This window comes from Sinohyriopsis cumingii, chromosome 11 (assembly GCF_028554795.1).
Source record: "Sinohyriopsis cumingii isolate HCF-2022 chromosome 11, ASM2855479v2, whole genome shotgun sequence".
Taxonomy (NCBI): domain Eukaryota; kingdom Metazoa; phylum Mollusca; class Bivalvia; order Unionida; family Unionidae; genus Sinohyriopsis; species Sinohyriopsis cumingii.
In genome coordinates, this window is record NC_142971.1 from 92,485,054 (window position 1) to 92,612,216 (window position 127,163).

The 127,163-nt window shown below is 36.4% G+C and overlaps 1 protein-coding gene and 1 pseudogene across 4 annotated transcripts; both read left to right on the plus strand.

Moving 5' to 3' along the window:
- The first annotated feature begins 276 nt into the window (after positions 1-276).
- On the plus strand, positions 277-94,898 carry LOC149789007 (uncharacterized). 4 transcript variants are annotated; one of them, XM_089975165.1, is made up of 21 exons: positions 277-425; positions 1,012-1,252; positions 4,245-4,435; positions 16,965-17,074; positions 18,021-18,105; positions 22,465-22,665; positions 25,403-25,643; positions 29,432-29,622; positions 32,645-32,763; positions 34,249-34,333; positions 43,315-43,515; positions 49,504-49,719; positions 51,107-51,256; positions 53,735-53,786; positions 76,158-76,287; positions 79,279-79,388; positions 80,425-80,594; positions 81,001-81,140; positions 89,146-89,290; positions 91,841-91,950; positions 94,009-94,898. In XM_089975165.1, the coding sequence occupies exons 1-21, from the start codon at positions 314-316 to the stop codon at positions 94,738-94,740; spliced, it is 3,732 nt and encodes a 1,243-aa protein (XP_089831291.1). In that variant the 5' UTR covers positions 277-313; the 3' UTR covers positions 94,741-94,898. The 4 variants fall into 4 exon arrangements, with proteins under 4 accessions (XP_089831291.1, XP_089831293.1, XP_089831292.1 ...); XM_089975167.1 differs by having other exon boundaries at positions 29,432-29,574; XM_089975166.1 differs by having other exon boundaries at positions 22,465-22,656.
- A 17,119-nt stretch (positions 94,899-112,017) lies between these two features.
- LOC149789008 (sarcoplasmic calcium-binding protein-like) lies at positions 112,018-112,650 on the plus strand (annotated as a pseudogene).
- Positions 112,651-127,163: the final 14,513 nt, after the last annotated feature.

Genomic DNA, 127,163 nt, shown 5'->3' on the forward strand with positions numbered 1-127,163 from the left:
CTTGCATGTACTTCCGAAATCAATTCTCGGTGTGACGGAAATAGCCGAACTATATTCCGATTTACTTTCAGAGGACAGCGCTACGCAAGTCTCGTTCAGCCTTACTCTCGTGTGGCTGTGTCATCTTAAACAATTATGTTCTTCCAGAAGTGAACTGCACTTTGGATAGCCCCAAATTGCATAGTCTCATTTTTTAGATCCTATTCTCTCTCGTCCAGAAATACGTGTCACACTTCCTGTATGACTTAAGTTGAAACGGATTTAACATACTTAAGCACACACCAGTTTGAGTGTAGTGACTCGGCATATAGCAATGGCTAACGTCTGGCTTCTTGTACCCTGGTGCATTGTTTTTATCTGTTGCCATGGAAAGTATATCTTGCCTGACATTCACAACAGCTATTTGAGGGATACGAGACAATCAGGTTGGTACGAAGAATAAAATATACGATTAAAATATGTTGTCATGGAAAAGTTATTAACGAACTGTACGTTGACTTAGCGATTATTCAGGATATGTATAACTGAGCGGTTAACGAAATAATCGCATGCTGGACATTAGCCGTAGATTCGACGGAATAAGATATGTCTGCCTTGAAATACTGTGCTTCTGAAAGATAAGTAGTTAATATGAAATATGCTTTATGTCTATGCTATATATATATATATATATATATATATATATATATATATATATATATATATATATATATATATATATATATATATATATATATAACTTAAGAGAAAAACATATATACGCGTATTAATGGTATTCATGTAAACTTGGTGCTGGTGCCAACTTATCTCATACAGCAAGCGAATTCCAACTGCATACACACATGCTGTTAAGTATATTTAATTTGTATTGTGTCATTGACTTTTGTTCCTAATGCATGCGAATATTATAATTGTCTAATTGTTACACTTTTACTATTAATGTTGATGTCAGTAATTGAGAAAGAAACTGATCTTTCTGATTTTCTTAAAAGTCTACCGCTTGTTCTTCAGCTCAATTGGACAACGACGAGAACCAAAAATATGCAACTAAAGAACCTGCTGATAAATGGGATTGCGGGGTGTCCCTGTCGGGACCTACCGGGGAAGTCATCCTGCCTACAACGGAGGAAAATGGATCCCATTTCTACCATCCAAACTATAAATGTCGTTGGAGCATTTCCGTGTCAACTGGTAGGGCTATCTTGCTGTCATCATTATACTTTGACTTGGAGGAAAGTCCAAACGGATGCGAGTAAGTATCGAGTTTTTTTTCTTACAACTACGAAAATATTATCAGTGGGCCAATCAGTATTAGCATTTGAACCATAAACACACAAAAATCCTTCTTTAGAGAATGGTGCCTTATTATATTCTTTCTTTTATTCTCTTAATGGTAGATTTATTCGCGCTAAATTTGAACTAGGAATACCATGTTCCGTGACGTTAATGTCTAGTTACATATAGTACATATACTGATACAAATTGTCATTGTTAAATGAATGCTTAAAAAAGGGTAAACGGAATTGTATTATTATTATTATTATTATTATTATTATTGTTATTATTATTTATCATTATTATTATTATTATTATTATTATTATTATTATTATTATTATTATTATTAGAGAGAGAGAGAGAGTGCAAAGTTCTGAATATGTAGAAGAGTTGACGACGACCTTAAGTTTGCGTTGTATTTTCAAAATAAGGAATAAAATAAAGCCGATATAAATCTTTTACTTACCCCTTAGGCAGGTTATTAAAGAAAGCAATGTATTTTGTTATGTGAAGGTTTCCATTTTTGAAAAGAATTTGAAGTGAACACATTCAATCAAATGTTCGGCAGCAGTCCTAGTTCTGACCATTCAAAACATTTTGATGACAGGTTGGTGCGATGTTCTTCGTCTTGTTTTGGACTTATAAGATTGTCTCATTCACATCGTAAGGCAAGAACAATCTTTGAAACATATTTTGAGTTTCATCAAGTATTAAACAAAGAAATGAAAACACCACCCACTGAAATGTCGCATGAAGTTTGTCAAACAGCACTGGAAAAGAGGAGAGCTCAATTTTCAATAGTTGTCTTTAATCTTTTTCTGTTAAGTTGTTAAATGAAATAAATAATATATCCAGGACCGTGTTCCAAATAGAAATTCATAATTAGAATGCATTCTTATCAAGCGTGTAGAAAGTGATTATCCTGGAATAAACATGTTTTACCCATTTCTGTGGTTTAGGGGGGGGGGGGGGCTATGTATCGCACCACGCAGTATCCATTCTAAATTTGATAGAATAAACTCATACATAAAAATGTAGTTGTGTATTGAATAGGTATATCAAGTCGAATTACCCATTGACGGAAGTGTCTGACTTTCTCCTATAATGCTTATTTCGTCTAAATTTTGTTTGCAAGGACATTGAGATTACTATTGTTTTAAGGAAGGAGTTGACCTATTCAAGGTGGTTTATCGAACTTTTGAAATGAGAGATTATGTATGTATGTATGTATGTATGTATGTATGTATGCACGTACGTACGTACGTACGCGTGCGTGCGTGCGTGTGTGTGTGAGAGAGAAAGACGTTATAACCAGGTCTAATTTATCGCATGTGGTACACAAAATAACGAGTGGCGAAGTGTAATATATCCAGTTTTAACATAGGAAAATAAATATTTTTTTTCTATTATACCAAACATAATCCAGGATCACAGTGTAGAAGAATAATCTCACACTCCGGAATATGAAACGTTCACCCATCCACTTTTTGTAAATTCACCTCACTTTCAAAGGTTGATCATATACATATATGTAGTCCAAGAAAGCGATAGGAGTGGGTTGACCTAATCTGTCACAGTAAATTACATTTTTGTCATTTTGTAAACTATTTTACCCTATCTGAAAACAACTCATCTCATCGGGTTTATTGTTGTTGTCAAGGCAATAACGGAAATAAACTCCAGAGAGATACTAGCGGCTGAAAATCTTTTTGCAGTTTTATTGGAATGGATGGATTTTGTTTGTGTGTTGATCCAACTCAATCTTGCTTTTCTGTATATGTTGGACTGGATGTATTTGATCAATTTAGTGCAGTAAGGAAAATGTGATTTCAGTTGGAAATGTAGTCCAAATAACAGTACAATTTCGGTGCGCATCAGGTTTTCCGCGACATGGGTCATGTCATTCTGATTTGCAGAACTAAGAAAGTACATTTTGAGGAAATTCAATATGCATAAATGTAAGTATATTTATTGCCATTCTTATTACCAGCTAAAGAAGACATATGTTTATGCCCTGTCACTTTCATCTCAGGAGGGACCCCAGCTATGACCTGTATCATACAGGTGTGTCTTCTATCGCTAGCCAAACATTGTATCAATATAGTTAAATGGGAAAATTGCAAGGTAGCTGTCCACGTAGCCTGCATAAATAATAATTTTTCGTTGTCTTGGCTTATTGGCTCTAAGACTCTTAATTTTATATTAAAACCTTCTTTTTTTTCTCGAATTTAGTGTTTAGATTGACTAGTACAATGGTTCGTCTATAATAGATATGCGACATCCCCTGGCCTCAATATACTTTTCTGTGCTATTTTTGTGGACATTATTGAGCACTGGTCATAGTGAACCAGTCCAGTTGAGAAAAGATACGAATAATTCTCCTAAATAAATGATCAGAATGGTATTTTGAATTACTGCGTCTCTCGTGTTTGTTGTTGATATTACTAATTTCACTTTAATTCTCTTGCTTGTTTGAAAGTTTTTTTGTGTGACTCAGTGAACTCGTCGAAATTGTCAACATTATCATCTCTACCTTCATATGGACGAAACAGCTTATTTAGTTTATTCACAAAAAATTTAATTATTCGAAAAGCTAAAGCATGTGCTACAGGAATGCTCACTGTTTGTTTGCAAAGACATTGTTTATAACCAGTTCCTGATACATCATTCTAGTTTTAGACGTATATGTTGTGCAATATGAAGCAGTGAACGATTCTGACAACGCAAATTTATCCGAGAAAAAAAATGAACGTATCATAATTGTTATTTAAAAACAACAATACGTCATCCGTTTCTTTCTAAACATCTTTTGTTTGAAGAAGCATACAGTCGATGCGAAACTAGTTGCACAGATGTATCAGCGTTTGTATCCTCTTTCATTTCAATATATATATATATATATATATATATATATATATATATATATATATATATATATATATATATAATTTATTAATGTATTATGTAGGTGGGGCGACTATCTTGAAATAAGAGATGGTTCTGACCAGAAGAGCATAACGTCGACCAGCCTGTGTGGGTGTGGCCCAGTGACCTACATTTCCATGACCAATAAGTTGTTTCTAAACTTTCATTCAGATGAATCTTATGAGGGATGGGGCTTTCATTTCCAGTACAAAGAAGTTCCCATCCTGACTCCGCGTAAGGGATTTTCATATTTCTTATATCTATTTTCCTTATTTACAAACAAGCATTGGATGATGAAAATCAAAGTCATTTAATTCTGATTAATTTGTTCGTCTTTCCTGCATCATTTAAATGTATTGGTAATTCGGGTGACTGCAGTGCTTTAGTGTTTTATTCTCTTATCAAACTTTTCTCGAGATATATTGCTACAGTTGGGTTTGTTTTTTCTTTTTGTTTTATAAAGACCCAATATTTGCATCCCTTTATCCCATTTATCGAAACTCAGTTATGTCTGAATTTCTAAATTTTAGTATTTAAACTAATTTATTATACAGAGTTCAAAATTTCGATCACCGACCCACTTGCTCACCAAATAAAGTATATACTGATCGTTCCTTAATATAATTGATCATGCTAAAATGAAACATCATTCAGTTGAATTTCTAATTCGCTATTTATTATTCATTAATATCAACGCCAAATAATGACAACCTTTTTATGATAAAGACTCACAAGAAGTCCGAAGTTCAAAATGGATTATCTGTATCTAATTCATCATCAGATCGAGGTTCATGTTAGCTCTGCTTCTGAGGAACCAACTTTCCGTTTTGACTTCACGTATGCCCCACAATGATATGTATGGAGCTAGCAATTTGTCATTGGAAGGGTGATCTGTGTTTTCACACCCATCAATGAATACCTTACCCCGCGCAATTTCTCGTTTCTCCGAATACAGAGTAACACATAACATCACAACCTCTCCTGGTTTATGCTTCAGTCAATATCACATCCGGAGCTGCGGCTGCCCTAACGATACAATTTAGACCTGACATTTACCACTTTATTTTATTTACTTCTTGTTTCTAAACTAGTGATATTATCACGAAAAAGTTTGTTATAACAACACAAGGGTTAAAATGGTATAAATTTTTCTAATCGTCTTCAATATGACCTATTCAAATTGAAATAGAGACTGTGAAACGAATGAAACAAAATGTACAACATGTATGCAGCATGTGAAAACATGAACGAGATTTGTTAATGCTTTACAGCAGAGACTACTGAACTATTACATAATATATTTTGTAATTATCCAGTAAAGAAATATTGAGCATTTATAAATCATCACCAATGCAATTTACTAAATCTATAATCTGTTAAATTCAAGGGGAAAACAGGTGTCTTAAACACCGACAAATGAATAAAAATAGTACTTAGCTCAGTGCATCTTGGATGTATCTCTATACTCAACTGGTTTTTGTAGTTGATTGAGAATCAACTCTTTCGATACCACACGACTTTACAAAATGTTATGCTCACGTCACACGTGATTCCATTCGATATGAATAAACTTTAGGCAGTAAAATATAAATCATCTACATTAAACGATCTAACTAGTGCTAACTTATTTGAAAATAAATGTACAACATTTTTGGAAATGTACGTCGACACCGGCAACAATACTTACGCCGCAGGTGCAGGCATTTTCGTCTTTGTATCTGAGGTGTCATTGCAGATAATCTTTGAAAACACACTCGATATTTTTTGCTAGAGTACTGAATAATATACACTGGCAAACAGTTCCTCAGTTTTAACAGCCTTCAAATCAATCATCTGTTTTGTTTTGTTAAGGACATCTGTTAGGTATCTGTGCGCTAAATCGTCTGTGGTGTTTCAGGTACGCCTACACATTTTCGAACTCTGCTATGCCAATTATTTGATCCTCGATTATGAATGTCACAGCAATGTCAACATATCTCAAACATGCTTCGATTTCCTATTCGTCGATGAAACAATGCACGCTGCTGAACAACGCCATTGTGCCTTACTGAGCAAATCCAACCGTCTCATTGCAGTTTTAGTCCGCATGAGCGTTAACATTTTGTACATGTTTTCCATCAATTTCCAAAAGCGCTTTAAAGGCAAGAAAATGCCTAGACGTTGCATCCACTTGTAATCCTATTCTGTCCTTACATTTACGAATAATACTGAAAACCACTTTTACTTCGATTTATCATTACATGTACGTTCACGTTATCGGTGGTATCGGGTACTTCTTTGAAATGAGACATTCATTGCTCTTGTACATTATCGGTTTCGCCTAATCCATTTTCACTGCTCACGTCCAGGTTTAGTCTACAACTGTAATCAGCTTCACATTATCGCATTTGAAATCATCGAATCAGCTAGATGTTGTTGAGCAGTTTCATTGTTGCTGCTGATGCAAGAGTAATGCTTTTTGGTGTTGATCAAGTCAGTAATTGTTGCAGCCGATATCAAATCAATGTACCAGTCACAATCGCAGATTTGTCAACCGCAGCAACATTTTTGATGGTATCAACGACTTAAATTGCAATTGTTTAGCGATTGGTGCGTCCAGCCCTTGATGCGCTTTTAAACACCTACTGGTCAACATTATAAAGTATATTTCCATAATATTTCATGTAAATATGCCCTCTCCCGTTAACAACATGCACGTGTGTCACACGTCCACGCACACTAGTCGTATAATTTAAATGTCAGGTGGATGTCTAAGGTACAGTTTTATTGGTAGGTCTTACTGTGGAGTTTCAATGTATGCCTGTCCTGGTCCAAAAGAGTAAGTAAATATGTTCAACTCGCGATTGAGGCATGGAAGGTACACGGTTGTCTCCGGAGTAACTCAGAACAAAGAGCCCTGGGTAAATTCCGGGAAAACACGAAAGATATATTGCCTCAAGATGCGATATTTTGTGAAACCTAAGTGTCTGTTCGGTGACTACCAATGATGGCGTCATTCGTAGGATTAACCTGAATCGTTGAGGCGATCCTGACAATGTCTTGTGTGATATGATATCCAGTGTTTGCGTGTGCAGATTTAAGGGTCTACGTTCTTTAGAATCTCTACTTTAATTGAATCAATCTTCAACGAGTTCGTGAAAAATCCAATAATCTTCAAACTGATGTCGCTGTTGCACGAAAACACACCCGCGGTATTCACGCGAGGTGTCCCTTGTCAAAATAAAATGTAGATGTGTTATCTCCCTCAATCCTTATGGGTTTTGGTTATCGTTTTCTAGGAGATGATCGACTAGGGTGTTATTGCCTGGGTCAAGTAAACAATACAAAAAATTATAAAATTAATAGATGGAATAACATAGACCTGAACGTAGATATCAAATATAATAACACGAGCCCCCGTATATATAAAAAGTACAATTTATTCTACTGCATAAACAAAATAAAATCGAACATGAAATGTAAACGATTCACTTTCTCTCAGAAATATACTTACAAATGTATGCAAAACTCAGCTGGCCTTTCTGTTATACAGATGGAACAATTCCTATCATACAATCTAGTGACTGATCGAACTCATATTGCTGATATGAGATGATCACAAGTGTTTCCGGGCATTCCAAAAACATAAGTCGGCATTTCCATATTCCCTTATACCTTTCCTTCTCTCTCGCTCCTATTCTCATCGGGTTATCAACCTCTTGGATGCAGAATGTACTCTTTTTCCAATGGGAAATTCAGGTATGGAGCCATTTTCCTTCAAATACAAAAATAAAACCCAACCTAAATACGTGTCAGGTTTTTTTTCTTCTCTTGGGATCAAACAATATTCCAATATTCTGCGTCAAATATCGTCTATCGGAAGAATCCAACAAAACTAGCTATGGCCATTTCGTACCTAATGAGCACTCACTACAGTATTAACTTGAATTTATGTCTTTCTAGCTGCTCTAGTATTACAGCTGAGACCGTGACATAATTAGTCCTCTCCGATACTATTACGGCCCCCTGTGGCTATACATTTCCCAGCTGAACTATGTCAATTGGCACAGCTGCCTCGATTCTCGGCTGAAGAGAATTTACAACATAATTACACATGAATTAATGGTCTTCATACCACGTTACATCTACGTTACTTTCCTAATTATCAATTCTTTGAAATATATTTCCAGGCAAAGGAAAATCAAAATCCATCATAAGGATATAGCAATTTAAGACAGATGTCTTTAATATTTACATAATTTGTATCAGAACAAATGATTAAGCTCTTACACTACATGATTTCTGTTACTCACGAATAACCAAATCGTTCCCTTTCATATAACACATTATTAACCTGAATAAATTCAACAGTAATTACAAAACATACATCAATGAACACATTATATATGCAGTTGAGACTAACCTTGCCTTCCCAAGTCTGTGTAATTGTTTGGTGTAGAAAATATCGCATTAATTTCTGTTTCATGGATGAGATCATGGTCATCGAGGTAATGCTAGGGATTGTATTTGCAACAACACTCTGCATATCTTTTGCTTAAGACACTGTTTCAACCACTTCAGAATGCATCATCGGTATCGTAATATACATCAGAGAGATGTTCACAGATTTCATGCACTAGCGCGCGAAATGTCCCCATGAAAATGATATCATTGGTGATTCGTATGATGGCACAGGCTCAGGTGCAATTGCTTGCAATTTGACTCTTTTTTCGTTTCCTCGCATCGACTTTTTGTCATAATTTCTTCATGAGAAGTTTTTCATCGATAAACATCTTTAGTGTTAATTGCATTGATGATACGTTGATAAGGTGTTCACGCGGAACCGGAGGATTGTTGTCTATTAGTAATCTCTCTGTAATATCCACTTGTACAATACATTTTATAACGACGTCAGTATGTTGGTGTGTGCAGCAGGATCTTATCTCAGTTGGGTGGTTCGTTATAAATGGCATGTATAAGATTGGTGGAATATTTTCGTTTATCTTTCTATCTTCTTTGTAGAATACTTGCAGGCTTTTGCGATCACAACAGTGTCATTTATATCTCCTCTAGTTGTAGCTAAGCCTTATTGGAATCTCTCCATCTGCTGCAGCAACTGTTCAATGGATCGGACTGTCCTGATAATCTGGGAAAATTTTCTCGCGGTATTGTATTGGTGTTCAGGCATCGCATCGTCGTGCACAACATGATCATTCAATGTTGTCAGTGACAGGTGTTCATTAATTGTGGAATTGAATTCATTAATGGATGATTTGCTTCTTGAAGAGGACGCAAGCTCTTTCGTAAAATCCTTGAGTACGTCATAACACAGCTGACGGTGAAATCATATACATCCTATATGGCATTAACGATCTCATAATCAGATTAAAAAAGAAGTAGCAAATTTAGTTTGGAAAGATGTTACTGTACTTGGGCGGTTTTAGACTTTGCATTTGCAGAGAAGTCAAAGACGATGAATTTCTTTTTCGTGAAGCCATGTTAAATATCAATTGTTGTATAACTCCCTCATGCCTTATACTGTGTGCGATGCAAAATGAAACTCATACCGTAGTATCAACTGGATATCAAACACATACTAGTGGAGTTGCAATCACGAGAACATGTGTTCGATAATATGGAGGAAAGAAATTCATGTTAGTTGTATCATTCAGGTTAATCGTCCTCATTCGGGAAGGGTCTGCAAACCAATCGACAGTCATAACTCTACCACGTTAACAAAGATACCCTGAACGCCATGGAGTAAATCTTTTGGTGTAAGAGAATACATTCATTGCGGATCTGGAACACGACTGAATATACAACTTGTTTCTAACAATCAGACTAAAGTAGGGAACAAAAATATAAAACTTGTCGATGATGCAAATTACCAATATGACCTCGAGTACAAAACACCAGGTGATATCTGTGCGCATCGACGTGCCGATATAGATCTTAACCATGGCTTTGACGAAGAGCTGTCATACTTACAGAGAAGTAATCGCTAGATGGGTCATAAAAGGAGGAAATTTACGGATCTTATGATCCGTCCATGGTCGATAACACTCCAGTTATTGGTGGACAATAATCATTCATTGGAAGTCAAACCGAAAATTGCAATAGAACCAAAATGAGTAATAAAAGCGTATTTGTCTGCAATTTATTTTAGTCAGCGCGGTTATTGGAAAGATGGTGCTGTTGTTAAATGATCATCCACGGGGCTGCTGAAGCACAATTACTCAAACCAAAGCTGTAGAAAATTAACGAAGTTCATCACGCAGATCTTTTGTTTCTTCCACATGATGAGGTATACAGACACAAAACTAAGTACGCGTAAACTATCGTACCTCTTTCAGCTGATACAAACAAGCGGAGTCGTTGAAGTCTAAAGGTTCACTAGGTATCGCAGATGTTCTCAAGCGTATTGATGATACAGGTTTACTGCTAGCTAAAATAGTCACGATTTTTGCAAATGGACTCAAGCGAAGATTTACCAGGAGCCGTTGCTTCGTTGTTAACAAAACATAGGGTGCTTTGATCGTTTCGGAAATGCTGATATCGATCGCGATTAGGCTATTGAAAGATTCCACCGTACATTTGCAGGGCTCTTGTTCAGATATCAGTAGCTGCAGGAATGTGTAATGAATGATATTTTGAATGCTCGCATACTAGAGTGATTTAGGATGGATGAGTGATCTCTGGAATGGCTAACACGACTTCAGTCGATAATATCAGCGTTTAGCAATGGAATCACACGCGTAATTGGGTTAAACTCTGATGATGTGATTAGACAGATGACTGTTTCCGTTACTGATAAATCAATTTCAGAACCACCCTTATAGACTCCCTCGGAAACAATATAATTCAGTATCTGTATGCACCAGTTGAAGTTGAAAGCAGGCAACGTCGTGCTATAGACTAGTTATGGTTTATACATTCACGATCTCGGACTGGGTTGATTTTACCGGACTGTCAACACGTTGACATCAGGCGTTGTCAGCGAACTGACGACGTTTAGCAAGCAGAGCATTTGTGGTTGAGGAGATGCATGTCATTCTCTGGGATACGGATCGCACACTAAGGTTTATTCTGAAATTGTAAGTTGGTTCACAATCACTTAGATCCAATGAGCATAAGTAAAGCTACCATCCGTCGCTTGGTTGCAAACGAAAACAAACTCAACTTGGTGCAACGATATACACCTATATGATGTTTCTTTGACCGGATCATATTTGCTTTGTGCGCGAATTCGTGTCGTTCGCTAAAATTAGTTCACATAATATCATGCTAAAGATCCTTCGTTACATCAACCCGGGGACTTCCATTAATCTTCTTAATCTTCTGTCCGGATCCTTCGTTACATCAACCCGGGGACTTCCCTTAATCTTCTTAATCTTCTGTCCGGATCCTTCTTTACATCAACCCAGGGACTTCACATAATCTTCTGTCCGGATTTGGAGCATTCAGACTCTAGTTTCTTCTACAATTGAGTACATTAACAGTCCCATATTTCCATAATAGGCTTACCGGAGCAGTTATCATTACTAAAAAACAAATGATCTTTTGGATAATCGCTGGTGACGAATTGCCTTATCCACGTCCACACCATAGGTTGTGATGTTCATGAAACACGAGTCTCTCTATTCGTGTACATTATGTTGATGTTGTCACCTTACGGAGATTTAATCTAACTCATACACCAAGGGCTTTGACAGGTTTAATAGAAAGGTTCCAATAGAGATTGTCTTTTACAGCTTCAGTTTTGATTTTGTTATATATTGGACAGCATAGGTTCCACCCTCATATAATTTGCGTGACTCAAACGCGAGATCATCGACAATTCTGAAAAATTTTTCTTGCTTACTGTACCTAACGATATCTAAACGATTTACCTTTTGCAGATTATCCGTTGTTTTTCCAAACACAGCATTGTTCATCAGTTTAAAGAAATCTTTTGCAAGCGCAATGGATGCTTCGGTACGCAGATTTTGTATTAATATGTGTGTAGGTCTCCATTGATGAGCTCTGGCGAAACTGTAACACTCGATGAATTTTACATGCAAGCATCTCCAGCCGTAAATCCATCTGCAGGTTTCGTACGTTGACTACGTAATTTCTCATATTCCGAAGATTCGGGAGAAGCTTAATACATTCTCTAAAGTTGTGTTTAAATTGGTCAACCATTACATTTTGATAATGGGATATCCACCCGCTGGTCAATACCGACGTTACCAGGGTCAACGCATAATAGCTATGGATGTGGTGAAGTTCAACATGGTAGTCCAATAAAGCTTCATAAAAATTAACCGATGTCATCGTTATTATTTTATGAACGTATCTGGCTTTGTATCTCCAAAGCTATGAGATCAATCCGCTGAAACCTGCTAACTAGCATGACCTGTATAATGACCAATATATATAATTTATTTAGGTAAAGATATATGATATAGCTGTTTCGGATAGTGGGATCTAAAAATCCACCAGAAGATTGTTGGATCTATTGTATTGGTAGTTTGGCATAGAAATTCCGACCCGGACACCATGTTCTACGAATATGTGATGGTTTGTATCTATGAGCTGTTCCAACTCGACCTTGGCTTAAAGCATCAATGCGTCACAGGCCATTCCAGTATCACTAAACATCTCTCAAAGACCGCGAGAAAAAACATATCTATCTCCAGGTTTAGATCATGATAATTACCAATGTTTTTGCAAATAAATACAGTCCAGACATAAATTACATGCATTTCGTTTCAATATAAATTTTCCCACCATGGCAACGGTTTCGTTATTTTTTGAAAGAATTCATATGCTCATTACAAACTTGCAATTTATTATTCATTAAATGCGCCGCCACATCGGCGTGTAGTTTTAAAACTATCATTAGCATTTCTAGCACGGTGGCTCTCTAGTTTGTCCAGGGAAGAGTTTAGAAATTGCAGCTAATCAATAAACTGCAAGTCACCCAGCTGAAACGTAATGCTTTATTCCTTCGTGTTGGGAATGACACTTATTGAAGCATTCGACGCTTTTGCGACTGTTAGCATTGCTAGTTTATCATCATATCCTCGCATATTATAAAGCACTATGGTAATTCGTATTTTGTTTGCGGTTGATGTGCGTTGTGTACAGCTACTCTGTACGTACCTGTGATATGACAGTGATCTCGAACGTTTCCATCAGTTGAGCTAAAGCGCAATTATAGATCCGTTAGTCATAGTCGTAACGTACTCGTTTCGACGTAGTGTCATGGAGCGATTTAATCAATACCTATACATGTATGGGGGCGCAAGCGATATGGGCGCTTATTAAGGTGGCCGTTCAATTTTCCCATCGTATATAATACGATAAAACCTGCACTGGATACGTTTCGCAACCTGAACTAAAATTTCAGTAAGGGCCACTGGAGCATGTAAGAATTCATGGTGCATGATTGGAATGTTTTCGAGTGGCTATGGCATGATAGTGTACTTTGGTTTTTCACTATTTCCACCACGGTAAAAGTCATGCTCATCAAGCAGCTGAGGCGTGTTAAATAAATACAGGACTGGTCGACACGGATATTTTATACCGTGGTGTTTACTATGTCGGTACAGTAACCGGAAAGATTCTCGACCTATAAGTGACGATACAGCGACTCTGAATTATTCATGTCTCTGAATTATTCATGTCTCTATGCCACCTGGGTGTGAACTTGAAGTTTTATTTTCTACATGTAGGGATTGTTTCAATGCATAAAAGACGTTGCCCCAGACGAACACGTAAACTGCAATAACAAGGTGAAGTTCTTCAAACTGTTCTGTATGGTCTTAGTAACATGTACAGTAAATTATTTATTATCACATTTGAGTTCATCCTAGTATTTCTGGTATTTACGCGGCTAGTCAGTTGTTGCTCGATGGTTGTAACGCAGACAAAATAGAAACTGATATAGTCATCATTTGTTGCATTTATCACTGACCGCGGCGAAACATACTTTGGCCTTTTAATATAATTAGACTTCCAAAATGGTAAATTTGGGGCTGTACGTAATTGAACTATAGTGAGTTGCCTTAGTTGAATCATAGCAGGAATTCTGGTATAAAAGGGATATCATTCTCTAATTGCAAATAGTTAATATTAATAAATCTTAAATGTCTTTATTTTACCAGGTTTATAAACTATAATTGTTTGAATCTTGATTATTATTTCATCGACTTTAATATATTTTTTCTCAGCGATGTTGACATCGTCCTGTTTTGCTATTGCAATAGGTTCCATATTTGTTACGTTGGTGAGTCTTTGTCTCTGCGGACGATAATACACCCAAACAGATCCGCTTGGTCGGCAAATATGGTTAGGTGACTTTACTCTGATACCACAGCGAGGCCATCAGGTAACGCGAGCAAATGTGATTCGCAATATCCATAATGGCATATTCTACAGCATAGTTTATATTTTGCAAGGCATACACCATGGCATTGACTTTTATTCATATATATGATTACCGCATTAGATACACGTATGAATCCTTTTGCATTACTAAACGCACCAATTGGCTATATTTTCGCCATTTATATAATATTTGCTGCAATAATTCTCTTATATAGCATATTCTAAAGCATTAGTTTCTACGAGATTTTTTTATATAGAAATATAGCCACAATCAATACATACTATTCTCACAGGAAGAAAACAATCTCCATGAAAGATATATAATACAGAGACAATTTATACTAATATATTCTGCTAGCTATATATTCTCACTCACAGCAAACAATCTCTGCAAAATATATTTTATGCAACATAGTTATGATTAATAATAACAGTGGTCAGTAGCTACTGCCGAGCTTTGGGCGCATGATGGTAACTTCATTTGAAGACGCCGCAGTAAGGTTTACGCTGAAAAAAGTTCCTGCTCAAAATAGTTTTGGTTCTGAGTTTGATACTGCATATACTAAAGCAACATTGTTTGCATTTAGGATGGCAAGGTTGTTGTCGGTGTTGCGTCCATTTCCATAGCCTTAGTAATTGTATAATTCTATTTTCAAAGAATTAATAATTGTATGTCCCAAAAATTAGTAATGGCTAAATCTTTTCAGTCTAGCCGATTTTACATTGACTTTAACGTTAGAATTATCTGTTACAAACGACATTGTAGCCATACCGCGTGCCCTCGTATGTGTCGCGCGGGTATATGTTTGTAAAGTCGTGTCGTATAGAAGGCTTTCACCAAAATCAGTCGGCGAAATATAATCGCCCACGTGTCAATCTGAAAAAGTGAATTACACACTACATTACAAAGGAAACAATTATGTACTAAGAATAAATTTACAACATACAAGAAAGTGAAGTGAAAAACGTAGGGACATTTCACAACTAGACTAATGGACAACACTTTTTCCTTGGTATATAGGTGTCATTTATAAATGTGTTCAATATGAAAAGTAGATTGATCAAAGGGATATTCGATTGCTGTCAATTGCTGTCTGTAAAAGGGATATTCGATTGCTGTTAATTGCTGTCTGTAAAAGGGATATTTGATTGCTGCCAATTGCTGTCTGTAAAAGGGGTATTTGATTGATGTCAAGTGCTGTCTGTAAAAGGGATATTTGATTGCTGCCAATTGCTGTCTGTAAAAGGGATATTTGATTGATGTCAATAGCTGTCTGTAAAAGGGATATTTGATTGCTGTCAATTGCTGTCTGTAAAAGGGATATTTGATTGCTGTCAATTGTTGTCTGTAAAAGCGATATTTGATTGCTGTCAATTGCTGTCTGTAAAAGGGATATTTGATTGATGTCAATTGCTGTCTGTAAAAGGGATATTTGATTGCTGTCAATTGCTGTTTGTAAAAGGGATATTTGATTGCTGTCAATTGCTGTCTGTAAAAGGGATATTTGATTGCTGCCAATTGCTGTCTGTAAAAGGGATATTTGATTGATGTCAATTGCTGTCTGTAAAAGGGATATTTGATTGCTGCCAATTGCTGTCTGTAAAAGGGATATTCGATTGCTGTTAATTGCTGTCTGTAAAAGGGATATTTGATTGCTGTCAATTGCTGTCTGTAAAAGGGATATTTGATTGCTGCCAATTGCTGTCTGTAAAAGGGATACTTTAATGCTGTCCTTATAATCAGAGGTTATATTGTTGTATATCATAGCAAAAGAGATTCGATATTTGAAATTTCAATTTATCCTAGCTATCTGAGAATAACTTTAACAGGTTATGTATTATCCTTGTAGTTATCGGAGACTCAAAAGTTAAGTACGTCCCATATAATAATCTGAGACTAACTGGCCGGTTATATACTGTGCCTGTAGCTATCTGAGACTAACCTACAGCCTATGTAATGTGCTTATATGAAACTAAGTTACAAGTTATAACAGTATCTGTAAACATCTGAGATAACTTACAGATTATATGCTGTCCTTGAAATAATATGATAGTAACGTACAGGTCTTGTACTCTCCCTATAATTATTGAAGAGTAAGTTACGGTTAGGTATTATTCCATAAGTTATCTGAGTAATTTACAGGTTCTGTACTGTCCCGTAGTTATATGAGTCTAACGTATATGTTATACACTGTCCCGTAGTTACCCCAGACTAGCTGACGATCATGCACAGTTCTTGTAGTTATCTGAGACTAACGTGCAGGTTATACATCACAGTCCATGTATTTATGCTAAAAATTGTTTATAAGCTGCAAATTGATTAAATGCATGTTGTCTTGGGTTAAAATTGCTTGAATGCCTAGACAGTTTTAATATCAACTCATGTCTTTATTCAGCTCTTTGTTTATTTCAGACAACACATTAGTTTGTAACAGCACTATGAGATTGGATTTGGGTTCTGTCGTTAATACAAGATATCAGGGTACCAATCAATCAGACTTGTCTTGCTTTTATCGAATACAGGTAATATTAGATTAAAGAGAAATTTGCAAAACACACATATAGGAATTTAAATATGCGTTACATGTTAGAAATAAGATTTAAATGAAAGAATGATTCTAATGATGACAAATTAGACTTGACATATAAGGTTGTTACAAAAGTCGTTTTACAACTTTACGATCCGATTTAGTGTCATGTGCTTGCGTTAGCTTTCACCCATCAATGTTCAGATGCCTGAAATTGGTTAGTCTTTGAGTCACGTACACGGACGCGCCATAGCCTGTATCATGTAGAGCAATACGTACCCAGTTGCAAGAAACTGCGTCGACTGTACTAAATCAACTGTATAGTTTTACTACAAAAATAAAATAAAATAAAGGAAACTAACTTCTCCAGTGTACGCTATGATTATCTACACCCCCTTCCAGTTCAACCAACCCACATTCAACCTCAAAAACAAATACAGTGAGCCAATGTAGAGAACATCGTCCGTGCGCATCAGAGACGATTTCTATGAGATAAGCCCATGTTCTCAAACATCAATTATTAACTTCATTTTGTCATAAATAGGAACGTGTCAGAGTGGGGTCACACTCACAGAACTCCTTATTTTCTTTATATGCATATGAAAATGACCATACAAGGTTTGGTATTGTCACCAGAAAAGAAGATAGTTTTGTTGAAGGATGTTTCGAATGAAAGTGATGAGTAACTAATACACGTACATTATTAAGTAAAAACTCCATACATTTGCTTGAGATTTGAATTGAAACAACGGAATTACAATTGACCAATTTCAAATATATTTTTAAATACACCAATGTGCATTGCTTGATGCTTTAATTGCGGTATTAATGTATACACACAGTTGAAGATGAACTTGTTCTATATAATATATGGTTGAGTGTATGTTCATTATATTATCAATCCATATTTACATGGAGCGTTTTTAACATTTGGTTCACAGGCACCAGAACATCACGTGGTTTGGATGGAGCAGATTAAGATTGAGGGTGACAGCGTCTTAAAGATCTATGACGGCAAACATACGCGTGAGTTATTATACTTAAACACACATACACTCAAAGAAACAAGGATTTTGCTTTAGATTATAATTGAAACAAAGGAATAATGATTTACCAGTTTAAAGACTCTTTGCATATTCGTCAAGTAGTATTGCTTGATTTATTGAGTGTAGATATTGGCATATGATCTGAAAGTGAAATTCTGCCAGGTGTTCTGTGTTTGACTTTCACAATCATGAATGGAAATTGCAAATTTTCGTATATATATATATATATATATATATATATATATATATATATATATATATATATATATATACATATCTGAAAGGCAAGTAATTGTGTATAATTTCCAGTTTAACCAACCAACCATATATATGTATATATATATATATATATATATATATATATATATATATATATATATATATATAGTCTATTACTTCCGATACGGCTTTTTTTACAGGTTTCACGTGAAACATTTTCACTTTGCTAACTATAAATATGAAGATAATGGTCATCGCCATGTGGAAGGAATGCAACTAATATATAACAATTATAAATGTATTCCATATTACTGTGACATCGTTCTTTCATATATCATGCTACAATGAGCACGCACCATACGTAATTAAACTGTGTTTTAAAGAATTCATGATAACTGTTTCATAATATAACATGTAGTCCGATAAATCAGCCCCAGACCTGTATTGATAATGATGGCTGCTTTGGGACTGATCTCGCCTATTATTTAAATCGTGTAATGCATTGCAAACATACTTGTCAGCATACATCAGTGTACATTTTTGGCACTTTGGGATATCATTCGAGGCTGTAGCGTTACGGTCGGCTGAAGGATGCTTTCAGTTTATATGCACATACTATTTTTCTGGATCAAAATCCTATGTTTTACAACTTGAAAATCCAAGTGGAATGACAACACTCTACTATTCGTATCGTGAGGGAAAACATGGAAGTATCATTTTCATAAGATATTGTGAGTAACAACCTGGAATTCCAGATTGTTGCTCTTTTTCTTCAGAAACTTCATTGTGAAGTTTGCTGTTTGTTTTAAATCACTCTTGATCACAACATATCTTCAGAGATTTTCTTTGGTATATAGACATAATTTATTCCTTGCATGATATTATTTTATAATATCTTTCCGACTTTTAGGGCGAGTTCATTGAGATCGTTTGCCCTTTTTGAAGCCGAATAGGGCATATCACACAATGTTAACACCCTCTGTGTGTTTTAAATTTTTGCATGATTTTGCATGCCATTATTTGAAAAGTATTAAACTTGCAGAGCATAAAGCATGACGAACTGAATATGACCTGTCTCTCGAGGTTTCTTACTCTTGCAAACTTGAAATTGACCGAATCTAAGTTTATAAGTTCAGCTTGTCCCGAATGTTGAGCAAGTCGATGTATGGATCGCGCGGTGAAACTGTTTGAAAATGAAAATAAGGCTCTTTGTGAATATATCTTAACAGTAGTTGTTCATTTAATTGGTGGTAAGGTGCTGGGATTTAAAAAAAGATTTGGCAGTAACCTGGGCTTATAAATGTTATTAATTTATTTTGTTTCAAATGGAGGAGGTACAAGCTTTTGAAAAATTAAACATGGTTGTCTTTTGTATGTCTTAGATTCTCAGCAAATATTATAAATGTGACATGATATGCAGACAGACCATAAGCGTTTGGATTAATATTACCTATCCCTGCCTTCGCTCCTGTGGCTTATACATATCGAATGTTGCATAATGAAGGCGGGTGTGCATGGTTAATGATTGATACGCTGCAGAACTGTACCTCTTGCGTTAACCGCACCACCTTAGCCACCTCACTCAACCACACCCAGTCCCCCACCACACCTTATACGTCCGTTTGTTATTTGTCGCTGTAGGTGCTGGCGAAGCAGTTTAAATCTTGATCAGTCAAGATAAGTGTTAATTAAACTAAGTTCTGACATGATAAATCCAGATAAGCTCCATATTTACCTATACACGTTTCAACGTTACATCTTCCATAGAACCCATTGGGAATACGGCCATTTTTTATTTCATATTCACAAAGTATCACATAGCATCATACATATTGTAAAATTTCCATTGATTTTCGTAGGGTGAAACAAATTGTTAATTCCCACTGATCGCCATTGTGTGCCATTTATCCCATATCATCCCCAATAGCTACTTATGTGTTGTAGTTGCAATCTAAATGACATGCAAACATTCGTAATATTTATTTGTCTAAATAAAAACTAATTTGATATATTTTGTCTTCAGAATTTAACTGATATAAACGTTTTAACAGTTATGATCACTGTTGCCATCCTTAACAAGGTATTTGTAACAAGGTATTTGTAGGGTTTTGAGATGCAAATATCGACATTTATATCATCTTCATATTCGACAGAAATAGAACACATTATGATCACTGTTCAATGTATCTTACCTATTAACTGGTTTTATGTCTTTTTATTGAATTAAATTGTTCATTTAATATATTGCATATGCTCTTAACAATAATTATATCAATTTCACGACATCAGTCCTCTATAAAATATGAATTCTACAACTTATAATTAATATTTCAAGATCCAGATTCGAAAGCTATTTTAAGATTCACACGAAACTAACAAAAGTAGAAAAGATCAAATTACCTTTTGCTTTAATGTTCTCCAGCAAATTGTTTACATTATATTTCAGAGTAACGTATTTAATTGCAGATTAATTGTCAATAGATTTGTCACTGCTAGATTTTACACAAAAAGTTCCTTTTTAACATCCTTCCTCGTAATAGTTCTCAGATAACTAACCCGGGCCTTCGGTCTTTTTATATCGCGTTCCATGGTTGAGGAATGTCTCGAAAAAGATATCAACAACTCCGGATTCCAAGAAAAACTTATTCCAAAGTGTCGCCTAACATAGACACAAAGGTGAAAATGGCTACATACGGTTGGGTTGTGTAATTGTATATAGATTTTATTATGTGCACTTAATCTGCATTGTTTGTTGGCTATATTCATGATTATATGTTATATATGACCAAATTTTGTGATTGACCTTTGGTCAGTAATCGATTTAAGGACCCACCTGACCAGTGACTATTATTATGTAAGCATCAAAATACATAGCTAATATTTATCTATGTCAAGAGGTTACGTATTCAGATCATTATTAAAGGAAGAAAACAACTTTTCTTATATCTGAATTTAGAACATTTGTTTCCTTCTTGAAAATTCCTGATCTTGTTGACACATTAGAATGTTTGATAAAGAAAGTTGACCCTCATCCAGTTTATGTTATTGTATCGATGCTCTTTATGTTAATGGTGCTTACTTTACACTTACACATTACTATAAACTTACTTATTCTTACCTTACCATCCAAAGTGGACTAGTCTTATTGCTGTGTTCAGTTTTAATATGAGAGTATTTTGTTTTTAAATTATTCACTGGAATGACAAAGTGTTCTTTGATTTTCAGACTGAATGAATATATGGGATCATTGTGAATTAATTCAAGGATATTTCAGATTATATCATTGTAATACATAAAAGCTGTTGGCACATTATCACACTTGAGGCTATTGGCATATCAGCACGTTAAATACTGGAATGTTTCTGACCTTTATTGGAATTCATTTTGAACTCTATTCATTTGGACTTGTGATAGAACCTTTAGGACTATTTTAGATTTAACTCACAATACTATAAGTTCTTCTAAATTTTTACCTTGTACTCTAGGGAACAAAATTACTTGTTGAATTTTACAAAACTCATTTGTTTTCTCTCTTTTCTGTTACTGAGCTTAAGGCCATAGATTCGTAACATTTTACATGCTATTAAATATAGGATTTGATACGGATATAGTCTGTAAGTATAGCTGAAAGGATCGTTCAGCAGACCGTAACTCAAGAGCCTTGTTTTAACTTTCATTAACTTGTTCTCGAATTTCATCCATGTTTTCAGTGAGGTTCAAAATGTTATTAGAAACGTACGTAATTGCGGATCTCTTTCATGAATGGTTTATGTGCATACATGACGGTTTCTTGCTTGGTATTTCACATATCTGTTCATACATGACTGTTTCGTGATTGGCTTTACATACATTAGGCTGAGATTATGGCGCATGACTAATGTTTTTGAAAACATAGACCTTGAATGTGGTTGATGATTTTAAAATATTAAAATAAATTATACAGATATCAGGTCAATACAAAACGATAGTTATTCATATAGTTTGCTATTTAGGAATTTTCTGAATGAAGATATGCCATTTAGATTTCCGATATTTTTGTCACTTTTTATTCAAATATTAGTAATGAAATCGCCGGTTGTGCATGCTTTTGCATTTTATTAAATTTTGCCTTGCATTTCAGATGTTAATATTCTGAAGGTCTTGAGTAATGGTGCGACTGGAAGTCAGATGTCTTCGGACCGCAGTGTTCTTCTCCAGTACAAGGAGAGTCAGTCTAAGGAAGACAAGAAGTTCAAGATTACCTTTTCAGTTAAAGAGGAAGTCGAACAATCCACTCCTCCTCCTTCCTTACAACCTCCTCCAAAGGTCGAAGGTGATGCATGTACGCTTGTGTGTTTCATCTATTTTCGTACCATCCTATTTCTCATGCCCTGTCTATTGCGATATCAACACCAACGAACATCAAAAAGTCTGATCTTTAATGTCATGACAAGTACTGTCACGACGGGATAAAACGTCAAAAAGTCTAATCTTTTAATGTCATGACAAGTACTGTCACGACGGGATAAAAGACAGGTATGTCAGCTAAAAGAAAGAAAATAAACATAAAGCTCTAATGAAAAGGAAATACTGTAGAAGAGCAAAAGTATTAAGCGAATCTTGCCACATGTACAAACTAGTATGATTAAATGTGTAATGCTGGAATGACTAATTATATGAGAAATAAAATAAACATCATTTGCAGTAATAAAAAGGAAAGATAAAAGTAATGTGTGCATAGGTTCAAAAGCACGAACCTTTGCGTAAATAACAACATTACACTTAGTAAACCGCGATTTTCTCGTCCGTCCACTAAATGCTGTTCATCCACATATACGAACACCTTTTTTGAGTAACTAGTGCAAAACAACGAGAAGGGAAACACGTACACAAATGTCCAGAGGCCGGGAATATATATATATATATATATATATATATATATATATATATATATATATATATATATATATATATATATATATATATATATTATTTCGCTACACTCGTTCAGGTTGGATGTTGCGCAGACGGTGGCAATACTAAACTATGCTGTAGATTGATATTATTTATTGCTGGGTACCTTGTTAATTTGCGTTTGAAAGTTAATTTTAGTCTTTCCTTGAATTACTTGTACGTTAGTGTTTTCAAAATTGGACATGTAGTTTTAATCGGAGCAACTTCTTATTTGGCTGCATTTTGTTCCTATGTTTAGTTATTAACGCCATTTTTCATCACTAGATAGGCTATACATGGCGGCCAGTATAAATCGTTGAGAAAGAACCGGGGAAAACCCTGGAAAAAAAACACCGACACACGAAAAGCTACCGGCAAGCTTTCTCGCATTGGCCGAGTCCGAGACTCTAACCCACTCAGACTGAGGTGAGATGACAGTGATCCGTAACGGCAAGCGCTTTAGACCACTAGGCCACTCGGCCCCCTTTTATGTTTAGCAGCTCGGATAGTAGAAAATTTGACTTGCAAATGTATACATGATTTTTCTTTGATGCATGAAATGATGCTTAATATCTGACGCTGCGCATGTATCTTATAAATATCAGTCAAGGTCCATTGCATAGTGATTAGTAACGGTGTACGTTTGGTAATAATAGTATCCTCACCTACAATCATAACAATGCTAGTTATACACCTGGAGCGGAGGTAAAGTCTGATTTTTAGCCGTAAACCTAAATAATCTACTTTTCTCTTTCCTTGTCATTGTTGCATTTAGATGGATAAAAATATTATTTTATTTGATATGTCGAGCTAGCTGCATGACAATATAGGTAAATTTAAAGTATAACTGTGTGGTTTATGTTAATAAAACAAAACCGAAATGATGGATTATTTTTATGGTATAATATACTGATCAATAATGACTGAAATCCACGCTGACATCATAAGCGCTCTCACATTGCTTACAAGTAATCCATGAGCTCGGCGGCCTTCTGAGGTTTATATTGAACTCTTTGACAGAAATTATCAGTGCTGTTTCAGCACGTCCCATCTCTGACAGGTGAATTATCCATATACAATACGATCAGCAGAAGCTTCCTGAATATACAACACTAGTGCACCTACTACAGTGATACTTAGACCATTGGCATCATTGCCAGAGTTCGATGAGTCTACCTGCCCGTCGTTGGACATTAAAATATAAGTAAAAATGAACCTGCACAAAAATGAGATTAAAGGGAGAGAAGATATTAAAAAAGCGACGAACTGCAATGATAAGAAAATACTTTCGAATAGACGAGAAGAGATCGCGAGACTTGCATAGTAATGCTCCGTCGGACTAGCAACATACATAAAATCTACCCTAATACTGTAATCAAACGTGTGAATGATTTTTGTTTACCATGACAAAGTCTTTTTTTAAATACTTTTTATGGAGATACCCACTAACTTGAAAATTAAGATAACCTTCCTTCTTTAAACATTACTGGGGAAACTAAAATATTTTCAGCCGCAAAGTCTAGAATTATCTAACGAAAGGCTATGGCAATGCAGTTAAAATTCAAAATCAGTAAGGCCAGTGGAAGTAAAATATCGTTCTTCGTAGTAAGACATCACTAGGTGACGACAGATTGTGAACAATCTTATACACAGTAAGAGCCTGATTTAATCTTGAAGGTAAACCTGATAGTTCTGTATTCTACAGCTTCTAATCTACACCAAGACATGTCTCAAATCAAGTGTCCATCAGAAAATCAATTCCCCGGCAATGTTATTCTGGATGGGTCATCCTCGTGTTGGTGTCCCGATAGTAGACAGTTACGATGCTACATACCTGTATTCACCCTACCGGTAGGTTTGAAATCTCGGCAAAAAGGAAACGTTTTATAAGGATATTTGCACGAGAAAGTCCACATTAACACTTACCGTTTCCACAAATCCTCTACGGTTAGTTTTTCAAAAGTTATTTTTTCTATTATTCAAATTCATATTTACATTGTATTTATGCCTTATTTATTACCAAGGATGTTTTGTTTGTTCAACGTTTACTATGAATGTCGTTGTGGTTTATTAAGGAAAGAACACAACTCTTTCATTTTCTTACACGTATAATGCGTGTTCTTCAGCCCCATCCGACTACGATTATGGCGAAGAGGTAGCTGATAAAAAACCTGTGGTTAAATGGAATTGTGGGGTCTCCCTGTCGGGACCTACCGGGGAAGTCATCCTGCCCACAGTAGAGGAAAATGGTGCCCATTTCTATCATCCGAACTATAAATGTCGTTGGAGCCTTTCCGTGAGTGATAGTAGGGCTATCATGCTGTCATCATTATACTTTGACGTGGAGGAAAGCCCACATGCTTGCGAGTAAGTATCGGGTTCTTTTCTTCCAACGAAGAATGGTGTCCTGCCGTTTTTCCTCATCTATTCGCTTAATGGTAGATTTATTCGCGCTCGAGTTGAACTAGGAATACGACTCGTGTCCATATCACGTGACGTTAATTTCTAGTTACATACAGCAGATGTACTGATATGAAATTGTCACTGTAAATTTAAATGATAAATAGTAAAAGCCTGAAAAATAATTAGTAAGCAAAGAGGAAAGAGGAATATATTCGTTTTCTTCTTCTTCTTCTTCTTCTTCTTCTTCTTCTTATTATTATTATTATGATCATTATTTTTATTATTATTATTATTATTGAAGTATATGCCGTACATGTTTTGTTTTTCAGATGTGGATAAATCAAGTTAGTAACACCGTACAATATTCAGTATCAAAACATTAACTTGTCAAGAAAAAAGACTTATTACACTGGTCAACAGTGAAATCATTACTGACTTGAAAAGGCCCTAATCTGTAGTATTTTGGTGTGCCGAACACGAATATAACCGTGAAAAATTTGTATTGGCTCTCGTTTTGAAGATATTCATATACCTCATTTTCTATGTTTCACTGTGTAAATTTCTCCAGTAGGACTGCAGCAACATCCGGAATAATGATGTAACATTGCATAATACCATCATGCTCACATCATCCACAGTTGATTGCATCATTTTCTGATGCAATGCAATACTAATGCCATGCGGCTGCTGAAGTAAGTTGACGTCAGCAGTGTACTATACATGTGTAGGCCTATTATACTAATGCCAGGCGGCTGCTGAAGCTGACGTAAGCAGTGTACTATATAAAGCCCAATCAGATAGGTTCAGCATTTAAAATATTTTAGACGTTGTGCGAGACAGTTCAAGCTACTGTTACATAAAACTTATTATTTTATCCATTTACGTACAATAAAGAACAGTAATGCCTCGAAAGTGTGTTAATACCGCGGACAATTTTTGCTATATTTGTGGGGAAGTGACATTTGCCAACCAGAAGAAAAGTATCAATTCTCAAGTGAAGAAGGCATATCATCTTTACTTCGGATGCAAGGTTGGTGACCAAGACAAGCCTTGGGCTCCGCATATATGCTGTGCTACATGTACAACACAGCTTTCACAGTGGTTGAATTGCAAAAGGTCATCAATGCCGTTTGCAGTCCCAATGGTGTGGAGAGAGCCAAGCAACCACCTAAATGACTGTTACTTCTGCTTGGTTCCTCCTCTTTCCGGCGGAATAACGAAGCGAAAGAAGTCGAGAATAGTCTACCCAAACATTCCGTCTGCATTGAGACCAGTTCCACATGGTGAGGGACTTCCTATTCCAGAACCTCCAGCAGAATATTCTCTTGATTCATCTGACGAAGACAAAGGTGAGTCGACCTGTTCTTCTCCTGGTCCATCAGCATGCAGTGATCCAGATTTTCACTGTGGTGCATCATCAACCCCACACAGAATAACACAGGAAGAACTAAATGACCTGATTCGTGATTTGGACTTATCAAAGAACAAGGCAGAATTGCTAGGATCAAGACTCCAAAAATGGAATCTTCTAGAAGAAGATGTCACAATTACTGCATATCGAAAGCGCCACCAGCAATTGGAGCCTTTCTTCAGAAAGGAAAGTAATCTGATATTCTGTTCCGATATTGAGGGCCTCATGAATGCTTTAAAAATCACTCATGACCCACAAGAATGGAGACTATTTGTGGACTCTTCGAAACTGAGTCTCAAGGCTGTGCTTTTGCACAATGGAAACATTCTTCCATCTATTCCAGTAGCGTATGCTGTCCACATGAAAGAGACATACGATAACTTAAGGCAGCTACTGAATTCCATTGAGTATAACAAGTACAGCTGGCACCTCTGTGGTGATTTGAAGGTAGTTGCCCTTTTAATGGGACTGCAGCAAGGATATACAAAATACATGTGTTTCTTATGCGAGTGGGATAGCCGAGCAAGGGAAATGCACTACATGAGGAAGGAATGGACTCACAGGCAGAATGTAGCCATTGGAGAGAAGAATATCCAACACCCAGCTCTGGTTGAGGCTCAGAAAATCTTGCTACCACCCCTTCACATCAAACTAGGTTTGATGAAGAACTTCGTGAAAGCCATTGACCGGACTTTGCCAGCATTCCGATACCTGCATGAAAAATTCCCTCGACTCAGCGAAGCAAAGATTAAAGAGGGAGTTTTTGTGGGTCCTCAGATTCGAGAGCTTTTCAAAGATGACCGGTTCAACAACTTGCTGGAAGGTGACGCGAAACAAGCATGGAATGCTTTTCGCCTAGTTTCTACAAACTTCCTCGGAAATGTTAGGGCAGAAAACTATAAGGAACTAGTAGAAGACATGTTGATGAAGTATAAGAAACTTGGCTGCAATATGTCTCTAAAGATTCACTTCCTTCATTCCCATTTGGATTTCTTTCCTAGCAACTGTGGTATTGTTAGTGATGAACACGGCGAACGTTTTCATCAAGATATCGCAACAATGGAACAAAGATACCAGGGAAAATGGTCCACTACAATGCTGGCTGACTACTGCTGGACACTCCTCAGAGATGCTCCCGAACAGCTGTACAAGAGACAGGCGAAGAAATCTAAGATGTAGTCAATGACTTGATTTTTTATAGGTAGGCTATTACAGTTGACCTTTTACTATTGGAATGCATTTCGTTATGTAAACATTAATTTCTTGCAGATTACAAAAAAACTAGAGCCAATTTTGCAATTTGACTGTCATATTCGTGTTCAGCACATAAAAATTGATAAGAATTGACTAATTTTATTTCAGTAACATGACTTTTGTAAAAATTTGTTGTCCAGTGTTATCGCAGTTATTTGTAGGACGATATTTTGAAATGACACTAACTTCACTTAATCATAAAGGGCTACGCTTTGCTACAAAAAAATCTTGTGTCACTTGACATCGCATGACATTCATCTTCTTCGAAATTTCTTTTCCTCTTAAACCTCATATCCACGGCTATTTCAAAACAGATGCAGATGAGGATTTGCTGTTACTGAAAGCACGTACTACTTATTCGTCCAGTCATCCATTTACTTCTTATATTTGTCTATATGAATGTCTCTGTCTGTCAGTCCGTCTATCTGAATGCATGCACGTATGTAGATGAATGGAAAGATAGAGCAACAGATTATGTAAAAGTTGGTCTCCATTGGAAGGTATAAAATGATATAATATGTGTCACATCCTCTAAAAGCAAAACAACAGGGCAGTATGTTGCCTAAACAACACATGGTCACATCATACAGACATGTAGTTGTGTGTACATCATTAGGTCGACAAGTGTCCGGCTCTCTCGTGTAATGTTCATTTGGTCGAAACATTGTTTGAAAGGATATAGACAATATAAATGTTTTAAGGTATGAATTTACATATGAAGGGTGGTTGATGGAACTGTTTGAAAGGAGAAAGAGTATGTTTACTTGTGTGTGTGTTTCTGTGTGTGTGTGTGTGTATGTGTGTGTGTGTGTGTGTGTGTGAGAGAGAGAGAGAGAGAGAGAGAGAGGTGGACACTCCCTCAAGTTGCGTTTCACCTTTCGCTTTTATTATTTTTTTGTGTGTGTCTCTCTCATTATTCTCATGCAGCATCTACATAGATTTTTGAGAGAAAAAAGAGGAAAGAGAATTTTTGTTAAGACCGAATGTCGTGATATATTTTTCTTCATGTCATCATTATGCTTTCCTTTTCTTTAGCAATGGATAATTACTTCAAAGTTATGTAACAGTTTCTTAATGAATTTTAAAGGTGGGACTATCTTGAAATAAGAGATGGTTCTGACAACAACAATAGCCAAACGACGACCAGCCTTTGTGGATATGGCCCAGTGACCTACATTTCCATGACCAATAAGTTGTTTCTGTACTTCGATTCAGACGAATCTTATGAGAGTAAGGGTTTTCATTTCGAGTACAAAGAAGTTCCTCTCTTGTCTCCATGTAAGGAATCTCACATTTCTTTTCTCTATTTCTGTATATATATATATATATATATATATATATATATATATATATATATATATATATATATATATATATATGCATAAGATGACAACAACAAAAATGTGTCAATAAAGTTTGATGTAGATGTAAATGTAGATATTCCCTCTGCCGTTTGGATATAAACCAGATGGTCATTCAGGTTACTGGTGTTTCATTCTGAGAAAAATTGTCTAATTGGGTAGTGGTCTCATTATGAAGGGAAATTTGGTCATTGATATAGAAAAAGGACGTACACGTCCATTGTTGCAGTTGGGGGTTGATCTGTATTGTATTAAATGCTACCAACACTACCTAATCACTATGATTCATGCTTTTTGTGATCGAGATGTAATAAACGCATTTTCTGTAAAGCAAGGACCCATTACACTAGCGGAACGATTTAATAGTACACTAGCGGAACGATTTAATAGTACACTAGAGGAAAGATTATAATGACATTAGTTCGAACTGCAGTTTTTAATGAATCCTACCCAGCGTGCTCAGACTCCTACCCAGCGTGCTCACACTCTAGAGCAATCTTGGCTGGCAGAGCGGTCTCTTTAGTGGGTAACACGGCTTCAGTTTGGTCATAGCAGCGTTGAATCAGGAATTCAGAAACGCACTTGGGTTAAAACCTGCTGAGGCGATTAGACAAAATACTTTTGACTGTTACCGATAAATCAGTTAGACTCACTCAGAAGCAAGTTGCTTTTGGCATATATATATATATATATATATATATATATATATATATATATATATATATATATATATATATGCATCGGGGATGTTATAAGTAGTTACTTATGGGAATATTTCAAATTATTCAAGGACTTGGTCACTGAAAAAATTATATACAAAACTTCAAGGACTTTTCTGATATTCTGCTTTCGTAGAATCTACCTTAAAGCAAACACGTTTGGATTATTCAGTGGTGCTGTCACGTTAGTACATAAGCAGATTAAAACCTTGATGATAAATAATTTTGGATATCTTCCGGATTAATGTAAAGATGATAGCACAATTTATGATATATTTCTAGGAATTCATCAATTGTAAGTTATTCATAACTCTTTCACTTTTTGTTTGATTTTCTTTTTTAGTGAATAACATTGCAGACTCTTTAACAATATGTATTGCATTAAGGCAAGATAGTCATGTGATTTTTCCTGGGACTTCGAAAACACTCCATTATTATGGTAGTGTCGATCCCACATTAGATATGCTCATACATATTTCCTAATTACTATTTCCATCCATTGGTGAACGTTTTGCTATTTAAATAATACTTGCCGCCATAATTCTAAAAAATTTTTTACGTAATAGGAAGCAATTATTAGGGAATATATTGCACAGAAATTTTGCCACAATAAATATAATATTGTCACACAAAAAATATTCTTCATGAAATATATTATATAGAATAAGTACAATTAATAATAATATATTCTGCTAGCTATAATATATATATATATATATATATATATATATATATATATATATATATATATATATATATTCTCACTAAAGGGAGACAATCCTAGCATAACATATTTTATACAGTATAGAAGTGATCAATTATAGCAGTGGCTGGTGGGTACATATGCATATTGAGGCTGTTGTGGCGCCTCATGGTAACCTCGCGTGGTGGTGCCGCACGGAGGTTTACGCTAGCAGACTTTGTTGCACAAAATCGTTCAGGTTCCAGAAGAATATTTAGAATGACATCGCATATACAAAGGCAATATTGTCTGCACCTGCAATGGTAGCGCTGTAGTCGGAATCGTCGTGCATTTCTAAAGAAACAGTAATTGCATAAAAGTGTAATGTATAAAGGGGTTAAATACGAAAAGAGATTTTTGATTGTTGTACTTAGGATCAGAGGTTTTTCTGTTACATGTCTTAGAAACATAGATTCTATTTTTGGAGCTTTAATTTATCCTAGTTATCTCAGACTAAATGTTACAGTTTATGTACTGTCCCTCTATTTATCCGAGGCTACATTTTACATGTTTGCTGGCACTGTAGTTATTTTAGAAAAACTGTTACAGTTTATGTACTGTCACTGTATTTATCCGAGGCTACATTTTACATATTTGCTGGCACTGTAGTTATCTCAGACTAACTGTTACAGTTTATGTACTGTCCCTGTATTTATCCGAGGCTATGTTTTACATGTTTGCTGGCACTCTAGTTCTCTGGGGTTAACTGTTACAGTTTATGTACTATCCCTGTATTTATCCGAGGCTACGTTTTACATATTTGCTGGTACTGTAGTTATCTCAGACTAACTGTTACAGTTTATGTACTGTCCCTGTATTTATCCGAGGCTATGTTTTACATGTTTGCTGGCACTGTAGTTCTCTGAGGTTAACTGTTACAGTTTATGTACTATCCCTGCATTTATCCGAGGTTACGTTTTACATGTTTGCTGGTACCGTAGTTATCTGAGACTAACTGTTACAGTTCATGTACTGTCCCTGTATTTATCCGAGGCTTTGTTTTACATGTTTGCTGGCACTGTAGTTCTCTGAGGTTAACTGTTACAGTTTATGTACTATCCCTGCATTTATCCGAGGCTACGTTTTACATGTTTGCTGGCACTGTAGTTATCTCAGACTAACTATTACAGTTTAAGTAATGTCCTTGTATTTATCCGAGGCTACGTTTTACATGCTGCTGGCACTGTAGTTATCTGAGACTAAATGGCAGGTGTTGATTGTGCCTTTAATGACACGAGATTAACTATTATAAGTTATGCACAGTTGCTGTAGTTATCTGAGACTAACTGACAGGTTATGTATTGTCCTTGCAATTATCTAAGACTAACGGCTTACGTACAGTCCCTGTAGCTATGCTTAACATTGTTTCTCAGTTGCAAATGTATCAAGTACATGTTGTCTTGTGCTAATATTGCTTGAATGCCCATACATTGTTAATATCAATTCATGACTTTATTCAGGTCTTTTTTTTATTGCAGACGACACTTTAGTTTGTAACAGCACTATCCGTGGTGAACAATCAGATTCAAGTTCTATCGTTAATACAGAATATCAGGGCGCCAACCAATCAGAAATGTCCTGTTTTTATAGAATACAGGTAATTTTAGATTAAAACTAAAGTTACTAAACGAAAATATAGGAATTTAAACATGCGTTATCTGCTAGAAATAATATTTATATAAAAATAAATGTTTGTAACGATAAAAAATATACTTCATTGCCCAAAGGGAATTGGGAAAAATGGTCGCGTCTGTCTGATAATGGTCAATGGTCAATTTACCTCCCAGGGTCTCGTTACGCATTGTAACGCCTATCAAGCATTAAAGAGCGACGTGAAACCCCAAAGAACAGCAACGAAATTACAACAAAAGGTTTTGGTCAATTAAGAGGGGGCTTGGAGGGTGGGGTGGCGTGAGATGGTTGGGCGGTATACCTGTAACATGTTTCACCCTATATACAAGAGTGGTTTATTTGTTAAGTCATTGGAGTAAATAAATTTCCATCTGATGTGGACATAAACTGGTCTCTAAAATGACAGAAAGTTATCGAACCAACTAAACCATATTTGCATAGTAAAATAACACACACGATCTATATAACGTTTCTTACTCCGTGATGCAATTCCGACCCTAACAAATATTTGTTTATGTCTTCTGTAGTCTAATGATCCAAATCAAATCGTGCAAATATTTGGTCAGAAAAAAACTCAACTAGTTCATAACTACAGCCAAATAAATGCAAGTCAGCACCGGTAAATATCGTCAATTTTCAGCGAACATATACATCCAGCACAGTCTCTGCACCCAGTAATTAACTCTCCAGAGAAATATCCAACAACTCGAATGTCATTTTTTTTTGTCTGCCAGATATGTCTTCTTGCTACACCACATATGTCTACATTTGTGGTGAATGTTTGTTGAGGAATAAATACACGTTTTGGTGGAAACAGTCTAAACAGTCACATCCAAATTCATGTATAGGCTTATGGTGTTTCCACTAAGCCAGCAGACCTAACCAAGTGAACTATGTAACAACACCTAGGAATTTCCAACGGTGCTCCAGTTTCGAAAATTATTCTGTTCGTGAAATGGTCTATTGACAAGAACGGCATTCGCTTTTGTAATTATTATTTGCTAAAAATACTTCTTAATGATAGCTGTTTTAACATTGTTCAATAGCGCTACCACTCTCGTCTGGGACTATTTTTTCACGCGCAAGAATTGAAAGGTACGAGGTCAAAATCAGAATGAAATACTAAAAATTAGGTTCGTCCTTCTCTTTCTTTCCACTCGAAATGAAAACTATGTGATAAAAAGAATCTCAGTAATGATTTATTACCGAATTTATAAAACTCATTAAATAATGTCCAGCGTCAAAATTATTTAAATCGTTTCAATATTCAATCCTCGCTAATTCGAGATCCAGCATTTACGATTGTCTAGTTTCAAATCTAGTTGAAACACATCAATGTACACATATATTTATAGTGAATCTCGCTCTGTTTAATAAATTGTTCCCTATATTTTCATATAGATTTTTCAGCCCATATTTATGTTTAATTCTCTTAAACTTTCATCCGCAGGCACCAGAAAAGCACGTGGTTTGGTTGGAACAGATTAAGATTGAAAGTAACAGCGCCTTAACGATCTATGACGGCAAACACACGCGTGAGTGATTAGATTTTAAAACACACGCCCACACAAACATACAAATTTTGCCTATATTTGAATTGAGACAAATAAATAATTATTCACACGTTTTAAATCTATTTGCCTATGTTTCAAATTGTATTGCTTGATTTGTTTACTCGAGTGAGAGTATTGGCATGAGATACGAAACTACCAAATCTACCCGAGTTTCATATTTACAAATTTCATGATCCAAAGTATACCCCAATACGCTGCTTTTTAGAATGTCAATTAATGGACAATCTTGCATAAACAGAGAGTTCAGCAGTAACAAATCTTCTAAAAGGATATGCTTATTTATATTCAATCCAATTAAAAAGCTTCATAAAAATAAGAAAGGTTATACAAAAATTATTCACAATAACTTGGCTTCCGGATCATTTAATGACAGTCACAGCACGAAGACTCACTTACCACGTTTATAATTCGGGGAAAGTCTTTCACACGAAAACACACACTATTTGACTTAGTGGCAGTTCACAGTTGCATACTGTTTACCTAGTAATTATTTATGTCATCTACAGGAACTATATGTATTTCGAAAAGGAGTTTACTTGCAGCCTGATGTGCTTGCATTCCTGGGTTACCTCGTGTAATCCGCTTAAAAAAATATTTTCTTGCTTAAAAATCATTTTTCTTTATGTAACTATTGATTTTCTTTTTTCATGATATAACGTGATGCACACATATAAACTCGCTTGTTAGTAGAATCAAACTTCAAACAAAACATGATCCTTTGTGTCCCGTAGCATAATGCGCCTGCTGACCAGGCTCTATGTTGTTTAATTTACTGACTGAGGACTCTTAACAAACTCCACGGACCTAGAATTTTTGGCTCAAAATGCGTCGGCAGACCTGGCTCTGTGAAGTTTGCAGCTAAACTGGACAGGAGAGTATATATATATATATATATATATATATATATATATATATATATATATATATATATAAATATATATAATCTTCAGATCTCGTGTCACGGCTCCATACAAGGCTTTATTTCGACTGGCTTTACCCATAAAATGTAATCATTTTGAATTAGAAATATGAAGGTAATGGTCATTATCACGGGGAAAGAAAGGTAACAATTATGCAACAACTATAAATTTAATCTATTATATCAGTGAAACCCCGGGGTTTCATATATCATGTTAATCACAGATAATAACGTTCCGTATGTAAATTGATTGTAGTTAAAAGAGTCCATAAAACGATTTCATAATATAACTCAGTCCTATAAATCAGCCTTCTAACATGTACAGATAGTGACTGGTTCTTTGGGACTGATCTCATCTATTCTTATAATTGTGCAACTGAATGCAGACAGATTTATCCGCACCCATCGGTGTGCAAGTTTTACACTTACTGATTATCGCTCGCTGTGCATGAGATACGGTCGACTGAAGGCTCATTTCATCGATATAAACATAATTTTCTGGATCAAATCCAATGTTTGACAACTTGTAAATCCATTTAGGATAACACTACTTCTGCCTGCTGTAGCCATTTCTATTTTCGTGGCTATTTTAGGTGACAACATGGAACAATCCTTTCCTTCAGAAATTATGATCATAAAATATTATAGAAATTTCATTGACGTGCAGAAATAATGTATTACTCATATGATATAAATTTATAATTTAAAAATATTGAAAATATTTACATTTTACCTTTTCTTGGGACGAGTTCACTGCTATCGTTTGTCTTTTTTGAAGCCAAAATATGTCCTCAATGTCAACATCATTAGCGTGACTTAAATTGTTGCTTGATGACTGTTTGCATTTCGTGGGAATGAACGCATGAAAAGATATTTTAAAGATAGTGTCTGCTGCTTTCCTGCTTTCTAACGCATTTCTTAAACTGCTTTAATTACTTTTAATCGTTTGGGTCTAGAAAGGATACAGTGAAGGTGGGACTGACATATAGACTGTTATTATCAACTAGTGGCCATATTATGGGACCTATTCTGAGCTGTTGCATGATGATGCATGTCATTTGTAGCATCTGGGGCACGACAAATATATATATTATAAAGGGATTGCTATTATCAACGGGCAAAGCCGTTTTACCAAGCACACCTGTTAAAGCATATTCACGAGTTTTAATATTAACATTTATCACACAAACACACTGAAATCGCAACATGCATCAACACAACCTTTGACAAGCAGACTTTGTAGAGTCGGCATGCGCGGCATAGATCATCGGAACTCATAAAATGTAAACGGCTAGATTGGGACTTGAAAGTCTGTAGATAGGGTATACATACAAATATTACGATCGAAATGAAACTGATAAGTTAAAGTGTAAATATATTTTCCTTATTTGTCAAAGCTTGTTTCAAACAGTAAATATTGATACTATCGAAACCATTCTTGACAAAGTTCGTTCCTTTTGATGCAGGGTCATGATTTAATAACTTACAGGACATTGCTCGGTCTCTTTTGTAAGAAATCCTGTTTACTTTCAATAACGAAAAGAGTTAGAATTGTATATGAAATTCATTGTTTTAAATACCGACTTGAGCGAACTCTGAGTGTAGCATTAGATGTAACACCCCTTGTCATTCTTCTTGGTCACAAGACTATTAGACATAAATCACCTGTATAACGTAGTTAAGATACCAGCCTGAATATCCCTAACAAGAAGCTTGCTTTTAAATTGTACAATTCTATGGGACCATACGCTTGTGATTGACTCGTTTGCGGTCGCTTTTCAAACCTCTATCAGCAATGATGAAGCCACCTTTGTCCTGACAGATACACTTGTTAAGGTCAGAAGTAACGTTTAAGAGGGATGTTTGAAGTTACAAAACAAGTACGATTACGTGATCCAAATATCAAACTCGGCTAAATTATTTAACGACGGTGTTAGTGTTGATCAAGCATGCAAAACATTTGCATCTACTCTTGTAGATCTTGTTTAAACATGTATCCTAATGAAAAGGGGCAAGATTAGCTCACGTGATAAACCAGTTTTCATCAAAACATGACAAAAGAGACAGGTTGTGAACTAAGGTCATCAGAGGCAAACCTCAAACCAATATATACAATTTAAGAACCAATGATTCAGAATTATACATCCGAAGAAATAAAGCAGTCAAAAGAAGAAAAAAAACCATTTCTTTTAAATCTTTATTAAAATTTGGCTTCCTTGAAATCTTCGAATCCTCGAATGTGTTGGAATAGTATAAGGCAGGAAGTACATTCTGCAAAGGCACTGAAACCAGACTTGGCAACAATTGATCAAGGACAATGTGAGCTGCTGAACTCTTTATATTTGCTATATTACACGTTTAAAACTATAATACATAGTTATCGCATTTTAAGGTTAGAAATCATATTAATTTGTTGACATTATTATATTTAAACAAAATATTACATATGTAATAACTATTTTTTGACCCAAAGAAACCCGTTTGACTCAATCAAATTATTAATTAACCGTTAAAAATATAGTTGAAGAAATTATATTGCCCTTGCTAATATTAGTTAATAACACACTTGAAGCCAGTATGTTCCCCACCCAGTGGAAGCTAGCACATGTCATGCCGATTTAAAAGATAGGAGACAAAACTCTATCGTCAAATTATAAGCCATTGTCTCTATGAGCTGTGTCCAAGGATTTTCGTTGAAATGTATTCAAACATCGATATAATTTGTTGCGTGAAAATGATTGGATACGTACGTACCCGTCTGAATTTCTTCTAGACCGGTCAGCAAATAATCAATTAATTGAACTAAAATCACAGAATAAGTTCTTTTGTTTCCAATGAAATCACGCTCTTAACATTCATTGATGCCAGTAAAGCGTTTTAATAAGTATGGATTAACTGGTTGATTCGTTTAAAAAAGAATGAATTGCCCGTAAACTTCTGTTATGACGCAAGAAATACTTTAAAGACTGCTACCAGAGTTTTCCATTGAAATTCAGTATGAAAAAATATCAACTGAGGTTCCGTACTCGGGTCTTTGCTATTTCTGATTGATGTCAATGGGGATAGCAAACACCATGAATTCGCATGCGAGAATATTTGCTGATGATACTTTTCTTGACAAACAATGCATCGACAAACGACTGGCGTGTTACTCTTAACAATTGGAAATATATAGTTAATGAACCAGTCAGACTGACTAAATTATAATTTGAAAATATGAACTTGCTTCCTGTTAAGAGTACGACATTAACCTCAGCACCTAAAAGGATTGCTCATATAAGAATGATTATTCAGAACGCATTTAAATATCTATATTGCGCGCGACTAAAAGCTCTTGTAGCATGACAGCTTTTGTAAAACTATATAACCTATTCATACTCACAATATTAGAACATACTTTCTCTGGGATAATTTGTCTATTGTAGAGTCAGAAAGATTAGAGAAAAATTAAATTTTAAGCTGGACGTATCGTTACCCATTTATTGCCCTAGAGAGTCTGGTTATGAAGAAGCTGGATGGGAAAAGCTTGCAGAACGAAGGAAAAAAAGAACAGATTATTAATAATCAAGAACCTAACCAATTAAGCGACCTTCTTCACAAAGGAGATAAGAATCGTATCATTATTATATAGGTAACTCACAAAACATCAAACTAATCTATACCAGACTGTATTTTTCTTTCGGACCGCTCCTGTTGCCTAGTGGTTCGGATGCGGTAAGTCATGGGTTCTAACCCGGGCCGAGTCATACAAAAGACTTATAAAATTGGCACTAACAGCTGTTTCGTTAGATGCTCAGCATTAAGAGGTTAGTGTTAGGACCGGTCGGCCTGGTGTCAGGATAATGTGATTCGGTGGGATGTCATGTTACATGTCTGCAGTATGATGCCCCAGTGTTAGACATCACTATAAACTGCCACACTGCAGACATCTTAGCGATATGACTGAAAATTGTTAAACCTACGTTCAGAATTCAAATCCCACACCCACAGACACACGCACATACATAAATATTTTTCTTTCTTCATTCTACGACTAGTCTTTGGAACTTTTTCCATGAAGATATTAAAAATATATTTCAATCTTTAAAGAATCGTTTATCTTATTCAACTGGCAGTCCATCAAATTATTTTGATATTGACAAACGTTGCCTTAATATTCTACATACTAAATTTAGACTACTAAATTTAGACACAAATGTGATTTCCTCAAATCCGATCGTTCACAGAGGGAATTTAGTTGTCTGCATGTGACTGATCAAGAAGATGTTGAAATGTTTTCAGTTGTCTTTTTCTATACTCAGTGATACCAGCTCTTTAGTTCTATCGTTCAAAACATTATTTACCTATATTTTTATTATTGAAAGGCGATGTCTAAGTAAGTAAAGAAACCAAGCCTGGCATAGTCCTTAATGTTCAGTAATATATCAACGAAACTAGATTTTGTACTACTTACAATTCTATTTTTATATGTATTAAATTATGAGATAAACGGAAATAGACAAAAACTTACGTAAACCAATGTAATATATTTCATGTCGCTCCAATACCCACTTCTATATCCCCCTTTTTCTCATTAGTTGTTTACTTACTGAACATCAATTCTAAATTTGTATGTTTAAAACGATTACTATTATCTTTCTGCGCGAGAAAATGCGAGACTGACCTTAGTATTGACTACAAAAGCAAAATTACAGACTATTGTGTGAAAATAAACGATCGAAAGTTTAAAAAAACTGCAGGTAGCTATGTAATAGAAGAATGCATTACATATAAGCACTGAATAAATATGATGATAATGTCACTATTGTGAGATCGCAGAGGATAAAACTTGCAGAACATAAAGCATTGTGAGTCAAACACTACCTGTCTCACGCTCTCCCTGACTCACTCTTAAATTTGTATCTCCTCGCTGGCAAGTATTTTGTAATATTGAATCCGAGTTGAATTTCAGCTTGTCCCGAGCCTCGGGCAAGTGGATTTTTAAAGCCCAGACCGTAAAATGTTAATTGTCGAAGATGAAAATCAGACTGTTTGTTAATATGTGGTAATGGTTCACTTAATACGTGGTAAGGTGTTCCATTTTGGAAAATAATTGTCAGTAACGTTGGGCTTGTGGACTTATCGATTTATTTTGTTTCAGCTGCAGAGGGAGAAGGGGAGGGTATTTGTTTATGAAAAATGAATTAAGGTTGTTTCTTGGTATGCCACATTGGCGCAGCGAATACAAATCACATACTAATCACACGTGACTGCATGTTTGTAACATTATCGGCTGGAAAGACCATATGAGTGAGTATTAGCCATCCTTACAATTCCTCCTCTGTTTGGCATGTAAATAATGATTGTTAAATAGTGAAGATGTATGTGTATGCATGGTCAGTTAGTGATTCTCTTCATGATTGTATCCTCCACTTTAACCACTACCACCGATCAGTCACTTCAATCCACCCACCACCTCACTTTACACGTCCGTTTGCTGTTTGTAGATGTAGGTGTTGGCGAGTCAGGAAAAGTTTTTGTCACTCAAGATAGGCGTTGACTCGTGGAGTTCCACACTAATAAATCCAGACAAGGTCCACATTTACCAGTAGACCTTTTAACGTTAGTTCGTCCATAGAAACCATCGGATAAAGGGACATATTTAGTGTTAAATTCCCATAGATTTCCAGAGGATCATATTTAATGTTAAATTCCACTGATCCCAAATAGGGTCAAATTTATTCCGATAGGTCTCCATAGTGTCTCCTTTATCCCTCATCATCCCCAGTAACTATTTACATGCTTGTAATAGTTATCAAAACGATACGTAATACATTCATAACATTTATTTGTCAAAATTGAATTTGAAACAAATTTGCATCAATATTTAATTAAAATATACGTTTCAACTGTTATGTTCAATATTGTCTTACTTAACAAGATATTGATTAGGTTTCGAATGCAAATATGAACATTCCTATCGCGTTCATATAGAATAGGGAAAAAAAAGATATTATGTTAATAATTCAGTTTATCTTATCAATTTATCTGTTTTATTTTGATTAATTAAATTATTAATTTAATATATATGCAACAATAATCATATAAATTTCATGAAAATGTCTGTATAAAAATATACATTTTACGATATAATTACTTGTTAATGTGAAACTCATTAACCTTTTTTAAAATGTTGTAGGAATGATAAATTACCTTGTTCTCTAATTTATACTACTTCTTCAGCAAATTTGCACATGAAATCAAAACCTCGTTATGTTTCTATTATGTACATTAAATGCACTGTTCACATAATATTTTACAGTAACAGATATAGCTACAGTTGATTTGTCAGTTTATTTGTTAAATTTTACAAAAAGAAAAAAAAAAAATCCCCTTGTGAACATTCTCCATAGTAAACTTGCTCAGGGAACTAACTCTATGTTCCGGTCTATTAATATCACTTTTCCTGGTCGTGTAATTTCCCATGAAAGAACGTTGCAACTCTGGATTCCAAGAAAATAGCCTCGAAAATTCGAAAGGGCTAAAGTTGGTGCGGTTATTTCATTTCCCTTAGATTTACAAGTTACCAAACATAGAATATGATCTGGAAAAAATATGTACATATCGCTGAAATGACCATTCAACCCAACGTAACTCTAGAACCGTGACAACTACCGGTTAGCATATAAAACGTGCATCGATGTGTGTGGACAAGTCTGTCTGCATTAAATTGCACGATTTAAATAAGAGAAGATATCAGCCCTAAAGTGTCCATGAGTTTCAGTGCAGGTTTGGAAACTGATTTAAAAAAACAGCACTTTTAGTAAAACATCTAGTATTTATTTCTTTACCATTATGTACGGGACTGCTGAAGATTTGTCATGGTATTGTCGGCTGAAGGAGAGTTGACTCTGTGTCATGGGTTACATGTAGTTGTTCACTGAATGTGCTGTAAACTTCCTTTAAATCGGGTAATGAAATGAGTATATAAGTAATTGTATGTGATATGTTTAGAGCTTAATCGAGACTTTTCATAAGCTATGAACCCAGTAGTAATGTATTTGAGAATACATTTCCGATTTCCACAATGGTATTTGTCGATTTATGTTTTATACACGATCTGTTCCACATATCTTAAAAAAGAAAAGTTGAATTTTATCAAGTTAGGATCATTTGCAGTGCACGTAGCATTATTTCCATTTTCAACGACTTTGCGATGACTATACTTCCCAAGGAAGATGATGAGATTGTTCAAGTAAGATATCGCACGCGAGCATCAACATCAGGACCTTAAGAAATACAAATAATGCTGTAGGATCTTCTAGGCAACGACATTTTACATTAAGGCTTGAGCTAAGTGTAATGATTTCGGTACGAGTAAACCGCGCATAAAAACCTATCTCTAATTTACATGAAGTAATAAAAGTAATTCATAAAGAATTCTTATTGAAGATACATAGAAAATATATCTCATATTTCAGCTTCACAGAAGATGGCACAGATTACATAAATTTTTGTTAATGGAATCCCAGATGTTATAAGAAACATGATTTATGTGCATACGTGATTGTTTCTTGTCTGGTGTTTGGAATATTATTTGATACATGGTTTTAATGCACACAGGTCACTTTCGTGATTGATATTACACATTTCTTCGATGTGTGGTTTCTGCGCACACACGTCTATCTCGTGCTTGGTATCCAATACATTACTATGATAATACGCTTACTAAATATTTTCGAAAATAGTATCCTTCATCGGAAAGGCAGGCTGCGATTTATTATAACGCATCAGACAGGAACTATCAATAACGGTGTATAGTTTTCTCAAAACGTAGTCACTAAAAATGGCGGATTATTTCAGAGGAATAAAACAAATATCACGATTGTGGAAAACTTCTCTCTAGGACAACTATTTACCCCATCGTTTCCAGTTTAGGAATTTTCTTGTGAAGAGGTGCCATTCATCTTTATGACATATTTGTCTCTCTTTATTGGAATGATAGCAATGAAATCGGTTTTATAGATTTTTGCTTCCACTTCAGATGGTACTCCTCTGAAAGTCATCAGTAAGGGTGAGACTGGAAGTCTGATGTCTTCAGACCGCAATATTCTTCTTCATTACAAGGGAAGCCAGTCTAAGGGAGACAAGAAGTTCCAGACTGACTTTTCCTTTATCAAGAAATATGAACAAATCATGCCTCCTCCTACCTTGCTACATCCTTTCGAGTTCGAGGGTGACGCAGGTACGTTTATAAGTGTTTCTTCTACTTCTGTCCCTATCCTACGTGTCTTTCCCTAACCTACGTGTCTTTCCCTATCCTACGTGTCTTGCCCTATCCTACGTGTCTTGTCCTATTGAGTGTACGGTGTATGAGAGTCTGTATGTATGTGTGATAACTTATAGAGCATAGTGTATTGAAATCTTCATATATGTGTGGTAACTTATTATTGTGTGTATCATAATCTGTATATATATATATATATATATATATATATATATATATATATATATATATATATATATATATATATATATATATATATATATATATAATGTGTGGCAACTTATGCAATGTACTGCACATCAGAATCTGTACATATGTGTGGTAACGTGCATAAAGTGTACAGTACACCATATTCTTTATATATTCTTAAACATATTTATATATTTATGCTTTTTGCTCATGTTAAACACCTTAGAGAACATTTTTTATGAAGAGTGTACAGTTTATCAGAATATTTATATATGTGTTGTAATTTAATAAAGAGTGTAAAGTGTATCAGTCTGTATACATATATGGTAATTGATTGAGCATATTGTATTGGATCTTTACATATGTGTGGTAACTTATTATAGTGTGTAAAGTATATCAGAATCTGTATATACGTGTGGTAAATTAGTATAGCGTGTACAGCGTATTAGAATCTTTACATATATAGCTTAGATCCAAGTCTCTTCTTCTGTGGCTAATTTTTGTCCCATTTTTAACGCCTCAGACTGCACAAAATTTTAATTGCAATTGTATACATGAATTTTCTTTGATGTATGAAATGATGCTTAATATCAGACGCTGCGCATCTATCTTATAAATATCAGTCAAGTTCCATTGCAAAGTAATTAGTAACGGTGTACGTTTTGGTAAGAGTATCCTCACCTACAATCATTACAATGCTGTTTATTCATATGGACCAAGGGTAAAGTCTGATGCACAGACGTAACCCTCTTTACTGCTTTCTTGTTGCATGTAGTTTGATAAAAAAATCTTTTATTTGATACATCGGGCTACCTAAAGATAAGAATAGAAGTAAATGTACAACAAAACGTTGGAGAATTGTTTTAGGAAGTAAAATATATACATATATTTTTTTTTACTGATACTGGTGAAAACCCTGCTGTCGTTGCAAGCTCTCTCACAGTACTTACAAGAAGCAAGTTATTGAAATACTATAACTTCCGGAAATATATAATATTTCAACTTGTAACCGATAAAGAAAAATTTAGTAACGGGACAGAAATACGAGTAACGTGAGTTCGTGAAAAATGAAGTGCATGAAAGGTTTGTAGAAATATTTTTTAATCCACTGTGCTGCCTTCGGAGGATTATATTTCACTCTTCCGTAGAAATTATCAGTGCTATTCCATCAAATCCAATCTCTCACAAGTAGGGCACCTGTTGCAATGTCATCTAGAGGAAAAGAAATGCATCATTGCCAGAGTCTCATCTTAAAATCTACATAAAAAGCACAAATCTCTGCACAAAATTGAGATGAATAAGAGAGCAGAACCCTTAAACAAGGATGAACTGCACAATGACGAGCAAATTCTTTCGACGATGAAAACAAAAGACCTGATTACTAGAGAAGCTTTTCGCTTATTCTGTCTAGCTGCATACATAAAGTCTACTCCAATTGTGATAGAAAGTACTATTGATTTTATTGACCATAACAGAACCTTTGAAATTCGTATTGTAGATATACACATCGACTTGAAAATGAACAACGGCCTCCTGCATTCAACGTTCTTTGTGACACTATAATATTTTATTCTAGAAGAAGTGGCAATTAGGTATATCTGCCGCAAGGTCCAGAATCGGCCGACGAAGCACTAAGGCTGATGAAATGCTAAGGCGACGCAGTTAAGATTACAATTCAGCAAGGTCAATCAAAGTTAAATATCATTCTTACTAGTATGATATCACTAAATGATGACAGTTTGTGGAACAAAACACAACTAATCTACCACCGGTTAGAGCTTGATGTAACCCTTGAAGTCTCATCCGAAGACAGTCTTGATAGTTCTGTATCCTCCAGTTTATATGTTAAACCCAGACAATTGCAATTCAAGTGTCCATCTGAATATCAAGCAACCAGCATCATTATTCTAGATGGATCAACATCGAGTGTGCTGCCTCATCTGATAAGTTTCATCGCTTGGTTCATATACATTGCATGATATGACTATAGAGTTCGATATGGTATTATGAAGAGATGCATAACTATTTCAGAATGTTTGGTTCAAGAAATATACTTTTCATTCGCATGGATTCTGTGTCAGCTATATCATGGTATCGCGTTTTGTTAGCAGTTTTGTAAATCTGTAAACAGTGAATTCTGAGTGGTGTCCACGTTCCAACTGGGCTGGTACCTGGATATGCGGGTGGATGCTTGTTGCCTGAAGGAATTCACAGTATATTTTATGTGTCATGAAACCAGTTTATTCCATGGCTAAAGTGGTTTTCTCAGCGATCTGACACGAAAGAGCACGCCCGAAAACACCTCTAAGCAAAATACTTTTAAGCTGATCAGAAATTTCCAAACTATGTCTATTAACAATATATTCAACAGATCATATGTTGAGATCTGATGTGCATGAAAAGGTTATAGAAATAGGTTGAAATTCATTAGATGCGCTGCTTTCTGAGACTTATATTATACTCTTCCATGGAAATTAGCATGCTTGTTTCCATTTGGTGTACTTATTCTTCTTTAAATTTGTACATGGTGCAGAACAAGTGGTTCAGTTTAGGATAGGTATTTTTTTCTGAGTACAATTAAAACTACGTGTATTTGTTACTCACAATTTATAGATGCCAGGGCTTCTGATATGGCCACATAATCCATTTCATAACCATTAAAAAATCAAAAGTGTACGTATTCAGATTAGGTCTGTGCAAGCTATACAATGGCAATCGTATGCAACCACTCAGCAGTTAAACTGAGCTTCTGGAAATGCATTCCGGACCCACACTATTATTTTAGGTGGCTTATATTTCAAATGCTGCTAGGTTAAAGAAATTGGAAAGATGTATTGGGATGGTGGTTGAAAAGACCTTTGGATGTAGTCGGATGTCCATCGAGGGTGTGAAGTGGAACTTATGCTGACCAGTAAACAACTAAATCGAGCTGTACAATGGCAAAGACAGGCCTGTAAATCTTTCTGGAGATGTCAATCTGTGCATCTATGAGATGGTGTGAAACAACCGGGCGTGAATCACAAACACCACATTTGACATAATCTTATGAATTCACAAGCTTCATTAGCGAAAGACAATTACGCTGCTCAAGGGTTGGATAAAAAATTCCACATGTTAATGTAAAATATCTTACAGAGATTCACAGGTGGATTTGTGCGAAGTTGCCCACCTTCAAAAACAGGGACATATTTCTATAACTTGTCCAGAAAAGCTCGCAAAATATCATACCTAAACGTGAGGGCGACTAGGGTAAGCGTTTGAGCAGCCTAAGAAATATTACTCTGCCTGAAATCGCTCCATATATTGACCTATTTATTTGTTAGAGATGCAGAGACTGCTATAATAACTCAAACCCGCTTTGATTCTGGGCAATATGCAGTTAGTGACGTCGACTTTGTGACAACATTCAATGTCCATACAAAGGAGAAAGTTACTAAGGTATTGTATGTAGTCTAAAGTCATAAAACATTAACACACATCTCTACAGTTATGGCCGAAACCCTTGAAATACGCAGTACATCCATCTGTCTCTCTGTTACAAAAATGGCACTAATAGCTGCATCGCTAGGCGCTCAGCATTATGATGTTAGTGTTAGGACAGGTCAGCATGGTGTCAGGATAAAATACGTGACTGGGTGGGACATCATGCTACATATCTGCGGCATGGTGCCCCAGTTCTAGACAACACAATAAACTGCCACACTGCAGACATCGTAGCAATATGACTGAACATTTGTTAAAGCTACGTTAAGAATCCAAATCGCACGCACACACACACACACACACACACACAAACACACACACACATTGTCTCTGTCTCTCTCTGTATGTCTATCTATCTATCTGTGTGTGTGTGTGTGTGTGTGTGTGTGTGTGTGTTTATGGACAGCAAATTGTCCTTCAGTGAATAAAGACCGCAGCTTCTCCTAGGCGTTCCCTACAACTGGTCTACAGACATAAAAAAAATTGGGGGAGGAAGAAAATAACAACTTGTAATGTTAATACCAATCCAGAAATTGTGTTACGTGGAGGCTTAAGTCTTGACAAATGCAAGGATCATGCTACCGTATACATTGTGATTAGTCATCGAATGGAAACGGTCTCCAATGTTCTCTTTTGTAATGATGGCACAGTTATAAAATCAAACAAGCAGAATACTGTCACAAATCGGATGAACTCCAGGAATTTGGCAAGGCTAAACAGGTGTCTTTTAAATACTTTAAATGATCAAAGTAATGTTGCGCATTTCAATGTCACAACTATAGTATTCGTTTTTAATAAAAGTGAATAGATCCTTTCTTGGAGACTTGGGCCTATACATTAATAACACACCCCAGCCTCTGTCATTGTTTCTTTTCAATCATTTTTTTTCAACTGTGTTGGACATAGATACATATTTATCCAGTTCGGTCCTGACGTTATCAATGCCAATGTTACTTTCATTAGTAGACCGCTGCAATGGACTAGTGGTTTGAGCGTCCGCCTCTGAAGCAGGAGGTCGCGTGTCTGAACTCCGGCCACGACCTCCGGCCCAGTCCTGGCTGTGTCAGACCAAAGACTTATAAAAATGGTACTCGCAGCTGCCTTGCTCAGCATTAAGAAGTTAGTGTTAGGACTGGTCGGCCTGGTGTCAGGATAATGTGACTGGGTGGAACATAATGCTACATGTCTGTGTCATGATGAACCAGTGCTTGACATCACTATAAACAGCCACACTGCAGACATGACTGAAACATTGTTAAAGATACATTAAAAATCCCAAATACACACACACACACACACACATACACACACACACACACGCACACACACATTCAAAACACACATATTAATATAACTTTCCTGGAGGCAAATAAAATCATACGTCAACTCATATCGCTTAAGTTATAATCACATCATTATTGGTCAAGATCATCTAGAAGCCACGACATGAATGTGATGTGATGTGATTTGGAGTTTTAACGTAGCTTTAACAATTTTTCATTCATATCGCTATAATGTCTGCACTTTGGCAGTTTATAGTGATGTCTAATACTGGGGCATCATTCCGCAGACATGTAGCATAACAGCCCACCCAGTCACATTATTCTGACACCAGGTCGACCAGTCCTAACACTAACCTCTTAATGTGAGCACTTAGCGAGGCAACTGTTAGTGCCATTTTTTAAAATAAGTATTTGGTATGACTCGGCCATGGTTCGAACCCATGACCTCCCACATCCGAGGCGGACGCCCTAACCACTAGGCCACTGGAGCGGTCCGCCATGAATGTTACATGATTCTTGGAGTCGTCGCTATTCATTCTGTCCTAAAATATACTTGCAAGCAAGATCACAAATTACTAAACATGTACAACGTCTTTCAATGCTATGCTAATCTTGGAAAATTATTATGTAATCTTGGAAAATTATATGTAATCGTACGTACGTATGTACAAAATGCACGTATGTATACCATTTGCATATGTGTATAGAAGGCATGTATGTGTGCATGCATCTATTCATATATTAATCCATCTTTCTGCCTCTCTGATAGTGTTTGTCTACCTATCTACGCATTTATCAATTTATTTCGCTATTTTCGTATCTGCTTTTTAATATATAAGTTGTTATTCAGAGAAATGTGGATCCATCAATTTATACAGCCATGATAAGTCTGTATGGACGATTACTTTATGATTAAACCTTTAGATGGTAAGTATATGAAAATATTTTTACTTCACATAAAATGAGTTATGCGTTCTTCCTCTTGTTTTAGACTGCAGTAATTATTCTGAAGATTCTCCAGAACTACAAATCAAGTCACCGCGTGATACGTTTGGCCTATACCCGGACAAGAAACACTGTGTTAATGTGTTCCAGAATAAACTGGATCCAAGTGCGGTAATCCAGGCAGAGTTCCTCAGTTTTGATTTAGAGGAGTCGGAGAACTGCACTCATGACTATATGGCCATATACTTTGGTGTGAGGAAAGGTATGAAGAGGGATATCCATTGAATGGGTTATATTCAAACTGAACTATAGGCATAGCGGAGATAACTCATTTACGTAGTATTTCGTTTGAGTTTGTTCCCTTTAAAGCATCTTTAAAGAAATATAATTTATAATAAGCACAACTTGACAATTTGTGTACATTTGTTTTTAAGAAACTATAGAATATATAACTATCAGTATATCTTTAACAGTGGTTTTGATATGTGAGTTGGCCCTTCAGTCACGAAAGATTTACATTTTTGTGGGGTTAGGAATGTGTGATGTCCCTCACTAAGCCAGCTTTCGTTCGAAGTAAATGCTTGATTGCAGGTAGGTGAGGTTAGCGTGCAGTCCAGTTTAAAGTCGTTGATGGCTGAGTACACATGCCACTTTGAATCCATTATGTACACAAAACAGTAGCTTCGGCCTAAGACATGCCTTAAAAACAGACCATTTTATTTTTTAATTCATGCTCGAATCGTGTTATCGAGAATAATGGCCTATAACCAGAAGCAATGATTGTACCAGTTGGAGAACAAACCTTAAACGCAAGGTCATGGCCTGCATGGCGAGCCCACAATTAAAACATTGGTGTAATGTCTATAACCTTGGTTACAGGATCAAACGGGCAAGCGTGTCAAACAATGAATTGCTTTAGCGTCACAAGGATTATTTCGAAATATCTAGAAAATCTAGGAAAAAACTTTAGGAAATAGAAGCGAAAAGGAAAACCCTTTAGTGCAGATTTTATATTGCTTTGACGGTCAAGGTGAAACCAAGGCCACAAGGGAGAGAGCATAAGTATTTGCATGAGCACTGTACTGATTCTCTTCAAGTTATGATGAGAAATCTATGACGAGTTTAAGAGATATATGCAAATGAATATTTTAGCAAATGATGTAACAAACTGCTGACGAATCTGCTGGCAGCATAAACTTACTTCAAACTCTACAATTAAACGACTATATATATACAATATGTTAGGCCAAAAAAAATATGGTTTCGTGGGGTCGAAGCTGAAGGAATGGATTATACACGTTATTTGGTACAGAACGTTTCTGTTACGCTTAAAGATACAAGATCTTACAAGATACGTAATTATCTAAACATTTATTAAATAGGTCAAAAGGCAGACTATGAATTGGAATGAATTAAACATTACTGCATTTATATTTGTTTGCGTTATCGATATTAAGGCAAGTGACGATAATGTTCTGATTTTAATCTTTTCAGAACTTGAGAAATACATATTAATTCTTTCCAACCTATTACATAGCAGAGTGAGATCTATATTTGTGTTACGGCGTTATTAAATACATATTTAGAAGTGTTTATAAGTCCTTTTGTGTAATTTTGTATAAATAATGTATTCTACTTTGATTAAACAGAATCACCAAGTCTGGGAAACTTTTGCGGTGAAAGTATGAAAGGGAAAATTATACAGTCGACTGGAAATATCCTTAAGCTGGAGTTTAATTCCGATGATAGCTACGGTCTGACTGGCTATGACATCAAAATTTCAATTGCACCAAGGAAAGGTACGAGCACTTCTGGCCTAACTTAATTGTGGAAGCAAACCGTGGATGTTGTCTTTGGGTCGTCCCATGTATTATCAATTATTATAAACGTTGTAAGGTGATGTTGCAGATGTTCATGAATATGATCACGCTTCGTCCTTGCTTACCTAGAAATTAAATGCATCACAATATTTTATCTAATAAATCATTGCTTCACAGTGAATCGAAGCACATGTTATTGCTCTTACCCTAATATTTTGTTGATTTCAGTTGAACATGAGGCATAGGACAAGCTTGCAATGATGTAATTTATTATTTGATATTTTTAAAAGGTATGTTTGTCAATATATATATAGAAGGCATTTTACATTTTATTCGAGTCTATGTGGAAGGTTTAGCAATACATAAAGGCATATAATGAGTTGAAACAGTGCTACATAGCTTCCACGCAAAAAATCTGCAACAGTTTAAATAAATTGCGTAACTGACAACGAACAGTGTGAAACTAGTATTTAGATAGCCGAGCGCTTTCGACTCTTTAATGAGTCTTTTTCAAAGGCAAATACAAAACATAGACAATACAAATAAATACAACAGAAAAACGGTTATTTTTGCGAAATTTTACATGGCTGTTTCTACAGGAATTCAACCTTTTAACTCTGTTATGTGTCAACTAGTTTATTTCAGCTTGTTGCTGATACTGGAAAATATTTGTATTGACCTAGAAATTGATCAGGCATAACAACATTTGTTATTTTATGTAAATTTATGTAAGCGGAGATTATATCCCGGATATTTCATTGTTATAGTAGCCATAGGCTATTAAGCAAATTTAGAGAATTATTTAAAAGAAAATGTGTCGGCTACAAAAGATAATTTTGTTTTTTATTTGTACATGGATATCTTTTCCTAGTCTTCTTGGTTTAAACCGCATGGTTTCAATGTTCTAAGGCGGCGTATCCAGTAAGATTCTTTTTCTTTCCTGGCTTGGGGACTCCAGTTGGGGTTGTGAGCAATTGCAATATAGACATCTACTCCAAACCAACCGACAAACACCAGTATCTCCTCCCAAGCAGCTGTCATCCAAAACACTGCATTAAGAACATTCTATATAGCCAGCCACTTAGTATACGCAGAATTTGCTCCGGCGATGAAACATTCCTAAAAAGGTCTAAAGAGCTATCTAGACATTTAATTTACCGAGGCTACGACAAAAAACTGGTTACGGAGACAATTCAAAGGGCTAAACAAACAAACCGCGATGACCTACTAAAATATGGAAAGAAGGATAAGGCTGATAGGATACCATATATCCTGTCCTACCATCCAGACAACCCCAAAGTAGGTAAAATCATCGGGAAAAACTGACCCATCGTGGAATCGTCGGACGCACTAAAGTTAAACCTCCATAACAAACCTGTAGTCGCCTACCGGAGACCAAAAAACCTCAAGGACATCCTATTCAGGGCGAAGCTGTGCGATAAAAGGTGCAAAACCTGTCAACATATGATAGAAACCAGGACATTTTGTATCACAGTGAGTAGAGAAAAATTAAACATACATGGTCCAAACAAAACGTGCAAAACAGAGAATGTAATTTATCTCATCACATGTAAGATCTGTAGCATCCAGTATGTCGGAGAAACTGAAAATCTACACAAAAGGATCAACCTTCATAGATCTGATCAAATGACAAGGAAACTGTACAGAAGCCCGGTCGCAGAACACTTCTCCTCCCCTGGCAACACTTTCAGTGATATAACCTTTATTGCAATTGCTCACAACCACAACTGGAGTCCCCAAACCAGGAAAGAAAAGGAATCTTACTGGATACGCCGCCTTAGAACATTGAAACCATGCGGTTTAAAAGCAAGAAGACTAGAAAAAGTCAACCATGTAGAAATAAAATTATCTTTTGCAGCTTACACATTTTCTTTTAAATAATTCTCTAAATTTGCTTAATAGCCTATGACTACTACAACAATGAAATATCTGAGATACAATCTGCGCTTACATAAATTTACATAAAATAACATCAATTTCTAGGTCAATACAAATACTTTCCAGTATAATCAACAAGCTGAAATAAACTAGATGACACATAATATAGTTAAAAGGTTGAATTTCTGTAGAAACAACCATGTAAAATTTCGCAAACAAAACTGTTTTTCTGTTTTATTTGTTTGTCTTGTCTATGTTTTGTACTTGCCTTTGAAAAAAACTATTAAAGAGTCGAAAGCGCTTGGCTAGCTGGACACTAGTTTTGTACTGTTCGTTGTCAGTTTATTGCATTTATCTTAATCAATTCCTGACACACGTGATCTCTTGCTGGATCCAGTGCACTTAAAAGGATTATTATTCGCCATATATATATATATATATATATATATATATATATATATATATATATATATATGCCTGTGTGTGTGTGTGTGTGTTCAGTTAAAATAGAACACTCACTGTAACAAATAATTGATATGAATTGTAATTGTTTTTTAGATTGTCCCTGCCCAGACCGAACCGTGTGTGTGAAACAGGAGGATATAATAAGGTATAGGTATTAGTCTGTGTCCAGATCGAACCGCAATTTCGAAGCACTTACAACCTCAATAGTAAAAGCGCACCTAAAACTGAACATGCACGCAATGACTACAGCTAACACAAAATTAACTGTCTGTAGAGTACAGAAAAGTGAAGTCTTTACTAGATTTATTTCGAGATGGTAATAAGATGAATACTCCATACCAAAATAGAATACATACAATATTTACCAAATATACTGAACAAAATGGAAACCTCATTATGTTGCATACTTGTGAGGCAACTTATATTTTAAAATTATTTCTCAGGGCAGTTGAATGGGGATTTTGGCAAGTAACTGTACGATCCATTGATGATTAGGCCTTGAATTCATGAAGTGGTTGAAGTGAAGGATTTTTCATATTACTCCTCGGTATTGTTGTTTGGATCGAGTAAATATTAAAATAAAGTGTGAAATTATAGATGGAATAAATAGAGATCAGAGCAGGTATATAGAACAGAATGACAAGGGCCCCCGTACATGAAAACCAACAATTTAATCAATATCATAAAGACTGTGATAATACATTAAATTAGGAACATACACTTCTCTTTGAAATAAATCGTTCAGCGAATTTCAAACACAAATATATTTAAATCAATAGCCGATCTGTTTTAAATGATAGAATTGTTTCATCATAGAATCGAGTGAAAAATCGAAGGAATTGCCTTGTACAATTTCATAACCTGCTTATTCCAGTCCACTCTAATTTCACTGTGGTGGTTCCTTTCGCTTTTTCCCTTCTCCGACCTCCCTACTGGCTTGCCTCGTTTCGGCCCTCAAACTTTGTGTGGGTAGGTGGATATCCCACAGACCCATCCAAGCATATAGTGCTGATTAAGAATATTCGGAATATCCCCTCAATTCTTCAGAAATATCAAAGCTTTATGTTTATTTTCCCGTTTTCCACATCGATTAGTGTTTAGGTATGTTCCAAAAACGAAAAATGAAACAGAAACAATTTTGAGGGGATATTCCGAACATTCTTAATCAGAACGAAATGCTCAGGATGTTTGCCCTCTCAAACCTGTCTGGACGAAGTACAATCACGAGTGCATTGTTCAGCTTGTCGGCGCACTTTTGTCAGCCCTACATGTTACCAACAACATCTAAAAACGCAAGGTTCACAGCAAAAAAGTGCTTGTCAGCTCTTGAGAATGTGACCCACTTGTGGACAAGGCATACGTACCAATAATGCCAAGGCACGTTTGTTCAGGAAAAAAACGATGTCACATTTGTCACCAAATCGTGGACTTGGAACACCAATGCTACATTCAAAAATACCAACCACAACAAGAGGAAGATGACCAGAAGAAAGGGAATTCATCTTTTTCGATTTCGAATGCATGCAAGAGACAAGCATTCACGTTCCTAATTTCTGCGTGGCTCATCGAACGTGCGAGAAGTGCATTCAAGAACCTATCTTTAGTCATTGCCCTCAGCAAGATTCCTGGAGGACGTGAAAAAATCTTTCGGGGACCGAACACGCTGGCCGCGGTGATGGTCCACAATTTCTCCGGATACGATGGGCAGTTTCTTCTCAGATACTATACTGAACAAGGCACCAAACGTCCTAAAGTGAGTTTGAACGGAGCCAAAATCATTTCCATGCAAGTGGGACAAGTACAATTTAAAGATTCGATGAGTTACTTGGCCATGCCTTTGAACCGAATGCCTAAAACGTTTGGAATGACAGAAATGGCCAAAGGTTATTTTCCTCACTTTTTCAATACCGAAGCCAATCAACATGCTGTTCTACCCCATTTGCCTGAGGCTCACGATTACGACCCCGACAACATGCGTACTGAACAACGAGAAGCTTTCTACGCTTGGTACCAGGCACACGCCTCGGACAACTTCGACTTTCAGGAAAAAATGTTAAAGCATTGTCGTTCCGACGTGGACATTTTACAGCGTTGCTGTGGAAAATTTCGAGAACTGTTCATGGAACACGGAGGGGTCGATCCTTTGAAAGAAGCCTGCACCATTGCCAAAGTGTGTTCCTTAGTGTACCGCCAACGATTCATGCCTGAAAACACCCTAGCTGTCATCAGTCCTCAAACAACCAACTTTGTCAAACGTCAATACTCGGTCAAAGCCCTACGTTGGTTACACTACTTGTGCGACAAAAAAGACAAATCGATCCAGCACGACCGCAACGGAGGAGGCAAAAGACCATTGGAACGTATTCGGTGGATGGATGGGACTTAGAAAACCCCACGATCGTGTACGAGTTTAACGGTTGCTTATTTCACGAATGTCCCCTCTGCTACCCTGAACGTAACAGTAAAAATCAGTTTTTACAACGAACCATGGAAGACTTGTACGAGACCACTTGCCAGCGTCGCTTGAAGTTAGAACAGCAAGGATACCAAGTGGTGGAAATGTGGGAACACGAGTACGATCACCGTTTGTAAACCGATCCCGAGTTTAAGCGCATCGTAGAAAGTTACAAGTTAATGGAACTACTGAACCCGACGGACAGTAAAAGTACGGAGGAAGGACAAATGCCACCTGTTTGTTGTACCAAGCCGACGAGGAGAACGGAGAAGAAATCACATACTTGGACGTGTGTTCGCTGTATCCTTAAGTGTGTAAATATTGTCGCTTTCCTGCTGGGCACCCGCAATTGTTGATGGAACACATTTACCTGGACAACATTCGACAATATGAAGGCTTGATCAAGTGCAAAGTCTTGCCACTGACTTGTATCATCCCGTATTACCTCACCATTGCCAATGAAAACTGATGTTTCCCTTGTGTCGTACTTGTGCTGAAACGTGCAATCAAGATCAGCCTTGTCAGCACACCCAGGAAAAACGCGCTTTGACGGAACGTGGGTCAGCGTGGAATTATTCAAAGCTCTGGACATGGGATACCAGCTGTTAGAAGTGTACGTAATTTAACACTTTCCCAAGACAGAACAGTACCACAAGGGTGACCAAACTCAGAAAGGCTTTCTCGCAGACTACGTGGATGCCATTTTGAAACTGAAACAAGAAGCCAGCGGCTATCCTTCCTGGTGGCACACTCCCGAAGACTAAAATATATTCAAAGAGAAATACCGGGAGCAGGAAGGCATCACTTTAGACCACATCGAGAAAAACGAAGGAAGGCGATCGTTTGCCAAAGTGATGTTAAATTGTTTGTGGGGTAAAATGGCACAACGCCCGTTTTCCTCAAGACAGAGTATTTGACAAAACCTTCCCGGTACTTCCAGATGATTCACGACAAAACCAAATACATGAAACACGTGGACGTCGTTCGCGAGGATTTGATCTTAGTCAATTACGAAGAAGATCTGGACTTTGTACCAGGCGACGAATTTGGAAATGTCATTATTGCGGCTTACGTGACAGCCCATGCTCGCTTAAAATTGTACGAAGCTTTAGAACTGTTAGGTGTTCGTGTCATGTACTTTGACACGGATAGTTGTATCTACATCGATCGCCCGGGCCAGGAACACCCTGACATCGTAGGAGACCGTTGATGAGCCTGGACAGATGAACACCCCGACGACAAGATTCTAAGTTTCGCTAGTGGCGGTCCTAACAATTACGGCTACAAATACCGGGACCCACAAGGAGAAGTGCACACCGAATGCAAAGTGAAAGGATTGACTCTCAATTATCGCACCAGTCAAGTGGTGAACTTCGGCGTATTGAAAGAAGCCTTGCAGTCTGGAGAGTATGGAAACTTTAAGGTGACCACCCACGAACCGAACAAGATTGTACGTTTACCCACTCACCAAATCGTCAGTCGACCCTTGGAAAAGCTGTATCAAATCGTGTACCAGAAGCGAGTGAGGCTTCCCAACCACTTCACTTTGCCGTACGGTCACGTCGATATTGATCATCATATAAAAAGGGACAATATGCAAGACCGATAGTTTGTCACTATCAATGTCAATTGAGAAAAATGAATCCTTTCAAATAGCAAGTAGCGAGTGTAAGACTCAAGTCGAACGAAAAACTAATGGTGTGATTCTATACCTCACGATCATATCACCAATGCTATAACACATCTTAGTTGTTTATGTACTAATACCATGACAAACTACGTGCGACCAGTGCAACTTCTAGACCACAAAACTTTACCTTATGGACATGCTGATATCACCCAGTATAAAAGGGGACGACTTCCGAGAACGACACTTTATTGCGAGGACAAGCGACGAGAAAGATGAATCACTCACTATACGCAGGGAAAAAAAAGAGAAGGAACAAACATCATTGACCTCTTTCACCACCATACCGTCACAGCAAAGTGTGTCCAAGAAGGGAAAGGATTCAGTAGACCTAAAGGAGTATTTTAGCATCCAAATGACTCAGACAGCAACCTCGAGAAAATTTAGGACGACAACTTACACCTACACGGTTACATTTAAAGACTTCGCGTCAGACGTTCCAGCCGAGGAAGTAGCATGTTTCATTACGGACCTACTTTACTCACTGTTAGAGGAACTACAATGTCATTGCCAAGTCAAAGATCAAGGTCGTTTGAGCCTATCTATGTATCACGACCATTTGAACTCGCCTGTACGTCTTGGGTTTAGCACTCCTGCAGAACTAACTTCTTCCAAACTTTTGAGGCTATAGAAGACGTACAGACGATGATAGAAAAATTTGACATCACCGACGGAAAAGTGACCATTCATATGACATACGTTGTACCTCCATGGGAAGAAACGATGACTGCACTTAATCTGCTTACTGATAAGTGTACCAAGCACGATGGACATAACAGCAGATTTACGAATGAAAGGGAGTACGTGATGGGAAACATCTACGCTGGAACACAAATGGTAGTTGACCAGATTTTTAACAACGTGTGAGACGGATATAGAGAGAAACATGAACTTTGTCCTATTTGATTGGTTGTTACTTGTTTTGCTTTAGCTTTTTCTTATAAATGAACATTAAATGCAAATACGTTGCATATGAAGTGATTTTAGAAGGAGTGAACTTTAATTTTAAACAGTAGTTTACTAGAGCCAAGAACTAAATAATTCGTAAATAGGTTTGTTTCATGTCCACATGTTTATGTATTAAATGAATAGTGCTTAGACCAAAGCACAGGCCAGAGAGCCCATGTATATACTTGAATAAATGTTTTGAACCCATACAACAGACTTTTCTTTTTCGAGTCTTTAGCAGCAGAGGGGCTGTACAGACCGAAACTTTTTGCACAATAAACCCCTCCAGGAAACTATTCCTCGATAGAGGGCTTATTTCGACGAAATAAACCCTTCTATTCAGAATACAGGACAAAAAAAAATGTCCCCCGAAAACTCGAAGAGTTTCCAGGGACAAACTCGTTGAGTTTGCACTGACAACTTGGGTTACTTCAATAAATCTGAAACAGTTTCCGTGGCGGGGTCGTTATTGAAAAATCCATGGGTCGGGTCCATCCCCTCTGCTGCTCTGGGAAATGAGTTTCCAAGGAAAAACATTTTTATGTTGCAAATAGTGTATCAAGTCCAATACGGTATCTTGTTCTGGGATCGTGTAAATTTATTGTCACAAATCCGTGAGGTTTTCTTTGAGCATGACTGAAGAAATTTTTAAATTTATTTAAATCCATATCGCCACCACACCAGGTTTGATGAATATTTCTCAGTGTATGTGTATCAACTCCATTGAATATCGCAAGAAGATTACAATTATCCCTGATTACTTTAGGAATTTGTGTATAACGCTGAGTAACATAAATCACATCAGTGTTTTTGTGACGTCCCCGGGAAAATATTCTTGCGGGATTTTTTTGCTTGTCCAACATAACATCATCATACACTACTAGGTTGTTAATTGATTCATCAAGATCCTCGACGCTGGGGGCTTCTTCGATATCAGTGATAAATTCAACAACATCCTCACCGTCTTTACTCAGCGCGCTTGCACTCTCATTAAAATCTTTTATAACGTTATAGCATCGTTGATCATCTACAGATGGAGCTATCAAATACAGTTTATCCCATTTCATCCACTTCATTATCAAGTTCAGCAACAGCTGTGTTTTACCTGAACCGGATGGCCCAATTATAATCGCGCGGATAGAGTTTGGTAGCACTGAATTATGCTTAACTGGCTCTTTCTTTTTTGTCGCAGAAAAATCTGTAATTTCCATTTGTATATAAAGAATAATAATTATGGATCTATATTGTGTGAAGTGTAAGGCACGAACCCCTACGAATGATCTAACAACCATTACAACAAAAAATAACAGACAAGCACTTTCTGGTAAGTGTACGCGATGTGGCACAAAAAAATTTAGATTTCAAAAAAAAAGCGAGAATTTAGCGGAGGTGACATTGCAGCCAAACTTGGAAAGCTCCCCGGAACTCCCTGGGCAAAGTATCCCGGAGAAAAACATCTCCCAGGATACAATTACTGCGGTCCAGGGACCCGACTAGATATCAGACTTGATGAACAATCTAAACCAAAACCGGGAGAGTATCCGATAAACGCTATCGACGCAGCGTGTCACATACATGATGTTGCTTATCGAAGTAAAGATCTACAAGACAGGCATATCGCGGATGTGAAATTAATTCATGCACTAAGCGCCATAAAAAATAAATCATTTAAGGAGTCACTCGCTAATTGGTTAGTAAGATCAGCGATGAAATCTAAATTAGTATTAGGCGCTGGATAATTAAATAAAAATGCAAGCGATTTATTATTCCCCAATCGGATACTGGAGAGGTAACTCAGCAATTAATAAACTCGCCAACGCGGCATCAGTAACACGCGAGGTTGCCAAAAATTGGCTATCAAAACAAGCAATATGGCAAATCTACTTACCACCACCTCGACAAATCAACTTTGCACATTTTGATGTTAGTGTGCCCAATGAAGTTCATCAGGCTGACATACTATTCCTGCCTCATGATACTGTCCGTAGAAAAATATACAAATACGCGCTAACAGTAGTTGATGTTGCCAGTAGATACAAAGAAGCAGAACCGTTAGCGACTAAAACAGCGTCCGAAGTCGCCTCTGCGTTTAAACGAATTTATCAACGAGGACCTCTAAACTGGCCACGATTATTACAAGTTGATCCTGGCAAGGAATTTCAGGGCGCGGTGTCATCACTGACAAAGCAGCATAACGTTACCATACGACGAGGACATACTGAAATTCATCGGGATCAGGCAATTGTTGAGCGATTTAATAGAACACTCGCTGAGAGATTATTCGGATACCAGTACGCGAGGGAATTCATTTACGATACGAGATCTCGTGAATGGGTTGCAAGACTGCCAAACGTGATAGCCGCACTGAATAATGAAATTACCAGAACAACAAACATGAGACCTGTAAATGCAATCACAAAAAAATATATACCCCGCGTCAGTGAACGCGGACAACAGCAACAAAATGTTTCAACGCAGCCAGGGACGCTAGCGTCTCCACTGCTGGGTAATGTCACCGTTAGGTATTTATACGAACCAGGCGAACTAGAAGGAGGAAAAAAAAGAGCAACCGATCCCACATGGAGTGTTACTACACATAAGATATCCAGCATAACCAGATCAACTGGGAGAAACGCAATCTACAGATTAGATTCGACTGCTCCTCAACGCGGATTTAAACGCGAGCAACTTCAGGTGATTCCCGAGGATACACAATTACCACCCCGATCACTAAAGTGATTTGCACTGAAGTGATTCAATCATTTAAATAACTGCAGCAACACCTCTGCGTCGGTTACACTCAAGACAGGTCAACATCACATTTTCACGTGTATGACCGCGACTGCTATCTATTCTATCTACGGTGAATTGCCTTGGGTCGTTTTTCGAATACTGCCACAGCAATAAACAATTACAACTCGCACAGTGATTATTCTGCTGTTGTTGTAATTGTATTACAAATTCAACATCCAAACTTTGTTTGGGATCAAACTCTCTACCATTTTTTTTGTCGCTCTGTTTGTAACCGGCTAATTTCTTTCTTATTGTGTCATCAGCGATTGAGCTGTCGTTGACAACATCATCTAATACAATTCTTCGTAACTGACCTATCCTTCTTACTCTTGACACGGCTAAATAAACTAAATTTGACCACTCGATGCGATCATCAACAATCCAAACTGTTGTATCTGAAATAGTTAGTCCCTGCGAACTGTGGATGGTCATAGCGTATCCTAGCGTCCACGGGGATTTGCTCATTTTCAGTGCCTGTTCAACAGCATCAACATCAACTGTGACAATATCATTTAATACTAAATTCTGTTTCTCCGGACCCGACGCAGTCAGGCGCCCTGGAATATCAACATCAATATTCTGCAATCGCGTATCAGCTGGTCTATAACACAACGGCACTGGCAACATGGGAAATTTCTTCTGATGTAACTGAAATAACCGCTGCTGAAGTGTGTCCCTGACTATCTTTCTACTTGCCACAATTAAATCACCTGGTTTCCACGTTTCCCAAAAGTCGCTCAGCGAAGTCTCTGGAATTATTTCACGCATTATCTCACACTGGAATTTATTGGTTTGTAGCCTGATCAGTGCCTTAAACTCTTTCAGCGTTTCATCGAGTGCTCTAACATCGTTAGTTATTTCCTCATAATAATCTACAAAAGTTTTCAGCCACTCGTGTGGAGATTCACCTGTAAATGGGGGTGGTTGACCATGATCGCCGCACATCACCACTGCGGTATTTTTCTTTAGCAGCCAATCCAGAAACTGTTTTAATGTATCCAACGGCACAGTGTCTATCTCATCCCAGATGATTTTCTCGGGAATATATTTCGTTCCCATTCGTTCAGGTGTCCACGTGCCGCCGCTGTATTTGAAAAAACTGTGATACGTGCACGCGTTAACATCCCGTTGTCTCATCTCCCTGGCAAGTCTGTGTGTGGGTGTTAGCACAATCATGTCAGAGTTTCTAAATAATTCAATCGCTCGAGTTGTTTTACCAGAACCACCAGGACCGTTCAGATAAACTGTTTTGTGTCTTGTAACAGGATCGTGCACCGGCGGCAACAACGAAGTTGCCCCCGACGAAACCATCGAAGATATTTCTGCGCTGCGATACTCATCCTCGATTTCAACATCAGCCGATTTACAATATCCGTGTAACATTTCATTCTTTATTCTCCACGAGCCCCACGATGGATCATCCGATATAACATTATCCAACAGCGCTGAGTGTTTTTTATCAATATAAAATGAATCCGTTGCAACTCTCACTGCGGCAACAGGGAATCTATTGATCATCGACAACAAAATTTATGGATACATAAGCCAGCATCGAAGATCTCAAATGTATGTACTGAGATGATTCTCCGTCAATATAACTAAAAACAGTCCCTAGTTTTTCCCCGTTTGACAGAAACACATCTTTGCGGTTACAGAACATGTTGTTCGTGGCTGCATCAGCGACAATAAGATCCAATTCAGTCTTGTCCATGATTAATCGACTGTGATGTTGTTTATGATCATACGCTCCACCTTGAGTGAATTTCCCTATTATTCTTCGTCCTAGATCTTTTGCTGTGCTTTCATCATTTCTGAGTTTGCTTTTAAGTACTTCAGGAGCTTTCTTGATGATAGCGTCGATAGAAGTTTCTGGATATTCTCGTGACCAATCTTCGATGACTTCTTCTAACGTAACCGGCGTTGGAGTTGGCAACCAAACTTCGGTTTGACGACAATAACATATAATCGCTTCGCTGACCGTCAGCGACAACAGTATTCGACTGTCAAGCATGTATCGCAATAACACTATCGGTGCCCATCGCTTCTCAACGAAATGTCTGCCAAACCAAACATAACACACAGGATGTAAATCCTTAGCGAATTTAAACGACGACACACAAGCAAATCCGGTCAAGTCAAAATCGGGTAAAACACCGTTGACAGCTACTCTTGTCATGGTATTGCCAGCGTGGCCAAACCGTTTAAAATATTCGCTGCATTCTCCACGCCCAAGGAAACTTCCTGGATAACACGCCGTCATGTCCACGGATATCATACCGCGGTGATCATACTGAGTATTCCACAAACCGCCGTGTCCGTATTCGACACAGCTCTGCTGGATATCAGCAAGAAAACTTTTCGGAGTTGGTCTCCATGAATTTCGTTCCCGGGCTACATGCGCGACAACACCCGGGACAGTAAAACAGTGTGTCAGTAACGTATCAGTGTTGCCAGCATGATATTTTTCTGCGAGTTTTTTCATTTCCTGCTGTAACGCCATTGTTCTGTATATTTCCCCGTTGGGTCTCACAAACTGATCATATTCTCCATCTTCGCTACTTCTGAATAACCACACAGACACTGGATCGGTTTTACTTATCTGATAAATAAAATCAAACATGCTCCCAGAATTGCTTTGCAATTCCGGATAATACTTCACAACACGGTCTTGCGGAAATATCCTAACCGAGTCAGTCCAGGCGTGACTGTTATGATCGATAATAGTTATTGGTGTTCCACGGGAATTGTATTTACACTCATACAATACCTCACCGGTTAACGATGAAACCGTTATAGGAAATTTTAGTAATCGCTCTAGCTCAGCAACATCATTTATTGACGCTCCTTTATCCGCTACTCGTGTCGCCCACGCTGTTATTTTAGTTTGTCTTAGCGGTGTTAGGCCGTTTCCTCGCATTGCATTTTTAAAATGTTCCATTACTCGCTCAGCTACACAATTCAACACCGACACCTTCATCGGTTTGAGTTTATCAACGCGTGGTTTCTTCATCGGATAAATTCCATAAACAACTGCGGTCACAGGATACGCTCTGGCATAATATGGTATATCAATCCCAACAAGTACTCCCGGTTTTGAGTCTTTACTTAACAGAACGGTTTTTCCACGAACGCCTCTGGCATCAAGAACAGGGTCTAGTTTGTCTCTGATAATCCACGTTCCCTCGCCGACTCCAACAATAAATTTTATCTGTACGAAATATCTTCTATCGTCGAGATACCCAATTATGTTACGCGCGATTGTATCGTTCATGGTAGCATCAATGATACGGTCACGAGAAATGCTTTGCATTTCCCGAGAAACGCTCGCGTTTCCGAGGATAATTTTATACGAAGACCACGTGTGTGCGGCACCATCACGACGAAACTCTTCTTTGGCATTCTTGATAACACCAATTACCTCTGCTAACTCTCTTCGTCGTGGATCAGCGGTTAACCGGTCAAGATCGAATCTAGAACCTGATATGGGTTTTATTCTGGATAGTCTTTCAAAACCCATTATTATAATTAAGACAAATATTTAAATAGACAAATATATTATATGATGAACCAATGCAAGTGGATCAAACTAAATTCATCAGCGCCGTGTAGCAAACCCTGCAGAGGCGAATACTGTGGACAACATGCTCAACAGGTCCGCGGTGGGAGTCTAGGACCGATACCGTGTATCAGATGCGGCATTGGAGTACGAGGAAAAACGCAATTATGTTCAGCGTGTGGTGGAAAACGCTATCGAGAACTAAAACGGTATTATGATAAAAAAAATCCAGACTGTGATAACGCTCTCAAATGCGAGCGTGATTACATAAATAAGTTTTCAGACAAATTATGAATTAGACAATGATTTGCTTATAGTATAATGAATCAAGAATTCGTCCGACATCCAACTATTCCAAATTATGAGGCAAACCGAGATGGCATAGTGAGAAACTACAGGCTGAGGAAACAAGTTGGTACAGTTGATAATGCTGGTTATTTAAGATTTACTGTTAGGAAAGGGAGGTATTTATGTCATCGTTTCGTCTATGAGGTTTTTAACGGAGAGATCCCTAAAGGCCTTGTCATTGATCATATTAACGGGAACAGACTTGATAACAGTATTGAAAACCTTCAAGCGATCACTCAGAGCAAGAATACCATACGAGGAAGAGTTAAATGTAAAACAGCTATAAGAAGAGCAGTGAAATCTGTGAATGTTGAGACTCGTGAAGAAATAATATTTCAATCAATGAGCGCAGCCGGTAGGTATTTCGGTATTTGTCCACCTTCTGTACAGCATGTCGCAGATGGGATCTACAAAACAGCATTTTCAAAGAAGCTCAAACAGAAGATTTCATTCTGTTATATAACTCTTATCGTTGACACAAACGACGATAACTCCTCCGAGAGTGTGTAACGCTTTGCAGAGTTGTCGTTGCTGGTCAGAGGATTTGCTCCCCCTAAGAAAGCCACCTTGATAAAATATTTTATCGAGTTCATAACATGTAATCATTTATTTACCGTAGAATATATATTTTTTTACAAACAATATCCTCGTTTTACTGAATATATCCGACTGTTTTGCTCTTCTGTGCTTGTTATATGACCGCGCTTAAGAAAACATACAATTAAAATATTTTAAACAAGTCCCGCCCACTGCTAGAGCGAATTTCCAACTCGCAAGTAACAGTTGGGTTATATACGAAATCGCTCCCTAAGACCTTTGGGTCGATCGAAAGTCAGCACGCGCAAGCAAAACCATAAATTTAATCCGCCAATGGCGGGTGTCTTTTGTGCACCATCCAATGGTCGATTCAATGGATGGTTTTGCTCTGCTGCTGACCGTAGAAAATGACCCACCTGTGTATGTTTGTGTCGTCATAGGATAAGGTCTTAGGATAAGTTAGGATAAGATTACATGTTCATTGTGCCTTTACTTGCTGTCATACTCGAATCAGAGGTTAAAGGTTGTCTGTTCTGTTTGTGTTGTCAAATAAATGTTTGCCGGGCCTGCTAGAGAACTCGATCCTAGAAGCCAGGGCTGTCTCGTCTTGTAAATAAATGTGCCTCTGAGTCACTTGGCAGTCAGAGGGGTCCGTCCTTAGGATAAGTTACGTGTTATATGTTTGTCCTTGTCAATTCACTAAACACGTCCTCTTGAGCCTATAGAACGTTATTTGACGATCTAGAGGCTCTTGCAGGGGATAAAGTGTTTCGTGTTACATGTTGTATTGTCATGTCGGAAGCAGTCCTCGTGGGGTTCTAGAACGTTATTTGACGATCTAGGCCCTTGCAGGGGATAAATGTTTCCGACTGTCTCGTTTTGTTTTGGAAAGCTAGCGTTTCTCATGCAAAGTGTTTCTATTAAAAATATAAAAATATATAATAATATGAATCACGAAAATATAAATACCATACTTGTTGAAATTAAAGAATTACAACAGCGAGGTTTTAATATTTTACTAGACACTGAAACAATTATGTCAGATTTTGAATCCTTGAATGAGCTATCACGCTTGGGGAAGAACAATCTCCCTGCTCGTTATAGGTTCATTAAGGGTTTGCAAGATCGTGTTTACAGATCACTTGCCGGGATAACTGAAAATCAGGTATCTGAATTTATTCCACTGTGCCGTGCAGTTGAGAAGATTCGTCTTGGATTGTCACAAGAGTATGAGACTCGAAAATTAATTAGCACCAGGGTGAGACGGTTAAAAGGTTATATAAAGAATCTAGACACGGAAATGCCTTGCATTTCTGACAAAAATACTAGTGTTTCTGACTACGAGGCCGACAAGGAAGTATAAACCGCATAGCGTGTGACTCACAGCACAAAGTGAAAGTAGAACCTGAGAACGCTAGCGCTCCCCCCCCGCTTGGAGTGTAAAGCACATTTCCACGGGTAAAAAAAAAAGTGTATTATTTTTTTTGCCCTTGGAAACTCAAAGAGTTTCTCAAGTGAAGGGCGCTTTCAGATTTTCAGGATTTGCTTAAGCGTTTCAACATCAATACAGGAATGAGAATAGTTCATAATCTGTTCTCGTTGACACCAAACTATGATCATATGATTTTGCTGTAGCTCTGTTAATTGTGACGGAGTTAACAAGAAGTCTTCGTCACCATACACGTCAATAACTATTTTAACGGGGAAATACTGTTCTGGGAATGTCTGTATTTGAAATGCGGTTTTTATTGCCTCGTAAAGAATTTGCTTATCATGAATATGAACTCGTGCATGAATGTACTCGGGTTGATACATTATACACAACCGTTTTTTTTTAAATGCGTGCTAGCACTTTCAACGATAACTTATGCTGGTTTTGATAGGGTATTTGCACGATAAAATGACGAAAATGGATCAGTGCAGAAAAAAAAACTATTATAAATATTATGGATCCCTTGACTTAGGACTTCACCAGTAAGTTTATACTAACAGTCTCGTCACGCAGGTCCAACAAATTCCCCCTCTGGTCGGTGAGTTTGAAATTTATCGTTGACAACCACGGGTTATGACACCGTAGATAGACCGGATTGATTGGTTCTTGCACAATCAGAAAACCAGGGGGGTCTCTTGGTGTGAACGTATACAGGATAAACCCCTGTTGTGCCGTCGTAGTATCTGATGCGCTGTAACTGCCATCGATGACGTCACATACAAGATTGACCGCAATAACATCTGTGATATTTACGATCCCGGGTGAGATGTGTCTGCCATCGGATGCTGTACTGTTGTCGTGCTTGAGAATAACAGGTTGTGGTTTTATTCGTTCGTACGCGGCAAGAATATCTTCGAAAGATTGATCGATGAGATCAGAGACTGATTTTCTCAGCTCGGGCACGTTATATCCAGGAAATTTAAAATCTGAAATATCATTCACTTGAATACCATATTTAATTGCAAAATCTGCTCTGGCTATCTGTCTATAATTATCATCGATATAGTCTTTAAGATCCAGTAAAGCCTGAATTATTCTTAGATTTATAGTTTCCATGGCCGATGCGAGTTTGTTTAGTTTTTCTATGGTTGTGATAATATTATCACGCGGACTTGTTAAATCAGAAATATAATCTTGGAAATATACTCGCAGGAGTTGTAGCTGTTGTTTATGTACTAGATTGATCGGAATAAATAATTCAGATTCTATATCATCTAGACGGTAAACACGGAGCTCCTGCCCCCCCTTAACACGTGGAGCTTCTATACTCCAAGTATCGGGCATTAAAGTACTTTTTCTTGCTAGTAATTGATCTGCAAGGAGTAAATAATAATTGTACTCGAGGTCGTGTAGTGCTTCTTTATAGGTCATAAAATCCGATTTTTCAGGTTTTGGTGGACGAGGTTTAACCTCGGGGGCCTTTGGCCATCCTAATAATGTTCGGATTGAGCTGTTATAAATATCCACGGCGTATCCTGGCGTTGAGATTTCAATGACCGCAGACAGCGTTGGTTCATGAGCTGTTATAGATATTTTGGCTTCCTTGCCGGTGATTCGTTTTATTTGGCGTTGTATCTCATTATTGATTTCTTCGATCTGATAACTCCCAGTGGGAAGTGTAATTGTATTCCAGTCAAGTTCACCCTGTTCGCCGGAGTCGGCTTTGCTTTTCCCGAACACGAATGAATTATTTGGCTGCAGACCACCAAATGATGCCGACCTAACATTGGGCCAGCTGTGATACACACTGAGCTTTGCTAACGCGATTTCACTCACTGGAATTGGAGTTCGAAAATTAATACCGAATTCTGGTGTCGTCGAGGACACTGAGATCATTGTGGTCCTTACCGGTGTTGTGTTTGTGACTATTTGTTGAAGCAGTTCTATTGACATTATTTATTTGTTTAGTTTTCAAATAGTCATTGTACGCATCTGACATTAGTTTGAATTCAGAATCTGATATCGTAGCGTCGCTACTTTGCACGTCTAACGACGATGATATCAGCGATGATAATTTCTGATATGCGGTCGTGGCTGTATTTAATTTTGTCGTGTAATCGTGTAATTTTGTGTTAGCACATGATGATATTTTTTTTGCTATGATGCCGAAAACTCCAGCTGTTGTTGTGGCCGCGGAAACACAGATCGTGGCGGCGACTGCTGCAGTTACCGGAGTGACCGCTGATAGTATTGCTCCGGCAGATGCAACAACGGCAGATACTGAATAAACCATAATATCCAGCACTGTTATGCGGCGCTTGTATTTTTTTACTTTTTGACTAGTTACTTCGATGACAGTTTTTAACTCAGATTGCCACTCACGGACTTGATTGTATCGATATTGTTGAGCATCTGGCGTCGTTGACATTATTCAATTACGCGGTAACCAATTGAGGCGTTGCAGCGACGAATTCCAAACAAAACCAGTAAGATGTTGCTGTTAAACTATCGTCCTCGGCTTCAAGCATAAATGTTTCCTCGGTTCCGCTGTTTAGTATTACAGTGCAAACCCCGGAATACTTATCGGTGGAATGTCTCCAAGGATATGTTGTGAAGATTTCAAATTTAGCGGCTGAAAACACAGACAACCTGTAAACACCGGTGGCTGTTGCTGTATATTTGATAGTGTTATTTTGTCGTGACCATGTTGCGAATCCCGATGATACCGTGAATACGATGTTGGTGATATGCCCCGGAGTAACTCCAGTGGGAACTTTAATCAAACTGGTTTTGTTAACGATATCAGGAATACCCGATACGATATCCTGCTGTGTTTGTTTGATCGTGTTAATGTCGGTCTTTACATCAGCGAGTTTTACATCGACGACTGGAGGAGTCCCAAAGAACTTATCCACGACCTCATCAGTTTTTACGAAGTTTCTTCGAAATCTTGTAAACGCGCCCACGTGAACATCATGCTCTGCACGCAGCGTATTTAGTTTACCGTTGACGATGTCCACGTATTGTTTGTTTGACGCATCCTGGTCGGATTCGGGATTCGCTAACGCGGTTATTTTGTTGCCGCTCATGCTGAGTTCGCCTGTCATCGTGTCACCGGCTTTTTTCACACATTTATCAACACCTTTATCAATACTGTCTTTGATGCTTGCGATTGATATATTCGAGTCCTTGATCCGGCCGCCATCACTAAATGCAACGAAGTTATCCTTGGTAGCTCCAAGAACTCTGCGAATTATATCATTCCACTTAATGTTGCTCGTTCTTAGTTTTCCTTGCCTGTCTTGGAAAATAGCAACTTCATCTGGGTCAACTCCAGCTATATTCAAAAGATTATCGACTTCATCTTTGGTCGCATATTTTGAGAGATCAGCATCTGTGCTTGGTTTACCTCCTCGTGTGAAAGGTCTTCCGTAAATATCCACCATTATTCTTATTGCTGTTTTTCAAATGCTAGCATTTCTCGATGCGGTATATTCATACACTACTTTATGAGGAGGAGTTGCTGGATTTCTTGAGATTGCATCAAGAACATTTAAAACCTCCCTCCCACAAATGGGCGGATCAATTAATGTTTGTGTTGGTAACGTCGACTGCCACACTGGAACATTAGAAAATCTGCTGACATACTTGAGAAACTCAACTGGCGGTGCTAAACCGTACGAATCAAAATAGATAATTCCACGTGGATCGATCGCGTAAGCAACCCAGTGAGTTCCCGGACCATCTTTGTTGTCGAGATTGATAATGCCAGTTTCTGGATTATTCGGTCGTTGCGGTAATTGATCTCGCATAAATACGCCTCTGAAATATTTTACACGCAATTTTTTAACAGCATCGAGTAAATCAAAATTGCTCAACGGCGTTAGAATTTTTTTGGATACCATGATGGTGGAGTTCCTGGTAGTCTTAGACCGCGTCCCTTTTTTTTCTTGTATCCTTTTCCCGTTGCCTTTTTTAGTGCCATTCCAGCTGCAGTTCCAACTGCACCGAGTGCTGCGGCTTTTGCTACGGCTGGTGCTGCCGCGGCAATCAACGCCGGTATTGCTGCGAGAAGAGGAAATATTCCACCGGTTTTAGTCATGTCCTTGATAGCTGCAGCAGAGAAATCAAGTCGGACACCGGTTTTTGCTGTTAGTGCCTTATTAAAATGTTTAAGCTGAGTATTAGTCAACGACAATTTGTTTGGACCACCAGTAATCTGATCTCGTTTTAGTGTTATTGATGTCCCGCACGTGCTTGCGTTCTTTGATTGCAATTTCTTCGTTTGACCGGAAGTCAAGGTGACATTAACATGACTGTATGACATTATATCCTAAGTTTGATTTTAATTGCGTTACATATTCTCGATTGGAGCGTCGATGACCCTCATTCGTCCGCCAACACCTTCAAGCAGCATTGCTTTATCGGAGAGTATGACAGCAATCGCTCTGTAACCACCAGCAGGAACACCTACACGAGCTCGGAAATGTAGGTCGACAACAGATTGTTTAACCAGATCAAGATGTTCCAGCGAAAAGTAATAAATCGGATATAAACTCATAAAGTCTCGCTGTGATATTTGCAGGCCAGTGTCTACATTAAGGTCGCGCCCCATAAATGACATCAGACGATGATACGCGCGTGCGACACGATGATGTTCGAAATCTATTAATATATCCTCAGATGGCTCCTGATGCCCATTTATTCTCAACGAAACTTCAGAAACTCCAAGTGTATCAAATACCATTGGATTTCTTTCCTGGCTATCTGTTCTAGCACGGTATTGAAATGCAATGAAAATATGTCGTGGTGCTGATACTCCTTGTTGCGATGATATATGCCATGTAAACAACCCACCATTATCACCCTGAATAACGTCTGTGGTTGTTGTTTTCCAGGATAGCAGTGATTTACCGCCCGTGTCCATGAAAGACAACAGTCGTTGTTCTTCGGTGATTGACGGAGACAACACTGGCATCCACAACCACAGTTTAGTTAGTATTACCTGACCAGGGGCAACAGCAGCATCTCGCCAGATAGCGTCATTATCATCAGGTTTTCGCACAAGTACAACTGTGTGTTTGGCACCGAATATGACCTTGTGGACATCTCTGCAGAATCCAAAGATGTGAGACAATGGAATCACACCTGAGAACTCTTCATCTCCACTTAACATCGATCTACGTGTTGCAAAACCCAAATTAAAATTTTCGTTCATCGATGCAACTGCGTCACCGGCATTATTCATTGTTACATTCCTGTTCTCGGGGCTGTCGGTTATATCCTTTGCAAACATCATTGATGGTCCGGCTGATCTGGTGTAATCATCCGAGTATCTCGCCAACCCGAGAATTGTTGTGGCAACGTCGACGTTATCATGAATTGTTTCAATTTCTTTTCCATCTATCATGTAAATAGCGGATTTAAATAACGCCATGATGCCGTTGTTAACAAATCCAACTCGGTCGCCGATTCCGTAGTTAGTGTTATCATTCTTTAAAAGCCTACCTTCAACTTCGATGAAGGCCTCAGCGGGCAAGAAGTATCTACTTGTATCCTGGACCTGTAGTTCAATTCTTCCGCGTTGGTTAGGATCACGTGCTTCATAAGAATAATATTGAAAATCACGTACAGAATCATCTTTAAGTACTGGTTTGGACATATCAAACGCGTCATTGGATTTTCGTGCAAACATTATTATTATTTGTGATGATCTAATTAAAATGTTATCGTCACCGGAAACCACTACCAGCTATCAAATTAGCAGTTACACTATCTTGCAACGCTTTGGAGGTAATTCCTGCTGTTGCGATCTCAGCTAATTTCTGATTTACGGCCTTATTTACTACGCTACTAACATTTGCCGGCATAGCTTCAGTGGATGGTAGTTTTACTGGCACCAACCTCTCGACTGGGTTTTTTTTTCGTATCAGCTGTGCTAGTCGATCCTTGATTGATTGAAATGCTTTCCCGGCAAGACTACCAACAGTGCCAATGGCTTTATCCTTGACAACATCAGCGGCTTTCATCGCGAATTGTTTTGCTAACGGTCCAGCTTTCGGAGCGATTCTTGTGACTAAATCCCTAACAACATCACCGACTCCATCTCCGTAAACAACCTCGTATACTGGTAATCGTGAGTTTACTACTCTGACACTTCTTGGTCTGCGAAAAGAATCGTGTAGTATCATTTTATTTAATTATTGTTTATCTAACTGAATTTGCTAGCAAATTTAATTATTAGTCGCTGTGGTAACCGTCTGCGAGTTCATCAATGAGCCCCCGGTAGATGCTGATATCCATGATGCCACGCTGAAATAGTCTCTGACAGATATCTGCGGCTTCATTTATAATTTCCGGAGAATTGTTTCCGGCACGTCTTCCTCCGATGAGAACTTCCAACCGTGATACATCATCGATGATATTATTAGGGCAGGCAATAAAACCGGATCCTAAACCCTCCCCTGTTGATGGTACAATTCTTGGGGATAAAATGTCTTGAGGCAAACTTTCAGAAGATGTTGTTAAGCTAATTATCGGCGACCTAGTTTGTTTGAATTTTTGGCCCCGCGGACTTCCTTCAGATGCAGCCTCGTATTCACTTAACGGAGTTAGGTCAGGATCTATTGCTCTTCGCCGTGAAGGATATTGTTGTCGTTCTGTGTGTTGCAACGGTGATTTTTCTTCTTGAGGTTGCGATGGTGGAATTTCAAGTTTACGTATAGCATCTACAAGTCTATCGTATTTTGTATCGTCCCTGCTGATTTGTTTTTTATTTTCACGTATACGATACGAATATTTGATAAAATTATCATCTGTCATAGAACCGTGTTCTGGGTTTAAAGACACATCTCTTCTAATCAATCCTAACAGTATTGTCTCAGGTAATTTCTCTTCTGGTACATTTTTAAGAAGTTCAATATAATCCGGCGTAAATCTTTTGGCGGGGTCAGTAATTCTCCCTGTTACTCGCTTACCAGCAGGTACTGACACAACAACTTCATCGGGTGGAGGCGGGGGTTTAAGTCCAGCTGAAATATCCTGTAAAATTTTCCTTTGCTCTATTAAAGCCTCTTTGGTAACAGCTGCGGATTTTTCAGTAGCTTTGGTCACGGGTTTAAATAATTCCTCCGTAGTCTCTGCAAAGCCTTCCCGTGCTTGCTGTCTTAGTTGTAATTTTTGTCTGACACTATCACGGACAGGAAGAAATTTCTGAATTGCTTCGAGACGTTCTCGAGCTAATCTAGTCGTATGTGCTTCTCCAATATTTGCCATTATTTATTTGTCAATGATTTAATTCCGCTAACATAAAAATGTTTTTCCTTGGAAACTCATTTCCCAGAGCAGCAGAGGGGATGGACCCGACCCATGGATTTTTCAATAACGACCCCGCCACGGAAACTGTTTCAGATTTATTGAAGTAACCCAAGTTGTCAGTGCAAACTCAACGAGTTTGTCCCTGGAAACTCTTCGAGTTTTCGGGGGACATTTTTTTTTGTCCTGTATTCTGAATAGAAGGGTTTATTTCGTCGAAATAAGCCCTCTATCGAGGAATAGTTTCCTGGAGGGGTTTATTGTGCAAAAAGTTTCGGTCTGTACAGCCCCTCTGCTGCTTCTTTATTCTATCTGTGACTCTTTCTTTAGAATATTTCTGTCCTCTTTTCTGTGTGTTTGGATGTGTATTTGTTTGTTTCTGTATGTCTATGTTTGTCTCTATCAACCCTTTGTCCCTACAAATACATTTCACCCTATAAAATGCTTTGACTCTATAAACCCATGACGTCACCAATGTTCAATTCCCATTGACCCCCAGGTGACATTCCCATGTTAAATTCCCATTGACGCCAAAGTGCAAAACCCATATTTTAACGTTAAAGTCCCATTGACTCTAAAGTACCGGTCCTGTATTTCCCATGTTCAATTTCTCATGTTAAATTCCCCTTGACGCCAAAGTGCCGGGACCATGTTTATAATGGTAAGTCCCATTGACGCTAATGTGCCCCACTTAACTTCTAACACCTATAACATAAAAGACATATATAATGATATGATTACAAAAAAAAACCACAAAAAAAAAAACAACACCATGAAATTACAAAACATGTAAAACGCATTTAAGAGTCTGCTGCCTCCTTGCGTCTAAGGATTCGTGTTAACAACAGTAATCGTAGTGAAAAGGAGTGACTGTTGTTTCACGCACTTCATTCATAAACTGTATCACCTGTACATAATTATCTTCGTTCTGTAGGATCCACTGATAACACATTTCGTTCTGTCTATTGTATAGTTTTAGTTCTCCGTATTCAATTATGTATACACTGATTTCTTTCTCAGTCGAAACTGGAGTGGTTGGGTATATTGGGAAGGGTTAATAGCGAGTGAGTCTACTACGCACGAATGAGTATGTCAACAACAAATTTCCATACCTAACTGGGAGATGTGCGCTTAGACGAGAGGGTATGGGGGTTAGAGCGCGCACTCTGGCGATGGGTGGCATAACTAGGAGACTCGAGTTATACTCTCTGTACGGGAAAAATTAAAATTTTCTAGTACTTCTCAATATAATTGTAATTGATAATATCACTCAAGCTTCTGTATAATCCTGGGGTAACAGTTTCCGCTCTGACTGGCTGTTTATCTATCTATTGACTATTTCCTAAAGGACTTTTCATAAAAGACCCAAGCGTTGTCCTTTGTTCTCGGAAGGCACAATAGCATTTAATTGTCGATCTAATTGATATTTTCTTTTGTTCATTTAAGCTGCATAGAAGGAGACGCTTGTAAAAGCAACAAATGCGCAAACGGAGGAACGTGCGTTGCTTCCAGAGCTAAAGAAAAATGTTATTGTCTTCCTGGCACATCCGGTGATACATGTCAAGTAAAAGACAAGGTAATAAAACAACCTAGAAGAAACGAACACCTGCTTAAAGCATATACAAGTAGAGAACGTATGTAAATATACATTGCCGTCGTATTGACCCATATATATATATATATATATATATATATATATATATATATATATATATATATATATATATATATATATATAGAGAGAGAGAGAGAGAGAGAGAGAGAGAGAGAGAGAGAGAGAGACCGAATAGTGAGAACATTCATTTCTGTTTCTAACATTTTCGTTTCTCTTCGTTTCGGTTTCATTTTGGTTTTAACCAATTCGCTATGGTTCGTTTTTGGTATGTTATTGTTATTCGACCTATTTCATTTTAATATGTGCAAATGACGTATAAAGCTGTCGTGTTCGTCGCTAAGATATTAGTGATGGCAAAGACACCCTCATACATGCGTAATTAAATGATAAAGAAAGATCATACCTGTGATAAACATTATAAATAATGATGCAATCTGATTAAATATTTGGTTTTATGGATCAGAATTATTAGCTATTCAAGATCGACATACTAAAAACGAATTAAAACTAAACATCATGATCAGAAATAGATACGTTTTATTTGGAAATGACAAGTTTGGTAATTTGATTAATTTTTCATTCGGATTCCACATTAACTAATGTATAAGTCTCATTGCGCTTCTAAAACTTCAACAGCAACAAAAAACAACATTTTCTAACAGTTATAAAAATATTGTTTTATGCTACAGAGAACTTTAGAAATATTTAGCAAAGCTGTATAATAAAACGTAAATGGTTGAATATAATGGGCCCTTTTTGGAACTTAAATAAGCTTCTAGAATACTACAGCTAAACATTGTCTCTACTGAACTCTGTAAGTTTAGGTAATGTTTCTTACCTGAGTAACACCCTGTTTTATCTATCTGCGTTAGCACACATTTATATTTTTCTTAGTGTCTGGCAGTGTATGTTTATGTATGAGAGGTAAATAGTGAAAGAAAGTTCGTATTTATATCTATTAATATTGAATGAGAAGGTTGTTAGTCAGGACTTTTCAACAGTTATGTGTCAGATGCTTTTAAGGGGAGTCTGGAAAGTCCCGAGGTGTTTAACATCAATAGAAAATTAAAAAATATAAACATTAGTAAGAAGTGTTTTATGGTATACAAGAAAAAAGTATATGTTGAAAAATTTACAGTTATAGACTCCGAAACATATAAGGTGTTATTTAAAATGGCAAATGAATAATGAACGATTGCTGAAAGTACGAAAAACGCTATATGCCATACACTGCTTGGATCAATCTACAATTGCATAACCATAAACTATACATAGTGAATGATAAAGCATAGATATGATATATACGTATACATGCATCCATATAAGCGCGTGTTCGACTGTCAGAAGAAGATTGTTGGCAGGAGTGTATCAAAATTACTTTATGTCCACACATTTTTATTCAAATGTTGATGTTTAGTCCACTACAGCAGATTTCCAATTATTGAAAAATAAATTTTTCAGCTTTCATGATCATGACTTGTTTCGGAGAACCCTTATTAGAATCCATCTAATACAAACAAACAAAAATTAAAAAGCAGGTGGTATGTATGTGTAGATAATAACATTAGATTAACAGGATACTTACGCATTTTTTTTATGAGGGATTAGATACATTTTTGAAATAAAACTGAATTATTCTTTTTAAATTAAAACGTTATTAACACAGTTGCACAAACAAAACTTTGTGCAAGCAACCGATTTTGTGTAGGCATGTTTTTGAAAACATATTGATGACCTGGTTAAACTGTCAGGCCTCTATATCGATTGTTCTTTCTTTCTCCATATATTTTGAATTCATACTGTCTGGGGTGAAAACACCGATAACATGTTAAGCATGAAAAACCACTTGACGTGGATAAATAAATTAGATAGGCATATTTTTATAGATATGCAAAATGATATTTGAATAAAAAAATGTCTCCCATTTTGTTCATCAATGTTTGAACCCTTTCAAATTAGAACTTTCCTCGCTTCATTAAGTACACAATCCAGTTATGCTTTTTTGATCTTTTCTCATTTATGGGTTTATTATTACTTTAAAAATAACTCATGATAGTTTACTATGTTATGTATATTTAATTTGTATTATTTGTTGGCTTTTCTTAACGATTGTATTTAAATTTAGTAATAGACCTTATGTTGTTGACAGCTTAGAGTTTTCTGGACATGAACGTTTGACCTCATCCTGTTCTCGTTTTATGTCTTAGCTTTTTATATAATGTTGATTACTTGACAAATTAATCATCCTTGCCATAACATCTTAAAGTAGATTCATTCTTATTTATTGTGTTCAGGTGTTTGTTTGGGTGGAAATGTGTATTTAAAATGTTATTTACTGGAATTACAAAGTGCTCATCCATAGTATTATTGGACTGGAACATTAACTTGATATTAAAATGAATTCAGACAAGAACGTTTTGGGTTGTGTGATTGTGTTACATAAAAAACTGTTAGTACATCATCATACTCCAGGCTATTGGCACATTACCACGTTATAGACTACATGCACGTCAATACATTTATTACTGAAACTTATTTGGAATACTGAAATTCAATTCTAACTTTATATATTTTGCCTTGTGATAGAACATATATGACTATTTGGCATTTAATTCACAATACTGTACGGTCTTGCTAATTTCATTTTTCATCTTATGGAAATAAATTGTTTGTTGAATTTTACAAAACTTTTTGGATTTAGCTTCTTTCTGTTACTTAATTTAAAGCCATAGAGTAGTAATATCTATTAATTTTGCTAATTAATGATAATATTTTTCTATAATCTTTCTATCTCCTCCAAATTAAACAACTTGGCTAAAAGTATTTTTAAAAAGACATATTTATTATTACTATTATTATTATTATTATTATTATTATTGTTGTTGTTGTTGTTGTTGTTGTTGTTGTTGTTATCTTCGATGATGATGATAACGAAGATGATATTTATTTCAGGATTTCCAGCCCATGTATTTTATAGATACGCCAGAAAGTCAGCTCATAAGTAAAAATCAACATTACATCAGAACATGTAGAGTCAATATTAGGGATGCCCAATTTCGATGGTAAGAACGATTCATGTACAGTTTGGATGCATGCTTTATCAGTATAATGGCAGACCTATCTGAAATCTTCAGAACATCATATTCCTATCATGACTGTTGCATAGTTGTGCCTACCGGATACATATATAGTTATGCATATTGGATAGTCACATTTTTCCATCGGTCTATTTTCATCTAAAAAGGTGTATGCATTTCCATTGTGCTGACCACATTACACAACAATTCATGGACGAATTCGAAAGTGACTCTTCCTCCTTGAGCGTACCTTGGTTCCTACTATGGACATAAATCATTCTATGTCGTGACGCCACCAAAATATCTCACAGAGTTTACACGATATAGTTTAAATTGTCCGTGTTGTTCAACAGCTTTAGGAACAGCGTGTTTTTCCTCACGAAAAAATATGGCTTCAGTCAAATGAACATGAATCTATCTCTTGTTGTACTGGCGTTTAAGATTCAATATTATTATTTGATTATTTCAATAGTCGTGTTTTACTTTAATTATTGTATTAAATGCCTATTTATTGACAAGATTTTGTTTGTTTTTAGGAACAATAATGTGCAGTATTATTGACTTTTCTACGGTTCGATAACTGAAGATATTGCTCCATAACAAATGATGGCATCCATGACATTGATTTATCATAATAAAAAAGTCTTCAAAACGACATAACAACGACCTCTCTCATAGAAAAAAAATATGGTCTCTCGTCTCGCACTAGCTGCTTCCGTAATGTTGAATAGTCCCATTGACAAATATTTGATTGCAATAAGAATGCGTGTACTGATATTGTTTTCAAAAGTAAATTAAATAATTCATTCTTTACTTATCTATTCAGTTCAGATTTTTTCTTAATCAAAACATTTTCAACTAGTTATTGATTGAATGATAAATTACGCAATTCATCCAAATTCTAGAAGAAAACTGTCTTCTCCTCTGCGCATTTTTACATGTTCGCTCTTATACTTTAAGAAACCTTGATTCAAGCATTCCTCTTACCATGTTTTATGTGTTTTACATTGGATTTCTTCAGGTATCATGACAATATACTGATGACCGGGGCACCAGAATTAGGCAAGGGTATACTCGATATAGATAACTTCGCGGAAGATGACGAGGGTGAATATACTTGTGTGGCCATTTCCGGAACGAAGCACATAGAACACTACTTTAAACTTCTCCTCTTACAGACATGTAATCTAGGTACATAGTCACTTCTCTTTAAAGATAATAAATATATACGGATAGGGTGAATGCATCGGCTCGAAAAATGTATTTACAAGTCAATACCGACGATGTCACCGTCGTACCTAGCGTGCAAAGCTCATTATTTCTTTTAAGTAAGAATCGTCTCGATAAGAATTAGCTGTATAAAAAGAAAATCACAAACCATTCGAACTTCATTTTTAATCCATTATCTTCAGAAGGATTTAAATCAAGTAGTATATCAAATTTTAAACCTTTATAGCAATCCATAGAAAACAATCAAACGAATGTCAAACTCCTCGCAATATTAAAGAAGAGAATACAATATAATTGAAATTCCTGGCCAAATAGCATTTGCTAGAACAATCTGGTGTAATCAATGAATTTTTTCCCTTCATTTTAGGTATGTATGCTCGGCCGGTAGATACAAGCGAAGCAGTTGGAGATAAAGTTCTCTTAAAGTGTTACTTTCCACTTGCGGTCAGCTATACCTGGTACAAAGATGAAAAAAAACTCAATATCGAAGATTCATCTAGACATAGGGTTGGTACAATAGTACATATTGAAACAATAAAAACCTAGACAAGTGGCCCACAAGTCCCTTCATTCCCAGTTGCGTTTCTCAATCATTTGTACAATCTGGACTCCTTTCTTCTTGACCACAGGTATGTTCCCGTTAATATCAAAAGGTCAAATTATCTTGAGCGTCTCCAAGGTGTTAACAAATTTGATCCATTCGTATAATTTTGAAACAACAAGGAGGGATATTTGTTGTCGCAAAAGTGTTGAAGATAATGTTGCAAAGTTAAATGGGTACATGTTCCTTGATTTTACCGTAATTTGTTGCAATTCACCAACACAAAAAACATCAATTGACCTTATTCAAGTTTTCATTTATTTTTGTCTCTATTCTGTAATACCGCCATTGTCTCCAGTAATCATTATAGCAAATCACTTCTAACTGAAACACTTAGCTGGCGAAATGGATAAGAATCGATATGCTTAGATATGTTTTGATTGTACCTGTCCCAGACTCAGCAAAACCCTAACAGTAATTATATGTGGCACCCTGAGACATCAGATGGTTTAACATTAGTTAATGGTACACAAAGGAAATGTAGCAGTGTGAGGTATAAGGGGTTTTTGTGAGGTAGTGTGAGGTATAATGGGTTTTTACATGGAGAGGAAGTCTAGGACATAATGAGAATTTAATGGTATCTATATGTGTCCAAACTAATCCAGAAATTTAGGGTCAGATAGGTCACTCAGAGGCACAAAGGAACCTACAATGTTACAATTTGTATCTACAAACCACACACCTATACATTCTAACAAAAAAAATTAATGGACAATACACCAAATGTACAAAACATAAACCAAATTTCGATTACTGTCCTGACAAACCATCACTTGCTTTTGATTACTATAAAACACACCCTGATAAGTCAGCACTGCTATTTTTGTAGAATCCAACAAACTACATAAACGTATCGACACCTGCGTCTTGAATACAATTCAAAAAATGAACCCCACAATCCAGCAACCGTTTAATAATTTTTACCAAACACACACCCCTGCTATATAACGAAAAAGGTAGGATTTTAACGACGCATTGCATACGCTGAAATACAAACATACAAACAAACAATCACACACAAGCCAAAGAAGGGTTTATAGGCATATTACTATACCCTCTCACACATACAAACGCAACAGAAGGGGTAAGGGATTTTTGGTTTTACTTTGTTGGGAAAGACAAAGAAACACAGAACAGATATACACACATACAAACACAAAACAAAGACACACAAATGTTTTGGCAAATGTGATTGCTATCTCTCTTTTCCTGAAATCTGGATAGCCCTGAAAAGGGCAAATGGGTCTGTTAACCAAAAGTTAGTTAACACAAGTGACATCACTTCACTAGTCGTCTTCATTGTGAGCTTCTTCTCTCGGCTGGTTCTTAGAACAATACGCTCGAGACACCCTTGCCTCTCCACATGCACTCTTCTCTTTCATATTCTCACTGTGACCTTGATATTGGATATGTCCCATGATATTTTCACAGAAACTGGAAAGTCTTGGTTGAACAACATGTCAGAAATGATGGTCGATGTCTCTTGTTTGATCCATATCAGGGATTGTTTTGAAAACAGGTAACACCATAGGATAATGTACTCGTATATAGAGCCAAGCACTAAATCGAAACAGTAGGAAACGTTCCATCAATGGAAACGATTGTTACAAAATTATGTCAGAGCATGAGGTATGTCAGAATCAGAAGAAACGTCACCTTCAATATACATATACATACAAGAGCGTGTTTAGGGTTTATTATTGCTAAATAGTTCAAATACAAGAACAATGTTAAAACAAACCGGAGATAATATATTGGGCTGCAACTGCTGTATTTACATTGAATTCACGGAGAGATAATACAATGACTACAACTATTAACATACATCCGGTAGATAATGCCTCTAATTTATCTTTGTCTAATTTTATTTCTTCTGCGCAAGAAATTTGGATTGCGATGGTATTACTACCTGCATGTTCTTTTCTTGTATTACAATTAGTGGATTTTTTCGTAATGAAAAAAAATGAAGTGGAGAATTGTTTTTGCACAGTCTGAAAGAAACCGAAGTATTTGTTCAACATCAACAACAATAAGAGGAAAAAGAAAGCCAGAAGAAGAACAGGAATCTTTAATGTGTAAATGGCAGAAGGAACGGAGAGAGACGACACTCTTACGGGTATATTTGAAAGAGTTAAAGCACATGCAAAAAACATATAAAGCTTCTTTCGGTGAAGCCAAGAGAACGAGTCTTGTACATACCAAGATTTCTAAACCTTGTATCACTCACTACATCCACTTTCACAGTAACTGAGATGCCATCAGCAGCAACAACAGCAGTTGATCCTGTAGAGAAGGATTGCAACTCAACATTCCAAAGTTGGCAAGCTGAATTAGGCCACCACCTTTATGGAAAGATTATATTACCTCCTTGATTTGTTGGAATAATTATAGGTCTACTCTCAGAGGCAACACCTGAAGAGGGAAATAACCGCTCTGAGAATTTTGCTGAAAAGCGCGTCAGAAGGTTGAGAAATGAAGATGTTTTAAAGGTCAATGTGGCGTTGGCGAAGGAGAGAAGGGCCAACGAGAAGGAGAGGAATGAAAGGTGATTCCGGCTCTTCAGTATCAAATAGATGAAGACTGGGAAATATTACGAACATTGGGTCACCTGGATTTGATACCAGAGGAGAAGAAAGACTGGGAGAAAGTGGCAGGAGAGTCTAGATTTAGGTTTGTGGGTTTTGCCATGACAAGATCAAGGAAAAATAAAATAACTGGGGATAACGATATGCGGCCTGTGTCGCCAGGACCGGGAGATAAACCACTGCTGATGGAGAGGAGTCGTAAAACCCTACTTCATTTTTCAGTGCCATCCAAACCTATAGAGAAGAGAGATCGTGATGATATTTGCCAAAACTGTTGTTTTGTGTTTTGTATGTGTATTTAAAGTAAAACTTAGAATCCCTTAACTCTTCCCTTACCTCTTCCCTTTTGCTTGTATGTGTAAGAGGGGTACACTAGTGTGTACATTAACACTTCCTACCCTTAGGTTTGATATTATGTTTTGTAAATTTGTTTAGTAGGGGTGTGTTCTTGGATAGCAGTCAAAAAGCGGTCGCTGGATTTTAGGGTGTGTGCTTAGATCGTGATCCAAAAGTGGGAGTTTGACATTATATGTGTTGTGTTTGATTTTAATCAAAGGGCGGATTCTGTATTGTAGGGATGTGTGTTAGCATTGCATTCTAAAAGCAGGTGCGATGAATTGTAATCAAAATGCAGGCTGAGGATTGTAACGGATGTGTTTGGACAGTTATCAAAACGTGGGTGGATGATTGTGGGTGTCTTTCTGGTGTATATTAATCGAAATGTGGGTACGACATATTACATCTTGTTTGTTGGATTTCAAAGGTGTGATTTGACTTGTAGGTAATTATTTTGACATTACATATTCTCTCGTGCCCCACAGTGACCCATCGGACTCTAAATTTATAGTCCAGTTTGTGGCATAGATAAATCATATGTTAAATTCTCCACATGGTTCAGACTGATTCTCCGTGTTACATTTCTCTGATGAACCTAAGTGCTCCATAATATAAACCTATGAGGTACTTTTAATTCCCGTTGTCTCAGAATACCTATGAGGTACTTTTAATTCCCGTTATCTCAGAATACCTGTTACAAAGACTCTCATCAGTTAACACTCATCATAACTCTTTGGAAAATCTTCTTTGATTTCCTTTCAAATATTTTGCATGAAATAAAAAACAAATAAAAAAAGAAGAAAATACTCGAAATAGTCAATAGTTTAGGAGCTAGAATGTTACTGCTTGCTTTAAGAAATCTAAGCTATCTGAATTTACGACTCTATTTCAAGATTCGATTGATTTTGGTCATTATTTGTTTGATTTTATGAGTCGACCAGCTTCAAGAAGCAGACGTGAGAATTACTGTATTCAGGAGATTTTATGGTAGCATGGATTAACTTCGTATATGTGGATCTTCTTAAACTTCCTAGCATAACAAAGTTTCAGGATATTCTATCGTGAATGTGTATGGTCATGTCATTTGAGACCATACTAATTGTGTAAATTAGATGCTTAAGTCATGTTCTGTTGTTAATTACTTGTAATACGTACCCAAGGCTTAGTAAAGCGCATTGATAAATGATACAAATATGAAGCGAAACATTTGCAAATGGGAAAATGAAGTCATTGAATGTGTGGTCATTAGTTTATTAGAGGTAAATTATTTGTGAAGTAGCACGTTAAAAATTTTCAATTAACAAGGACTGGATATACGTGAAAAATAGGCTTCAAGCCAGACTCACGCAGGCGTTGTTTGATTCGCTTGGTAATAAAGTTCTCTTACGCCTCGTTGCATGTCACAATACTTTTGTAGCATATTGAAAGAAATGCTTCTTACTGAAATATAGATATCAAAATGTTAATTTAGGCATTTAACTTCCGTTGCTGCCATAAAAAATATCCAAAATAAGAAAAAGTTATAATAATGTGGCTTCTTTTAATCAAATACAAAGCAGGTTGGTTACAAAACAAATTTAACTATCTCTCTTTAAAATCACAGAGACTCCAAAAATAAAGCAAAATACCTAACTTCCGTTAACACGATATCCATATATCTTTATTTATGGAATTTTCTGCAATATTATCAAGGAATATACACTGACGATGTTACGTAGATGGAGCAGCTGAGGTTGGGAAGATTTAAGAATGGGTGACAAAACATGGAAAGCTAAAGGTTCCCGTTTTTCAACTTGTTTTGAAAACAACTCACTAACAATTGACATGATATATTATAGATTGCAAATTTAGTTAATAAAAACTATTTGGGCACTTTAGATTGCCTGTTCGAAATTAGAAATCATAATATGGAGTAGCCATATGGAGTATTGACAAAGAACAATGCAATAACAATAGAGGGAGATTTCAGTTTTGGAGGATAATACAATAAAAATCGTTGTTTAGCTCTTTTAATGTAGATTTACAGACAGACTTTAAAAATCTACAGGTCAGTACTTCTCAGAGTATATACAACTTGCTAGGACACTTTTGTGTGTTGTGGAAATTTAATGTCAGATAACATGTAATAACTTAGATACCTTAAGCAGCTGGATGCAAATATTTCAAAAGATTATGAACATTTGCTTTTTAATCCTAACCATTTATTTATGTAACTGATGAATATAGTTGATTTATATCAGCAAGAAAAGGCACGTGAGTTATAAAGACAATATTTTGAAAACAGTAAATAATTGGTGGAATAAACTGTATGAAAGATTACTAAAAGTGCATAAAAAGCCATTAAGGAAAAAGCTCTTGACTTGAGCGGAACTCTAAATTTGTTTTATTTTCCTTATCCCTAATTGTTAAAAAATATCATAGAATAGCTGAATAACTCTGAAAGCCACAAACGCATGCTCTTGCCATGAAGCTGAATTACTTGTACCAATAGATACACCCTGTTTGGATGATGAGCGTCAGGCCCTCTGAAGGAGTATGAAGCACCTGGAGACCCAGAGATATCAAATCACCTGATTGATTCGTGGGCACTGCCAGGGAAACTACAGGGTCACTCAGCTTCACGCGCTCCAGTCGGAAATGCTGGAGCTTGTTTTGACGACTTGGCACCGCTCAGCAGCCGCCAGTTCAAGTCTACCCTGTTGTCAAACAAAATTCTGTTGCTAGCTACTTACTAAATGTGGCAAAAGCACCCCTGGGGAAACAATACCGTCAAAAAGTACAACATGAATGGTGACAATACTGCCGTCGGAATACTGAAGTCTGATGAACTTGATCAAAATACTACAGAGACATTTACAACAACAGAGTCTTAAAAGGTGCTATGCAACATCAAGTTAGGCAAATCAGCAGGATATGACAATATCCAGCCTGAGTTCCTGAAGCATCTTGGCCCAAAGGCAAAGGTATGGCTCGCAGCTTTATACACCAGGGATGTTAGGAAAACGTGCATGCATGACCTCGTGGCTCCGGGCAAAGATTATTGCGATTTCAAAGGCTTGCAACAATTCACATGATGTTGCAAGCTATCGGCCAATCTACTTGCTTTCTGTCTGTTTCAAGATACTGGAGCGCCTGATTCTCCAAAGAATCGGTCCGGACCTGGCGTAAAGCATAACTGTGGAACAGGCAGGCTTTATACATGGGCGCAGTACTTGCTATCAAGTCCTTGCCCTGGCTGTGTTTGTTGAAAACGGTTTTCAGAGAAACCTTAAAACTGGAGTTTATTTCCTTGATCTGTCCGAGCCAACAAAGACAGTCTCTAGCGTCTTCCATCTTAACAATGCAAATCCCAACCGTGAGCTTTGCATCCTCCTCAATGGATGGGCATCAAATAAAACACGACCTGACACCAACATACCTCTGGACAGATCACTGACATTTCACAACTACCTGAAGAAACCTGCACCAAACATGAGCACTCAAAACTCTGCAAACTGGCTGGCTGAAAGTGGGGCGCTAGTGCTCAGACACGCAAGACATCAGCACTGATCTTCTGCTATTCAACAGCAGAGTATTGCACTCCTGTCTGGGCTCGATCGTCGCATACCAAGCAAAATGACACCCGGATCAGCACAAGAATGCGCATAATCTCTGGAGCACTACGTTCTACTCCTTTACCATGGCTGCCGGTGCTCAGCAACATTCCTCCTCCTCATCCCCGTCACCTGGCTAAGGTTTAAGCCTGTGAGAAACGTCCATTGTACATGAACATCACCTCACATCCAGCAGTCCGCTTGGTTTCGAGACATCCAATCTTGTTAGGTCCATTATCCGAGGATATGACAGCTATTTTGGCATGGAGTGATGAGTGATATTTAAAAGATGTTGTACACCACTCCCTCGTAGTTGCTCGTAGTTGGGCCATCTGTCTGCCCTCCTGGCTTCAACCTTCCACAACATATGTGGACCACGTTGAGCCGCTTCCGGACTAGAGAGGGTCGTTGTGCAGTCAACCTTATCCGATGGGGCCAGGCAACTGACTCTTTCTGTAGCTGTGGTGCTCTACAGACCATCTCACCTTGTGAACAACCGTCTACTGACAAAGTTCCCCGGTGGAATACATGCTATGTACCTTACTGATGATGACGCTCTTAAATGCCTGGGAATGCACTGCACATGATAAATAAATAAATTTGGACAAGTAATAATGAATTCCTTGGAAGGATGGCCAAGGAAAGAAACCTATTTTAATTGAAATATCGTTTCTGTGTATACTTTGTCAATTTGCAATTACACTGTTTAAAATATAGCTATTATTTTCTGCCGAAGACCTCGAGAATTAGACTTTTTCGTCTCTACGGCAATATACGTCTTTATAAAAACGCTTTCTTTCCACTGTAAACATTCCTTTACACTCATTTTCCCAATCCTGTACGTACCTTTTCACTGCGAGTCCGCGACTCACTTGCTTACAGAATACCTGGCATGAAAAGTGTCAGTGAAAGATAGGGAGCAGACGGGACGGGCAGCCAGTGAACTGGAGAATAAACGTTTATTATAAATAAATACACTTTATTACATATCTGCTATATGTTATATGTTGTACACGTGTGCATTTCCAAGAGATCTAATAATGAGTGTTTACGACTTAAACATTTTTTGACCATGGGGTAAATTGACTGATAAATGAAATTAACTAAATATCCTCTAATTCCTTGCATCAAAGGGATTCTCGACTTAGAACCGAACTTGTGATCTCTTGCATCAATGGGGTTCTCGACCTGTGAAGGAATTTATGATTTCTTCCTCAAAGGGATTATCGGTGTCTTTAATTTGGGTTCAGATTCTGCGAAACCTATTGTCAAGGATGATCGCTTATGAAATGTTCGGAAAAAAAAAATAATTAAAATAATTGATCTTTTTTGTGTATTTGTTCATTAGTTAATTAATATGTTGGCTACTTTGTTAGTAAGTTAGTTGTATATTTCAGCTTCTCTCAGGTGGATACTTGGAGATTCGGGACCTTTACAAAACGGACGCTGGGTTATATACATGTGAGGGGAAGGGAGAAAGTGGTTGTGTGTCATCTTTGTCGGCAGTTCTCAATGTCACCGACTCCAACACCTACAAGCACGGTACGTTAATTATCAACTATTTACTGCAAGCAGTCAAAGCTACCTTACAAGTCACATGTATTTGCTACGGATATTTGTCATGTACAGCCACTTTTGCAAGTGATGAAACTGCATTAAGTTACCATTTGTCTTTAGAAGACACTATAGTAACAATAGTAGAGGTACTAGCGAAGTCATTGCAAATATCAACACTTTATTTCTGCATCCTCATACTCCACCTCCACCAACCCACTTAGATCAAGGAGTCCAAACCGTTGTAGTCATTTGTGCAGTCTCTTTAAACATCATAGAAACGAAGACCGATAGAGTTCAATTTACCTTTGACCGTCACCTTACAGCCCGCTCCGGAACTGTCTGCAAAGTCGTAGCCAGTTTCTACATATTCTCCTAATTTATTATACCAAATCTGACAAGCCACTCTTAGTCGTTATCGATGGAGTTAAGATTGAAAGGAAAACTGATTGATGGTCAGACAAATGGAGGGACAAACATGACCTGTGACAAGTTTTGCTAGTAATAATAATAATGATAATAATAACAATAATAATAATGATGATAATAATAATAATAATAATAATAATAATAATAATAATAATAATAATAATAATAATAAATTATCAATGATCTGCTACTAATGGACGATATAAGCAGTAGGTGAAACGTTCCAGATAGTAAAGGGATCCGGTGGAATCTGATGAATCATTAATTATCAAGAGTGGCAATCTGGCGAACACTGAGGGCAACAGACTGGAACAACAAAAAAATTAATGGTGATACAGACCAAACAATCTAGAACTTCTGGAAGTCAGGAAATAAAGTGGTGCAACAGTGAGTAGCATGATAATTCTATTACAAGGATGAGGAAAATGGAAGCCTCGAAACTAAATGCATTCGCCGCAATGTGCACTAGAGAAGTTGCCAAACATCGGATGCATTGACGGCGTTATTATACTGGACCATCAAGAAACTGGAAAGTTATTGACATATCTGTGGTGCATTGTACCCAAGGACGGATTGACACACAAAACAATACTACTAAGCAAATGAGACAAAATAAGGAAAATATACCAATACGAGCTTTGGGGAGACTGGTGTCTCAAGCAATACAACGGAAAGCTTGAATATCAACAGACATGGAGGAGACCGGAGTATGATTCTAACTGAGGAAGCTCACCAGAGGTGAATTATTCTTATGGCAGTTTAAGAACGTATCTTATGATTAATAACTTATACAGAATATCAAGACATTCCTCCGCTCTGCAGACCATGTCGGAGAAAAGACTAATGCCCTCGCCAGTAAGTGGAGCCTGTTATCCCACTTTGAATTTTAAAAAGCAGTAGATGCGAAAATCTCAAGCATACTTGCATTAGTCTTAACAAGTTATCAAACCCGCAGCACGGTAATAATTCTGAAAAAGCAGTTTGTACGAGCAACCCTCTAGGTCTTCAACACTCTGATTCATCATCATTCTCATGACCTAGTGTGGTCGTTGAGGCACTGTGCTGCTGAACATCTGACCAGTTCCTTCCACTTGTGTCGATCATGTGCCAATGCCTGTGTCTCCGCAAAACTTTTCCTTGTCCATTCTGTGATGTTGTCAGTCCACTTTTTTCTCTGTCTACCTCTCCTTCTGCCACCCTGGACGCTGCCCTGCAGGACTGTTAGGGATAGACTGTTGACTCTAATGTTAACACTCTGATTAATCTGAAAATAAAAAAACGGGAAGTCTGTCATGAAAATGTCTGACACGGAGAGGAATCTTAATTGGATTATAGACAAAGCAGCGCAAAGCCCAATTTTCAGAAATATCTACGAAAGTTTATGTACAGAAACAAAGAATTTGTTTGGTAAAGCTTAAAAATGTTATCCAATCATATCATGAGTTTACTCAAACACTCGTGTGAAATGAAGCCAGAGTATTTACTTTTAAGTTAGGGAACAAAAGAAGGTAACGAATTAAATTGACCTGGCCAGGTAACTTATGTTTCTAAAACTCAGATAAAGGTCTTGCTACATCGAGGTAAGACTTGGAGTATTCTCAAATACACTGAGGTACTGCCTGGATCTGTTAAGCACAGCTTAGCAACCTGAAAATGTGAAAACAAACAAGAATACAATAGAACGTGAGATAGATCAGAAGCTAGGAAAACGTGTCTGACCTCGCAGGAAGATGTTCTAAATCCTAAAAGAAAGTATAATAATAATAATAATAATACATTCGAAAAGGAACAAACTTTCGTTTAACCTTCAACGTTTTAAGTAATTTTCAATAACAATTTCTTTTTAAATTAAGAATTTGTTTGGTGGAGACATAAACTTTTTTGATGTGCTGAAGGGTACATAATGTCACTAATCATTTTGTCACGTATACATAGTGCTAATTTTGACTATTCTTGAACTAGATTTGTTATTTCTTTCTTTTTATTTAGTTCACTTAATTATTTGACACATTATTAAGCAAAATAATCGCCATCGTGTTATTTTGTTTCTTGTGGGTGTGATTCGTACGAGATTGGAATTCTTTCAAAATACATTAATTAAAATTTCAGCATGTGGTATATCAGCGTATGAGGATGAGGCAAGTGTCAAACCGTCTTCCAGAATTTCTGGTGGTCAAGATACGGAATCTAGAATAGGACCCTGGCATGTGATGCTGAAAGTGAGTCTCTCTCTCTCTCTCATAAAACTTGCTTATGATTAAGTCGGTTCAGATCGATTAGATGGAAGATTTCTTTCTTCATGTTAACTTTACTCAGTTATCAGAAGTGTAAACGTGCCGAGTGAATACAATTTTTTGTCGTTTATATAATTAAACTTTGTGATTAATTTGTAAAGTTTTATCTATGTATTAATTGACTTTATAAAAATGACGACCATGTATCATTTACATTCAGGAATGTCGCTTTTAGATGCTGTAGACTTTAGTGTTGCTGCAAACGTTTGACCCGTGTAAGACGTATGCGATCCCCCTAGAGATAACACAAAAAAAAAAACCTCGAGTGGAAAAATATCTGTGGTACATAATGTCATACTGAATTATTTTCAAGAAGAACGTTTATTTCAACTTCATATGCGCGACATAGGTTTTGCTTTTTGATTTTCACATGTCAATTCAAGTTATATATGAAATAAATATTGAAATTAAAACATAAAATAAATCACATCTATATTAACCAGCTCCGTTTGACGACATGTACATCAGCAGCTGATCGTCCATTACACCTTACTCGGGTACAGTTTAATGCGATTTTGTCGTACAGAACGAGACCCAACCGATCTTTTAAGCTCTGCATTTGCTCAACGTTATGCATTAGCAATTTACCTTATTGGGTAACGATTTGAGTTCACCATCAAAGTTTCCAAATTAAACCATTTTTCCAGTTTCATCGAAAGCAAAACTGCCATAAATAATTCAAATACAAATCACTGAAATATGTTAGGGATCCCGACCCAACAATCAAATATGTCAAAACCATAATTAGATGTAAAGTGATGCAAGAACCTCCTTAATTACATAGGCAGTATTTTATCGTTTGGGTGGACATTGATCTATTTTCAGTCAAGACTTAGTGCAATGAATTATTAAGAAGCGGAAGCTAAGAACAAAAGTCAAAGACTATACATAATGACTTGAAAAACGACAAGTAGCAGTTATGCAACACCTTTGTTTTGCTACGTTTTTGTCATCCATAACTCTTCAAAAAATGCATGGAATAGCCAGATTTATTTTTAAAGAAATAAAAAATGACGCATGAAATACCAATTAAGCTTATAACTCAATCATTTTTAATACAAGTGTTTAAAGCTCATTATTAATATCGTGTGCAATGCGTGCTCGGCCATTTAACAACGTCATCATAAGCAACGTGTAGAGCCTGCAGTCCACCGGGTAACTTTATTAGTGGACAGTTGTTCACAATGTGTGACATGGTCTGAATAGCTCCACAGCAACAGGAAGAGTTAGCGGCCTGGACAGGGTTGACTGCACAACGACCCTGTCCTGTCCGAAAGTGGATCAGTGTGGTCCACAGATGACGTGGAAGGTTGAAGCTAGGAGAGCAGACAGATGGCTCAGCTACGAGGGAGTAGTTTACAACATCTGTTGAAGACCACTCAACACTCCATGCCGAAATAGCTGTCATATCCTAGGGCAACGGATATAACCAGATATTTTGTTAATAACGTCAACATAAAATATATTAAAACCTCGAATCTAATGCAGGAAATTTAGCATTAATTATTATTTTACTTGGTGGCATTATAAGCATTAACAGGAAGCGATCTTGGTCACAAGAAAATCCAAAATTACGATATCAGTGGGCACGAGAATTGCACTCCATGGACCTTCCTGAAGAAAACAAATATGGAAACAAATTATGTTTCTGATTTATCCCTGTACACGATCTTGTACAGTGCTTATAATTTATTTTTATATATTGCTGTAATTATAGTTTTTGTTACATGCCATGTTGAACGTTACACCCCCATAATTATGCTATAGTAAACAAGCAATATCGATTTCGGGTAAAATTAGCTAACAAACTGTAAATATTGTCCACGTCAGAATTAAGCTTTGATTCCAGACGTTAGATATTATGTAGCAGTACATCGTTTGACATGTCATACTTTGCAGCTGCAATTTCGCTTGTTTGGAAGCATCAAACAGTAAAGAACTATATATTCTTGCTTTCATTTACTTAGCATTGTCGTATTGCAGAACAAACGCACCGGTGCTGTTTTCTGTGGAGGAACTCTTATTTCAAAATCGTGGCTTGTTACAGCTGCTCACTGTATACTAGAATTTGAGAGTCACTTTGGATACACGTTTGACAGGAGCAACGTGGCTTTATACCTTGGATCGAAATTTTGTGGGAAAGGTGCCGTTATAAGATCCGTCGGAAATCACATCGTTCATGAAAGCTATGATCGTCCTGTTCCTTTGGATAATGATATAGCCGTTATAAAAATGGACGAAAGTGTTGACTATAAGAAAACGGACGAAATCAAGCCTATTTGCCTGGAGCCCGAAGACGAAATGAATCGACAGTTTTTCGATCCAGCGCAGAAAAACATCTCGAGCAAGACTTTGATGTTTGGCTGCGGTTACATCGATCCCGAAAACAAAGTAAAGGCGACGTTACTGCAGGTTGTGGAAATCCCGATTGTCAGTCGCACCGAATGTCGTACCGGAACAGGCAAGGGCGTTTTCACAGAAAATATGATCTGTGGTGGCTCCAAGGTGGCTAAATCAGGTGACATTTGCAAAGGGGACAGTGGTGGCGGATGGGTGATGAGAATTCCAGGGTCAAACCGATGGGCCTTAGGTGGAATCGCTTCTTGGGGCGTTGGTGTAAAATGCGACGTTGAGAATTACTACAGTTTTTACACGCATGTTGGAAAGTATTATAACTGGATTGCGACAAAAACGAACTTTCTTGCGGACATGTAACAAATTGTCGTAGTGCAGATTAAGTGTTTTTAATTCTTGAATTCGTATGCTTCATTTCTTTTCTCTAACTCAGCCATGTAAGTAACACAGCACCAGTCAGTTTTATAATTACCTATGAACACGCACATCTTTTGGAATAAAAGTTATATTTAGCCCTCTGATTGGCTTGGAAATGTTACATTGGGTAAAATTTACTTGTAAAAATGACAGTTTTGTCCAGTCTCCTGTTCCACTTCTACTGGTTCGCTAGTCTAGTTCAAAAATGAATCGCAGCACGTATGTTATAAACAATATCCCTCCAGCAGTTGTCAAGCTATGAAACCGAGATAAGCCACACGTGAAAGCTCAATGATTATATTTTCATCTTACTTTGCGGCAAGGTCATGTGAGCTTATAGTCTAACTCTGCTTAGGTCGTACGTCGTGTGCCGTTCATCGTCGTTCGGTCAAGAATTGCTTGTTACCACTCTTGAGGCCATTTTGCTAACCTAGGTTTGAGAGAACGTGGAGTATGTGGTTATACCACGAATATCTTGGGTGAATTTGATAATGAAAGAGAACTACAAATATTGATTATGTGATCCTGCTATAGATTGGCTGACCATATTACCGCTCTAGAGGCCGTACTTCTCATTCAAATTTGCTTAGACACGGAATATTTTCTTACATCATCAAGATCGGTAACAGCATTGATAATGAATGAGATATACGTATATTAATGAGGTGCTCTTGCATCTAACTGGCTGATCTTGTTAGCATGCTCGAGGTCATATTTCGGATCCCACTTCAATCTAGCTTGTTATATACCTTACATACATTAGCAAGACCTTGGAGGAATTTGACATCGAGCGAAATCATATTAAATTGTTTCTCTTTCTTCTTATTAGCTGGGATGATCAACGCTCTGGAAACTTTCGTTTAAACACGATTTTGGTCAAATTTATTAAATTGGTTATATAATCAAGACATCAAATAAGTATAATTATAAGCGAGACATACTATATGAATGAGGGCATCATGTATCTAGTTTGCTGAGCTTCGTACCATTCTTGAGACAGTACCATCTGATACGATTGAAAGTATATAGCAAACAGGCTAGTATCACGAATATGCTGGATCAAATTACGCTATAAACTAGACCAATGACTATTAAAAAGTTGATTTTGTATATGATTGTCGAATTTTACTACAATTGCTCAAACTGTTTATTTGGTAAAAATTTGATAAAACTTGGTAAAATGGTTTATATCATCAAGATCTTGGGTAAATTTAATTATGAGCAAGATGAGTGCATATTTAGCAGGCAGTCTTTCATCTTATTGACTGAGATTTACTTTTCTGAGGAGTGAATGCCATTTTTGGTAAGCAAGCTTATGTCATAATCGTCTTAGACTTGTTTTATAATAAGTGAGATCTGCACGTATTGAAGAGCTGATATCCGTCTGAGCGAGACCATATTTATCGACTACTATTGTCAAATAGTTTGTTTAAGTTTAAATAACTGTCAAGTGGTAAAACATGTCGCAAGAGAACTCACCTGACTGAACCGTCCAATGAGCAATCACTCCAAACTTGTCAATTAGTTATTATTTACATTGACTTTAAAAGTTGTAAACACCTATTTTTAGCCAATACGCTATCGACAGAGACGCCCTAAAAAAGACAAAAAAAACCCCCCAAAAACCGATATATACACAATAACTATAAGGTCTGGCTAACGGCGATGCACTAAAAATGTTAAGTTCAGTGTTAGAATTGACTTACATTATAGCTACAGTTTCATTTTTTAAATTAAGATAGAAAAGAACAAAATATGCATTCTAATTACTACACAATCGAAAATGATAGTTGAATGGGATTGTCATAATTTAGAAGAAACGTAAGGCTAATTATTTGCGAACTATACGACATTCCGCTTTAAGGCACGGAAAGAAATACTCCTAATAGTGAACAACATGTTTACTTTTAAACATGAATCCCTTCGCCAACAAAACACATTTGGAGTAGCCTACACTGAAAGGCTGTTGTGGATGACTGATGCCGAAGCAATGGGATTAAATACCTTGTACAGAGATTCCACGATATCCGACCTCTATTAGCCTAGGCATCATTGGAACCCGTAACTTAATGGTTATAAGTCTAAGCTGATTAGAGAGCAAATCCTTGTAAGAAGCAAATATTACGGCACACTGATATGCACCAATCTAAAAAGTTTCGTAAGTGTGGGATCGTGACGAAATCTGTTCAGTCTGGATAATATTGAGTGAAGGAGTCAGAGGATATAATTAAAAAAAACGTCATCAAAGAGTGAAAATGAGGTTACATTGTCTTTTTGGTATTGTTGAGGTTTTTTTGCTACGACTATATGGTCATAAACAAAGTAACAAAAAGAAGTAAAACCAACACGTTTTGTAAAACTTAACAAATAATTTAGTTATCAAGGTCACAAATTAAAATTTAAGATTAAAACACGGTCTTTGAATCGAATAAAAAATTATACTGAAAAAGTTCTATGGAAGTCTCAAAGATTGAAAAATTCCGTATAGATTTCAGATCTACGAATAGACAGGTCCGCCAACAGTCCTGACGTGTCAAAATGGCGTCGGCCTGAACACCTTTGAATAATTAACAATAGTTCTAAAATAATATTAGTCTAATGAGCACTTGCTATTTTCACTGAATATCCAAACATATATTTTCCACTTAAATAATGTCTAAATACAATATAAAATACGTCTGCAGACTTGATGTTATAACAAGAACGCAAGATATAAAAAAAGAAAATTGCCCACTCCTAGCAATTAATATACAGGCAAAAGAGCTAAAACATACATATTACCACTACTACTACTTGACAAATGGCAAATTTCCAACATTATATAAGAAATATGATTTAACCCATCCAATGTAAATTAACGTAATTCTTCTAATATACCACCTGACTGACCTATCCAAATTATAGATAAAACCATGTACAATTATTCTTGAAACTTCCATATCCCATCAGTCACTAAGAAACCACGCTATAGGCGCCATTTAAAGTATTATTAATACAATTATTATTGCTAGTTGTCAACGAGAACTAAACATATATTGTTAAAAGCATTCTCTTTACATGTGTCCACATGCCTAGTTCCTTGTGAGTACAAAATATATGGTGGAATTTATGTCACAGTGACTCAGCTTTTATATCACCACTATTCCTTCTTGACATTCATTTAAATAGCAGTTTGAATGACTGTAGATTAAATCAGGTTCAACGAACAAATATCAGAAAACAGGAAGTTCATATTCTATCTTCACTTCTTCTTTCATAAGCGCAGGAATATAAAAATTTTATGGTAAAGTAAATGGCACCAATACCGCATCAACTGATTTTTGGAATGTTTACGTTTCTTCTCTCTCCCCCCCCCCCTTATTTTCTCTATATTTATTTTTCGTAATGTTTTCATGCGTATGTTCAGCGTGATAATTAAACTCATTTGCTCATTGATCTGTGGCTTTCAGGATATTTCACGTGTTACGACTCTATGGTCTCAAACTTAAGTAACAGAAAAGAAACAAAACCAACAAGTTTTGTAAAACTTAACAAACAATTTGATCATTAAAGTAATAGATGAAAAATGCGACAGGAACGTACAGCATAATGAAGTGAATAAAAATAGTTCTTATACAGGTCTATGAAAGTCCTAACCGAATGAAAAGTCCCTTAAAATTTTCAATACATGAAATGTGTTGGTTCTCCAAGAACCGTGACGTCGTCAAGATGGTGTTGTCCAGAAATCTTTCTAATAATTGATAACAGTTCCAGAATAATATTAGTGTTCAAATAATGAGCACTGTCTATCGCCACTAAAGAGTCGAAACAAATGTTTTTCCTCTCGAACATATCTATGCACAACATAAATCACGTCTGCAGATTTCCATCGGGAACACAAAATGTTTGAATGACTCCAAAAATCGGAAGGAAACTGAATGCTTAATGTTCTCATTATATAAACCGTATATTACCACTGCAGTTCGCAATAGACTCCATGTGACAACATACACTATTGATTTATGACAAACTAAGTATATTTATATGACACCGCGCAACCAATAGGAATCCACAGATTTCTTCTTGAAACTTCCATATCCCATCAGTCACTAAGAAACCACGCCATATGCGTCATTTAAAGTATTATTAATACAATTATTATTACTAATTGTCAACAAGAACTAAACATCCTAGGTAATTCGTATTTTTAACAGAGCCAAATTACATACACAATGTATAACAAAACATTATTCTCTACAGTTTATGACCATGAATAAAAATTGCGAAAAATAAATAAAATCATGTACCAGAAGTTAAAGAAAATATAGATACACATAACACATGCTAGGAACGTCACTGCAATATCCCTCATCACCAATGCAAAAATCACTAGTTCAGCACCATGATAGCGACTACTCAGCATAAGACACCGACCCCATTCCAAAGCGGAAACGTATTAGCAGCTATTGCATTGTCATATCAAAAGACATCTTCTCAATCCAATTAAAAAAATAACAATTAGACAACTGCACGGACGTTTTAGGAATTACACTTTCATAGCCAAATGCGTACATCATGGCTTCTAGTTTATTATTGGTAACTGAAAGAAATAATGTGACTGTTTAAAGCATATATAAAAAATCAGATCTGAGACAAATGTTTATGGTTCTGGACGGTTAAACGCCAGACTCAACGACGTAATTAAGACTCTATACGAAACATTTTCCCATAAAGATTTCCGAAAATATCTTGTTCAAAATTTGTATAAGGGAAGACCTGAATATAATACTTTATGATGAAGAAAAAACGAATTGTCATATGATATTGTGCAGACACGACTCACAGCTTTACAGATTAGTTCAACCTCGTGGAGCAGAAAAAGCGTACAACTTTGAACCTGACTAATGGATGACATCCTTTTCAAAATGGAACATGAAGCAGCTTCGCCAGAGAGAGTCAGCTTTTATCCAACCAGGAAACATTTCTGCCAGATCGCCGAGATGCTGATATATATATATATATATATATATATATATATATATATATATATATATATATATATATATATATATATATATATATATATATATATATATACATGTATATAGTATGTACGCTGTATCAATGATATTCCACAAGATGTATACATTTTCCATTAAAAGGAAACTAGACTTGCCCGAGTTTCCTTTTAATGAAACATTTATACATCTTGTAGTATATCATTGATACAGCATACATACTATACCTATATTTTATTTATATCACATACAAATACACATATTTGCACTTGAAATCGAGTTACTATATGCTCCTGACAACCGTGTATTGACCGAGGGAATGAGCTCCTCACATCCCTGCGAGTGTGTCCGCTACAAAATGTAGTTCTACGATTTTTCTTCTTGTTCACAAACACATATGCAAATTGATAAGTTGATTGTTTTCTTTTTCAGTTTCTATTTTTATTCACATTTATTAAATCAATATCAGACACACTCATGACGTAAACATGAAATATGGTTTTGTACCAGCAGAGAGGGCGAACAGACGTTTTGCTGAGACGTTATGTTTGAAAAATAAAGCTCCCTACAAAACGAGAAAACAAAGGTCACTAACGCTAAACCGAAGTCTCTAACTTTATCGAGAGTTTCTCTCCCAAAGTCTCTCTCCAAGAGTCTCTCTGGGGGATTAGTTTATTTTGTTACTTTATTTTTTGTCAATAGTGTTTTTTTTCTTCTAAATTTGTACGCGTGATTTTGTTTAGCTCTATGACGTATCACTGAGGTCGCGCCCTTTCTACGATCATTATTATATCAACCAAATATTTAATCAAGACCTACACTATATCTTGTTCTGGGATCGTGTACATTTATTGTTATAAATCCGTGTGGAGTTTATTGTGCTTTTGAAAAGAGGTTTTTGAACTTAATCATGTCCATGTCACCGCTACACCAGTCTGATGAATGTTTCGCAGAGTATGTGTATCAACTCCGTTAAATACAACTAAAATATTACAGTTATCTCTGATCACTTTTGGTATTTGTGTATATCGTTGAGTGACATAAATTATATCTGTATTTTTATGTCTGCCTTATTTGTTATGATACAACTGTCAATTTATCATTTCAGTCTGATTTATGTCGATGAGACACTAAAAAGTTATCGTGAGGGTTTGTAGAAGAACAGATTGAAAACCCCTTTTTTCTACTACTCCAAGAGAGATAATTCTGTACCAAGAGAGATAATTCTGTACTATATATTTCTGCGTAGAATTCTGTATTATATATTTCTTCATAATCCTCCATTTTTCTACTACTCCAAGAGAGTTAATTCTGTACCAAGAGAGATAATTCTGTATTATATATTTCTGCGTAGATCGTAATTCATTTAAAATACAGTCCAATTGCAATAATGTGAACAAAACAAATACGAAACTTCTTTCATATAAAGTTTCATGTAAATTCTGCTGGTCCTATAACCAAAGCAGAGGTTACCAAATCTACTTATTGGTATTGTATTTGATATATAACTGTTATAAAATATTTTTATTTTTGACTACCAGCCCGACTTGAAATAATTTAAGTTTTACGTATATTCTGAAACTGTAAAAAAAAATGGTTAAAATGTTGATGTGATAACTAAGTTTTGTATATTATATCAAGAGACACTCACCAAGATAACGGACGAAAGAACTTATGGTCATGCACTAGGAGTTTAGTGACATATTGATTGATTGATTGGTACTTTTTTATATAGGCTGGTCATTTGACTATCATGCAGACTTCAACGAATTTACTACGAATTAGGAGCAATGGGAATGCAAGGGATGATGAAGGCTGTTGGCGGCGAGCGGGGCACGTCAGCTTTGCTAGCCACGGGGCATTTTTATATATAGATCTACGATAGACCGCTCCGAAAATTGTCCTTAAGCTGTATTTTACATGTTTAAAATTATTATAGATATATTACGCTAAGTATTCAAGCTCACCATTTGGCCCCCCCCCCCCATGACTGTGGGTCCCCAGGCACGTGCTCCCCTGTGCCCAGACCTTAATTGACAATGCAGTGCATATAAGTAAAATCCAACAATAACATGCTCATACAATGCATTAGTATGCTGATAAAGCTATACAGATCTATCAAATCTATTTACACACACACACACACACACACACACACACATACACACACAAACACAGAGAGAGAGAGAGAGAGAGAGAGAGAGAGAGAGAGAGAGAGAGAAATATGGCCCTTATTCCGTGGAAATTTTCCTTTCATCTCTGGTTTAACGAAGGCATTCGGACGAGAGCGTACAGTTCGAAAGCCTGACTAAGTTGCCTTTAAGTGATTATATTTATATAGGTAAGAAGACAATGTCGACAACATGTTTTTGAAATAGTATGGAATCAAGAGGGATGATTGACATAGGTCTGTAACTTTACGGATCAGTTTAGTATATGGCTAATTTTAACTAGCTTGAATGCTTGCAAGAAGATTCCAGTTAACCAGTTGAGATTCGAAAGTTCAGTAGCTCAATAAAAGAGTTGTCAATTATACGGACATATTTTAGTTTTAAAGATTGTAGGATTTAAGCCGGGAAAACCATATTATTTTGATATCCAGTACTAGAAGACGTATCCACACCTCATTTATATCCAGTACTAGAATACGTATCTACACCTTATTTGTATCCAGTACTAGAAGACGTATCCACACCTCATTTATATCCAGTACTAGAAGACGTATCCACACCTCATTTATATCCAGTACTAGAATACGTATCTACACCTCATTTGTATCCAGTACTAGAAGACGTATCCACACCTCATTTGTATCCAGAACTAAATGACGTGTCCACACCTTATTTGTATCCAGTACTAGAAGTCGTATCCACACATCATTTGTATCCAGCATGAGAAGACGTATCCACACCTAATTTATATCCCGTAATAGAAGACGTATCCACACCTCATTTGTATCCACTACTAGATAACGTATCCACACCTCATCATAAGCTAGTAATGTTTGAAAGAATCTGGTACAAGGACACGTCCATTCATTTGCAAAAGTTCTTAGTTCATCAGAGTAGTTTCAGGAAAGAAGATTCAACGAGAATGTGCTTGGAGGCAGAAAAAAACAAATAATAACCTGTTTAGCAATATAATGAAGATCACTAAATATGATATCAATCTGGCGCCGTTCATTGATGATGTTAGTGTTGTTCTCAATGTGTCGGCTACGAAAATTAGTCCAGGTTGGTTTATTGAGAACGAACCATTGTGACAAACGGATTGTGTTCAACGTAAAATATACAGAAACTTCTAATATGCACTGTAGGATTGCTTTCTAGCACTTTTTAAAGGAATACTTCTCGATTTGGTTAGCAACGTTTATTAAAATAGGGAAAACAAATTTTGCAAGAATAGGCGCTCCACCATTAATAAAGAAAAGTGAATAAATTATAAAATATGAAACTGTTACACAAGGATACACACGCATAAGCGTTTCAACATTTTCTTCTACGAGATACTAAGATTGCATTTTTGTAGGGGCCCAATCTCCATCAAATCTGTTTTGTTTGCATTTATAAATATTGCCATTTCAACTTGTTGCAATTATGCAAGTAAATGAGATTACCTTTTAACCACATCCTTCGCAGAGGCGATGTGATTAGTAAAGCTGACATTTAACGTTTAACAGTTGTGTTTTCTTTTGTAATGGATTTGAAGAAAGCGATATTTTGTAAGCGAATACTATTCTCTCCTTTTACAACAAACACACACACACAGACACACACTCACACACACACAAAAGAAACAAAAACCAAGGAATCAAACAAAAGAGACCCCAAATGCAAATGAATCAATAATCGTTCTTACCATATTCTTTAATAAAACCTTGATAATCAGAACCAAGGAGTGAAGATACTCTACCGGAAGCATGCTAAAGCATGAGCATGAATTTGTGAATTTATTTTATCAGTGAAAACTATAAGCCCAAACAAGACCAAAATGTTCAAACACTAAAAATTAAAGTTATGTAACATAAATTTGGAATGATGCACATATCTTGCAAATAAAGAAGAAATACTAATACTATACAAGATTCCGCACATTTCGGAAAACAATTATTTATCGCCATTTATATTGCCCCATGCAACGAATATTATCTTAAAACACACGGGAAGCAGGTGTTGGGTTGAAAAGAAGGATATGGTCTCATTGCGATACAGTAATACATCTACGTGTTCCAATCTGCAGCAAGAAGAAACTTACTATACAGACATCTTTGCAAGCGACACGAGAAGAAGAGAGGTTTAACAAATTTAGTGAAGTTTGCTTAAAACGGGCACTCAATAGCTGGTAAAACGCTGTCCTTTGAGTACGGGTATGCTCTTAAAGAGGTTGAATAGGAAATGGAGATTAAGGAAAGTAGTTCTTAATTGTTGTCATTAACTGACGTCCTTTATATGGGTGTGTCTGCAACTTCATGCAGTGTATGTGGTATTTCACGGTAATACAGATTTTGATGTATCGAGTTTTAGTTTGCCCTACTTATCTGAGACAAAATTTTAGGTTATGTACTGTCCATCTAGTCATCTGAGACAAATTTACAGGTTATATACTGTCCCTGTAGTCATCTGAGACAAATTTATTGGTTATGTAATGTTCCTGTAGCCATCTGAGACAAAATTACAGGTTATGTACTGTCCCTGTAGCCATCTGAGACACATTTTCAGGTTATGTACTGTCCCTGTAGTCATCCGAGACAAATTTACAGGTTATGTACTGTCCCTGTAGCCATCTGAGACAAATGTACAGGTTATGTACTGTCCCTGTAGTCATCCGAGACAAATTTACAGGTTATGTACTGTCCCTGTAGTCATCCGAGACAAATTTACAGGTTATGTAATGTTCCTGTAGTCATCTGAGACAAACTTGCAGGTTATGTAATGTTCCTGTAGTCATCTGAGACAAACTTACAAGTTATGTAATCTCACTTCAGTTAAGCTTAACATTATTTAGTATCGAAATATTGATTAATTGTTTGTTGCCTTAGTTAATAGTGTTTAAAGGTCCAGACATTTAATATCCAATCGTGCCTATGACCGTGTATTTTTTAATTTAGACAATGCTTTAGTTTGTAAGTATTAAAGGACAAAGAGGAAATTTGAGTTCTATGTTTAACACAGAATATCATAGTTATAATCACTCAAATATATCTCGGGTTTACGAAATAATGTTAGTCTTGTCGTACCTCAGATGGCACATTGAGGCTCTGACTAGAGAATGCCACTGCCTTCGATCTGCAGCCCTACGTACGGTGTTGTTTCAAGTCAGACCACATTAGTTCATCTTTATCTACTCCAAATCTCTTTGGTCCAACCCCTCTTTCGTTTCCATTCACGGGTCCAGCAGAGGACTGTACTGGACGGTGCAACTAGTGGCATTCGGTATACATGTTCAAGCCATCGTCATCTTCATTTCCTCACAAACTGGAGAAGAGATGTTGATTCTATCCTTGGATGAATGTCTTCCTTTTTTATCTTGTTTGAGCAGGAGATGCCACGAATCTACCTTACATACTTATATTGAAAGATTTCAAGCTTTGTTGATATTATTGATGTCAGTTTTACGCATTCAGAGCCGAACAGTAACACTCCGATGACGGTACTTCGGTAATTCCTCCACGTGATATTGAGTTCAAGTTTTCTGGACTTCTGTATTTGTTTTATAATGCAGAAAGTTTTCTTAGCTTTGTTAATTAAGTTTCTAATTTTTTCTCTGAGTCTCCGTCCGTGAACACTTTGCTTCCCATGTATGTGACCTCATCTACCACGGCCATCGGTTTTTTAATTCTTAGTCTGTTTTCTTTCTTCAAAAGCCTTCCAGGTTTACTGGTGGAGACATTCCTCTGCGCACGTCTTCCTGTAGCCTAGAGTAATCTCTCCAGTATTTCTCATGCATGTGTTGAAAGAATGGATGTTAAGTTCCGTCTCATCGAGGAGTATGTTGATGTTGCTCTGGAGGGTAAGTTTGTGCTCTTGCCTGATATTAGGATTGCCTATTTTATCAATGTTAAGTATTGTTGTTTCTTCTTCCATTATTCTCAGAATTAACAGCAGACTTTGCTACACCAGACAGCGATCGCAGCCTACATCAGCACCTCGCCTGACTTGTACATTTTGTAGGGAGTGTCTGCACTTGCCGTTGATCAGCACATGGCCTTTCTAGCATAATGTCTTGCCATCTTGAGACTTCCAGATCACCTTGTTAATTTAAATATGCTGCAAACAGGCCCCTTCTATATTAAGATCGCTGTCTTCTCAGAGTTCACAAAGTCGTTCACGTTTGTCATTATTGATCCTATTCCATCTCTCCCTATGAACCGCTCTCTGTGTTGTCGTAGCCTGTTCGTGAGTTAAAATAACCAACAATGAACAATAAATAAGACCTTGTTGTTGCTTCAATAGCTACATGGAAGATTTTGTAGTATTTTAGTATTGTAGTAAAGGTCTTTCTCCTCGTTTTCAGAGTCTTCTTTGAGGCATATAAGGTGACGATCGATATCTTGTCGAATTTTGAGGTGAATCTGGCATAAGCCATATGCATATGTATGAGTTTCCATTGTAGACATGTTTTCTTCATTTGATTCTTGATGACAAAGTCATGGCCTCGCCATCCTGTCAACCTGACCTTTGTAATGTAGCCAGTTTATGTCCATGCTTCTATCCATATAGCTTTTGTGATATTTATTAGACTCAATTTGTACTGGTACATTTCCTGTAGAACCAGTTCTAATTTCCTAGTCTGATGCAAAGTCTTCACAATCCAGCACCCAGTGTGGATATTAGGTTTGGGTAACAAGAGATCTGCTATCTGCGAGATTGGTTTGTATCCGTCACAGCTTCATTTTCTTGATCTCCTTTCATCCTTCAACCAACCACAGTGCTTCCTCTCGTTTCAGAATTCTTAGCAAAACGTATTTCTACTGGTTTACAGAGCAAGTGTACAGCCAAAACCTTCTGGTCGGATGCCGGTAATTTATTACCTTCTGAAAAGACAAGACGAAAAACCATATCCATTGATTTTTTAAAATGTTTCTTCCTAATATCCAAATTCCAAAAACCTGGAAATATGCTATAAAATAGCATATTTCTCAATAAGCAGGGGCATACAATAAAGAACTAGCAAAACTAAAATTCACTGAAATTTGTTCAAAAAGATATTTTAGTAAAGTTGAAAATACAAAACGCTGCTAGGCAAAGCGAATTGTTTGCAAGTAACTACTGATATTACTGTTTTGAACACAATGACATATTACATAACTACAAATGTATTTTATGTAAGAGTGAGAACAAAATATTGATAATATCTTCTATAACTGCGATATTACATCAATGTTTAGCTACTGATTTGTTAAACAGTGTGCTCCTTTTTACCCAAATATTGCATATTTGTCAAAAATATTATACGAAGTGAACAATTTGATATTCTTGCAATATTTTCCTTATTGTAACTAAATATTATATCTTGCAGACTCACTTTTCACAATCCTTCCAAATAGTTGAAATGCAAAAGAACACTGAAAAGTAAAAAACGATGACCACTTTCCTCTAAAACGGACCTCAATCATGAGTGTGTAACTAGGGCAAGAATCCTTTATATTCTTCTAATTGGGTATCTTAGTGTGGGTCTGATTTGATGTAACATAGGATTAAAGTCCTATAACATCACAAAGTCTACATCATGTGTATGGGTTTCTCTTCTTTTTACATTTGTACACTATATGTATTGTACCTTATCTCATAACCAGAAATATTTGTAAGATTGCCTTTGGGTGGAGTTCCCCGACCAAGTGATCCACATATTGTGTGGATACAAAATATCAAGCATGTTTAATCTGTATAAGAGTTTGGACCACCTGACTAATGTCCTTTATTGTAAACAACATATTACATAGCTAATACTTGTGTATGATTTTAGATGATATTTAAAGATCTCTATTACATAAATGTATACATGTTTACTTCGATCTGAGTTCAAGACATTAGTATTAGCCATTGGGAACACCATGCCTTCTTGATGTTTTTCATGTTCAATACTAAAATGTTAGTAAGATACTTGACCTTGTTTACAACTTAGAATATTCCGGAAATTAACTTTTAGCCCTCATCCAGGTTCTCTTAGTGTGTCTTAGGGTTTTATATTAAGGTAGTTTACATCATAATTTAATATCAGTCTTAGTGTAACCAATTTTAGTTGTGTTCAATAACAGTTTTAGAGGATATATTACTTTAAATTATTCATTGGCACAACAAAGTGCTCATTGATTTCATTCAAGAATATTTAGGATTAGGTCATTGTGATACATCAAGATGTACACACATTAGCACATTCAATGTTATTGACACATCATTAGCACATTTAAAGTTAGGAATTGTGATAGAACTTTTAGGAGCATTTAGAAATCGATTTACAATACTATTTGTTCCTTTTAATTTTCACTTTAAATTATTTGTTGAATTTGTCAAAATGTGTTGGTTTAGTTTTTTTTCTTCTTTCTGTTACTTAGTTTAAGACCATAGAGTCATATAAAAGCATGACTTACTTTGTAAATGTAAATTCGCTAACTTTGAAGTGTCATAATGAAAGATTACATTTATATATGTTTAATTTGTGGAAGACGTAAAATTAGCACATAAAGCATATATTTAATTTATAGATTCTTACCTTTATCTTCTTTGCATTGCAGTAAGATAGAAGAAACATAACGACCCTGTATCCTGCCGAGGAACTCCAATTCAGAATCCTTTAATGTTTCGGATGCTTACTGTATAAATGAATTAGAGTCAGGCTTCGATATACGTTTGACAAAAACAAAGTGGATTTGTACCTCAGATAGAAACAATGTCGGAAAGGTGTAGTTCAGAGATTCTTTAGGAGTTGCACTGTTCGATCGAATTATAACGATCCACCTGTCTAATTCGATAATGACATAGCTGTTATAAATATGGCCGAGGTTGTTGATGATAAAACAGAAAATCAACCCTATTTTTGCAGAGCCCGTAGGCGAAGTGACTCAACAGTTTATGATCCTGCGGAGAACAAATCTCGAACAAGACATTGGTGTTTCGGTGTGGTAACAGCAATCCCTAAAGGAGAGGGACATTGGTGCAGGCTGTTGAAATTCCGATCGTCAGCTCACCGAACATCACAAAGTTAAACACGACGATATTTGCACAGAGAATATGATCTGTGAGGCCCTCTGGTTGAAGGACGTAGGTAGTGTTTCCCAATGAGACTGCGATGGCAGGTGGGTAAGGAAAATAAAATTCTGCGGTCAAACCGCTGTGTCCCAGGAGGAATCTTGGGGCCTTGATGGAAACTGTTTAGTATTTGCAGTTTTTAACACACATGTAGGAAAATATTTAATTGGTTCGTGTTAAGGACCAATTATCTTTCTCCTACATGTCGGAATGCTGAGTAAGAACCTCCTTACAGTGGTTTTCTTGTATTTGATGGCATGTGCTTGGCAACACTATAGTAACTACGTCGTCTATCCATTTTTGATTAAATTTGTTGAAAAAGCTGATATCATCAAAATGTGGAATTAATAAAATTGGCAGCGAGATGTAAACAAATTAATGACGAAATCATGTATCTGATAGAAGTTTAATTATTGGCGAGACCTATGCACATGAATGAGTTGGTATTGCGTCTGATTGGCTGTTTCCCTTATTCTAGAACCACTATTTGTATTTTGATTAATCTTGGTAAATATCGTCAAGATTATGGAGTGACGTATCAACCGGCCAATCATGCACCAAAACCGCCTGGTACTGAGTCATAATAAGGGGCCACAAAACCCATTTCAGACGACTAGTTATATTGGGTAATGGCCCTATAATTGTGCTGGGGCGGTGGCATAATTTCTGCCCATCTGCCCTTGCTTCAACATAATCCTTTCAATGCATGTTTTCTTTTACCCAAAACGAACCCGCAGGTCACGATTTTGTCTATCATCTAAGTTTCGTTTCAGATCGTCAATAATTAGCTTACATTTTCATTCAGTTACAGTGTGCTAAAGCATGTCATGTCAAGCGCCCATTGTTTCAAATAATACTTGGTTACTGTATATCAACAAATTTCTATTGCAATCAGAATTGTATTTTATTGTAATTGATATCAGATAAAAATTTTAAAAATTGCTAAATTAAAAAAATGATGCTTTATTTAAATTTAATTTTAATTTATATTGAAAGAGTTGGTACCGTGTCATGTGCGCTAACTGTACTGCAGTGTCGAATATCTGAAAATCAGGCCGTACAGAGTAACATCTGCTTGTCACTCGATTTTTCCGTCGTAATTTTAGAAAGTTCGGAGTTTCCTTACGAAATACGAATGTGACTCGTCTTATAATGGGAAACAATCGTGTAATAAAACGACTGTTCATGCCTCTACTGGTGCGTGGAAAAAAACTAAGAAAAGGTAGGCCTTGAACTTGCTTTGGTAGATAAGTAATTAGAGTTCAGTTATTACCTGGTTACATTTAAATAATCTCTCACTGATTCATGAACGTCATTCATAGCATGTAACACATTAAGCTTTATGTTAGGACAATCATTGTCAAGGAGAATACAAATTTAAACCATATTCAGAATTATTGTCTAACAAACAATGTAAACTTAGTGTCTGTTTTTATTCTCAATAAAAAATAATTCAAAACTGACACCAATGTTAATGTAACGAAAAACACAAATAGTAAACGAATTTCAACACGTAGATATATTATAACGTTTGCACTCACAAAGTTGAACGACAATATAACGCTTTATCTATATTTCTCTTTATCTGAGATAAAGTGTATTGATATATTTAATATCCACTGTCCACAAATGGAAGATATTAATAAAATACCATTCTAATGATTTATACACTTCCTTTAAAGGTATATGTTCACAGTCTAAAATCAAAATCTAAATATATGTTGAAACAAATCCTCAAAAGAGTTTAATGTTCTAATTATACTGTCATTAATTCTTCCAGCGCAAAGTAAAATTTGAGAGCTACGTTGACATAGAAAAGACACATAACATTGTAATTTAATGTGCAACTCGGTCGTTACTCATATTTGCCCTTATATGGCGTGAGTGTACTTTACGATTTCTTGGCTAGTACTCTGTTCATGAGCATAATTCCCCCTAACGGTGAATCAATTGTTCTTAGTATACAATACACCAACTAGAGTAATAATAAGTGGATAGGTTCCTTTACAATAAGCTCCTACCTTGTACCAATGTCATCCTCTCGTTCGTCCCAATAAAGGTGATGATTAAATATTTTATAAAACTGGTCCTCAAGAATGTCGAATGTAATCACATGCAAACGAGTAACGACATCTTGGCCTCACCTCTTTGATGAGAGCGAAATAAAAATAATTTTTGGTAAAGCCTATGATGCCGATATATCAAGACATTGGCATTTAGAATCGAACAATCATTGAGTAAGAAATATTACCGTTTTATTTATCTATATAGATGTAGACTAGTAAAAAATAAATTTGTTTTCTGCTTAGAAAAGCGTGTACCAGAGATGGCCAGTATCAAAACTAATTGGCGCCAACATTTCTAATTTCGTTATAACTTTAGCCCAAAAATGTTAGCATCTCTCTCTCGCTCTTTCTCTCTCTCTCTCTCTCCACTTTTATTCTTCCCTATAATGCTGTATTAATTTTTCATTTATCTGTATATCCTCTACATTCTATTTAATTCGCATATCAGCTTATAATCTTTTCTGATCATTTGCTCTTTTTCCCCGCGATTTTCATTATAAGAACGACATCCGTGAAACATTTGTCTATCCTATTACAATATTAGCCATTTCAATGCCACAATTGCATCTAGTCAGGCCAAATTCTTAAGGGTTACCAAGAAAAAGAGGAATAATAGCCAGTATCGCATTTTCGTATATATCCATATCTCATCTAACTAATTCACCTATTTTCAATACGAACTGAATTTTATGGAAAAAGAAACTTTCATAGCCAAATGCGTATGTTGTGACGTCTGATTTGTCAATGGTGAATTAACCCATGGAAGTGAAATACATAAGGCTATTATCAAAACATAAAAAGCCAAATTCAGTCTCACGCAATTATTTCTACCTCTATACAGCCAAAGACAACATACAAGAATATTACTAGGATTACGTATACAATTTTCTGCCATAAGTATTTCTGAAAATGTCTGATTCAAAGTTTGTTGAAGGGAAAACTCGAATGTGGTATCGGATGACGAACAAAAAGAAGAATGGTTTCATGACGATGAATGATTATGCCAATATGGCTCAGTGCTTCATAGACGAGTTTAACCCGGGAGAGCAGAAGAGCGTGGAACTTAGAGCTTGGTTGATGGAAGGGTGGGACATCCTTATCAAAATGGGACAGACGGCAAAACCAGAACATCCAGCATGTATCTCATCTGAAAACACCCCTAAGACTCTGTTGATGTCCCAGACTCTTTCCAAAGGAGAAAGGATAACCGAGGACCTATACGTGCAAGCTTATCAAGAAATCTTGAGAGTGAACTCGGACCTCTTCAAGACCTGCTTACAGGAGATGGTTACATCATTTTTCAGCGTTTTCGACACGGATAGATAGATGGGTTTATGTGTGGAAGAAATGATACATGGTATGAAATGCTTCGGGATCGATCAAGAGAAAGCGTTGAGAAAAGCATTCATTGAAATGGACATCCACAAAGAGGGTAAAGTTGATAAGGACACTTACGTACAGGCCTGGGTGGATTTTATGATGAATACTGATAAACGTAAGCCAGATGTCTTATCTAGAAATTTAACGCCTTTTCTGTTTTAGGCATAGAAAAGTGGATGCATTCAGATAAAGTAAAATAGACTGCTCAAAAAAGTGGACAAGTGCTAAAGCTGTCGTGTCATCACTTGACAGGTATGTTACTACACTTAAAATGAATATAGTAGTTTGATTCAGTGAACAAAGTTTGATCTTTCAAGCACTTTTGAATGAAAAACGTGCACATAAATTTTATGAATGGGCTCATAATGGTAACCGAAAAGGAAGACAAAGAAATGCTATTGAGATCAGAACTTTTTATGTGCTATATAGCGATACGCCTTTGCTACATTGCTGACTGTAACACGACATGTTTCGATATGAAATATCTTATATTTTGGGCTAAAATTTGTTATAAAAATATTGTCAATTTGTTTTTGTAGAATTCACAGAAATAGGTAAGAAACTTTTAAAAGCATTTTGCAAAACTATTGCACCGTCTTTGGTACGTGCTATACATTTGTGTCAGAAGTGCAAATATTATCTTAGACATATGCAGCTTGCACATGTAATACTCTCAGCTTTTGCTTTTATCATATGTATTAATATCTAAAAATGTTATAGCAACGTAGATACAGTGCATGTCTATGTTGTGAGTCTGGCAATTATTCCGTAATGACAAAGCGATTCTTATTTTGTTACAAACATTAAAATGAAGAACTAGGACTTAAAGTAACTAGAATTTCAAACCAAAATAATACAAAGTACATAAGAACAAACATTGTTAAGATAATTTAAAACTTATCCACTTTTTAAAGTGCCCTTCCAACATAAACAGAGGAATTAAACAAAAGACTTTCGTTTAAAATGCGTTTTGTGGAAGGGATGTGAGTGCCGAATTGAGATGAGTAGTTATATTTTGCCTTTATGAGTTATAGATGTCAGAAACTACTTTATGTCATAGGCTAGTAATTGTATATTGTGTACACTAAACTTTCGTAATACCACGTAATAGCTATTTTTATTTGTAAACAAGATAACGCACATAGGTGGATTTGTATGTGGAATATAATGATTCTACATACAATATAAAATCGTATTTTCTAAAGCAGTAAATATTCGAATAATGTCTGTTTAAATAAGATCTATTTAAAAGTACTTCTTTGAGACTATATGAACAAGTCAGCATTTTTGAACTGTGCCACACATCTTTGCCTGATGTTCAAAGTGTCCTTAGCAATGACTAACGCAAGTGTCTTTTTCTACTTTGTAGGCATTTTATCTTCTTTTTTTAAATGCGATTGAAATCCAAACGTTTGATGTTTTCAAGTGTTCGTTTCATCAACATTTTTGTTGATTTGTTGTTGTTTATTGTATGGGGGTACAAAGCTTTTGGAAATCACACTAATTCATTTCGTCTCTAAAATTCATGAAAATAGGTATATATCTTCTCAATACATAGATGTGTGTGTGTGTGTGTTATTTGCATTTTTAACGTAGCTTTAACGATTTTCAGTCATATTAATACGATATCTGCAGTGTGGCAATTAATAGTGATGTCTAGTACAGGGACATCATGCCACCTAATCACATTATCCTGACACCAGGCCTACCAGTCATAACACTAAACTCTTAATGCTGAGCGCCAAGCGAGGCAAATGTTAAGTACCATTTTTATAAGTCTTTGGTATGACTCAACAGAGGTTCCCGAGGAGTGAAAAAATGGATTGTTATGGCGTTTCTATGTTTGTTAGATTTATCTCTGTTATAGAAATACGAATAATAATAATAATAATAATAATAATAATAATAATTAAAAACAATGTATATCAGTATTTGCAAATTCCAATCTGATGTATTAACTCCCGATAAGATAAGAGTCGTCGTCAATAAACTGATGTCGTCTCCTCAGGAACTGGCTCCGATTTGGTTATGTTTCTAATACCCATTGTCTCTCTCTCTCTCTCTCTCTCTCTCTCTCCTCGATGACTCACTGGTGAGGGGATGACTTGTGACCAGATGTACGACAGTTTTGTTCCCAGAGTTGGATTAAGCAGATGGCAGCCTTGGTGTGTCTTTGGGCAAATCATTCTATTTTATTTGTCATGGCATCATATAACCTTCACAGTGTTCTCATATCGTCCAGCTACGAGAAAAGGAGATAAACAAGCAAAACCTATTACTCTTGGTCGAGCGCGAGCTATACATTACAGTACTGTAACGGCTCTATTAGCATTTCCAACTCCATTTGCAATTTCACATATTTTAATTTTTTGTTTATTAATGTGTGTTCGGCGTTCAGAAAATATTTAAAGAACCAAAGTATCAGCCAGCACAAGGCTTATTCATCATTCAGTGTCATTTCACGAACTCGTCATACATATCAAAGCAAATAAGTGCAAGGGAGATAATTGCCATCTTGATCCGTCAAGATCGTTTTAAAGGCGTTTTTAAAAAAATACAAATCCCTTGCTACAGAAGAGCACGTAGATTACAAAGGTGTTTCTCGCAAGAGCACTTAGTTTTGTGTGATTTATCATAAGAATTTACACAGGTTCATATCATGCATCCTGATATTGTATGAAAACCCTGGTGGCTAAAAAGATTTTCGGGACTACGTTTGGTGGGTTTTTACCTCGCTGGCTATATATTGGGTCGGTGAGAGGGATTCCTCTAGATGAGTTACTGTATGTTTTTTTCGAGTGTAAACAATAACCACCAATCAGAAATTAATGTAGCATTTTGGCTATGAGACAAACAAGAAGTATTGGCAAAAACAACAGGGAAATTTTGCGCAAAAGAGATCATCTCTTGTTCAGTAACGTACTTAAGCAGAGATGCTGCCAGAGCGTGCAGATCGCGGATAATTTTTACGAATTCATGCACATGCAGAGCAGTGATGTGCGAGATATCCCACAAATTAGTTGAAAATCGCGTATACGAACATGTACTCAACAGAGTATGCCACATTATACTTTTTTCTTTAATTGTTCACCCTAGCAATGCTTTTCGCGACGTAGTCAAGCCAATATATGCATCGTAGTGCATGTCGCAACATCTGATTTTCGGGCAGATAGCTATTTCCACATCTCGGTTCTTCAGCTTTACACGAATGTCTGTTAGACTGAATTTGATTGGCACTTTGAACCCTGGAAGAAGCATTATATTGTAGCATGAACCGTTGCTCAAGGAAGTTCTAGAAACGCGTGTTTAAAATACAGGCTACTTAGAAGGCCCAAAATGGCTTATTCCCAGAGGGGTTCATCATCAGATTACAATTTTGTTCGGCTAATACTGGCTAATGATATTTATAATGACAATAACTTTTAAAGGTATGAAGTATGTTAGATTATCTGAGTTGCGAAAATGTTAATGTAGATACCAGTGGTGATTTTGAGCGAGAAATGGTGATAAATGCGAGTCATATGTACATGGACAAAAATATACGTTAGGCTGGTCATTCACCCTGTCATCAAATTTTGAAAAGGCAGAATACCAAACCAAATTAAAATACAGACCGTTTAAAGAAAGAATACAATTTGTTTTAGCCCTGCGGAATCATGGGCTACATAACTATATATCCTTATCGGGGTTAAGATAGACTGAATAAATAATAATGGAAAAGGATGCAATTAAGAAGTAAATATATCTATTTGATTAAAACACATCTGTCAGGTGTTTTAAGTAAGTCTTGCATCAGACCAAATTGAGTATGCCTAAAATGGCGAATGAAAGTCACTGACAAAAATAGTCCGTTTGAATGTACTTTTGGTATCTTGTCATGGGTGAAAATGGCATTTAAATAGATGCTAAATATAATTCTGTCTGTACTCTGCATACTGGAAATAGAGCCAATAAATCACTGAACCTACCATAGATAGACCTTCTAAAGATAGAAAGACCATCAAGTTCATTTGCGTGACGATAATATATCGTATCGTATGCTGCTACATCACCTACCCATAGTCCATTAATTGAAAAATGATGTTGGAAAGAGCTTCGCATAGGTGAGAACATAAAATGGACATGCATTAACATCACATGGTAACTTGAGCTACACATAACATGGAAGACGACGGAAATATGATAAACGAAGATGTTATTATTGTTATAATTATTTTTTATTTTGCTCTACCGATATTACATACTTCAGACAGAGTGGCAGATGTAAGGTTTAGTTGTCTGCATTTGCAACAAGCACAATGGAGAGAATGTTCGCATCACTGTATGTACTTTCATGTTCCATGGATGATATTTCTTTAAATGTTGTAGTTGTGGAAATCGTGCATGATCATTAGCGCACATCTAATCAAAATGGCTGCTGCTATGTGCTCAAACAATCAGCATGAACTAGTCCAACATAGCTTGAGTTTAGTATATTATATTATAGGCTGTCCTATACAAGACCAATTTATATTTCTTTCAACACCCGTTTTTGATTACACCCATAGTATCTAGCACCAGCTTTTTTAAAATTGTAATCCAACATACACATCCTACAATCCAGAACACGTTTTGTGGTTACCATCATACGCCCTATACATTATATATAAAGAAATGAGTAGGAGTGCGTATACAGGCACTATATATACTTACACAATTGCAAACATACTACCCACGAGCAACGGATAGGCACACCATACCCTGATACAAACATTAGATAATGTGTAATGGGTTTAAGTTGTGTTGTAAATATAAACAAATACATGAATAAACATAAATAATAAAAAAGTCTGCAATACGTCTGAGTAGTGGCTCCCATTGTAAAGATCTAGGTGGCCTTGAAAGGAGCCATTTCGCTTTCTTCCATCACTCTCCTTTAGTAACTCTTCTTCCGGATCGGGCAGTTCACCTACTCCACAGTTAGTCTCACTTTTGCTTCATTGATGGAATGATGTAACAAAGTGTTGTTGCTGTAGTAATTTAAAAAACCCATTGTATTGTACATTAAATTTTTCTCCACTTCATCTTCCAGCACAGAGGCTGCTGACTTCTAAGCTATTTTGAATTGGACCACTCCCCTCTTGTAAGCTCTCCTGTTGGGATATATTTCAAAATCTTCCACCTGACTTAGAAAATGATGAAATGCAACAAAAGCACTAAAGTTTTCTCTCACCTGCAGCTCATTTTTTTACTGCTCATTCTTCTGCCCTGACAAGTTAACTTTGTTTGAAAAGACTGGTGAACTTACCGTTTAATATGATTGGAGAACACCGTGAAGGAAACCAATCTTTCGATATGGTAAAAAAACATTACAAGCGCAAAGACGATCGACAGAACGAATGTGAAAGATCATGTTCAAAACTGATTTTTTTCTTTAATTATAAAGAGCAATTAAACAATATTTATTTTCAATATGATAATGTTTAGTGTAATAAGAGCCGTTCGCCGAAATACCGACTATGTAGCGGGGGCATTGGTGTACTTCCCTTCCGGTTCATTTACAAAATACCTACACACTAAACATGAGCGTATTTCTAATGATGGCAACCAACACACTAAACATGAGCATATTTCTAATGATGGCAATGTTATTTAGTCAGACTAGACTTTAAATAATCCGATACACTGTCATTTTACGTTGATAAAGAAAATACACACAATATTGTCCACACACACAATATAATCTGATCATTGAAATCACACATTGTTAAATTGAATATATACAGTATTACATGTCACAATGTCAACGGCACATTCTTCCAGAGGAGGTAATCCATGAGAATCAAAATACTCCACACTGTAATTGCTGGTGAATAGCTGTCCGGTTGTTTTCCCTATTCAATGAATATCGTGTTCATGAACGACATTATGTTTTCGATGTGAATGTTGATCTTGAGTACAATCAGCTGGATTCAAACAAGCTGTACAAGAACTGTGAAACAGAAGGTAATGAAGCTCTCAGGTATCCATTGCTTTTTTTTCTTCACATGTTATTGTTTGCACTTTACATTTTCCTTGAAAAAATCTATCAAGAAAGTTGATGAACAACGGGTAGTATCTGTACTCTGTTGCAAGAGAGCTTCGATGTGTTCGTCTTCAGGAAAGTCAAAGGAGGTACGGAATGGTCCACAAATCTTAATACCACTTACGTCAAACGCTTCTCTTTTTAGATGAGTTTCCATGCCGCTTCTCGATACTTTCCAAATTTTCATTTTGACTCATCATCAAGCATATAACTGGCCATCTCGGACAAATTCTATCTTGGGCAAGTTGAAGTGTTGTAAATCGAAAGGAGTTTGATCGATTGTTAAGAGTTGTTTTGCTGACAGTGACAATGAGTAAATATTTATGTGGCTGTCCTTAGAAAAAATCTTTGATCTTGGAGAGACCAGAGGTCATGGGTAATGTTTACACATCTACTCGTGGCATCTGGTATCTGAAATTAGTTTCGCTCAGAGTTTGACTTCTATAATTCTCGTTTTGTATCCATTAGCATTAGCCAGAAATTGGAACAAGGTACTACTTCGATACAGTTTCAGACATACGTCCACTTCATGTAACAAATAATGGCCTTGCAAGCCTAAGCCCAAATGAAAAGGACCCATCATTTCGAACTACGTCTTTGTTTATTTTCTTGCCGCGGTTTTTCAATCCGAAATTGAGGTTCGCATCAACATCAAACCTCTGCTGTCCAGTTGAACTTCTTCGAAGTATCAGGTTTATATAGCACGGAGGCATACATATGTGTATATTTGTCTCCTTTTCGGTAAGTAAGAGATTTTCTAGGTACTTTCGGTAATGATAAATATCCATGTAACTATTGACTAGATTCTTTTTCCTTTACTACACGAATAACGCTTTAAATTGTTGATGGGAGCTAAGCTGACATCGGCGCCTGGACTGATGTTAACAACTTTGCGAATATTGACTTTCATGTACATGTGACTGTTATTCAGATCGCTTTGTCCTTTGGATGCAAGTTTGTTAGGGTCTGTCTGTCGTAAATGGTGACACAGGATGAAATTATACCCACTGTGAGCCTTGAATCGTAATTGTTATGGGTGGCATGGCAACATATCGAATTCTAATTTGGAACATTTGCAGGAATATCGGTACATCATTTTCCATTTTCAGTTTGTAATTAAAACGTCCAATTGTCTGCCAGGCATTATACTTTTCTTTTCTTTTCCTGCATGGATGTGTGTCTATGATGTCTGAAACGTTTTCGACGTCTCTTTTGTATTGTCACGATTGTTTCTAAGATAGGAGCTATCGTACGAATAGCTGATTTTAGCATATCACCTAAACCATGCCCTAATTGTCGAACAAGTCATCGGCACACAGGATACATATTTTTTTTTACAATTTACCGGATAATCGGTTTCGAAGATGTAGTGTCGCGGCGACTCCTCCTTTTCAGAGTAGAGCATTTTGGTATATGACCTCATTATATACTAATACTGACACTGTCAATATACGATTTACAGACAGGAAGAAAATTAGGATGTATAAATTTTTGGTGAACATGATACGTGTTACTTTCTTCATTGTAAGCAGTTATGGTAGAATCCATTTTGAAAGGAATGAATCTCTGCAACAGAGCAGCTCTGTTTCGTATGATACTATACTCGACAAGATCAGAACCCACAAATATCAAATTCAGTCTTTCGTGTAATTCAGTAGAGAAGCAAAACTACTGCGAAATTGATGGTTGTTGTGAATGTCTTTTGAACGCATTTGTAACAGGGCAACACAGATGATAACTTGGGGTAAAAGCTGGCAGGTCGGCAACATAGTAGGCAATTGAACACCTTACCTACTACCTGTGCAACATTGTGCGGAACGTGCAGCATGGTTGGTATCAAGCAGTATAGTTGAAAACATAGCGGCGTGATACGCTGCTCGGTGGATACTGGACGGTGTGACAAGGAGAATCGGTCATTGCACTGGCGAGTCATTACCATACTATCTACATTGATGTGGTGCACCATACTATTCGAAAGATATAGGCATTCATATAGATGTTGCTCTAATTCGAAGGAATCGTTGATCAGAAAGAGGATGGTGCAGACAGAAGATGAGTTCGCTCAAATAATTTAAATAATTTAAATTTTGAACTATGTATTTTGATTCTTTAGTTGTGAAATTTGAATAAATGACTATTTGAATAACCACACACTTGTACTGAATGCATATTCAAATTATGGTGAATGCTAAACTACACGAGTTGTATGTAACGACGTATGTATCGTTTAATTCTATCATCCGGTAAATGTTGTATGCATATACTTCGTCAGACTTGTGGGAGTGTTAAGTTCCAGCTTTGATGAAAATATCTTCTTAATAGTTTTCTTAATATGTATAACGCTTCTGTTTCATTAAATCCCTTATTGAACACGAACGTTTTGTGTAAGCAATAAATGATGCGTCCAGGTTGTTAATCTCAGCAGATTGTTGTTTTTAGTTTGTTGTTGCTTTTATATTATATTTGTTTATCGTTTGATTGTTCCAGTAGTATTTATGGTGAAGGTTTATAGGAACTCTTATGCATTATTATCATAAATATCTCATTCACATTCATTGTGTTTGGCATTTTCACTTAATCCATATCCATTCGGTTTCATTATTGTTACACTACTAGTACACGACAGCTAGTTTTTCCGAGTGCTTTGACAAGGTGATAGTTGAAAAAAGCCAAACACATTTTGTTGAGGTATTGAGCATTAACATAAGTCTATGCAAGAATTCACATGGAATAGATAATCGATTAAATATTTACTGGTGATCGTCTTTTAGATTCGGAAATGACAGGATAATATTTGTTCAAATGCTGTTGAATACTCCCAGCAGGAAATTGGCTTGATCTCCAATTGCATTCTTGACTTTAGTGGAATTAATGATTTCTGCCAAAGCTACTTCTCCATCAGATTTCTGGTCCAAATGTACGGTATGAGGTACGTTGGCTGTGTAATAAAAGAAGTTGTTGCTGGTTAACATACCCATTGAACTGTGACTATATGATATGAAATAAAATTTGTTATTCATTGTTCCGCAGTTCTGGTTTCTGAGGAATCTGTCGTAGTCATAGATGAATGATTTTATAAATGTTTGAAAAGAATTGATGTCTTGCCTTGTATTGGCAAAAATCTCATCGTTGTTGTTACCGTTATTGTACTTAAAAGAAGGATTGGAAACAAGCAAACGAATATAACTGTCGAGAAGTTCTTTCTAGCAAAGTAAATTTTTCAATGACTACTCCAGTGACGCAATAAACCACAAGGATTTGGGAAATAAAAGATTTGATTTTTAGATGTACGTTCTCCACAACACACACATAGTGGTTATATTTATTGCTACTTTTATCGTTCTCGGAGAGAGGAGCTCGGAAGAAACATAGCTGCTGTTTTTAACGACGTGTTGGTCACTTGTACTTCAGATTTTTTGTCGCTCACTCGACAAGTAACAATCCAATAATAGAAATTAGGTCGATATACTTTACAGCCAACTTTCACTTCTTGGAGTTGATGGTTTCACATTTTTACATGTTGTATAATCTATAACAATTTCGATATATTAAACGTCGTCTTCATTCTGCGTCGCTCGTTGTAAATCAAGCAAGAAAAAGTTTCTTTTTACACTTCCCTATTTAATATGTTATAATGTAATATATAATGTTAATATTTTTTTTTATCAATGCTAGCCTCATTTCCTGCGTTCAATATATTTCAATCGCTGTTTCGGACATTCAAAACAATCGCATTTCTTAGAAGTACCATACCCACAAACATTCTTATGCACCATCACACATTAAGGGTATTTAAAATGAAGGGATTTTATTTACGTTTCATTTGGAATGCATTTGAGTAGTATCTCTTTACCAAATGATCTGAGGGGCTGCAAAAAGGGTTGTATATGTCCTTAACACATATTTGTCCATACTGCAGTGTGTAAGTACTTAAGTGTGTAAGCACTTCAGACCTTCCCATATATAAAGATATACAGAAAATTCTTTTCTTTATAAGCAAAAACACTCTATATAGGATAAGTAGCATCCTTTCTATCCACTTAAGCGTGTAAGCACTACAGGCATTCACATTTATAAACATACCCGGAAACATCTTTTCTTTATAAGCACAAACACTCTATATACGATAGATAACTTCCTTTCTCTCCATCCAGTGTAATATCCATAGAAGTTCATGATACTTAAGCTAACCTGTTCAATCTTTGACAAACCATTTTACATTCTTTATTTACATTTATTATTTATGTCAATCTTTGGTTTATTATAACCGAAATCTCAAACCATACCAACATCGTCACCCTAAAATTGTAATAGAAAAATAAGAAAAGAAGTTTGCAATAACACAATTTGGAAACGAAAATTAAACATGGTAAATTAAAATTTAAAATTGACACAGTCAAATTTATATAAAAGCATTGGAAATAAAATAAAATTAAACAAAACATGAATATGAAAATATTAAAAACTAAATTTAAAACTAAAAATTGTTTACGACAGCAATGAAGGTGAAAATTGAAAAGCAATTATTTAAAATAGAAATTATGCAATGAAATTTTAAAAATGTGAAATTTAAACAAATAAATCTGAAAATGGAAATTAAAGTGTTACGAGTCTATGCTCTTAAAATAAGTAGCAAAAAAGAGAAAAGACAAACAGCTTTGTAAAATTTAACAAATAATTTATTTCCCTAGAAAACAAAGTGAGATAAAAAGAACATACGATTTTGCGAATTAATTCCAAAATTATCCAAAAATTAAAGACACAAGTCCTGGTAATAAAAAGTCATGAATAAAATTCAATTCAAGTTCCAAAGAGATTTAAATGGGAATGCGATGACGAGTCGGATATAGCCTGCGTCGTAATGATGTGCCAACAGTCTCTTGCTGAATCACACAAATATTATTCCAGGTTTGAATTCAGTATAAATTGCAATTAATTTTTTCTCTCCAAGAATTTTGTCAGAGCACGTTTGTATTTCCAGGGAAAATAATCACTTAACGTGTCAAGTATTTTAAGCCCAACTGACAAACTTTTATCAAAACTTCAGTTATACGACTTATTAAGACGCAAAACAGATTCCCGGATTAGGGTTAGAAGTTTGTTACCTATTGACACTCGCTAAATAACAAGTTGTCCAGGTATGAACTTGACTCGACTTAATGATTCTTACTCTGAGAAAGATTTTAAAAAATTGTTTACCAAAACTGTCATTGATTTTGGAACAATGCCAGCAACTAGATAGATTATTTCTTTACCCATAGCATATAACGAAAATAAAAACAAAAATGAAAATATTCAAAACTAACATATTAAATTAAATATTCATAACAAAAGATGAAAGCTCAATTAAAAATGTAAGATACAATGAAGTTGAAAATGAATAAAAGTGAAAATTAAAAATATAATGTACAAAAAAATGAAAAATTAAAAAGTTTGAAATGAAACTCAAATGAAATTTAAACTGAGATTTAAAACTCAAAATTGAAAAGGAAAACAATCAAACAGCTGAAATTTGCAAAACAAAACAAAATTGAAAAGTACGTTTACAATGAAGAGAGAAAACCAAAAATCTGAAAATACAGTTTGAAAAGAAAATTTATAACCCTGAATTGTGAACCCCAAATGTTTAATTAAGTCGGCTTGGAAACATGTATTTTTACGCAAGAATCGACTCCCACTATGTTGGCATACGTAGAAAAGCACAGACTTTCTAAACCGCCCTTACGTTTCTTTTGTGATAATATGTAAATATGTGTGTTTGTATAGTTTGTACATGCACTCCTACTATTGATTTTGTGTGTCTATGTGTGTCTGTTATTTGTGACTTCACTTCATTTCTTTTGTATCTAAGCCACTTGAGTCATAGTATATTTGTGTGCTTGTACTATACTTTGGGTATTTTCCTACCCCTTTAGGTCGGCTAGTAAATATGGGAATTTTGGGTAGTAGACTTGGTGTTGGTCGGCTGACAGTGTGTTCGATAGTAAGTGTGTGGCATTGGTTGCTCCAGCAGCATCTTGGTGATATAGTGTGAGTGTTGGATAATATATACTTAGATACTGAATTGTAAATAACTATGTTGATCTCTCCAAACTCAGAACTGATTGTATTGAGTCGGGTTTGGATGGTAAAGGACTGTGATAAACAATAGACACCTGCTTCCTGGACACTCTAAAACAGTGTTGATGGTATAATATGGTCGCTGGCTAGTAGACAACTTGAGTCTAGTGTATTTGAAGGTAAGTGTCGCTTTAACATTAAATTTCCCATTAGAAAACATAGAGGTCAATATTAAAAATTTGGATATTTTAACATTCAGGCTGTATGACACACAGTTCTAGAATTTTAAACCAATGGATATTTTTAAAAATATTGTTTACGTTAGAGGTCATAGAGAATCAAGGCCAATACTTTATATCCTTAATGTTAATACCCGATATTTTAAATTAAGTAGACGTCAAGAATTCACATATATTACTAATTAAATAAAATTCGGATTTTTGCACATCAACTTCCGTGAACTAGATGTTTTGCATATCCATTCTTTTTTATAATTTTCACGAATTACACACCCTCTTAGATTTGACCACTAGCAGGGTTGCCATAATATATAGTTTATATTTTATAAATAATAGCTTTCTAACAGCATAAATCATTTGATGATAAGTGGTACAAATAATGTTTACAAACTACTTGTATTATTAACAAAACCTATCGAGTGTAGGATACACCTACTATAACTCGTGTGGGTAATATGTACACTATTGATAACACAGGGTTTCACATTTGTGAGGTCTGAAAATTTGCTGCTTACAAAAGGAACAATTGCGTTCTGTACGACATAGATGTTGTAATTATTGGTATCTGAATACTACAAAATGCTGATTAGTTGTTTTTTTTTTTATAAAAAAAACTGATATTGCTGTAAAAGGATAGTTTAGAAGAGCACATTCAACCAGTAGCTCACGAACTGATATAACGTATTGGATTGACCAGAATCAAGTGAAACGCAAACAACAATGACACTTTTAATCATTGGTAGGTGAATGTCACTTCTTGAAAATGCTCAGATAGTCAGACATTGAGTAGTACAAAGACATTATAAGACTACCGTGTAACAACTTCTGTCATCAGTGTTACGCCAAACTTTATGGAGGAAAATCAATGACATTGTTCCAATCTTATTGGATTACTTTTTAGAACTGATTCCACAAGACGAGAAGACTCCTCTAAATTTGGATGTCGTGTCACGTGTTTGCTTTCCTTTACTAATAGCTTCTTTGTGTCGAATTATGAACATTACATGCAAATACATATCAGCCACTGGGACTAAACTTATTTAAACTTAGCGCTGTAAGTGTTAACTGTTTAAAAGAGTGAATATCGTTACAGAGTCATAACAAAGAACATTTAACAGGCCTATTTCCCAAATATTCTAGAATCACATCACAACGTCTTCAATAAGAAAAAAAAAAAGAAAAAAATAGTTGATGTTATTTTGTTTCCATCAAATGGTTCCCGTGTATCTGGTTACAAACCGAACATTTCAATAGACTATGCCTTTGTTTCGAAATCTTTTCTCTTTGTTTTGACCATATTCAATAGAAAATGGAATCTCCAAGATACATTACAATTCAGATTTGAATATTAAAAAAAGACAAAGACAAAGTATTCGTCACCGAAACTGAAGATTTTACAACTAGTAATTATACAATTTGCTGAGATACGTGTTTATACATTTTTGCGAATTAATTACAATTAACTACAATTACAATCAAGACATATTTTAGGTTGAATTCAGCAAATTAAGACATCAAACACTGTCACTGTGTCACGTACATAAAGCTAATTGTCTAGATTCTAAATATATATGCAAATAATACGATCAAAAAGGTTAGAGACTTTTAATTCGTAATCTACGGAGGTTCGAACCCAGGTCTGCGATTAAACGACACCCGTTCCCTTGTCTACACACACGAGCCCATATTCCCTCACGACTAAGCACACATCACCCGAAAAATGATGTTACTTAATCGGTGTTATATGCACTCGTGTGTAGCAGACACACGTGTGTGTGTGTGTGTGTGTTCCATGATCTGGTCATTGTGGAAATATTTTGCAGAATCGCTTACTGAGAAGAAAGAAAGAAAGAAAGAAAGAAAGAAAGAAAGAAAGAAAGAAAGAAAGAAAGAAAGAAAGAAAACATGCAATTGATCTTCATGAAAGCAACCATGACACGTCGGTGTAAATTAAGTGAGCTGTATCATCTGGTTTTAAAATAAATGCACAAATTCATTTAAAAAAATATAAGTATATGCAGCATAAATCAATATCTTATCATCAAAGTCTATGCATGATAATATTATTTCAAGGGATAACAATTATCAGACGATCAGCCGGCCCCCGCTTGTGACTGCCTATGGAGGCCTTTCCTTTATAAACCAACATAAATCTAGTCGGCCCATCTATGTATGGACAGATAGGTCAGTCCAACACGGTTCGGTTGGTAAATTTTCTTTAGCCAGCGCATCATTTTATAGACGAATCAACAAAATAAAATAAGATGCATATAAATTGTACAATCCGTAGTACCAGGTAAGTATGTCACAAG

Bases quoted from the DNA above. Each gene is read 5' to 3' on its own strand.
- LOC149789007 (XM_089975165.1), top strand. From the start codon at position 314: ATGGCTAACGTCTGGCTTCTTGTACCCTGGTGCATTGTTTTTATCTGT. The intron at 1,253-4,244 runs GTAAGTATCGAG...TGTATTATGTAG, and splicing joins GAAAGTCCAAACGGATGCGA to GTGGGGCGACTATCTTGAAA. The intron at 76,288-79,278 runs GTAATAAAACAA...TATTTATTTCAG, and splicing joins CATGTCAAGTAAAAGACAAG to GATTTCCAGCCCATGTATTT.